Raw genomic sequence first — 119587 nt, forward strand, 5'->3', positions numbered from 1 at the left:
GCCGGAGGTGGGACTGGGATGACCCTCCCATGTATATGTTGGGATTCCAGTCGCGGCCACAAGAGGGTGCTGTGCTCCCTCTACAACAGACCCTCAGCCTTCCTTCATAATTGGTCTCTGCCCCAGTAGATACACAATCACTGTCACTCTCATTACAGACAGCCACACTCCCTCCTCCTTCGTCACCCAGCCGCTGCCACCACAACCCACATCTCCACCCTGTGTACACACAATCTCTGCTATTCATACATTCACTCACTATTTACACTCTCAACGGGCCGCAGAGTCCGCTCCAAGGCGTGCAGTCCCAGCCTCCACCTGCCTTCCACTCTGCTTGTTCCACTTTCCCCGAGCACTTTCTCCACGCCAGGCCCCTGGCAGGGTGCTGGGACTTCCCTGCATGGGGAAGTAGGGCCTGAGCCCAGAGAGCTAAGAGTCTGGGGGAGACAGAGCCGCAGACTCAGCCCTGTGCTAACCAACCCTGGGCTGGCTCACAGCTGTGTCATGACCTGAAATGTAGGAGAGGACACCATCACCCGAGCTCAGACCAGAACGGGAAGCAAAAGGGGTGCAAGGCTACACTAACCCATAGGAATGTTTAGTGACCAGCAAAGCCAAGGCCAGAACCAAGAGCCAAAGCAAGCAAGGAGAGACGTCGTGCAGACAGAGCAGGCCGTGGTCCATCTTTGCCCTCACGAGTGGCCAGTAAGGGGGTGGGTAAGCCAGCCAGGTCTAAAGGGCCCAGGGCTGGGCTGCCACTGTTCCCCATGCCCATGACCGAATCAGAGCTTGACCACTGCATGAGCACAGTTTCACCACGCTGCACCTTGTGCAGACTTTCAGAGCCTCAGTCTTGTCATCAATACAATGGGAATGTATCAGTCAGGGCCCGGCAGAAAACAGAGGGAAGGAACATTCAAACCAAGTAACTTTAAAGAGTCTCCTAGACTTTTAAAGGCAGGGGCATGATTAAGGAAACCCACAAGGAATGCTGCAGCACGCTGCAGCTAGTACCAGGATAACAGTGGACAGCAGCTGTGGGAGGCACCCATCCACAGCAACCAAATAAGTCCCCCAACCTCACTCTCCCATCTCCTGCTCACCTGCCAGGGGCTCTCATTTCCCAAGCCCAGCCACAAGTCAGAGGGCAAATCAGCCTCCTGGGGCACACAGCAGGGCGGAGCAGGGTGGAAAGTGCATCTGGGGCAAAGGAATACATTCAGCACAGCACCTGGGACAGTTCCTGCTTGCATGTTGTAGAGATAAAAGAGACCCTATAGGTAAAACATTAGCACAGTGCTATTCAATACCGGGGCAGGGTACAACTATACCGTACTTAGGAAAGTCTTTGCCTGATGCAACCCAGGTCAGCCTCGGCTGCGGCAGGCTGGAGTGTTACAAAGGTCTCAGGGAGGGGTAATCTCCACCTACATTCCAGCATCTTCCAGGGTGGTTCTGGCTGCCTGGCCAAGGGTCATTTGGAAGTCAGAACAACCAGAGAACATCACTGGCTACCCCAGCAGAGAATGAATGCTCAGCGTGGACTGAACTCCCAGTCCTGGGCCCGTTTCTGCAGGCTGTGGGCCAGGACCATGGAGGAGGGGACATTCCAGCCCTGCCCTGCACAGCCCGCCTTTGGGCTAGAGCTGTTGGGAGCAGTGCAGCTCACTGATCTCATTCAGTATGTACTGTGCTACTGTTCACCACTGAGTACCCAGGGCACACCACTGTCACCACAAGGTGGCCCTCACGTCCCTTTGGCCTTCTCAGGATACCCACCTCTACCTCCTCTGTCCCCATGGCACGAGGATGCACTGCAAGCTTCCTTCGATCATGCGCGTGATAGATTGAGATTTCTTATAGTCTCCAAGTCCACATCAACTGCATAAAGTCACAGCCACCGGGCAGCACAAGGTAAACAGGAGATTATTTTGTATTCATTCACCCTGGTCCAAGCCCCCATGTGGCCTGAATGTTTATGTCCCCTCAAAATTTGTATGGTGAAATGCTACTCCTCAATGTGATGGTATTCGGAGGTGGGAGCTTCAGGAGGTGATTAGGTCATGAAGGTGGAGTCCCCCTGAATGGGATCAGTGACCTTATAAGTAGAGACAGGAGAGAGATGATCTTTCTCTCTCCTCCATTTGCGAATACAAGCAGAAGACGGCCATGCATAACCAGGAAGAGGGCCCTCCCTGACCACCCCTGGCCCAGCCATTGCCTGGGGCTGCCCCAAGAAGAGCTTGTTCCACCTGGACAGCAGCAGCACACCTGGAAGTGCTCCCAGGTGGAAGCTGTCACCTCCCCAGGCTCCACACATGGGGCAGTGAGTCCTACATTGAAGGGATGTCTGAGTCTGCCACCCACCCTCATAGTCTGTCCCCAGCATGGCAGCCAGAGGACTCTGTCAAAATCCAAGTCAGGCCATGTCGCTCCTCTGCCCAAATCCTCCAAAGGCATCTTACACAGGCCTCAGAGGGCCCAGGAGGTCTGCCCCACCCCACACCTCGTCTATTCCTTTCTAAACTCATCCCTCCTTGCTCACCCGCTCCAGCCACACTGACCTCCTGGCTGTTCCTCAAGCAGGAAGCACCAGGTGCACTCCTGCCACAGGGCCTTTGCATGCCGGGTCCCTCTGCCTGGAACGGTCTGCCCCCCAGACAGCCACGGGGCTCCCTCCCTTCCTTGAGGACTCGCATCACAGCTCAGCGGCTCAGTGAGGATTTCCTTTCTCTTCTATTTAAAATTGAGACTGGCCACCCCTTGCACCCTCAACCCTCCCTACTCTATTTTCCCCGTAGCATTTATCAACATCCAACATGTCCTATATTTTATTGTGTGTCTTTCCCCCAGCTAGAATGGAAAATCTCTCAGGACAGGGAGTTTCTGTTGTTTCCTGGTTGATCTCCAGTGTCTAGGACGCTGCCACAGTCCCCAGCAGGTGCTCAGTAACTATCTGTTGAATTAATAAATGCATAGACTGGCCTGGTGCCCTGCCAGGTGGTGGGGTATAAACAAGGCCCAGCCGCCTGCCCTCAAGAGACTCACAGTCTGACGGGGGAGGGGAGTGAAGGCAAGTAAACATTAAACCCAGGGGTTGGGGGGTTGTTTTATGGGTACAGAATTTCAGTTTTGCAAGATGAAAATGTTCTGGAGATCTGTTGCACAACAGTGTGAATACACTCACACTACTGAACCGCACACATAAAATGGTTAAGGTGGTAAATTTTACAGTATGTGGGTTTTTTAACCACAATTAAAAAATAAGAAAAAACTCTCAACACAGTGTTCCTGGAAATATATATACACAAATAAATAAACAACAACAAAAAACCGATGCATCCCTTGCCAGTACTTGAGCTGCTGAGAGCACAAAGGTACACCTAACCTAGTGGAGGCCAGCAAGGGGACTTCTGGGAGAAGGTGACATCTGAGAAAAGTCTCAAAAGATTCATAGGGTTCAGCACATGAGGCTGCTCTATGCAGAGGGGACAGCAGGGACAAAGGCAGGAACACACAGAGAACCACAGGCAGTTAGATAGGGCCGGCCGCAGGGCAGAAGGGGAGAGGGCTGAGGATGGAGAAGTGGCCACGGCCTGGAGGCTGGACAGCTCAGGCCGCCCCCCGGAAAGCGATGGGGAGCCATAGACAGCTTTTGAGCAGGGCAATGTCACGGTCAGCATTTCTAGGGAAGGGTGAAGGCTCTGTTGGAGGGGTGGGGCTAGAGGTCTGGAGACCAATTGGGAGGCCACTGAGCTGGTGGCAGGCTGAACAGCGTCAGGGCACTGGGAATGGGGGCAAGTGTGGGGTTCTGGGATGTTTCCCAGATGGAATGGCCAGGTTGTGGGGACTACTGGGTTGGCTGATTCCAGCTGCTTCTTGGTCTGGGGAAGGGGCCAGGTTATTCAAACCCTGACCTCCAGAGCCCCTGAGGAAGGGGTCAGAGCAGGGTGAGGGCAGCCCCGATGTCACCTCCAGCCCTCCTCCTTCTTTCAAAGGAGTTGGGATCAGAAAGGCTTTGTTTGGGAGAGCTGGGCCCAGCCCCAGGAGAGGAACTCGGGAGGGAGCAGAGGCTGCCGTGGGCGTGGTGAGAACCAGCCTCCAGGGGCCTCCGTTCTCATGACCTCAGGGGTCATATCTAAGTGGGGCAGTTGTCAGCTTTGGAAATCCAGGAGGCCCAGCTTAGCCTGGCCCTGAGAGAGAAGCCTGGAGGGGAAACAGTTCTCCATGATCCCCTAGGGGTGGCCATCCCTGAAGTCCTGAGGGCTGAGCGCTCTTGCTTGCTCCCCCAGATGTCCTGCCCCAGCTGAAGACAGAACCCTCAAAGACCCAGCCCAGGGACCTGGGAGTCCAAGGACTGGATCCTGTGGTGCAGAAACAGGGACCCTTCTGCCACCAACCCCTGCCACCTTCCCTATCCTCAGCCACCCCAGCCCCTACCACCACTCTGCCCTGAGCCCCGGCCTCTTCTGCTCCAAGACCAACACACGGATCCTTTTTGTTAGAAATGTTCTGTCACAATATTTTTAGCTACCGCCACCCCCTTGAGAATTTTATGTACCAATATTACTCTTGTATTTTGATTGGATCTCCCATCAACCTCACAAAATAGGTACTATTCCCATCCTCATTCTGCAGAGAATTCTCTGTTCCTGCACAGGGTTCTAAGCAACTTGCTTAAGGATGCAGGCGTCAACAGCAAAGTCTCGGCTTCTGGGTTCTGCCAGCAAGAAAGTCTCAGCACTCTGGGGGCAGTGGCTGCCTCTCCAGACCTCACGGCTCCAGGCCTTCGAGCCCTTGCTCATGCTGTTCCTCTGCCTAGAATGTTCTTCCCCCATCCTCTGGCTGATGCAGCCTCCTCCAGGACATGTTCCTAACCAAGTTCCCTGTGAGTCACCAGGTACCTCTCAGGACAACTTCCCACTTCTGTGATTTTCCCGTTATCCAAGGATTGAGATGCTCAATCCCTGTATCCGCCAGGGAGAGCTGGAGGCCAGAGACCAGGCTGGCTGGTGGAGTATGGTGTCCCCAGCTCCCCTGATTAACGTTCGTCCACCGTGGGCGATGCCTGAAGGAATGACAGCAGGGTCTGCCGTCCCTTTATTCCCGCTGTATGCTCCCCACACACACACCATTTAGAGGCATGAAAATGGGATCCGAACTAAAGGTCAGGAGGTTCCCCCCACCCTGAGTCTCAACCGGCCCTTCGGAGCTGCTTGGTGACCTCTGAGCCTGCCCAGGCGTGGGGACGTCTGGGAATTCCGGAAGACCCCAGCCCCACAGACTCGAGGAAGTGTGGGTTATAACCCCGTCTCCCACCGTGGTTCCCCATGTCATAATTAGCCTTGATGGCCACGACCTGGCATACTAGGGCCACCTGACAAGTGAGCGGCCCCCACCCCTCACCCCCATCGTCCACCCCCACAGCCCCCGGGCCAGTTGCGGGGACCCACCGCTCTTACTGCCACCTTTCCAATCCAGCGTCCCTGTCCCCAAGGATCCCGGCCTGGGAAAAGCCCATTCCGCCGCCAAAGATCGGCAGGGGAGGAGGGTTTACTTAGCCCGGGACACCTGGGGGACGGAGAGCAGAGAAGAGGAAGGGCAGGGGCTTCGCAGCCCCTCTAGGCGCCCCCAACTCACAGCGCCCCCTCCCGTGAGTGGGCTCAGGGCGTCCGCACCTCCCAGTCCCCGCCCCGTCCCTCTGGAGGCCCCGCCGCCCTCCGCGTCGCGTTTCCTGCCCCCACCCCGCCCCCGCGCTATTTAAGGCGCCCGGCCCGCGCCGGCGGTCCTGCACCGCTCCCACGGGTGCCGCTCCGCGCCGTCCCCGCCGCCACCTGGGCCGCCGCTGCAGGCGGTGAGTCGGGGAGGGGGGCGCCACCTGCCAGCGGGAGGTCCGGCGGGGGACAGGGGGCCCTCCACAGCCCGGACCCAGGGCGGCTGCAGGACGGGACGCCGTGGTTCCTGCCGTTTTCTCACTGAATCCTTATAGCAGCCCCTGGGAGGCAGGAATATTGTCTGAACTTTAGTAGAGAGGAGACTTGGGCGCTCAGAGGGTGTTACTTATCCCAGGCTCCAGTTAGTAGGAACGAGCCATGAGATTTGAACCCAGGCCTAGCTCTGGAGCCTGGCTCTAGACCGCCTCCTGCCTGGGAAAGGGCACCTCCCCCTCCCCTGCCCCGACCTTCCTTCCCCCCAAATGTTTTGTGAGCCATGTGGCCTGTGCCTCCACCCTGCAATGACAACTCCTTTCAAGAGCCTTGAATTTGGCAGCAACAGCTTTGGAGGGGAGGGGTGAGGATGGAGGCAGAGGACAGCACCAAGTGTCCCTGCTTAAGTTGCAGGTGCTCCTTAGAGCTGACCTGTAGAGCTAATGGGAGATGCTGCCTTCAGCTTCTAAACCCGCCCCCACCCCAACTGCAAGCTCAAAGATTACAGTGAGGACAGCTGGGGGAGATATGGAGGGGAGAGGTTGGAGGTTGGCAGGGACCTGAGGCTTTGAGTGCCTAAAAAGCTGCTGATAGTACCTCTACCCCCGCTATCCCCCACCGTCTGGGGTGACCAGCCTTGGGCAAAAGGGGGGAAGAGAATGCCCCGCTGTGCTGCCTGGGATAAGTTCCTCAAATTCTCTGTTCCCATAGGCAAAGGAACCTCAACTTGATCCACATCTCCTTGGCCTGGGGCCATCCTGGGGCTCTGGCTGGGGTCAAGAGGGACACAGATGTGTGATTAGGCAGGTACCCCTAGCCCTACCCAGGGCCATTCAGAGAAGCAGAAGGCGGCCACACAGAGAGCTTAGCAGCCATCCTCCAAAGATCCGCTTTGGGTCCTGCAGGCCCTGCTGAGCATGACCGACCTGGCCAGTGGAATGGGGTTTCCCAGCAAGGTGTTGCTAGGGCGAGTGACAAGGATGCCGTGCTGACACGCTGATGCTGTCTCCCTGCAGACAGAGGCCCGGGAGCCATGGGTGACTGGGGCTTCCTCGAGAAGCTGCTGGACCAGGTCCAGGAGCACTCGACCGTGGTGGGCAAGATCTGGCTGACGGTGCTGTTCATCTTCCGCATCCTCATCCTGGGGCTGGCCGGCGAGTCGGTGTGGGGCGACGAGCAGTCGGATTTCGAGTGCAACACGCTCCAGCCAGGCTGCACCAACGTCTGCTACGACCAGGCCTTCCCCATCTCCCACATCCGCTACTGGGTGCTGCAGTTCCTCTTCGTCAGCACGCCCACCCTGGTCTACCTGGGCCACGTCATCTACCTGTCTCGGCGAGAGGAGCGGCTGCGGCAGAAGGAGGGGGAGCTGCGGGCACTGCCAGCCAAGGATCCACAGGTGGAGCGGGCGCTGATGGCCATCGAGCGCCAGATGGCCAAGATCTCAGTGGCAGAGGATGGTCACCTGCGGATCCGCGGAGCGCTGATGGGCACTTACGTGGCCAGTGTGCTCTGCAAGAGTGTGCTAGAGGCAGGCTTCCTCTATGGCCAGTGGCGCCTCTATGGCTGGACCATGGAGCCCGTGTTCGTGTGCCAGCGAGCACCCTGCCCCTACCTCGTGGACTGCTTTGTGTCTCGCCCCACGGAGAAGACCATCTTCATCATCTTTATGCTGGTGGTCGGACTCATCTCCTTGGTGCTCAACGTGCTAGAGCTGATATACCTCCTGTGCCGCTGCCTCAGCCGGGGGGTGAGGGCCCGGCAGCAGAGCCAGGACGCCCCTCCAGCCCAGGGAACCTCCTCGGACCCTTACACGGACCAGGTCTTCTTCTACCTCCCCATGGGCCAGGGGCCCTCGTCCCCGCCATGCCCCACCTATAATGGGCTCTCATCCAGCGAGCAGAACTGGGCCAACCTGACCACAGAGGAGAGGCTGGCTTCTTCCAGGCCCCCCCTCTTCCTGGACCCACCCCCGCAGGGTGGCCGGAAATCCCCCAGTCGCCCCAGCAGCTCTGCTTCCAAGAAGCAGTATGTGTAGGGGCCTGGGCCTTACGTCACCCAACAGAGGGGTCCCCAGAAGTCTGGCTGCCTGGGGTACCCCTTCCTTGAAGGCTCTGCAGAGGGGACTAGACTGGGGAAACAGGTGCTTGCTGGCCAGCAGGCCTCACTGCAGGTGGCTCTTGAACACCTGGGGCCTTCCTGGCGACCAGAGGGCACTGTGGCTTCTGTCCAGAAGGTGGGTTTGCCCCAGGCACAGACAGAGCTGGAGTGGGTGCTCTTGGCCAAGGGTGTTGTGAGCCCTCTAGCCTTTTTCACCTGGGCCAGAGGGACCCAGAGCCGACTCACCCAACCCCACCCTTATGGAAGATTCACCCCTGCCTAGGTTGTCCTCACAGGAAAAGGCTGATCGGGGCTGCTAGGTCGGCCTTGGTCACACGGACAGAGCCTGTGCTGGATCTCGCCTGTCAGGGGGACTGCTGCCTTGTCTTCATCACTCTTCCTACTTCCACTGTTTATGCTTCTAAAATAAACAGGACTTGATCACAAGCTAGGTGTGTATTGATGCTGTCATGGTGTGCTTCAGGACGGGGCGGGGACAGAGAGTTGCTTTGACCAGACTTGCTTTTCTTTTGGGTCCTATATCATCTGTCTTTGGTCTCTGCAACCCCAGCTCCCGCCAGCACCTTAAAACCCTCTAACTCAGACCTTCTGCCTCCCCCAGCCCTGAGTGTTCTGCTTTTAAATGCCTCCTTTCATCCCCACTGCCCACTCATTAGTGGCCGAAGCAGCGTCCTTGCCCTGCCTGCCCCATGCCCATCCGGTGCCGCGGCCACACCACCCCCGACAACGGGCTCCCTAACTGGACAGTTTGCTCCCCAAGCGAGCCTGCCAGCCATGCCCCTCCCAGTCCAGTTCATGCGTGCCCTGCATTCCCACCTCATCCTGGACCCCTGGGGATTTGGGAAGGGAGGTTTCAGTCACTTGTCCTTCCTGCCTTGGCCCTCTCTAGTCTGCCCACCAGAAGGAGCAACTTAACGACCTACATCATCTCCTCTCCATGCACCCAAAACCCAGAACAGACAATGGCAGTGTACAGAAGTGGAAGGGACTGAACCTTGCCAATGAGTCACAAAGGCTGCGGGGGGAAAAAAATGAGCAATTGAACTGGAGTTCACGGGGCAGGGAAAGAACGCTGAGATTCAAGCAGAGGAGCCTGCTTGTGCAAAGGCCTGGAGGAGAGGGATGGCCGGGGGGTGGAGGGGTGCTTGTGGCCTGATGAGCCATCTAGACTGCAGGAGGCACGGCTGAGGACGGGCCCACTGTTGGCCGAACTGACCTTCCATGTGGAAGGTGACGCAGGCAGGGGACAGCCCTCAGGTAGTGACCCCCGTGAGCAAGCTGGCCGTCCTCCCTACCCAGGGATGGCTGGGGCTGGAGGAGGGAATGAGTCCATCTCATGTGGCCACGTGTTTTTCCTTGAGTGCCACAATGCCATTAGGAAGGGCTAATTTAATTTTTCATTAAATTAGAAAGGATCATTTTGTTTTCAAAGTTTTTATTCTATTTTCACAATAAAACCCTGTGGCCCTAAGGAAAAAAAAATTCTTTTTCTAGTGTGCCAGCCAATGTGTTAAATGCTTCCTCCAACATGTACAAGCCATGTGGTTTGCAGTCAATCATTTCACTCCCGAGTCTCAGCTTTCTCATCTCTAAAACGCAGATAACGCTGCCTGCCTCACACACAGCAAGCAATAAAATAAGAGAAAGTATATGACTGTGCCTGGCTCAACGTAGTTGTCACACAGTAAAATTCAGCTCATGCTTTCCAGCAAGGCTAACATACATCCTTCCTCCTCCAGGAAGCCCTCCCAGACTTCTCCAGCTAGTCTCCAGTAATGACCTCTATCTCTCAGGGATCTGGACCCCTACTTAGTAGGTACCTATCTCAGCAAGTCTCTACATGTCACCAAGGAGACACTTTCATTCCCCATGGGCCTAGCCCAGCATTCACTTTGGCTATGAAATCAGAGGTATTGAGTTAGACTGGGCAGAAAGGAGGCCATCCACACGTTGGACGGGCATGACCCCAGGATGTTGAGGTCCTCTTCTAAGGGATTCTCCCTTAGCCAGGGTGAGAGGCCAGAGGCTGTGGGTTAGAGGTTGGTCTCAGAGCCAGCCCTACCTCAGGGCTCTAGGAGCCTGAGTTTCTGGTTTTCCTTACCTGTCCCAGCTTGGAAAGGTAGAAACAAGAAAAGTTTAGGTGAGTGAGAGGGCAGTCTTCCCCTCCCGCAAAGCTCACCTGCTCTGAGCTTGGAGCTGGGGCTGAGGTCAGGCCCGAGGCTCAGGGGCTTCGACCTTTGGCAAGAGTGGGGTTTGGTCCTAGCCTGGTGGCCACACAAACACAAGCGCAAACGGGCTGGGGGTTAAGGGTGAGTGAGGACAGTGGAGTGGGCCGGGCCATACAGTTTGGGCTGAGGGCGTGGCGAGGACTTATGCGGGGAGAGGGCTGCAACTGCATCCCGCCTGTGCTGGTTTGCTAGGGCTGAGCAGCAGAGTGCTACCAACTGGGTAACTTAAACAACAGAAATTTATTCTCACACTTCTGGAGGCCAGAGGTCTGCGATCGAGATGCCTGAAGGGTTGGCTCCTTCTGAGAGCTGTGAGGGAGAATCTGTTGCGGTGCTTTGCTGGCAATCCTTGGCTTTTCGTCACATCGCCCCCATCTCTGCCCTCGTCTTCACGTGGCATTCTCCCTGTGTGCATGCCTGCGTCCAAATTTCCCCTTTATAGAAGGACACTGGGCATAGTGGGTTGGGACTCACCCTAATGACCTCAAATTAACTTGGAATTTAACCTTTGGAAAATCCCTGTTTCTAAATAGAGTTATATTGTAAGGTACTGGGGGTTATGACTTCAATATGTCTTGAGGGAGGGGCACAATTCAAGCCACGTCACCACCCCACTGGCCCCGGCTCTCTTCCAAGCACTGGCCCGGGAGGCCGAGGAGCATATTAAGTTCGCACTGGACGACGTGGTTGGGCCGGAACAGGGCAGGATCACATCTTACTCCCCCCTCTGCTTCCTTCTTCCCCCACCAGCCTATCCCTCACTGCCACCAACATCTAAGTTGACAGCCGGTGGCTGTCAGTCACAAAAAGAGCCATAGTCTGGAGTTAGGAGACTTGGCTCCCGCCTCCCACCTCTCATACTCACTTGACTGTGGTTCTTTTCCTTCTCTAGGCCTCAGTTTCCCCACTGTGAAATGAAAGGTTTGGATGAGACACAGGTTTGCGACAATTAGGTGTGAAGAGCGTTGCGTGGGGTAACTTGTCACTCATCATCGATCTAAAGATGATGAGTGACATGCTATTTTTCATGAATCAGAAGAGATTCAAGGTTATTTCTATAATAAGATCCATTCCACTGCCTCGGATTCACATTGCCTTCTTGAGTGGGAAAGAAAGGGCTGGGGTTATGTGGCGTGCACCGGGAATTCTGCATAACCCAGGTCATGTCATCCGTGACCCATGGGAGCATGTGAACGTGGCAGGCCGCACATAAACAACGCAGAGAGCTGTCGGGCTGGGTAATGTCACAACTGCTTCCCAACCTAACGTGCTGGCTCATTGGCCTCGGGGTGGCTGACCTCACGGTCCTACCACTGACCTCTCATGCCTCGACGGGGGGTGTCCCTCATTTCCTTCTCACACTAACCTCACCGTGACCATCTGCAGGAAGAGGTCTCACCATAGGATTATCAGAACCTCTTTCTCCACCTTTAAGCTGCTCCCACCAGCCTTGGCTCTGATCCCAAGAGCCACAAGACGCTCAGTTAGCCGCTCTGTCCTTCATATGGCACTGCAGCCACAAACAGATTGCCACCAGGCCCATCCTGGGCCTGCTCTCCTCCCATTCCTCCAGCCGACCTTGATTTCTAGAAGTCTCCGGCCAACCTGCAGTTTGTTAATTTTCCTCTTAACACGTGCCACTCTTCCATGTGTGCTGGACATGACACCCCAGGTGATCAGAATCCAGCTTTTCACCTCTCTTGCCCTGAAATTTCCACCTCTATTAATGCAACCTACGATGACATTAACTTTTCTATTTTCTTCTCTTTTTTCATATACTGAAATTTTTTTTAATTAGAAAGATAATACATGATCATTGTAGACAATAAGATCCCACCATTCAGAGGTAATAACTGTTAATACTCAGAAGTAATTCCTTCCAGCCTTCTTCCATGCATATTTTTAAATAAAATCTGAGTAAAGGTAGACCTATAACTTTATATTATGCTTTTTCCATTTTATGTTAAATCATAAGCCTTTTCCCATGTCATTAAGGAAGTATCTTTGGAAAGACATCACTTAATGGCTTTGTCATATGACTTTGTCATTAGCTACTTAACCAGGATCCCGATATGGGATTTTTAGGATGTTTGCAACGAATTATCCTCTATTATAAGTAGAGGTGATGTAGATACCCGTACGTAAATGTTTTCTAAATTTCCATTTCCCTAAAAGAAAGTTATTCCAAGAAGTGAAAGTACTGGATCAAAAGGAAGGAAATTTTAAATAAAGAAAATTTAGGGGCTTTTTTCTGATTATGAAAGTAATTCACTGTAGATGATTCAGAAACACAGACAAGCAAGAGCAAATTACAAGTGAAGGCACCGGCGACCTCCGGTAGGAGTGGAGGTGGCGCTAAAACAGGAGGGCAGATTGAAGGCAGTCAGCTAGGGGCTCACCCTTCCCCACCCTGTGGGAGGGAGCAAGTTCATTCGCTGGAGAGGAGAAAGCAGAGAAACGCCATGCACAGTTGGGGTCAGAGCACCATAAATAAAACAGAGGAGTTAAGAGGAAGTTTATAGACTGAATGATGAGACCTCCCATCTTCTCCCCCCAGTTGGCTCCCAGAACACTGGCTGGCAAAGCTAAAAAAAAAAAAAAAAAAAAAAAAAGGAATTGATGTAGCTGGGAGGTCCTGGGAGTCTGCCTGGAGGAGGTGAGCTGCAGAGCCTGAGGGGTGAGGAGGAATGATCAGGGAAGGGTTGGGGAAGAGCATCACAGGCAGACAGTACAGCATTGTCTAAGGCTCTCAAGAAGCAGAAAGGGGCTTGATGGATTTGTTGCTCAGCGTTGTTTTTGATATGTACTACCAAGTTGCTTTCCAGAAAAAATTACTTATATGTTCAGTAGCATTATGTGAAGTGTTCATTTCAAGGCATACACACCAGCATTGCTATAATTTTTAGATTTCTTTGTTTATTAATTATTAACTAGGCAAAAAATGGTGCCACCTTTCAATGGATGAATCTTGATTACCAGTGAGGGTGGACATTTTAACATATACTTCTTCAGCGCTTAAGTTTCTTCTGTGAATTTTTGCTCCCATTTTTCTATCAGGCTTTAGTGTTTTCCCATCAATTTGTATTAATGTAAGCTCTTTATAGAGAGAAAGTATCAACTCTTTTTTTTTTCTTTTTTTAAATTTCAGAATATTACAGGATTACAAACGTTTTGGTTACATAAATTGCTTTTCTACCATTTGAGTCAAAGTTATAAGTGTGCTCATCACCCAGCGGTATCAGCTCCTTATCTGGCATATTTGTTATGACATTTTTTTCAGTGTGTTACTGAAAAATATCAGCCTGCTGATATTTTTAATTTCTATGTAGTCAAATTTATTGATTTTTTTCCTCTCCAATAATTTTATGCTTACATTGTTGTCCCCTTCCTAAGACTATTTTTAATTTTATATTTAGTACTTTAACCTTCCTTGAACACAACAGGAGACAAATAAATAACTGTTTAATCAAATAAAGTATGAATAAATAGTTTAATTTTAGTGTGGACTATAAGGCAAAGTGCTAACTTTTTATCCCAAACAACCAATGGTTTCAGCAGCACTTATTGAATAATCCTTCCTACATTAATCTGTGATACCAGCTTCACCATATATTACATTTTTATACATAAACAGTCTATCTTTAGACTACCTAGAGTTCTGTTCCATTGATCTATCAATTTATATGATACTAACACTCTTTTCATCAGTATAGCTTTGTAACACACCTTAATATCTGATAGAATACATTCTCCTTTTGCTACTTTTACTTTTCTTGAGAATCCTAGGAGCCAGACCATATGTTCTCTACGCAAGTGTTTGGAAGAGTCTTCTTGGTGGAGTCTGATAGACCCAAAAGAAAAGACCTAAAGATAAGAGGACTGGGGGTGCCCAAGGACACAGACACCTAGATGGTCGTACCATGAAGATCACACCAGGAAGTCCCAACCATTCACACACAGCATCCAAACAGCTTTTTTTTTAAGTTGTTTTTTATTTGCCTTACTGCACTGGTTAGAACCTCCAACACAATGCTTTGTTTTTCCTTGTTTAATAGACTTTATTTTCTAGAGCAGTTTTATGGTCACAGCAAAATTGAGCAGAAGATGTAGAGATTTCTCTTCTATCCCAGGCCTGTCCTCCCTATGTCCCCTTTGTCAACATCCCTCATCAGAGAGGTACATTTGTTACACCTGGTGAACCTACACTGACACGTCTGCATCACCCAACGTCCACAGTTTACAGTAGGGTGCACTCTTAGTCAAATAACTTTTTACTGACTCTGTCTTAAATATGAGCACATGGCTGAGAAGTCCAGGCATTCAAGAAAAGCAACTTATATAAAAGAGTCTGAATGAACCGAATAAAGCTTTCCAGAAGAGAGATTATGTATTAAGACTATCACTGCTCTATTCAGGAAAACGAAAGACTATTATATCTGTAAAATAAGAAGATAATGCTGTAAGAAACACGTGGAGAACAATGACAAAACCAAGTTGTTAGAAAGTAAAAACATGGTAGCAGAATTGAAAACAACGTTGGAAGATAGTTAAGCAGCTCCTCAGAAACCAGAGTAAAACACAAAGATATAGACATTGGAAAGATTCAAAAACAATTAAAGGACCAGTCCAGAAAGGGGGAACAGAAAAAAATAGGAGTGTAAGTAATCAAAGAAAATTCGATGATTTCTAAATTGAGAGAGCCGCTGGGTGCCCAGCTCAAGGGCTGAGTATAGGTCCACACTATTGAAAATCTTCAGAACACCAGAGACAGACAGATGAGCCGACAAGTTTCTAAAGAGAAAATGTAGTTGCATGTACAGTCTCAAGAATCAGAATGATATCTGGCTTTGCAACAATACTGGAGACTAAAAGACAATGGAACAATGCTTTCAAAATTCTTAGGAATATAATTTTCAACCTGGAATTCTATATTCAGACCCACAATTATTTTAATAGCATGATTCCTTGAAGTTTTTTAAGAAGCTTGCCTGTAAAGCCAGCTGGACTTGGTGACTTTTTTTTTTTTTTTTTTTTTTGAGACAGAGTCTCACTCTGTTGCCCTTAGTAGAGTGCCGTGGCGTCAGCCTAGCTCACAGCAACCTCAAACTCCTGGGCTCAAGTGATCCTCCTGCCTCAGCCTGCCAAGTAGCTGGGACTACATGTGTGTACCACCACACCTGGCTAATTTCTTTCTATTTTTAGTAGAGACGGGGTCTCACTCTTGCTCGGGCTGTTCTCAAACTCCTGAACTCAAACAATCCTCCCACCTTGGCCTCCCAGAGTACTAGGATTAGAGGTGTGAGCCACCGCGCCCGGCCTCAGTGCCTTTTTTATATATCATTCTTCAAAAACTTTTTCACTGTCTTCAGCAACTATTTGTGTTTTCAAATTTCCTTCATCATGAATCTTAGTAATTTATGTTTCCTCACCAAAAAAATAATTCCTATTTTAATTAAGTGTTCAGGCAGCCTTATCTCATCACACTATATATTCTCATTTTGTTTACACTTTGACTAAAAGCCCTAAGTAAAACTGTTCCTTGGCTTCTGAGTGTGCCATGTGGAGGTGTTTTATAATCAGTGACATGCTAGTTTGGTAATAAATTGGAAAGCTTTCCAACTAAAGCCCCTGAGCCTTTCACAAGTGGGCTGCCGCTAGAGCTATTATTAATACTAAATATGAGCTTACATAATTGGAAATTTGGGCAATAAAACCGACAGATCTGACATACGCCCCAATTAAATGCCATCTTGTCCATTTCGGCTCGTTGATCCAACTGACAAGAGCCATCCTCTTAAATCTGGACTCTGTCATCCAGTAAGAGCCACTCCTAGCTTTGATAAATCAGATTTGTAAATCATCTGGTAAATCTAAGAAGTTTAATGCAATTAAATGGCATTCCCTGGTGACAATGATGCTTATTCCTGAATCCGTGTGTTTGAAGTCTCTGTTAAGTGAAAACTACTATTTCTAAAAGGCTACGTCCCTTGCTCCACTCCAGCCCACAGGACAGGAGGCGGCAGAGCCAAGTATCACAGAGAGCCTGAGGTTGTAGGGGATGTGAGTGTCTAGGCCATGATTCACTGGCTTCAGGGAACCTCAATCAGTCCAGCTTGGCAATGACCCAGAGGACTCTCTAAAACCAGAAACAGGAACTCTTGGGTAGAGGGAGGGTGAATTCCCATGAGGGGCAGACACAGGAAGGAAGCCCAGCGTCAGGTCCAGGAGGCTTCCCGAGAGGGCATGCCCAGGCATTGGGTTAGGATCATAGGTGCAGAAGCCACACTTTGAACATGGGAAGAACTGGCCTCAGCCTACAGTGGTCAGTCCTGCCAAACACAGAATGTGGTAAGCCAGGGAGCCCAGCATGGCTTCCCATCCCCTAAGGAAGCCTCCAGAAGGACCAAGCAGATGACAGCAGGGTGTGTCAGAAGCAGACATACCTACAGTAGAGATGACGAGGGGACAGGCCAAGACCAAGAACTCTACCAACCCAGCAGCATCAGTGGGACTTTTGACATTATTTACAAATGAGTTATATATACAACTGTGTTTTAGCATGAATGTTATAGAAGCATTCAGTATTCACATATTTGAAACTTACCACAATTTTTGTGATTCTGTCTATACAATTCTTTACTATTTACTATGCCCAGGGCCTCAAAAATGAAACTGGCCCAGGCTCCTCAGCATCTGAAAGGCTTTGAAAACAGTCAGAAAACTGGTCCAAATATTTTCATGTTCTGGGTTTCTAGACCTTCCTAGGGCCTGGACTATGTATCCCAAATGCCCAGAATCAGAGAATTCCTACAAAGAGCAACTATTTTCTGAACCAGGAAAATGGGTTCATTAAAGTTTACAGAATTTAACTGAACTGAACTCAGATTCTGGCAGAGCTCAGCAGGGAACCCTTTCCAAAGAGTAAACCCATAGGTTGTTTTGTTTTGTTTTTCCAGAATATGAAGTAGAAAATGGGAGACTGACCCTATCCACAGCCAGTTTAGAAGAGAACTCCAAAATACTGCTTGAGAGGCAGGTAAGTGACACAAAAAGGAAAGGAAAGTAGGCTACATGGCTGGGGCCTGGGGTGGGGGCAGGCTGGGGGGATGGGTCAAACAGGGACCCAGCTGAGATAAAAGAAGCAACTTCCCTGGGATTAGCTGCTGTCTCTGAGCAGACATGTGAACTCCTTCCTATTGGGGAGAGAGTCCTAAGACAAACTGAAGGCAGGGCCTACTTCCCACTATGGAAGGAAAACTATTCTTCCATGAGGAAGACTAGCAGGGATATCTAATTCACTAGAAGTTTCAGAAGAAATGAGGCCTGAAACATAAGAGGACACTGGGTGAAAGAAGGAAGCAATCCAGAAAAAGAAGACCATATATAAAATAAGCAATGTAGCTGGGGAGATAACCTGAAAAACTTCCGTATAGAAAATAGATAGAAATATTGTATAAATTTTTACAACTTTTCAAGTGCATGGCTGAGCGAAAAAGAAAGACACCAAAACTAAAAAGGAAACTTAAAACCAAGTGTGGGTACCAATGCTTTTGGTTGTCCTGCTTTTGGTAGCAGAGATTGGCTTTTTTTTATTATTATTTTTTAAAGATGGGATCTCACTATGTTGCCCAGGCCAGTCTCAGACTCCTGGCTTCAAGCAATCCTCCTGCCTCAGCCTCCCTAATAGCTGGTGTTACAGGTGTGAGCCACTACATTGGACTTGGGACTGGCTTTTAATGATGATGTGAGAATAAGAGACAAGGCTTTTGGGCCTACTTGGGGAGATGAAACAGATTTCTACATAGAGCTCATTCTCATTCATTCTCTCTCTCTCTCTCTCTCTCTCTCTCTCTCTCTCTCTCTCTCTCTCTCTCTCTCTCTCTCTCTCTCTCTCTCTCCAGTTCCATCTTCTGTGATACTCTGCCCGAGAAAGTCTAGCTATTTTTGCCTTCCGAATTCTGAGCTCTTTCTCTTTAATTCAGCAAGACTGTTGGTCTCTGTTTGGGTTCCCCGTCCCTGCTCTGAAGCCTGGAAATTGTTTCCTCGTGGTAAAATGTGGCAGGGTTCACTTTATTTCCCTTCTCTTAGGGATCAGAGTCTTGCACTGACTATTGTCCAAGGTCCAAAAGCAGTTGTTTTATATATTTTGCCTGATTTTCCAGTTGTTTCTAGCAGGAGGGAAATTTTCATAGAAGTTAATCCTTTGTGAGTAGAAGCAGGATTCTCCATTAGTTTTTAATTTCAATAACTTCTAAAACATTCGTATGTTTGATTTAGTCCTCTTTATGAGAGAGAGAGAGAGAGAGAGAGAGAGAGAATATAAGAGAGATGAGAGAGAGAAATGAAAAAGGATATTTTGTATTTCCATGGTATCAGTTGTAATTTCTCTTTTTTCATTCCTGATTGAACTTGTTAGAGTCCTTTCTTTTTTGCTTCCGGATAATCTAGTGAGAGGCCTGTCAATTTTGTTTATCTTTTCAAAGAACCAACTTTTTGTTTCATTAATCTTCTATATAGATCTTTCGTTGTTGATTTCATTTAGCTCTGTTCTGACCTTAGTTATTTCTTTTCTTCTGCTGAGTTTGGGATTGGTTTGTTCTTCCTTTTCCAATTCCTTGAGATGATTTATTAGATCTTTGATTTGTGATCTTTCTGTCTTTTAGATGTATGTATTTATGGCTATGAATTTTCCCCTTATTACTGCTTTTGCTGAATACCACAGATTTTAAGCAAAATCTACAAAGAACTCAAGTGAACAAGCAAGAAAAAAATCAAACAACCCCATTAAAGAGTGGTCAAAAGATATGAATAGAAGCTTTTCAAAAAGAAGATAGACTAATGGGCAATAAACATATGAAAACATGCTCAACACTTCTAATCTTCAAGGAAATACAAATCAAAACCACAATGAGATATCACCTAACTCCAGAACACTGTGATAATGAGTTAAAGATAAATATTGTAAACCCCAGAGAAATCATATAAAAATGGTGTTTTAAGAAGAAGTATAGCTTACAAGCCTACATGGGAGATGAAACATAATCATATAGCTTCCACTTCCAGAAAGATGTACTAAGAAACCCTCAGGACTAGAGAAATGACATGATAGTGAGTTCCCTGGATTTTCTTTTAGCCTCAAAAATCCAAGAAAGATTTGGAAGTGAAGAAGCTGGCAACCCTCAAAAGCCAACAGGCACAGATCAAAAATAGAGCCCCAAGGAAAGAAAGCCTGCTCTCTTTAGCCATAAGACAAGAAAATGGGCAGCCTAGCAAGACAGAAAACCTTTAGACATAACCACTCTACTCCAGTCAAACACCACATAAAAAACACTGTACAACATGCAATGCTGTATGTGTGTATATTTGTACACAATGTTGTACAGTGTGGCCACACTCCCAGCTACACCAGCAAATGCTGAGTTTGGGGCCTAGATTTTTACCCTCATGGGGCTATAACAAGGTGCTCCCAACACCCCAGCCAAGGTATTGTAGAGAAAGCCAAGTAGGGAGCCAGGAAATAAAAATCATATATATTTTAAAGGAAGAAATAAAGCTATCCCTATTTTCAGATGACATGATTGTATATGTAGAAAAACATTTGTACTTCCATATACAAGCAATGAACTTAACAATAAAGTTAAAAATACAATATCATTTACAATCACTAAAACAAATTAAGGCTAAATCTAACAAAACAGGTGCAGGACTTGTATGCTTAACCACTTCGGGACCAGCGTCGACTATAGTCGCTAGCCACAGATGAATGCGCACAGCGACTTTAGCCGACAGCCGTGATACGGCTTTTCTAATTTTTCATTTATCAAAATAAAATTGTGAACATTTAAAAATAACGTAATAAAAACATATATATGTATATGTTACCTATTCTGATTTACATTACAAGTAAAGCTGCCTGTAAAGTAAAACAAGCTTTCATTACTTTAAAGCTTTCCTCATCACACAAGAGCAAAACGGATTCATCATTGTCAATGCACAGCACAAACTATCGTGCAGACTATGAGTGCCGGCTGTGGGCAAGGTTTCGCAGCCAGTGAGCACCGTACTGAAGTGGTTAAAACTTATACATGCTGATGAACTAAATCAAAAAAGAGCTAAATAAGTGGAGAGACATACCATGTTCATGGATTGGAAGATTCAACACAGTAAATATAACCATTCTCCCCAAATTGATAAGCAGAATTAATTCAATTCCTATCAAAATTCCAGCAAGTCTTTTTAAACATATAGACACTGAAGCTTATTCTAAAATATGTATAAATGGCAAAGGAACTAAAATAGCTAAACATTTTTTTATAAAAAGTAATATACTGGGAGAAATCAGTCTACTCAATTTAAAAACTTATTACATAGCTACCATAATCAGGGCTGCCTAGTACTAGTGGAGGCATAGACACATCCATGGAATAAGATAGTGAATTCAGAAATAAACCCACACAAATACTCCCAACTAATTTTTTACAAAGGCACAAACACAATTCAATGGAGAAAGATAGTCTTTTCCACAAATGGTGCTATAGCAATTGGACATTCATAGGCAAAGAAAAAAATATAATACACCTCACCCTAAGTCTCACACTTAGGATGTGAGACTTAGGACTTAAATGTAAAGTTATAAAACTTTAAAAAAGAAATCTAGGACTAGGCAAAGCATTCTTAGGCTTGACACCAAAATTATTGATGCATCAGACTTCATCAAATTTAAAAATGGGTGCTCTATGCAGAAAGACAAATCTCACATGTTCTCACTCATATGTGGGAGCTAAATATTAAAATAATTGACCTCATGGAGATAGTAGAATGATGGTTATCAGAGGGTGGGAAGTGTAGCAGGGAGTGGGGGAGGAAGTGGGGATGGTTAAGGGGTGCAAAAATATAGTTAGATAGAATGAATAATATTTGATAGCACTACAAAATGACTATAGTCAACAATAAGTTATGGTATATTTTAAAATTACTATAAGAGTGGAATTGGAATGTTCCTAACACAAGAAATGATAAGGGATTGAGGTGATAGATACCCCAATCACCTTGATTTGATCATTACATGTTGTATACTTGTGTCAAAACATCACCTGCATGCTATAAATAGACTATTGTTTACCCATAATAATTAAAATAAAAAATAAATGTGGGCTCTGTGAAAGACCCTGATAAGATGATGAAAAGACAAGTTTCAGTAAGAGAAAAAATATTCACAAATCATATATTCAACAAAGAACTAGTATCTAGAACAGATAGAGAACTCTCAAAACTCAACAGTAGGAAAGCAAACAATTTAATTAGAACATGGGCAAAAAACCATGAAAAGACATTTCACTGAAGAAGACATACAGATGGCAAATAAGAATTTGAAACTATATCCAACATTATTAGCCACTAGTGAAATGCAAACTAAAACCACAATGAAATATCACTACACACTTATCAGAGGGGCTAAAATAATAATTAGTCTGACTAATCCCATATACTCATGTATATGTAGACCCACATGCAATAGCGCTCTACCCTGAGCCTTCCTACTTTGACCCAACTCCTTAAGAGCCCCAGCTCACACTGGGCTCAGTTTCCTACTCTTCGGTTTCCATTCCTGGCTTAACCTCCATCTTGACTTCCTGTTGCAATCCTACCTCTAGGAGGTGAATACTTTAACCTGGTAAGTGCTCTGTCAATTATGACCCTTACAAATATGAAGGGCTGTGGGACTGGCCAGAGCATGCTGGAACGAACATGGACTTGGTGGTCAGGCACATATGGATTTATATGCCAACTGGGCATCAATTGCTGTGTGGCCTTGAACAAGTCACTTGGCCTCTCTGAACCTCAGTTTCTTCATCTGAAAAAAGGTGACGGGCAGCAATCCTTACTTCTCTTGTTCTCCATGAGCAATGAAAGTGGTGCTGCTGGCCAGGGGACCAGTGTAGAGACTGGCCAAGGAGCAGGGACCCTGTAGAGCACCCAGCTCTCCAGCCTGCCTGCTGTGCCTCTGAGGCTGGCGATGGTGTCTGTGGGCTGGCAGCCTGTGGGGGCTTTTCGTTGAAGGAAGACTTGGTGTTGGGAGCTTTATCCCTGCAGTGACAGGAGTTTTCTGTCCCTCCCAGCCCCACTCTGAACCTAGCTGGCCGGCCAGGGTGACTCCAGGGCTGGCCGGCCCTGCCTCTGCAGCCCAAGCTGGCAGCCTGGCGGCAGGGCCTGTCGTGCTTATCGGCCCCTGTGTTTGCTCAGGATGGGTACGGGCCTCTTCCTCCCCCTCAGAAAACAAGAAAACATGTTTTGCCAGTGCGGGTGGAGTGGGGTGGCCCCCCAGGGAGGCCGCCAGCCTGTTGTTGTTGGAGTGCGGAGCTGGCCGCCAGCGCCTGTTTCCTCCAGCTGTGCAGGCAGGGGCCCCAGCCGAACCCCCTGTCACAACAAGGGAACAATGGCTTGGATGGGCTGCTGGTGGGTGGAAGGGCAGCCCCTCTGTGCCCTGCTTCCACCAGCGACAGCGACAGGTTGCTGGGGCGGCGCTGCTCTCCCTTTACCGCCCCTGCCCGTCTTGTTTTCCACCTTGTGGGCACACTGTCTCCCACCTCGGGGCCAAGGAAAACAGCCGCCTCAGGAAGCGCCTCTGGGCAGCTGCTGGGGTTCCGCAGCTCTGGGAGGCAGCAGAGAGGGGGCAGGGGCCAGAGGACTGGCAGCGCACAGACTCCATTCTTGGTGGGACTGTAGCTCATGAGTCCTGGTCTGTTTCCCCCTGAGCACCTCGAGGACTCGTCTCCTTGCATCTTTGTGTCTTCAGGCCCAGCTCCTAGAGCTGCTCTGGGAGCCATAATCAACCTGCCCTGGATATATCTTACTTTTTATCAGGAAGCTCACAACAGACCAATTAGGTTAAAGCCTGTCTGGGTTCCCCCCAAAGTAAGAGGTAAGGATGTGAGTGCAAAGAATTTGAGTGCAATCCCCAAAGGTTTCTTTGGGGTGTTGATACCAGATAGCTCCCATGAGGGGAGAGAGATAAGGAAGGGAAGGAACCCACACAAGGTGCATTAGTGAGCAGAGACCACTGTGGGAAATGGGGGCTCAGTCCTGCTGGGGACCCCTGGGGGACAGCATAGAACAGAATTTTCCCCCAGAGGTGCAAGGAGGCTGGAACATACATCTGCCACTCCCGCCCATCATTGGTTGAGGGTTACTCCTGGCACCTAAACTCCCCCAGCTTCCAGACGGCCCTGTGAGTGGGCCGAGCATGCTCCTGTGGCCAGAGAAAGTCCACGGGCAGAGAAATGCGAGTTGACAGCGTTGCAGGAATGGTCAGCGCCAAGGGGATACGGATGGGACACTGACTGACAGGCCCTGCTACAGTTGGTAAAGCAAGGCACATCGGCCCCTTTTGTAGAGTGACCCTTGCTCCCCCAGCCCACACCATCTCCATACCCACCATCCCCATACCCTGTGCATACAGGGAGTCTGGCCCCATATCCTCTTCAACTCTCAGCAAGAGGATGACCTCCCTCCAAGGATCACAGCCCCTGCCACCAACCCACAGGCTCTGAGCCCACCAACCAATCGCAAGTCTTGCCATCCTTGCCAATTCTGACCCTGTCCAGAGGGAGTCCATGCCCTTTGATTCCTCCCCCTGCCACCTCTGCATTCCATTCCCATCCACGGTCTCCATCTCTGAAAGGCTGGGGCAGTATTTATCCTCCTTCCTTTTGGGGGAAGGTCTTAGTATTACTGTCCTGGAGGCATATAATCAATGCCCAAACACTCTCCCACTAGGTCCAGGGGCTCTTGTGCAAACAAGACCAGTCATCTTCACTGTACAGATGAAGAAAAGCTCTAAAAGTCAAGTGATGTGCCCAACTTTGACACAACTAGCTGTCTTCTGACTCCAAGTGTTTGGAAAAATGGAGCGTGCATCCTGTCGTTGGAGGTTTATAACAGACATTACGCAAGAGTGCTCTGGTCTCTTTTGCCCTGCACCAATTGCATGTGTGCAGTGGTGTACCAAGGGGGGAGTGACCCGCCCCAGGTGTGGGCCATAAGGGGGTGCATTGTCTGCAGTAAATTTTAAAATAATAATAAAATTAACTAAAACTCAGCCAGCTTTTTTACTATCACCATGCACTGGCAATTCTACAGCATGTTAATGATAAAATACTGTGCCACCCAAGGTGCTGCTCTCATCAACCCCCATCACGCACCCCTGCACCAGCTCTCCTCTCCTCTCTGTAATCGTGGAAGATATTGGGAACCCACAGGTCTCTCTCCCACTGAAGTGGGATGCTGCCTCCAAAGCCGTGTTTCATACATGCCTCTAAGCCACCACATTCTGAGCTGGCATCAGAACCTAGCACCTAAGATTCCTGGGACCTACAGGTCTTAGTCCAGGCCCTGTTCTAGAAGGATCCCACAGGCTGTTTCTCTGGGCTGGGGGTCCAGCCTGGGCTCCATCCTCTCAAACTTAATCCAACTCTCACCCCACCTCTCGGATTTTACAGTCCTCTAATCTTCTCTTACTGTCCTCAGCTCCATTTTTGCTCTGTCCTTATCCAACTACACACCTGCTTCCTGCCCCCAGGGCACCTAGACCCTGGCCTGAGAACTCAGTCCAAAAAGGATTGGCCTCCTGCCGGCTTAGCTCTGGGCCGAGCTCTCCCTGTGGCCAGACATCACAGCCCCACAGGGAGTCCTGGAAGGTGACTTCTCACCTGTGCATTGTGCTGTGGAGCCAACCATGAACCCACCAGGAAACCCCCCTCAGGGAGACCTGGCCTTCAGCTCTCATGGCCATCTATTACGGATTTGCTCACAGGTTTAGTGTCCGTCTCCCACCACTGGGAAGTCCCTTTTAAAAGGGCAGAAACCTGGTCCATCTTGATCCCCTGCTGTATCCCCCGTACCTAGAGCAGTATGAGCTATTATCAGCCCACGCTTTGGCCCCATGGGCCCAGATTTACCTGGGGTAGCCTCCACACTCAGGCTGTCACCCCCCTGACCCCCTCCGGGCACACCTGCCCTGAACCCCTTCACCCCACGGAGAACCTTGAGCTCTTCCACCTGCCCTCGTCCTCTGCTCATCAGCCACTCTGCTCTCCTGCCTTCTCGCTGGGCCCTCACCAGCCCTCTGGCTCCCTGGGATCTGGGTCTTTCCCCAGCACCTGTCAAACCAATCAGCAGCCCCAGGGAAGGAAGGACGACCGGAGGTGCACGAGCAGAGTATCTGAGAGTTAGGAGCCCAAGGTCGGACAGGCCAGACCAGCCGTGTGACTCTGGGCTGATTGTTTAGCCTGTCCACAGTTCAGTGTCTCCTCCATCCCCAAAATGGCAAAAGCAATAGCACCCACCTCAAGGGTTCTTACAGGATTAAACAGGGAGCTAATATATGGTGGCTGTGTGGTGAGCGCTCAGCAGTGCCTATCGTTATTCATGCTCCATTAAAAGATTTTTGCAATAGTCCAGAGGAAAATTTCCAACCCAGTCGGCCTCCCCCAAACCTTATAGGGATCCCTGAGGAAAATGTTCGAGAGTTAGGTTTGCACAGATCTCAGATTGACAAGCGCTGGTCTAACTACCACCCATTCTGCACTGCATTAGTGACCTACTTCTTCACCCTTCCCGGTACCCACAGCCTTTGTCTATGGCTTTGCACTTTTTCTCCTGAAGAGGTGGAGTCTATTTCCTCACCTTTGAAGGTGGGCTGGCCTGTGGCCTGCTCTGACCAACAACATGCAGCAGAAGGGACTGGGTGACAGTTCTGGGCCCAGGCCGCAGAGGCCTTGCATGTTTGTGTCTGCTCTCTTGCACCTCCTCAGAGACCCCGCCTGGGCAACACACGTGGAGCAGAGCCCAGCCAGCCCAGGCACCCCAGCCCAGGCCGTCTAGACCAGCCAACACCCAGCCCAGACATGCACCCCCAGACATGCAAATGAGCCGATCCAAGATCAGCATCCTTCTAGCACAGGGATGTGATGATAATATTAACTTTTATTGGGTGCCTATTAAGTACCAGGTACTTTATATCACACAATATCTCAAATCCTTGCAACAACTCTACTGAATTTTATTGTATCCATTTTTACAAATGAGGAAACGAAGGCTCAGAAAGTTCAAATGACTTGCCCAAGCCATAGCTCATAAGTGGCAACATTTGGCTGTTTGCCCCCAAACCCAGGCTCTTCCTACAGCACCCAATTGCCTTTCAGGCTGTTGTCATGTTCCTTCCCTACTCAAAACTTCAGCGGTTCCCAGGGCCAACAGAATAAAAGTCAATCTCTTTAGCATGGGCCATGGGGTCTCACCCATTGCTACACTTGCACCAGGCCAGGGTGCCCCAGGCTTTCCTGCAGCCCTTGGCTTCGCTGCTGCCTCAGCCTGTGGTGTGTCCCTGGCAGGCTGGCCTGTCATGCCTCAGGTCCAGCTCAGGGGCACCTTGTCCAGCAAAGCTACTGCTCAGCTAGGACACTCCTGTGTTCCCATGGTGCCCTGCCAGACCCTCCGTGCTAGCCCAGGTCAGTCTCCTGTACCAGATTTAGGGGTCCTTGGAGACACAGATTCAGTCCGACCCACCTCTAGGCTCCCGGCTGCATCCCCCGCAGGGCCTGCACTCGGTAGCTGCAGAACCTGCAAACTGAATCGGATTGGACTGCTGACAAAATAAGACAGTGGGTTCAACATGGCACAGAAACTGGTTGTGTAGATTCATTCAACCATTATTCCTTGAGCACCTACTATGTGCTCCAGGATTCTTGGTTGTAATAGTAACAACTCAGGTTAACATAAGTGGGGGGAAAAATCACTGAAGGAATATAGAGTATCAATGGGAAGCAGACTTAACACGAGGCTCAGAGAACAACCGGGAATCCAGGGAGGCTCAGCAGCTGGAGCTCCAGCCAAGGCGACCTTGTGGGCAGAGAATCCGCGCAGAATGCTGCTGTAGGCGCCCGTCCCCGCCTGGGGGTGTGGCCTCTCTGAATGGACCCTCTGCTGTCCCTTTATCTCTGGGTCATTCTCTCTGGATTCAAAGTCCTGAACCTAGATCGCATGCCCCCAACCATCAGTCAGAAAAGGGGAGGAGGAAATATCCCGCTCTGTGACCCCTGTGATGGGACGGTGCTCTGCTTCCCTCCAAGGCTCACATGACAGTCCCTCAACACAAGGACAGGGGTTTGGGTCCCGGGCAGCCAAAATTATTAATATATAACAAACATCATCAAAGAACTGATATTTTGGAGGTAGAGGTGAGGACAGACCTCAGAGTTCATCTATTCCAACAGTTCCCAAAGTGTTATCAGTGGAACACTATGAGGTCAGGAGTATGAGAAAGGTTCTGTGGTCAAATAAGCTGTTTGAGAAACACAGGTGACCTTGGATTTCTTCACTTCAGGACTTCTCAGAGCCTTTAATATGCCAGTGTGCACCGTGAGCATCCAGAGGTGGATGACACACTGGCTTTCCCGGCGTGTTTGGCCATGCCACTCTTCCCCTGGGGACTGTTCCTTAGGACTCATGTCAGCAGACCACACTCAGGGAAACCCCAACCTAACCCAACTCTCTCATTTTCAGTTTCAGGGGAAACTGAAGGACTTCCCTGGCCTCACCAGGTCCCTGACCTCCTGACGGTCAGCCAGGACTCAGGGAAGGGACCAGTTCCCAGAAAGAGGCGGCAAAGATGGAGGTAGGGACCTGGGCCAAGGGAACTGCCTGGGCCCTCCCCAGCCTGATGCTGCCTGCCTGCCCGGCTCTGTCTGCTGACATGAGCTCACCCCCAGGTGCAGCTGAACAATGCACTCTCTACGACTTCAGGTCTCACTTCCACCCTCAGGAAACTCCTTCCGGGGAAGAGGGGAAACTAGGCAAGCTCCCCAGGTGCCTCCGCAACCAGAGGGAAGGGGCAAGACATTCAGCAATTAGCAGGCGCTCAGGGCCTGGCTGTGGAGTCCAGCCCCGGTTCTTCCACGTGGCTGTGTGACCTGGAGAAATGGTAGTTAATTCTCTGAGCCTCAGTTTCTTTGGCTGAAAATAAAAACTGATCAGTTGAAATCTTCCAAATGAAAGTATTCAGTAAAGTGTGAGGCATTCTTCAGGTGTGAAGAGTTATTATTATATTGGAGATCAGATATAATACAAACTTTCTTCCCTAATGAGAGAGCCTGAAAAAAGACTTCTCAGCTAGGGCATGGCAACTCTTGAGGGCCTTGCCCAAAAAGAGGTGAAGGGCTAGGATCTGCTGAGAAACAGAGACAGGACAGCAGAACACTGAAGTATTCATTCCAGGAGTATTCGCTGAGTGCTGCTAGCCGGCCAGGAGTGTGCTTACAGTCACACACACACACACACACACACGCCAGCTTGCACCTGCACCTCCATGCCCTTGCTGTGATGGTCCAGGATGCCTAGAATGTGCTGCCCTATCTTCTCCTGGTGAATTTCTATTCAACCTTCAAAATTCAGACAAGGTGTCACTTCCTCAGGGAAGTCCCCCTGGGTTCTCCTTTCTCCAGGCTAAGATGGGTGCTTCCATTGTGCTCTGACTGTTCAGCCCATCGTTACTGATCTTCCTATCCCGAGGTGACTCTTACCTGTGGGTATACCTGTCTCCTCCAATAGATTGTGAATGACTTGGGGGCTATGCACTTTGAGCCTACGAGCTGAGTGAGTGAATGTGTGACCCAGCTTCCGGCTCTTCCCATTGAGGGAAGCCCCATGCCAACCCTTGAAGCAAGATTCCATATGTCTTTACATGGCCCCCCCCCCCAAAAAAAAAACATATTTAATACATTCCACAAAGCATCTGAGCACTGAAGCTTTTATAAGGAAGACAGAGGAGCTGCACACCCACGGCAGGTTCCCCAGATACTCATCAGACACGTTTATGCCTCAGTCTCCTTCCCACAAGCAGTAATCCTTGGTAGAAGGCAGGATGATGCGTTGACTCCAAGATGTCCATGGCCCAATCCCCACAACACGTGAATATGTTAGTTACATGGCAAAAGGGAACTAAGATTGCAGATGGAATTAAGGCTACTGACGGAATTAAGGTTGCTAATCAGCTGACGCTAATACAGGGAGATTATCCTGGATTATCAAGGGAGTCATTAAAAGCGTAAGAGGAAGGCAGAAGTGGAGGTCACGGTGATGTGACAGGAGGACATGAAGTGGCTTTACAGATGGAGGGAGGGAGCCATGAGCCGGGAGTGCAGGCAGCGTCTAGAAGTTGGAAAAGGCAAGTAAATGGACTATCCCCTAGAGCCCTCAGAAAAGAATGCCATCTGCTGACACCTTGATTCTAGCCCAGTAAGATCCAGACTCCTGACCTCCAACACTGTAAAATAATAAATTTGTGTTGTTTTAAGCCACTAAATGTGTGGTAATTTGTCTCAGCAGCAACAGAGAACTCATATACCCTTTTTGTCCTTGCCACACACCACGCCCAGAAGCTCCTGTTTCAAACAATTCAGCTCTGGCCCAGAACTTGCACATCTTACTCAAACAAAAGCCCTGCAGTTGTTCAAATGTACCCTCCTTAAATAAAGACAATTTAGCAACCATTTGTTTTTTTTTTTTTTTTTTTTTTTTTTTTTTTTTTTTTTGAGACAGAGTCTCGCTTTGTTGCCCGGGCTAGAGTGAGTGCCGTGGCGTCAGCCTAGCTCACAGCAACCTCAAACTCCTGGGCTGCAGTGATCCTTCTGCCTCAGCCTCCCGAGTAGCTGGGACTACAGGCATGCGCCACTATGCCCGGCTAATTTTATATATATATATCAGTTGGCCAATTAATTTCTTTCTATTTATAGTAGAGACGGGGTCTCGCTCTTGCTCAGGCTGGTTTTGAACTCCTGACCTTGAGCAATCCACCCGCCTCGGCCTCCCAAGAGCTAGGATTACAGGCGTGAGCCACAGCGCCCGGCCCATTTGTTGTTACTCAAGGATATATCCCAAAACATTGTACCCCTATAATATTTTGAAATTAAAAAAAAAATAAATAAAAGGATAGATCCCTTGGTCAGAGGGCTCACACCCTAGCAACTAGTCAAAGTATCCTTTCCAAACAGATACAGTGTTCTCCGTGAGGGAAGTACTGGTAAATGCAACTTTCTCCATCTCACTAATAGTGAACTAATAATACAGCAAACCTTGGGAGTGCCTACTATGGGCCTGCCACTATTCTTAGGGCTTTGCATGATTACCTTATTTCATCCTCCCAACAACTCAGTGAAGCAGGTATCAGGATCATCCCCAGTAACTGTAGAGAGAGCTGAGACACAAAGAATTAAGTAGCTGGGTGCATCAAACAGCTACAAGTAGAACTACCATTTGACCCAGCAATCCCATTACTGGGTGGCTACCCAAAAGAACAAAAGACATTCTATAAAAAAGACATCTGCACTCGAATGTTTAAGTAGCACAATTCACAAATGCAAATGTGAAATGACTCAAGTGCCCATCAATACATGAGTGGACTAATAAAATGAGATATATGTATACCATGGAGTTCTACTTAGCCACAAAAAACAATGGTGATATAGCACCTCTTGTATTATCCTGGATAGAGCTGGAATCCATTCTACTAAGTGAAGTATCACAAGAATGGAAAAACTGGCCGGGCACGGTGGCTCATGCCTATAATCCTAGCACTCTGGGAGGCCAAGGCGGGTGGATCGCTCAAGGTCAGGAGTTTGAAACCAGCCTGAGCAAGAGCAAGACCCCATCTCTACTAAAAATAGAAAGAAATTAAGTGGACAACTAAAAATATATAGAAAAAATTAGCTGGGCATGTGGCACGTGCCTATAGTCCCAGCTACTAGGGAGGCTGAGGCAGGAGGATCACTTGAGCCCAGGAGTTTGAGGTTGCTGTTAGCTAGGCTGACGCCATGGCACTCTGGCCCGGGCAACAGAGTGAGACTCTGTCTCAAAAAAAATAAAATAAAATAAAAAATGAATGGAAAAACAAGTACCACATATATTCACCATCAAATTGGTATTAACTAATCAACACCTAAGTGCACATATAGTGGTAACATTCATTGGGTGTCGGGCCGATGGGAAGGGGGAGAGGGGTTGGGTGTATAAACACCTAATGGGTGTGGTGTGCACCATCTGGGGATGGACACGCTTGAAGTTCTGACTTGGTTGGGGCAAAGATAACATAGGTAACCTAAACATTTGTACTCCTGTAATATGCTGAAATAAAAAAAATTATATATATATATATAAAAAAAAGCAGCTGGGTGTAGTGATGCATGCCTGTAGTCCTGGCTAGTTGGGAGGGTGAGGCAGGACAATTGGTTGAGGCCAGGAGTTTGAGGCTGTAATGCACTATGATCACATCTGTGCATAGCCACTGCATTCCAGGCTGGACAACATAGCAAGACCCTGTCTCTAAAAAAAAAAAAATTAACTTGCCCAGGGTCACACAGCTGAGATAGTAATTCAGGCAGTCTGACTTCAGAGTCTGGGCTTTTACCATCGCTGTATACCGTCTCCCCACATACAAGTAAATGAATAAATGAGATAAACACGGATGCATGTGTGGACATGAATCTACATGTGCTGACGCTGAGAAGCACAATCAAGACTGGGCACCTGCCCTCAAGTTCTCACAGTCGGGCTGGGGAGGCAGAGATATAATTCATCCACAACACTCAGCTCTGGGAGCAAAGGGGACAGGAATCCAAATTGGACAGGAGGGGCCAGAGGAAGCTTTCTGGAAGAGGCGGCCCTGGGCTATTTTGACAGCATGTAGGCAATCATTGAGGGAGAGGTGGCAAAGGCATTGGGACAAAAAGACCCTGAGGCCTGAAAAAGAAATGCAGAGACAGGACAGAGCCACTGAGACAGAGAAACACTGCCTGAAAATGGCAGAGGCAGAGAAAAGGCCACAGAGAAAGAGGCAGAAAATAGTTGTGTCGTGCCTGGCTGCTCCCGGCCCAACCTCCCTCCAGTCCCAGGACAGAAAATAGCCTGGCTGACCCATAGTGTGCAAAGCATTTCCTGTGCAGCCCTGGGGACCCCTGAGCTGTGTGTTCTCAGGGGTGGGGCTGGCTGCAGTGGGGGTGTGAGGACAGAGGAGGAGACATGCAGTCTCAGGCCTGGATAAATTTTCCAGAATGAGAGTGGCTGAAGAAGGGAAGGAGGTGGTGTGTGTATAGCGGGGTGCATGTATGTATGTATGTGGGTGTGTGTGTGCCCGTTTGTGCCTCTGTGGGTGACCCTCCATGTGTGCACATGGCTAATCCCGGGTTTCTATGTGTCTCTCAGTGGAAGATGAAGGCTGGATCAACACACAGCAAGTCATGGCGACCACCTCCCTGTCCTAAGCCCCAGGGCGAAGGGCAGCTCTGAGAGCCTTCTTGAGGTCACAAGCCACCTCCTCTGGGAAGCTACTCGCTGCAATGTTCCTGGAGCGGCTTCCAGTTCTTTATCCTGCTTGGTCCCCAAGGATGCCAGCTCTGTGTGTGACTTCTTCAGGGGTCAGTGACCTAGTCCCAACTTTTACTGGGGACTGAGTGATCCAGAAAAAACTTTCCCTAAGGGCCTCTACCAGGGAACAGGGAGGTGGAGCTGGGGGACAGTTAGACCTGGCTCCCGGAACCCAGAACACCTAATTGGGGAAGATATCTCCTCTCAAAAAGACCCCAAACGTCCCCAAGTGACTTCTCTATGACTTTAGTGTAGCCCTTTCCCCTACCCACTGTTGAGTCCCTGTCCTCGTCCCCAAGGTTGCTTTTGAGAGTAACTATCTTTAAACCAGCTCTCCTCATCCTGTTTTTATGCAGTTTATTATTTTGCCCTCTGCCTCTGTTCAGTTTTAATCATTCCAACATACGCAGATGGCTTTGAACCTAGAGCATGAGTTGTTCCTATGTGATGGACCTGCTTTCAGAAGCCTCCTAGCAGAGGCGGGGTGCCCACCGGTGGGGCTGCCCCAGCAGGGAAGCTGGGCTTTCATTTTCAGTGGGGGAGACACGCATGCTGCAGGGGGTGGTCCAGGTGAAACCCCGGTTTTCAGAACACTCAGAATGTACATTGTCTTGCTCTCCTCTTAAGTCTGAATCTCCCACCCACATCTCAGCCAGGGTTACCTCTCCATGACCTTTTGGCTCCTACCCTGACCCTTCTAATCACCAGCCAGGATCATTCATTCCACCACATTGGGACCCACAGAGGTCCCCGTAAAAGCCCACAGGAGAGCTGCTGGCCCAGAAGAACGCCAGCTTCACCAGCTGGGCCAGGCCAGGCCTTCCTGGCCTTCAGGGCCTGCTCCTCTGGCTCCCAAACAGCCATGCGGACAAGAGGTGCTATCGTCCCTGCCTTCTCAAGAGGAGACCCGTGGATTAAGGAAAGGAAACTAGCATTTGCTGAGCACCTACCCTGCATCTCCCTTAACCAACACGATAATACTTCTAGAAGGGAACTGCAATTCTGGTGAAGAAGGGTTTTCTAGACAAAGCACATCAGGACTCAGAGTCCAGTTGTATCTGACATGTTGAAAGGCCAGCGTCCCCCCCTCCCAGCACCCATCCACAGGGGAGGGTCCCACGTGGAAGGAGCACACAGGAGGCATATTCCTGGAGAAGGAGAGGCCAGAGCAAGATTACCTTTCCCCGGCCCAGCTCCCGAGACTGGCTCAGACCCTCAGGAAGAGAGATGGGGAGCTTCTGGCAGAGGTTAGAGGAGCTCTCTGTCCTGGGAGAGCTTGTGAGAGAAGACTCACAAGCCACACTGCTTTGGGGCCCAGTGACAAACTATGATCTGGGTTTGGTGAAAGGAGCCTTCTCACCACTTCATGGAACTCCAAGTGGCTCCAGTTCAGTAAGGACCAATGAAAACACGGGGCCACCTCACACCCAGGCTGTCTGCAGGTTTGAGGGCACTGGGACAGCACTGGACATGCAATGAGGACACTGTAAGGGGCCCCAGAGGCTTTCTGTGACTTGCATGCCAGGGCCAATCATGAAATAGCAGGCTACAAAGACACGAGAGACATCCTGTGGACTCCTGGAATCGGTAGAAGTCTGGGGTTCTATAGATGGGGGGTGGCTATGAGGCAGAAAAGTGGGGTATTAAGGCCAGTGTGATTTCATGCATATCCACAGTTGGTGAGGCCAGGGAAACTCACGCCTCATGCCCTTTTAGAGATGGGGATCAGGCCAGAGAGGACAAGCCACTCGCAGAGGTGGTGGAGCCAGTGCCAAGCCTCAGTGTCTCTCGCTCTACAGCCATACTCGGTCTACCTGGGCCACCTTTAACATCCATTTCCAGGCCCAAATCCTAAGAATCCTCTTAACCAGGCTTGCATCAGTTCCACTTCTAAGTGGAGGGCCCTTCTACTAAGAAATCACCATAACAGAGGGGGCTGAGTCAACCACTGCAAACCCCTGCCCCGCCAAAGTGGCAATGTCACACCTGTTCCCCGTCATGTCGTCTAAGGAACCATGTACCTTCTCTGGGAACCGTGGCCCTAACCACAGGCCATTGGAGAAGCTGTTGTGTCCTTACCTAACACTATTTATTAGTCAAAGGACAGGTACCTGGGCTGATGTGTCCTTTCTCTGGGATTTTTAGATTTAGAAACCAGGGATCAAAGTCAGCCCTCTCCTGTGGCAGCACCTAAAACAGATAAGACTTGGGAGGTACCTGTGGGAGAAGCAGGTCTGCAGGGAGAGGTCGGAGCCAGCTCAGAGAGAGATGCAGAGGTGAGAGAGAGAGGACTTGGGATGTTTCGAATCTGTCACCGAACCTGCTTTGTGAACTCCTTTTCGCCTGAACAAGCATAAGTTGGATTTTGGGCACTGGCCAAAGGCCTTGTCCAGCCCCCAGGCCCTTTCCCATCCTTCCCAGGAGAGGAAGGACAAAGGGCAGCAGCGCCAGGGAAAAGAAAAGCCCTGGGAGGGCACCAGTTGGGCTGTCCCTTGGGTTCTCCCAACAATGACACGGGCAGCAGCATTGTTTATTTTGGACTAGAGACGCCTCCCCGGATACCCCCACCCCTCGGCCGGCGGCTGAGCAAGGCAGAGACAGGAATGGGTGGTAGGGGCAGTTGCTAGTGTCTCTGGAAACCTTCTGATGCCTGGGGACCACGCAATCACGCAGGCAGGGAGGGGAAGAGGTCAGACAGGGGACAAGAGAACAGCTTGTTCTGTTCTGGGGAGCAAGAGAGTGACCCCACACCTGGACGGAGGAAAGGGCTCAGAGACCCCCGACATACAGAAGCAACATGGATGCACGATCGCTACTCAGACCCCCAGTATGGCCTTGCGTCAGCCACTGCTCCTTCCTTTGCCTCAGGGCCACACCTGCGAAACAGCAATGGGGGCAGAACACAGTCTAGGCTAGATACCCTGATCTCTCCCAAGTTTGGAGACAACATGGTCTCACGTGTGATCTCAGAAGGGCACCTGCCAGGCTCCTCTGAACTTTAGCTGCCATGACTGTCTGTGAGCCTGCACACCCATGGGGCCTTCCTAAACCTGTCCAACGCCAGTGGTCTCAGGTGCCAGGTGTGCTGGGACTCACTGTTGGTGCAAGCTAGGGAAGGGTGAGGAAGCTGGGACCGGGGCAGGGACGGTGAGTCATTCCAAAGGCAAGATCCAGCCCAACACTGATGTCTTCAGGCCAGTCTAATGTTCAGAGCAGATGTTCCAGAATTGGAGTTTCAGAAGACAAGTGTGTTCAGAGCAGGAGCCCAGTCCAGCGCTTAGGAACACAGACACCCAGCCCAGCTCCTCTGGGGGGAGCGGGAGGGGACACTGACAAAGCTAATCAGACTGTCAGTGTGCAAAGCAGGGCTTGTAAACTGTATAAAAAGGAGCACACTGCTGAGTTACATGGCTTTGGTCCAGAGGTACCCAGGATGTAAACATGCCAGGCTGTTGGCCTGCCGAGGTCAGGGACCAGGCGCAGCTAAGGGTGCCCACGCCAAGCGTGGTAGGATTGGCACCTGTGATGAGGAAGAAGAGACTGAGAGTCACATGCAGGACACCTGAGAGCTCCCAGCTACAGTCCCCTCGGAGGGGACTGGCCGTCAGGGCAAGGCCACGTAAATGTCTACGGTTTCTGTGCCAAGGATGGGAGACAGGCTGTAGAGCCCCAGGCTTTGGGATAAAGAGGCGTACGGCGGTTGTGGCTTCCCCAGGCCTAAGCAGTCCCAATCCACACCTGCACGGGAGCTGCGGAACATGGCAAACGCTGTTAGTCTGTAAGGCCTGGAGACGACCAGAGCACAGGGCCTGCTGGGACAGCTTTCTCAGTCCAGCCTCGGGGTCCCTGGCGTCTGAGTGCCCGACCAAGCATGCTGTGGATTAACCCCACGGACGGAGGAAGGGAACCAGCGGGAAGAGTCCAAACCTCTCCGACACTCGACACCATTCGACTCAGTTCTCAGCCACCCAAATCCTCTTTCTTCATCAATTTATTTCCTTCTGCTTATCGGGTGCTGAGGTCACATTAATATCACATCCTCTGGCTCAGCACTGTCCAATGGGACGGTCTGTGATGACAAAAATGTTCCATCTCCACTACGGAATACGGTAGCCACTAGCCACACGTGGCTACTGAGTACTTGAAATGTGGCTAGTGAGGAGCTGAATTTTTCATTTTCATTCACTTTACTTTTAATAGTCACATGTGACTTGTGACTACCAGATGGAACGCCCAGGCCTGGCTCCTCCATCGTGGGGCAGCAGGACCCCCTGAAGTTGAGCACTTAACCATATCTGCACACCAGGACACATCAGAAAGGGCTCTCTGCCCAGGGTAGGGCTGAAGTGACAGAGACAAGAGGGAAGAGAAATAAAAGGAAGGAAAACGTGTCTAGGTGTCCAGGTGATGGGCACACGTGCATTTCCTTACCTCATCCTCACAGAGACCCTGCGAAGGAAATACCATTACCCCCGCCTTCCAAGTGAAGAGACTGAGACTCAAAGATGTCAAGGAACTTGCCTCATCACACCATTAGCTAGGGCCAGAGTCAAGATCTGAACCCTAGTGTCTGCCTCCAAAGTCCATGGTTCTCCACCGATCAGATAGCTGAGACAGCAAGTGGCCCCTTCCTGGCACCGAGGGGGTCAGAGAGCTGGGCAGGGCAAAGCCGTGGGCTGCCAGACAGTTCTCTAACTCGCCTCTTCCTGAGCTAGGTCTGCCCTGTTACAACTACATTATGAGGCTTGAAGTGAACTTCTAGAAATCAGACACACCCAGATTCAAATATAAGGCCAAAGGCACATGGCCAAAGAAAAATTTTCTATGACTGTGCCATCCATTAGTGTAGATAATTAACGGTTGATTTGATATTTTTGGCATAAAGGGAGGCAAAGTAATGCTTTGTTTGGGCTGATATTAAAATACTGTTTCATACCCCTGCACATGCTAATCCGGTTTCTCACTGATGGGCCAGACAGTGGGGTCACAAGTGAGCTGGAAGGGAAGGAGATGAGGGTGGAGAAGGAACTCGCACTTCTTAGACATCCAGTATGTGCCAGGTACCAAGCTAAACGCCTCAACAGATTATCCCAGGTCCTGATCACGCCTATGAGCCAGCTCCGACGATCCTCATCTCACAGGGGCAGCACTCGAGCTCAGAGGGGTGAGGCGACGAGCGCAAAGTACACAGTTGACAGTGGTAGAGGATGACTCGAAAACCTAGGTCTCCAAGGCCATACCATACCGCACTGGCTCTTGGTAGATATCTAGAAAGCCCACCACTGCTAATGAAGTGCTGGAACTGCTTTCCAGCTCAATCAGATACCATGCCTGAAGTCAGGCTCCTGTGCGGCCGTGCCTTCTCCCAGAAGTTCAGGCTCCCATGAGCAGAAGACCCCCTGCCCCCAACCCCATTGTGCAACCAATGACAATGAGAGGCAGGCGTCCCCTTTCTTACCCACCACTTTCCTCCCCACCCCATGGGGTGCTGCCAGTTCAGCACAATGGTGCATTCTGTGTCCAAAGCCTCCGCTGGCAGCCCCTCGCCTTTTGCGGCCCCTCCAGACAATGGCACGGCCCAGATAGCCGGTGACAAATGTATGTGAATGACCAGCTCACGGGAAGTGGCCTTCAATAGTTCGATAGCTTCCTGTATCCTGACATTGTGAAGGCCCACTTCCTGTGCTGTCTCCGAAAATACAGCAAGGCAAGGCTGGGGGCAGGGGCAGCGGCAGGGTTTCCCTGTCTACCCCAGGCCCAGGCTCTCCTACGACACTCAGCCCTGTTAGCTAAGGATGCCACCAGCCTCACCTAACTTGTGATCCAAGGGAGAATTCCTCACTAGCCTCTGCCAGCCCCTCCACCTCTTGGCCAAACCCCACCCAAGCTCAGTCAGAACAAAATGACCTATTTTTAAAGATTTTACAGCCTTCCTCAGTCTCACCACCACACCACCCCACGCCACCTTCTAGGATCCCAGCCTTCTGCTGGGAAAGGCTTTCTCAGGGCTGCTCACATGCCTTGGTTGCACCCTAAACACGTTTCCTGGTGTCCGCTGGTCACTCTGCTCTGAATGATAACCTTCGATAGGCTTACAAATGCTTATTAAGTCACCCTGAGACTTTATCTTACTGGAGCTGATAATCACAATTCACTCAGCTTCCTCTGTGTTGCAAAAAGCAAAGTGAAGCAAGACAGCTGGGGAGGGGGAGGCCTCCTTTATCTCCGGGCTCCAGCGAGACTGTCCCAGGTCGTGCCACCCCACGGCACCTTGCCTCCCAGCAGAAGCTGGTCCCGCAGATCGAGACCACCTACCAAGCAGCAGGGAAGCAGGGGTAGAAGGGGAGCTAACGTCTCCTATGGAGTGAGGCACTACTACGCTAAGAGATTTCCCCTCAGTTACTTGGTGAAGTAGTAAATCCCCATATTGAAGCCTAGGACACAGAGAAGTTAAGTCATTTGGCCCAGGGTCACACAGACACATGGGTCTCATTAGAGAGGCTGAGCCCCACTACCCACAGCCTTCCCACTGGGAAACAGACTTAGATATAGGGGACTGGGGAGGACATCATTTGCCCTGTCCCCTCACACCCACTCAGGACCCCCATGTCATATCCCAGATGCTGAAATCCTCTTCCAACTTCCAGACCCCCCAACAGCCACTCTCTGAGCATTGTTCTCCACTTTGGACAAAGCAGGCGCTGAATCAGCCTCAAGCCATTGTGGTGCTGGGGTTTGGGACGATGGGGGAGGGTTGCAGGTCAAGAAGCGACAACCCATTCATTCCCTCCTGGCCACTGGCATCCAGAGCTGTAGCCGGTCAGTCAGGAGCTGGAGTGTCCAGGAATCAGGGAGAACAAAGAGGCCTCTGAAGATGGGAGGGGTGGGAGCCCTCACCGACTTTCCCACCCTCCACCCTCCACTGTCCAGGGGAAGAAAGGCCAAGGGCAGGGTGAAGCAGAGGGTCACAGCCAGCTTCACTGCGGGTGACAAGAGCTCCACAGCCAGCAGACTGGGCGTCACTCCCAGCACAACCTGCTCCACGTGCAACTCAGGCACTGAGCCTCAGTTTCCTCATCTGTAAAATGGAGAGAACAATCCCTGCCTTGCAGTGCTCAAGAGGATTACATGAGAGCTCATGAAGCATCCAGCCAACGCCTAGCCTAAAGGAGCTCAGTGGGCAGGCACATCGTTTTCCTTCTCTTCTCTGGGATTTATCTGTCTTGGGTTCCCAAGACTAACAAGGTCTACAGGAGAAGGAGGGCTTCTGCCTTCCAGCCCTTTGCCAAGAAGCGGGCCACCTTTGCAATCCTGGGACTCGTGGAACTGGCTGGGCAGAAGGCGGCAGGTGGCTTCCATTCTTCCTGCCCCTCCAGTGCTGGTTCCTGGGCTCTGGGGGCATAAAAGGCCACATGAGACCGAGGGCCGCCAACCCGAGGGAGACATGGTGAGCTGGCGCAGGGCAATGCACCCGCAGAGGCCCCTGAGATGATCCCCAGCCCACCCAGTGGGGCTGCATGAAAGAATGATGGGGAGGCGGCTCCACTTGCAACCTATTGCCGATTCTGACTCCTAGCAAGCTTCTGAACCACTTCCGCACCCTGCCCTCAGCTTTTATCAGAGAACACATGCGTGGGGGGGGGGGGACTCTTTGCTAGCATATCAGCCCAGAACAACCCAATCAGGCAGGTGAATCTGGAAAAAATAATAGAAGTGATGTTTGGATTCTCGGTGTTGTTTCTACCACTCCCTACCGGGTAGGGCACGTGGAGAGCTGCAGAGCTCAGCTGAAACAAAGGCAGGTGTTACCCCTGCAAAGTCAGTGCGCCCCCATCGGGAGGGCCTGGGGTCGCAGTCTAGAGGCGGAAAGGAGTCAAGGCTCTGATAAGGCAGGGGAAGGACCGCACAGGGCCTGGGGCCTGCTGACTGTTCCTTCACCCCAGAGACCACAGGGATAATCAGCTCACAGAGCCTTCCGGCCTCAGGCATTTGGTTCCCACCCTAAGGCCTCGAGCAGGAGAGCAGGAGGAGGAGCCAGTACCAGCCAACCCCCAGGGTCAACCACCACCAGGGACCAGCGGCCCAGCCTCAGCTGGCTACACACCTCTCCTCTGCAGAGGTTTCCCAGAGGCAGCCGCTTCCAGGCCGCTGCTGTGTCTGCCCTCCTGGTATGGGCTGAATCGTGTCCCCGCAGAATTCATATGCTGAAATTCCTAAGCCCCAGTACTTCACCATGTGACTGTATTTGGAGACAGGCCTTTTAAAGACATGATTAAGTTAAAATGAGGCCATTAGGATGGGTCCTAATCTAATGCAACTGGCGTCTTTCTAAGAGTAAATTTGGGCACAGAGACGCCGGGGTGCACGGGGACAAAGGGATGACCATGTGAAGAGGCAGCAAGAGGATGGCCGCCTGCAGCCAGTGAGAGCAGCCCCAGGAGAGCCCTGCCAGCACCTTGATCTTGGACTTCCAGCCTCCAGAACTGTGAGAAATAATTTCTGTTGTCTAAGCCACTCAGTCTGTAGTGTTTTGCTATGGCAGCCCTAGCAAACTAGGGCACCTCCCCTGACTGGCGGGAGGACTGTGAGGAAGGGGCTGGGGCCTTTCTCTTCTCACACTCCCGGCTGAGACTCACTGTGGGACATGCTCCAAGAGCCACAATCACCCAGGAGGGCCCCTCCAGCTCAGCCCTAACCCTCAGCTTCTCCGCATCCTCTAGAAATCTCTACCTGCCTGCAGTGAACCAACCGAGGCAGGGCTGTGTGGGTGATGGGGACCCAGCTGGGGAGGCCCTGGGGAGAGGGGAGGGGCTGAAACATGGCCAGAGAAGCACCGAAGGGCAGAGCCAACAGGCTTCAGGGTTGAGGATCAGGGTCCCCTTACCATTCCTGAGCCCTCCGCCACAACATTACTGTAGGCCTCTGTTTCCTCGCTACTTTTTTTTCTTTTTTTTTTTTGAGACAGAGTCTTGCTTTGTTGCCCAGGCTAGAGTGAGTGCCATGGCGTCAGCCTAGCTCACAGCAACCTCAAACTCCTGGGCTCAAGCAATCCTCCTGCCTCAGCCTCCCAAGTAGGTGGGACTACAGGCATGCGCCACCATGCCCGGCTGATTTTTTCTATATATATTAGTTGGCTAATTAATTTCTTTCTATTTATAGTAGAGACGGGGTCTCGCTCTTGCTCAGGCTGGTTTTGAACTCCTGACCTCAAGCAATCCGTCCTCCTCGGCCTCCCAGAGTGCTGGGATTACAGGTGTGAGCCACCGCGCCCAGCCTCCCTGTTACATTTAAACACCCCTTCTTAGAGCCTAGAGAGAAACCAGTGTCTTAAAGTGTGGCCAAATGTATGGAATGGAAAAAATACTACTAATCACAATAACCAACTTTTCCTAAGTGCTAACTCTATGTGAGTCAATGCTCCAGATGCTTTAGTATGTTTCCTTTCAAGCCTCACGATAACTCTGTCATATATTAGCCCCATCTGACATAAGATTGAGACACTAGGAAGTAGCCTACCAGAGGACACACAGCTGCAAGTGGCAGTGCTGGGTTTTGAACACAAAAGCAGTCTAACTCCAGACCCCAGTTTCTTGGGGGTGGCAGTGGGGGCTGAGAACTAACCCCATTAAGGTCCCAGCATATGTCAGCGAGGCATGAGTCAGCCAAGGACAGGGCTTTAGGGACAATAGCAGCTGAGTAATCCACCTTATCATCAATCGACCAAATTATTACAAACACACAGGACTCCCATCTGTGGGAACGACTGTGACCTCCTACCCTCCTGCACGTGGGGAAATAGCTTGGAGAGGATCAAAGGGGCAGAGCTACCCCAAGAGTTTATCTTTGGTCTGTGCACTGGGAAAACGCAACCGGGAAGGGGGCAGGAAAGGCAGGCTGCAGCCTTCATCAGAGGTAAGTCACGCCAGCCGCCAGCCAGAGGGGCTGTAGCTGTGTAGGGTGGCTGCAGGCACTCAGGGTGTTTCCCCTCATCAGCAAGTCAGCCCATCTGCCGGCCAGAAGCTGACCTTGATTTGGTGTGATGACAAGATGCAAGCTGGGAAGGGGAGGGGGGCGCAGGCAGCCACTGGGACCAGCTCTGCCAAGAATCCCGGCTACTGTGGGGGAGCCAGGCCCACGCCAGGCCGAGTAAGGAAATCAGAGCTCTTCTCTCTTCTATGTGATCACGAGGCCGAGGGACAAGTGAAAAGAGGGTTTCACATAGTACTAGGAGTTTTATAATCAGCTTCCTGATGAAGTGGGAAACCAGATCCTGCCCTGACTCGATTTTCAAGGCTTCCCGGCCTCACCTGCCACCCTGGCCCACTCTTTCAGGCCCCCAGCCGGAGGGAAGGGATGAGGGGAAAATGGAGAAAACCTGGAGACACTCCGGAAGCTGCAGCCCCCACGAGCTCCCCAGGGAGCCATTCCCACTCCTTCGTGGGATTTCTTTCTCGAAAGGGGTTGGCCCAGGGTCTGCTGAGATGCGATGGAGAGCTCCACCTGGGAAGTGCCTTAAGTGGCTCCCCTGGTCTGACCCAGGGCCTTGCTGGATTCCTTGGAGCTTCCCCATCCACCCTGCCGAGCTGCTGCAGAGCTTTGATCACCACTACACGAAGGGTTTCCTGAATGCTTTCCTGAGGACATTGTTCCCCACTACAGAGTCACCAGGGTCAAATTCATCATGGGCTGTGCCGCTGGTCCAGGTCCTACCCAGTGGGGAGATGCAACCCTCTGCCCAAGCCCCATTTCCCCTGGGAAAACTATGCCAGCAGTTTCTTCTGGTTTAGCTTGGGAAAGGCAAACCTGCAGAAAAGCCCGTCTGCCATAGCGCTAAGCTGCCAGGCACCTCAAAGCACACACCTGTTCCCTGTCCTCCAAAGAGTCTTGTCTCCATGCCCAGCCCCAGTACCTGCTCCATCCCAGAATCACACTCAGGGCCTCTTCATTCATTCAACATCTAGTACAATGATCATGTGCGAGGCACTCTGCAAGGGGCAGAAAGGTAAGACTTGGTCCCTGCCCTCAAGGAAGTCACAGTCTAGGGGGAACACAGACACACACCAATCCCAAAGGATGAACACAGGGCTAGAGAGGAAGAGCGGGAATGACAACCTCTGCTTGGGGAAGCCAGATTCGGAGCCCCATGCTGAGTCTTGTAGCGTAACCAGCAGTTCACTGTAGCCAGTGTAGGAAGAGCCAAGGAGGCACCAAGGTTTGAATGGGCATAACATATTCAAGAAGTGGCAAAAACTAGTTTCTGTCATGGAGAGTGATGGGCGATGAAGCTAAGGATGTAGGCTGGGGCAAGACGGTGAAAGGTCCTGATCCTTCCTGCAAGTGAGGCACCAGGAAGGTCTTTAAGGAGTAACCTCAGCAAGTATGTGTGTTACAAAGAAAATGCTGGTAGAAATGGAGAATTTTCAGCAAGAGACCAAAAGTTTAGGCAAGAGAGGATGAAGAGAACCTAAAGCAGGAAGGTGAGATAGACAACAGAGGATGGATTCCAGAGGCAGAAGTGGGTCACCACAGGTTAGTGACAGAATCCATAGCAGGGGTGTGATTTGAGGGGGAAGAGTCAAAAATGACTTGAGCAATGGGATGGAGGAAATGGACTCTACACCAGACAACGTACTGGGTGTTTTAAAAATACTATCTCAACCTTTACAACTCTATAAGGGAGGCAGAATAGCCCCATTTTACAAATGATGCTTAGAAAAGTAACTTCTCTAATCACACAACTAGATTACAGAGCTAGGCTTCAAATGCGGGTCAACACGTCAGCCGTCACTCTATGAGGAATGTACACAGAGAGGGCTAGCATGCTGCTTTGGTTGATCATATGGAGTAGAAGGGGACATTCAGACTAGAGATATACATTGGGGAGTTATCAAGGTAGACAATGGTGGTGGCTGAAGCCACAAATGAGGCTAAGACTGCCCAGCAAGAAAACAGAGGCAAGAATGAAGCTGGAAGAACACTCACATTTAGAACAGGAGGGAGCAGTGTAGGTGCATAGGAAACTGATGGTGATGTCAAGCGAGAATTTTGTGAAGAGAGTGTCAAACACTGCAGAGCTAGAGTCTGACTAGGACCAAGATGAGGAAACAAGATTTTCCATCGCAAAGGTGTGCCAAAATGGCTTTACCATTGCAGTGGTGGAGGCAAAGGGAAAGCAGCAAAGGGCTATGAGAGTGCAGGGATGGGGCTGGGGGGTTTGAGGAGCTTGGTTTAAAAAGAGATCACCTTGAAATGTTGCAGACTATGCTGTATCCAGAACTCATAGAGGGCCGGCAGTGTGGTTGTGCCAATTGCTCCAGCTGCACTTGGCAGCTCAGGCTCAGAAGCGAGTAGAAATGGACAATGGAGCCAGCATTTGGCAGTGGGAGAACAGGAATGGTGACAGAGGGCACAAGGGCACAAAGGACTTTGGACCCTTCTAGACAGAAAAGTTGCCCTTGCTGGGACACCAGTAAAAATTTTTTAAAGTCTTAATCATGATCATGGATTAAGGAGGGTCCATTTGGCATTTTTTAACAAAAAAAAAAAAGCCAGGGTTTACCTTTGTATTATGTAAAAGGGATGTGTAAACCAATAATTAATGTTAACAAATTTAATTCAAAAAGATTAAACTTGGGAGGCCGAGGCGGGCGGATTGCTCAAGGTCAGGAGTTCAAAACCAGCCTGAGCAAGAGCGAGACCCCGTCTCTACTATAAACAGAAAGAAATTAATTGGCCAACTGATATATAAAAAAAAAAAAATTAGCCGGGCATGGTGGCACATGCCTGTAGTCCCAGCTACTCGGGAGGCTGAGGCAGAAGGATCGCTTGAGCCCAGGAGTTTGAGGTTGCTGTGAGCTAGGCTGACGCCACGGCACTCACTCTAGCCTGGACAACAAAAGTGAGACTCTGTCTCAAAAAAAAAAAAAAAAAAAAAAAGATTAAACTGCTTTTAAACACATCAGAGGCACCACTGGAACAGGATGAAAACTGATATACCAATTACTAATTACTCTTTACTCTTCAAACTGATTCCCCAAAGGCTTCTATTTAGCAAATACTTTAAAAGAGACTGTTACAGAAAAGGAATAAAAGCCTATTCATTTATATTTCTTTATTTAGTCTGGCTGCCATCCCAATTAGATAAAAGGGAGGTTTTACTGGCCATAACATCTAGCACTTGTTTTTCAAAGCACTCTAAACTGGTGTCTCACTCTTCACACTTTCAGCAAGGAACACACCAGCATCCCCATGCAGTGGGGAAACCAAGGCCAAGGGAGGTGATGCAGCATACGCCAGCTTACCCGTGTTCTTGCCTCCCAAGTCCAAGGTTGTTTCCTCTACCTGTTCTTCTCTGATACATAGCCTCCTGGGCATTCTGGAGCACCTTGCTCCCCACTTCTCATCTCTGACTTTGCAGACTGCACTGATGGAACTACTACTTAGTAAGTAACACAGGTCTGAATCCCCTGCCCACCCTGGTTCTTATGCAAGGCAGTCCTTTGTGTAAAATCTTCTGATGAGGCCCTCAACCACCAGGCCTGTGAGGGTCCCTGTTGTCCCTCAGCCAAGGTTCCTCTCTCCTCCAGATCCCCATTTCACCAGGATCACAAGGACACATGCAACTACTGCAGGAAACACAGGCTCTTCCTGCAATAAAATGAAAGCAGCTAACATTTATTGAGCACCTACTGGTTGCCATGAACTATGGTAAGAACTGTATATACATTACCTTATCCTCACAACTCAGCAAAAAATTGAATCATTTTACAGATGAGGATATTGAGGTTGAGAAAGGCTAAGTTCTTGCACAAGGCCATCCAAGTTAGCTGCTGAGGCAGCACTCATAACTCATGTCTGTCAGACTCTAGAACCCATTTTATTTTCACTCTGCTACACTGCCCCGGCTCACCACTCTGAAAATACTTAGACCCACACCAAAGTGGAAAAGGAAAACCGAACTAGGGGCCTTTTCATTTTCACTGCCTGACTCTTAACCCAGACTCCATGAGGCTAATTCCACAGTGTTTCTCTAGGCTGACAGTCCCACCAGCCCAGGGCCCTGGGAAGCTGACAAGAGTCAAAGGGCTCCCTGGCAGGCTTGTCCTGGCAGCTGCCCAGCTGACTTGTGCTAACACAGCAACAGGCACAGGAAAGGGTCTAGAGAGAATGGAAAAGCACCAGACACTGAGCCGCTGCAGGGAGAGAAGCAATTCCTGCCGTGCTCCGACAGGATAACCCTGCTCTAAAGCTAGCACCATCACAGGGCAGGGAAGAGATGGGGGAAAGGTGTAGGGGGGCCAAGCAAAAAGCCCCCGCATAACCACTTACAATGTGTTTTAGTGAACTGTGACTGTTTGGGCAATCAAAAAGAGAGTCATATGCCTCCAAGGTGAATCAGCAAGCACGGAAGAAAACCAATTTATGCTCTGGTTCATCCCAGCACCCCAACCTGTCTTTGCCCACATCCACATAAACCCTGCCACCTGACGTCACCCGAGCAGAGGCAAGACAATATGCACTATCTTACAGCTACCGCAGCAGCAGATCTCAGCCAGCCCGTGGGAAAGCAAGATCTCGCTGAGAATATTAATAGACCTGCTAGAGGCAGACATTCAGGGAGGACATGCCCTAAGAAATGAAACTATTTAAAAGGGGCATAATCAGAGTGAGACTAGAGGAAGGGAGCAACTTGGATTTCCAAAAATAAAGCTTCCTCTACCAGGTGCAGACAGGAGGCATGCCAGTGGATACAGGGTTATTCTAAAACATCTGAGAATCCAAAACTGACTGTGGGAAAAGTTGTTTGGTATTGTTTCTGTAGGCTTTCCATCCTCAAGTGTTTTTCTTATATATGTAGGAAGCCTAAAAGTGTTTTGAGGGAAACCAATTCTGAGATCTAATGTTTGCCACAAGTTTTAGATCGCTAAAAGACGCACACTTCTCAGATGTCATTAGGAGAAGGGCAGTTTGAGAGGTTGCAAATTGGCAGCCGCTGGGTCAAATTAACCCCACAGGTAGGTTAGCATTTCTAACATATGCTTAGGATTTTTCTTTAATTATCAACATTTAAAAATCAGGATTTTACACACACACACCTGTAATTTCTAGCATCTTTTAGAAAAATTGGGAAATCTGGTACCACTGGGTGAGCAGCACAAATTGGAAGATGCTGAATCACCACTGCCCCCTTTCGGCAGGCCTGTGCTTTCTAGTTTCCAACTCGGCCAGCCTGGGAGCTCATTTAAGTCACCAGACTGACCCCTGCAGGCATCAGGGTTTGCTACTCCAGCAAAGTAGCCCAGGGAAGAGCCCAGGCTTGGTAATGCCCAGGACTGCCACTGGGAGGCGGCAATGGCCTGTCAATGAGACATGCCAACCAGCCAGAGCCTGTAACCAGAAGCTGAGCTTAGTAGATCCTTCAGAACCAGAAATCTCATCCTTACTAGGGTAGCCAACAATCTTTCCCCACACTCCCCATCAGATTCATTCCCTGGGAAGCAACAGCAGCTCATTTCAGCATTCCCACTGGGCCTGGACACCGAGGACAAGCCACTGACTTGACCTGCTCTCTGCTCTCTAGCCATCACCTTCCAGGTCCTCCCAACACCTCCCACTCCACAGCTGGCAGCTCTACCTGTTCAGGAATTCTGCCCTTGCCCACCAGTTTACACCATTAGGCCTCAGGGGAGGGATATCCTGATAAGCAGGGCCAATGCCCTCCCCTTTTTAAAGGCAAATTTATTCATCAAATGCTCATGACTTCCCTTTGCTCTCCTAGGCTAAACATCAGTCAGCCTCACCAGGCAGCAGGTTCTTAGGCCTCTTCCTGCCCTCTGCTCTCACTTCCCTTACAACCTCACCAGCAACATGTGCAGTGGTAACACTCAATACAAACTAGAGCCCTTTAGGAAAGACATTTGGCATTATGCATGGAGACCCTCAAAACCCATCATCCCATTTCAGCCAAAATTCAGAAAAAGCTTTATATAACATCCATTGCAGTATTTAAACTAGTGAACAACCAAAAACAATTCAAAGGTCCAAAAATAGAGAAATTGTTAAAAAATAAACATATGCTATATTCCCACTTGATGGGCAATTATGTAGCTACTAGTAACAATTATGATGAGCATGTGATAAAGTAGAAAATGATTATATGTAAAAATATAATTAAATGTAATGATAACCATCTTTAAAACCTATGTGGAGAATTAGTGAAAGACAACAAAATGTTAACGGTTGTATTAAAGAGCTGGAAGCATATGTGACCTTTTCTTAATCCCTACCAAATTTTCTTTAATGTGCATATATTACTTTTATAGGGAAAAGCATATGTTTATGTGCCGTATATTTCAATTTATTAATAGACCTGAAGGTGCTACAGCCTCTTGTTATCATACTCTTAGGAAACTGTGCCTCCTGTGTCTCCAAGATTCAGTACAACCAAGTTAGTAAAACAAAGTTTCCAGCCCATCCCCTGCCCCTGGAGTCCTTAAACACCAATGTTATGCTGCCTTGAAATGCCTGCCCTTGCTTAAGTCCTAAGGAGACCCCAAATACCATCTGGAAAATAGGATTCAATCAATACGGTTCTTAGACGCAACTTTAATCAAGTTCTGCATTATACAGTGATGGGAGGTGGAAGATGATGATTGTTTTCAAGCAAATTCACCAGGCACATGTTTCTCCCTGCCCCATAGTAAGCAGCCTGGGCTTCCCAGAACAAAGAAATGCTTTCCTTCCCCAGGGAATCCCATTCCTGAGCTGACAAGACAATTTCAGGACCAAAGAGCACAAAGGATAGGGCAAACTCGTGAAGGAAGCCCTGTAGATTTCTGAATTCTTCCCAGTGCAAAATTAAACTGGACATGTATATATCCCTCTAAAAAGCAACACCCAATCCCAGCCATTCCCACTTGAGGCCAAAACACCTCTCCGTGGAGACTGGCAGCCAATGTTCATTTCATAACACTCCTCCTGGAAGTACACCCATAAGCTGGGATGCCTGAGCAGTTGTGGCCACCATGCAACAGATGCAGCCTTCTGGCCAGAACCCTCAAGAGCCTTCCTCTTCATTGGCCCCTCAGCTGCGGCTGTGTCTGCCTGGCCATCAAGGAGTAGCCAGTATGTGTGTGGCTGTGTGGTGGGGGATGGGCCAGAATAAGCGACAAAGCAAATCAGATGTGGGTTCTGCAGCTGAGTGGACATGGGGCCAGGACCAGTCATGGCCCACAGTAGGACCAGAGGGCTCTGTGTCCTCCATTAATTCTTCTCCGGTCGGTTTCTGTTCAGGACAGCTTTAGGGGCAAATTCCAGCTTGTCCTTAAGGCTCACCACCTGGGTGTGGTCCTTGCCTAGCAGCTCATCCAGCTTCCGATCCTCCCGGCGTTCTGAGATGCTCTTTTCCTCCTCCACAGGCTGGGGATCCTTTCCCCTGATGAACCATTCCAGGTGGTAGCCCACAGCCCCAACCACAAAGGCCACAGGGAATGTGACATAGGGAGCATAGGTACGCACCACGGTCCAAAACACTGGCCACATGACATCTGCAGAAGAGCACAAGGCAGCATTAGGGAGAACCCGGCATCTCCTCTCCCAGCAAATATGGACAACCCACCAGGGCTCTCCACTTACCAGGCAGCGTGGCACAACTTACTAGACATCACCCTATGCAGAGCAATGCAAGAGCATACCTTGATTTATGCAAGAGGTGGGTCCCTGAAATCATCTGGGAAATTTCAAAAGATTCAATTGTTAAACAAGGGGGAAAGGGTCTCTATTTTATGTACTATACTCTTTGACAATTATGCACCTATATATAGCAGTATTCCCCACAAGGGCACCTCTGAGCCTTACCTGATAGACTGCTATGAAATTTCTCCATGAGCCCAGCCAACCACCCTTTCCCCAACACATACAACCCCACTGTAAATCTCCTGGCTCCACATTAATCTCCTTCTCCTCTTATAAAGTATAAGAAGCATATTTAGGCTGGGCGCAGTGGCTCAGGCCTGTAATCCTAGCACTCTGGGAGGCTAAGGCAGGAGGATTGCTTGAGGTCAGGAGTTTGAGACCAGCCTGAGCAAGAGCAAGATCCCATTTCTACTAAAAATAGAAAGAAATTAGTCGGACAACTAAAAATATATATAGAAAAATTAACCGGGTATGGTGGCACATAACTGTAGTCCCAGCTACTCAGGAGGCTGAGGGAGAAGGATCGTTTGAGCCCAGGAGTTTGAGGTTGCTGTGACCTAGGCTGACACCACAGCACTGTAGCCCAGGCAACAGAGTGAGACTCTGTCTCCAAAAAAAAGAAGCATATTTAAATAGCCAAATCCATAATCAATTACCTAGCTATTCTGGTTTCTAACTATTCTTATCTCTAACAATGACACAAACCTATACTTGACAAATCTGCTGACCAAACCACTTCCGAAATATACTATCTTCAACCGAACCAATATCCCCACAGTTGCATAATAAGCTCCTGAAAATATCACAAACCATTATACATACTCTAGATACCCTAGAACTTGAAAATTCTCTGTAAAAACCACTATACAAGCCATGGCAGGAAAAACAAGAACTGCTCCTGGGCCTCCTGAAATGAAGTAGGACAATACCAAAACAATGTAAAAACACACAAATTGGGTTACTGTAATGGTCATTTAGTCCCAAATGATTACTACCATTAACAATTATAAAAGATCATTCACAATTATCATAATAATGATAGCTACCATTTATTGAGCACTTATTACGTGCTAGGCCTTGGGATAAGCATTTTATATACGCCATCTCCTCTAATCTTCATAAGACTCCTGGCATTATCAGAGGGTCTGCCCAAAAGTCTCAACTACAAGATCTTTCTGTTTATGCTCCTACAGGTATTTCTCCAACACTGCTATCTCTGGTCTAAAGTAAACAATTGAAACCTCACCAAGGATAAGATGACTCTCTCCCTCTCTTTGGTTCCAATTCTTTGGAGGAATCCAGTATTCTGTGGACCTAAGAATAAAACTGCATCAGCTCCTGGTCCTTTGTCTCAACACTAGGTAATATGCTGGACAATTTACACACCAGCCATCATCTGACCCTCACAATACCTCCATAATGTAGCAATTATGAGCCCAGATTTTTGTCTAAGGCCACAAAGGCTCAAAGACATTGTTAACTTGTTCAAGCTCACTAGAAGTAATAGATCCACTGAATTTGAACCCAGCCTCTCCAACTTCAAAACCTGTGCTCTTTCTAGTGGAAAGAATACATCAGATAAATGTATGGTTTCTGTCTACTTCCTGTACTTAAGAAGAGCTTCCTACAGTTTTTCCCATAAATTTGGCATTTCATTACCTGAAGAGTTTTCCTTTTTGCAAACTCTGAGATTGTATTCAGGAATTTGTGAAATTATAAGATGCAGTAGTCATTAAAGGAGGCACCCCTGAAGAATCCCAAACCTAGTATTTCTTCATTTTATTTCCCACCTTTTAACCAAGTTCTCTCTTTATAAGTAAATGCTTTTCCTAAACAGCAACTCTCCATTCGGATTTCCAATTTGTCTTAAAACATACCAAGCATGAGTCCACGACTAATATTCTCTCTCACACACAGCGCCAGGTCTCTCTGCCGTCCTGCTCATATTCTAATCTTTTCCAAGTAAGTCAATTCATTCATTGATCCAATACTTAATAACCACTTGTTCTGTGTCAGGCACTGTGCTGGCTTACCACTTGTCTGCATTTCTCAAAACACTTTAAGATCCAAGAAGGCAAAGACCATGTTTGTCCGGCCCCATGGTGCCCTATCCATCCTCCCACCATTCCCACCCTGGCTGGCACAAAGTCCTCAAAAAAAGTTTGTTGAAGGAATGAAAACAGTTCAAGCAACTCACTAGCGTAAAACCACAGCAGTCGTCCATCCACTCTCCCTCAGAAGGTGGCAGGTACACAGCAGATGTCTTTGCTGATTACGAAAAGCTACATACTCCATCAAGTCATCCCCAGAGTTATCATAATGAAAACGGTAAAAGTGTCACGCAAAGACTGTGACGCAATTTCCAGCCCGGCATGGAGGGAGTCTGCCAAAGCATCCGTTAAAGGTCAACTGGGTTGCCGGGAAACCTGCCCTTGTACCGGGGCCCGGAGGCCCAAAGAGACCGGAAGCCGTAGTCCCAAATTCAACAACTGTTGACAAGGACAGAGGAGGCCTAGGAAGGTGGAAAAATTGACCCTGACAGTCACTCGAGCCCAGTCCGGGGATGGGAGCGCAAGTGAGGACAGGGTCCAAACAGCTACCCTTCTCCTCCTCAGGGATCCCCTCCCCTGCTCCTCTCCCACCGCACTCAGGGCCTCGTCAACGTCCGTCCTTACTCAGGTGCCCGAGCCGAGAAGCTCCGGCTGCTCGACGTCGGAGCACCAGGGAGAGAGGGAGCCATGGGTCCTGGCCTACCAATCACCCTCCCCTGACTCAGAGGTTACGGCCTGGGGCCATCGCCGTAAAACGAGCGGCCTGGCAGCCGCTCTGGGGAAAAAACTGCCCGCCAGGACCACGTGCTCACCTGCGGCTAAGCCCGCGCTCCTCGGCCCGGCGCCCCGCTCTCCGCCCGCTTGCCGGGAGCACGGACGACCCCGCTCCCAGCGGCCCGCGGGGCCTCGCCTGTGACCCCGCCCGCGGGCTGCGGGACCTATCAGAGCTCAGGGATTGGCTGAGCTCCAGCCCCACAGGACGGCAGGAAGCTAGGCGTCCTCAGCGCGCCCCTCCGCGCTGAGATGGGCACAGCGCCCCCTCGTGGCCGGGAGGTTTCCGAGTGACGTGGCCACGTGCTTTTTGCGTGGAGAAAGTGAAAGGTCATCCAATCATTTATCCAACTGACTTTTTTTTTTTTTTCTTTTTTTATTTTTGGCTGTTTAAGAGTTGATGACTTTTTTTTTGTTGGTTTTGTTTTTTTTTTTTTTCTTTTTTTTTGGGGACAGGCTTTCGCTCTGTCGCCAGGGCTAGAGTGCAGTGATGCAATCATAGCTCACTGCAACCTCAAACTGCTGGGCTCAAGTGATTCTCCTGCCTCAGCCTCCCCAGTAGCTGAGACTAAAGGTGCACGCCACCTCCCCAGGCTATTTTTTTTTTTTTTTTTTTGTAGAGATGGGGTCTCGCTATGTTGTTCAGGCTGGTCTCCAACTCCTGGCCTCAAGTGGTCCTCTGGCCTGGGCCTCCCAAAGTACTAGGATTATAGGTGTGAGCCACTGTGCCTGGCCTCAACTGACTTTTATTAGGCACCTTCTAAGACCTAGGTCTGGACACACGAAAACAAGTCATGATCACTACCTCAAGAAGCTCCCCTTAGCAGAGTATAATCTAGTGCTTTAAGACCTCTTTGGACAACCGGCTAGCTTTCTAGCTGTGTGAGCTTGGGAACATTATTAACCTGTAGGAGCCTCCCTTCGCTCTTCTGTGTAGAGGTAATAACACCCATTTTGCAGGGTTGTTAGATGATAATGCATGTAAAGTACTGCGCCAGGCGCACAGCAAGCAGGGAAATGTATGGTAACTATTGTTAGTCTACAAATAATTGAAATAGTAAAACCTAAGTCTCACATGACTCCTCAGGTATGAGTATTTGCTCCCTACTATGCGACCTCACTGTACTCTGTACAATTTATTTTATTTTATTTTATTTCAATTATTTGAGACACGGTCTCACTCTGTCACTTGGGCAGTGCAGTGACGTCATCATAGCTCCCTGCAACCTCAAACTCCTGGCCTCGAGCCAGCCTCCTGCCTAGGCCTTCCAAAGTGCTAGGATTATAGGTGTGAGCCACTGTGCCTCGCCCAGATGTCAATTTTATCACATACAGAAGAAAAGCCAAAGCCCAAGCTTCTTAATGCTCCCACAAGGCCCTGCCTTCCCACCCTCATTCCACTAATCTCAGCCTGGCATATTTATTTTAGTAACACATACTAAACCCAGCAGACCAAACTGTTTCACACCTCGGTGCCTTTTTCATCTGCCTAGAGTGCCCTTTCCACTTTTCTTTACCAAAGTAGCTTTGGCTCCTTTCTCCAGCTTCAGGGTCACCCCCCGTATCTAAGAACCAAAAGCTAAGCTCTGGCAGTGAAGATGGAGAAAAAGAAACATTATTACAGGGGCCAAGGGAAAACTCCCCTTTTGCACTCTGAAGGTTCACTGAAAATCAACGGACAAAAGGCAGATTAATAGGAGAAGAGACATACAAAATTTTATTTTAATGTGCATAGCACAGGATGGGGGCAGGGGGTCACAGGAGACTGATTACCCAATAACTTAGTGGAGTACAGAAGCTTATATACCCTTTTTGCATTGGTAAGACGGGAGATGAGGAACATAGACAATTTTATTTTGAGGGACAGCAAATGATTATTAGGGAGAAGAAATAGAAATTAACTTGTAAATGATTCTCTTTGGAATATGAATGAGCCCGAGAGGCAGGTATCATTAGTGAAATATCCATCCAGGTGTAGTTGCAGTCCTGTCTTCTTTGCTGAGATAGATGAGATTTCAGGGCGGGGCGGAAGGAAGGCAATTGTGTTTCTAGTGGAAAGAAGCTTTCTTGATCAGGTGAGGAAATTACAGAGAGAGAGTCCCTCCCTGCACTTGGGGGAGGGCGAGGGACAAGACAAGGTTAGAGGGACCTTGATTCTGACGCAGTGTCTAAGGCCTCTCAGCATGTCAAAGTGCCCGTCTTTGGGGTATCACTTTCTGAGCCCCAACAGTATGAGGAAATATTTAGGAGATCATTATTAGCGTAACTTGTTCACTAATTGACTATGCGGAGAGGAAAGGGGAACAGAATTTGCCTAGAATAACTGGCATTAGGTCACCCAGTCAACATGTGCTAGTAGGCCTTGGGGATGCAAAATGACTGGGACCATCCCTGCCGTCAGCAGATGGATCTACATAATGTCCACGGAGTGTAAGAAACGTGGTGACGGAGTATGCACAAGCGGCACAGAGGAGGAGCTTCTGCCCAGCCAGGAAGATTCAGGGAAGACTCCCTGGAGGTACCAGCCCTTGAGCTGCGTCTTGAGTAATGGCTGGCTGTTCCCTCAGGCAGAACTGATGGGACTCCAGAGCATAGACTAAGAAGTTAGATAGCCATGGGTTCAAATCCTGACTCTGCTGTCTGCTAATCTCAGAAAAGCTATTTACACTCTTTGTTTAAAAAAAAGACAATAATAGTACCCACCCCTAGGGTTGCTGTGAGTATTAAATCGCCTAAATGTGTATAAAGTGCTTGGCATAGTATTTGGCACCTCCTAAGTGTTCAGTAAGTGTTTATTGACATGTGAAGTATTCCCCAATTGTATCCCTTCTTCTCTAATGCCCACTTATGGCACTACTCAAAACCCTGAGTGACATCTTCAAGGCCTCCCCATCTTTGCAATATTCTCCAGTTCTTGCTAATGGCATCTATGCCCTCTAAATATATCTCAAAGTCAACATCATTATCTCTTACCCGCACAACTTTAGCAGCTCCCTCAATGGTCTCCCTGCCTTCCTATTGCCCCCTCCGGTCCATTTCCATTCTTTTGGTCCAGGGGTCTTCCAAAAACTTAAATAAAACCATGAAATCTCCACCTTAGAGCCCCCTGCCACCTCCATGGGTCCCTTCTGCCCCTTTCTCCTCTGCACCCTCCACAACCCTGTCCTGTGGCCTCTCTCCAACATGTGCTCCTCCCATCGTCCCCAACACATGTGATCTTCTTCCATGCCTTTGCCTAAGCGGGTCCTTTTGCCTGAAATGAATGTTCTCCCTTCTCTGCCTTGACTGTAAAACGCTAGTACATCCAGCAAGACCCCGCTTCCCCCAGTTTACAAGGCAGAAAACTTCCCCAGACCCCCTGTGCTATGGTTTGAATGTTTGTCCCCTCCAAAATCCATGCTGAAATTTAATTTCCATTGTTAACAGTATCAAGAGCTGGGACCTTTAAGAGGTGATTAGGCCATGAGGGCTCCACTCTCGTGGGGTGAGACTGGTGCCCTTATAAAGATCAAGTTCAGCCCCTGCTTGCTCTCACGTTCTGCCATGGGGTGTTGCAGCAAGAAGGCCCCCGAAAGATGCTGGCACCTTGATATTGGACCTCCCAGCCTCCAGAACTGTAAGCTGATAGATACCTGTTCATTATAAATTCCCCAGGCTGTGAAGCCACCCTGGTTGCTAGAGGCTCCCTCCTCTCCTCTCCTCTGCCCCTCAGGATAGCAGGCCTCCCTTTGTACCAGAACATGCTGCTATGGCCAGACCAAGAGCAACTCAAGCACAAGGACTGGATCTAATCTTTCGCCTGTCCATGTGGCTCAGCACAACTACGCATGCCCTAGCAACCAAATGCTTCCACATCAGCCCTCCGGAGGAGACCTTAGACATCGTGTCACCAGCAGGACAAGCACAGAGCTGCAGATGCTGACCGGTTCCTTTGTGCCCACTCCCATATACCTCATGATCCTGGGAAACCTGGCCCAGTTTCTGAGAAAAGTCTTAGACCCATAAAAAGAGGGTTAGACTCAGCCACTTCCCAGCCTTGTGATTTGAGGTAAGTTGTTGAACTTCTCCAAGCCACAGTTTCCTTGTCTGTAAATCGAGGTGTAACAATAACAGCTTTATGGGATTGCTCTAAGTAGCATGTAGTTCAAGCCTCGCCCAGGTCCCAATTTCACAGATGAGAAAACAATCTCAGAGAGGTCAAGTGACCTAGCCAAAGCCTCATTTGGCCCATCTGTGGGAAATAGACAAATGAACATTTCTAGAGGAAACCTGTGGATGGTCATCCAATCTAAGCCTTCCGGAACCTGTATGCCCATGAGAATCACAGTGGGCACTTGTTAGAAACTCATTCAAGGGCAGGGAGCCTATTCACTAAGTCTTGGACCAGGCCCAGGAATGTGTGTGGGATCAGCTCCAAACAGATTCACTTCTGGGAATTCAAATCACACTGGAGCCCTCCCCACCTTCCAGGAGGCTCATGTGGGTGTGCAGGTGCCATCTCTGCTTTCCAGAAGCAGTCTACCAAACCAGCCTGTAAAATATGCCTGTGCCCCTCTCCTGTTCACAACCCTTCTATGGCTCCCTGCAGCTCCCCATGGCTGTTGGGACCCAGCCCCACCCTCCTCAACGTGCTCTTCCCAATGCCTCTTCCTCGTCCAGGCCTTTGCACAACTGTTCTTGGATCTTGGAACATTCTTCCCAGCCCCAGGCCCCCTTTAGTGGCTAATCCCTAACCATCTTTCTGGCACTCACCTCTGTATTTTAACTGCTTGTTTAATTGTCTGTTTTTCCCACTAGACCTTAAGCTCCATAAAGGTAGAAACTACATCTTGTTCCAGGCTATCCCATGGTGCTTGACAGTGACAAACATCTGCTGAATAAGTAAGTGAATGAGAAGAACTGGTTGGACTAGTGTGGCCCAGAATAGCAGCCAAGCCCCTGGAAGGGTTTCCTCCTGCCTTGGGTGGCACATAACCCAAAGGACTACTCCAAGAGTGAAAAGGGGGCTTCCTGGGAGGGGACTTTCAGCAAACCCTTTCTAGAAATAAAAGCTCATGATTTTGCATTAGACCTGGGTCCACCACTTTCAGCCCTGTGGCTTTGGACCGGTCATTGAACCTGCCCTGAGCTTCAGCTTTCTCATCTGTCGTAAGGACAAGCTACATTCATGGAAAGCACTCGCCCCTTGCCTGGCCCACATGGAGCATTCAGTAAATCGCAGCCAGCAATGCTAGGTCTGGGTTGCCATTTAGCTTCTCAGGAGAGTTCTGTTCTTAGTTCCGCCTCTTCCCCCACCCCAGCTGCCACCAAGGTGCCCACCTACAGGAGGCATCAGAAAATGTGACAGCACGCAACTGAACAGACTTTCTGCTGCTGATCAGGAATGACTAGAGGGAAGGAACACTGTGCCCTTAGGGGAAAGGAAACCAATATTTGTCAATACCTAATAATAACCACTCCCTGTTTATTGAGCACATGCTGTGTGCCCGGCGAGCTCCGTGCTTCCTTCCTGGGGAGCCCTGGGAGGACGGGGAGCGGAACGGGAAGCAGTGAACTAGGCATAGTGGAGAGATTCACACCCTCCCCTCTTCACCTCACCTGGACCCCTCCAGGAGGGTCCAGGTCTTTATTGCGGCCACCAGGGGGTCGAACCCCCTGTCCCCCAGCTGGCCCATCCCTGGGAAGAGCTCAGGCAACCCTGCTGTTCCCAAACCAAGAGCATGGGCTTCCTGGCCCCCTTCTCCCTCTACCCCCGCCGACCCCACACACGGGGCAGAGGTGGCTTCTTCCGGAGAGAGCAGCTGGCTCGAGTGCAGTTCTGCGTTTTATTTTTCCTGGGATACTCACGGGGATGTGGGAACAGCCACGGGTGTGGTGAGGGGAAGCCCCCATCTCCCCTCCCCAGCCACTGGGAAAGGGGAGAGGCCCAGGCACCCTGGTCCTGGGTTGGTCCAGCCACTGTGGTCCCTGGGCCCGGTGGGCTGAGGGCTGAGGGCGGAGCCCCAGGGAGGGTGGGACGGGCTCCTAGGCGGGGTTCGGGATTCTTCATAAAAAGCCACGAAGCTTGATCCCCACGAAGCCCAGCCCCGCGGGGTGGGGGGACGCAGAGCCCAGATGGGGGACCTGGCCCGGCCTGGCCCGTGGGGGGAAATAATGGCAGAGATGGTGCCCAAGGGAGGAGGTGGGGGCAAAGCGTCGGACCAGGTGGTAGGGGGTCCCGGTGGGGTCGCAGGGCGGAGAGGCACGGCCCCCTGCCCACCCCGGGCGCCTCCGCGTGGGGTCAGGAAGGTAAAAAACCCACGAGAGTGTGACGGGCAGCAGGAGCCGGGGCGTGCGGTGCCGGCGGGGCGGGCGCACGGGGCGGCCCGTGTTCACAGTGACCTCGACGCTGGGTGTACAGTACGGGTAGAAAACCGCGGGCCCGGGCCGGGCTGGGCGGGCCGGGCCGGTCACAGCCTGGTCTGGGCCTCGGGGATGTAGATCTCGATGCTGTCGGCGCTCTCGGTGGCCGAGCTGTGGCGGAAGGAGGCGGCGCGCTTGGCCGCCAGGAGCCGCTTGCGCGCTTCCTGCCGCTGCCGGTCCACCGAGTCCAGGGAGCGCTCCTTCACCGGCACGCCCCGTCCCCGCAGGGGCTTCTTTGGTATCGGCGGAGGGACCTTCTTCTCCTCCTGCCGGGAGAGAGGCGGCGGCTGAGCGGGGGCGGGGCGCCACCTCCGACACCGCGAGTCGCGCCCCACGTCCCCGCCCCAGGGGACGGCGACAGTCGTGTGGCTCCGAATCGGCCCGGGATCCCGTGACCTGCAGCCCCAGGTGCGCTGGTTCGATCAAGGTCAAAACCCCGCATTTTTCATCAAAGCGAGAAGAAATCGAGCGCCCCCTGGTGGAGCCGTTCTCCGCGGCGCGCATCGGAACGCTACCCGCAAGGCAATGGGGGTCCCCACACCAGGCCCCTGCGCCCCATCAGACACGGTCTAGCGAGCCGGGGTCTGGCAAGACCCTCAACGCTCTGCCCTCTGTGCCTAGGCCCGAGCTGAGGACAATCTGCCCCTGCTCGGAGGTCTGGTTCTGCTCCCTCAATCTGCACCTGGCCGGCGTCACCTGGGATGCCAGGGGGCTCTGGAAACTCAAGCACTGTGCCGGAGCAGACGGAAGTGACCAGGAGTGTGGTCATTCTGGAAGGGGATGGTCACCCATCACCTGCCCAAAGCTGCCCTTGCTGCCCATGGGTATCTTCCCCTGCCCCTCACCCCCACACCTCTTTGAGTAAGGGGACTCTCCAGAGTCTAGGCTCTTGGCTCGAAGGGACACCCCACCAACCTTAGGCTCCAGGAGTTTCCAGCTGTTGGCCTTGAGTTGCTGTAGCTCCAGGAACTTGAGGGTCACATCCTCGATGGAGAGCTGCAGGAGGTCCCAGAAACCCGCCAGGTCCTGGAAGGTGGGCACGGGGAACGCAGTGGGGTCCTGCAGTGGAGGGAGATGGGGGTGGAACACAGTCAAGAAAGTCTGAGCCCCCGACAGGAGCAGAGAAAGCCCTTTCCTCCCTCACTGTCAGGAAGCTCAACCTGGGAGAGTGGCGCAGGGGACAAGAAAGAGCCTCTCCCTCTTGGGCGCAAACCCCTGGTCCCACCTCCAGGCACAATACTCAACAGCTACCCTGCAGGCACACAAACCTGGTCTCGTCTCCAGGCACACACACTGAGTCACCTGCCAGGTACACACACCTGGCAAGCTCTACTCCTGTGGGTACTCACCATGCTTTGCTGACACAGCCGGAAGAACTGCTGAACCTTCTGGGACAGGAGCAGTTGTGTGCTGCCCACGGCACTGCGGATCTTCTCCAGGACTGGAAAGCAGAAGGAAATTCAGGAGGGGAATGATGCATCCTGCTCCCCAGCCTCTGGGGTGTCTGCCCTCCGTTGTTTGGCACTGTCTATCCATCAGTCTCCTCCAGCCCCAGCCCCAGCCCACCCTCAAGTTCCTAACAAGCGGTTCCTACTGCATCTCACCAAGGAGACTGCATCCCTGGACACTGATGTTCCTTCCTGCACACAGCCCCCATTTGTCGAGTGCTCAGCCTCCCACGTCCTTTCCCCTCCCGTGTCTCCCTCCCAGATGCAGATCAGCCCAGCCTCGCCCGACGGCCTTAGCCAGGGCAGTAGCTCTGACCACCCAGTGGCTGAACTTTGTCACTCATCAGTGCACGACTCCTTGGCTCATTAAGAATTGCTTAGTAATTTCACGTACATGACACTTGTCTTCCTAGTCACGACCCCACCAGCTTGGGGATTCTGGGGTAAGACTGTGTCTCCCCTCAGACTGGACTCAAAGGGAGGGGCCACAACCTCCCTAGGGCCAGAACCATGTCTATTAGCTGAATTTCCTTCATCTGCCTCAGACATGATCTGACATCCTGAACTGCCTCCCCTTCTGCCTTGATGTCCTGGTCCCACGCCCTGGATCAGAGGTAGATCCCCACACTAGTCCGGATCCGGACAGAGTCCCCTCACGCCCGCCGCCGGGACTCACTCTCCTCGGGCAGCTCATAGTCCTCCGCCTCGCGCTCCATCTGCTGGCACCAGTGCTCCAGCTTCTCCACCTCTGCCCGCAGCATCTTGATGAACCACTCGCCGTCCCGTGGGCAGGGGGACGTGCGGCCTGAGTCGGGGAGGCTACGTGAACCGCGCTCCATCCAGGAGTCTCGGCGGCCGGCCCCCGGGCCAGGGGTGGGGGCAGGGGCAGGGCCGGGCGACCCATCGGCGGCGGGTGGCTCGTACGGCAGTGGGTAGCCCTCGCGGTAGGCCCACTGGCCCTGCGTGTGGACCGTGCGGAAGACTGAGTAGGTGGGGGCCCGGGGTCCAGGCTGGGGCTCAGAGGCGTGCCTCTGGAAGGAGCGTCCGAACTGCAGGGCCTTGTCTTCTGTGGCCACCGTGGCCAGGCCTGCCAGGCCCTCCAGCTCCAGGTCTGCCTGAACGCCGGCCGTCACACTGTTGGAGCGCTTGAACCTCGCCCGCCTGGGGAGAAAGGTGGCTGTCATCTCTGCCCCTGCCCAGGCTCATCCCAGCCCTCACCCCCACCCCAGGCAAAGGGAAGGGAACAAAGGAGGGAATCTACAAAGTGATGGACATTATGCACTTTAAATATATTAGTCCTTGCAATAGGTAGGTGCATAATATACCTACCTATTACACTACCTCTAGACAGCGGTGATATTCAAACTACTTAACAACCAGCACTCCATGGACAGAACAGATGCTGGCATATACCAGTCCCAGCAGGTACAGACCAGAGTGCTGGAGCAGCACCCTGTAGAAGGTGGACTGTGGGGCTGACCAGAGGGGCCAGGGAGGTGGCTCTTTACCAAGAATGCAGTAGTAGTTCAGTATTTCAACAAATGTTGTGTCCATGCTGGTTTACACCAGCTGTACTAGTTGTGTCCTTAGCCCTACCTAGAGATGAGTAACATAAGGCCTGAAGAGGCACACAGTCACCCAGCTTCAAAAGAGCAGAGCCAATATTTGGACCTAGGGCTGCTGGGCTGCACAGTCCGACCTCATTGCACTGTACCAGCTGCTAGAACATCACTGGAAGAAATGCCTTGGAGCAGCTGGGGCTGCAGCTGGGAGGACTTCTCCTCTAGGGACCTCGGCGGCTCAGCCTCAGAGCCTGGCCAGACACAGCAAGCCAGTGCCAGTGGAGCTGAATTAAGTTGTTGGCAGGAATGACATAGGGCCTGGAAATTTCTTGCCTTCTAGTTAATAATATGCAAATCCTATGCAAAAGAGAAAAGTCTATTGACCTTGTTCATTTCCCTCCTCCACCCTGAGTTCAGAGTTCTTTTCTATAAAGAAGTCAGTGGCCCCCCTGGGACGCATGAGGTGGGGCCACACAATACTTCAAGAAGTGGGAGTTAGGAGATGCGGAAGGTGGGGGATGAACAGAAGTTCAAGGTCTAGAAATTCAAGGACCACAAAAGAAAGGCCCATGTATCCTGAGCTACCTCCACCCCTCCACGGTCAGGAGGGAGAGGGGTTTGTGGGGCCAGCTCTAGGGGTCCCTCCAGCTTCCCAAGAGACTCTCCCGACCCCCGCAACTTCAGCCTTTCTCCTGCTGCCCAGGCCTGCTCTCCCTGCCTGCCTGCCTGCTTCCCTCCAGCTGGCAGGCTGCCTGCTGGGAGCCTGTTTCCATAGAAACCAGGCCCAGAAGGATGCTGCAGGACCCAGGAAAGAGAGATGCACTCATGTGCAGTCTCCAGCAAGCCCTACGTCCCAGCCCCCACCCAGAGAAAGAGAAGGAGAGAGAACATATCCTCTTTGCCTCCCACATAGCCTCCCCCTTGGGGTATGCCGTGTCCTGCCCCGGTCAAGGCTTGTATCGCCATCTGCCTTGACGATCAGATTGGTCTCCATTCAGATACCTCTGTCTTCACTCAGTACGCTGCAGAGGAAGAGCACTGGACAAGGAGTCAGAGCTGAGTCTTAATATTGGCTTTATCACTGTGTGCTTTTGGGAAGTCACTGACCCTCCATCTGGGCCATCTGATGTGTGTGTGTTTGTGTGTGTTGAAAATACATATAAATATATACATATCTCTCTTTAAAAAACCACAAACATAGACACACACACACACACATATATATAATTATAGAAATAGATCAGTAATTGCCAAGGTGTTTCCCCTCTCTAAAATTATACCTTGCATATTTTAAGATCTGGGGCCCAACAGTCCACCCAAGACTGTAGTAGTCTTCCTGAAGCTGAGCTCTGCCAAGTCATTCCCCTGCTCAAAACTCTCCCATAGCTCCCTATTGCCAACAAGATAAAGTCCAAACTTCCAATGCTGCCATTTAGTTGAGGCCCTCATACCCTGGATGGTGTGTAAGTCTTCCTCTTCAACCTCATCTCCCTCCACATTGTCCTTGGTCCCCAGAGTACAGGTGATCCTGACTCTAAGCCTTTGCAGACACTAGGCCCTGCCTGAGATGGCCTTCCTTCTCCTCACTCCCTGTCCATTTCCTGCTCAAGTCCCGCTTCCTCTGTGACCCTCCTGACTGTCCCCAAGACCACTCCTCAGCACCATACCCCCCCACAGCAGTCCTCCTGCCTTCAGAGGCAGCCTCGCCATTTGGTTAAATTTTTCTGTCTTCCTGGTAAGAGTCTTGTGTGTATAACTGAACTGACAGGATGCACCTTGGCTTGCTTTGAATAATTTTATGCTTTTGAGCTCCAGTTAGACTGTGGCTCCTTCAGAGCTTTAGCAGTTGCAGACCACAGAGGTAAGGAGGGATTTGCCCCAATAAATACATTCCTGAAGATGCACCATCCCTGCTTGCTTTCCCGTTATCCCTGCCAAACAAGGGTCTGTCCTTTGGCAACACTGGATTCTCTGCCTTTCACCTGTGCTCTGAGAAATCCTGAGCAGCACATGCCCCTTTTTTTTTTTTTTTTTTTGAGACAGAGTCTCACTGTGTTGCCCGGGCTAGAGTGCCATGGCGTCAGCCTAGCTCACAACAACCTCAAATTCCTGGGCTCGCCTCCTACCTCAGTCTCCCGAGTAGCTAGGACTACAGGCATGGGCCACCATGCCTGGCCAATTTTTTTCTATATATATTTTAGTTGGCCAATTAATTTCTTTCTATTTTTAGAAAGAAATTTTTAGAAAGTGAGATGGGGTCTCACTCTTGCTCAGGCTGGTCTCAAACTCCTGAGTTCAAAGGATCCGCTCACCTCGGCCTCCCAGAGTGCTAGGATTACAGGCGTGAGCCACCACGCCTGGCCTGCACACACCATCTTGATGGAAATAGCCACACAGTCTGGGACAGAAGCACAATGTGCCCCAAGCTCCGGGCTTCTCAAGTCACTATCTCAGCAAGCTCTCCCATGCATCTGCCTCAAGGAAGACCAATGACACTGAGGAGCTTATGGGACAACTGGAACCACGTTCCCCACCAACACGCCCAGCAAGGGGCCAGAGGTGTGTCCAGCACAAGCAGGACTAGGTCATCCTTGTGCAAGTGGCATTTAAAACCAGCAGTGTGGGACAAGATCACCCAAGAGAAGAATACTGCATCAAAGGTCCAAAGATCCAAGGACCCAGGGAACATGGACATTTCAGGGGCAGGGAGAGACACTGTGGCCCACAGAGGAGTCTAAGCCAGAGCGGAAGATGAAGAAAAGCAGAAGAAAGTCACCTAAAGGCAGATAAGGGAGGAAAAGGTCTCGGGAAGGAATAAGCAGCCAACATGGGGAACGCAGCCGGGAAGAATGAAAGGTGCCCACTGACTTGGCAATGTGGCAGCTACTGGTGATCAGAGCAAGAGTGGGTTTGGTGGAACGTGGGGGCAGCCACACAGAGACAGCAGGTTGTCAGGAGGTGGAGAAAACTTGTCAAGACAACTCTTTCAAAGAGCTTGGCTGAGAAGGGAGGAAGAAAGAAGGGAATGTACTGCTAAAGGAGGGGTGTTGTGCTGTGTTTGGGGTGGCTCTTGCACGCCGTCCTGCAGGGAAGGGACCTGTGGGGAAGGCAGGATAACGGTCACCCGAAGAGGCCCACACCCTGATCCCCGGGACCTACGTCTATGTTACCTGCATGGCAAAAGGGACGCTGCAGATGTGATTAAGTGAAGGATCCTGAGACGGGGAGACTACCTTGGATTATCCAGGTGTAACCACACGAGTCCCTTATAAGTGACAGAGGGAGGCAGGAGAGTCAGAGCAGGAGCCGGCATGACACAGTCAAGGTTGGACTGATGCAATGTGAGGACCCAACCCGCCGTCGCTGGCTTCGGAGGTACAAGTAGGCCACGGGCCAAGGCACGCAGACGGCCTGCATACTCTGTGGAAGGTGACAAAATGGATTCTTCCCAGAGCCTCCAGAAGGGACGCGGTCCTGCCAACACCTTGAGTTTAGCCCACTTTGAAACCCAGCTGGGCCTTCTGACCTCCAGAAATGTTAAGACGCTAGATCTGTATTGTTTTCGTTCACTAACTCCGTGCTAGTTTGTTTCAGCAGGAATAGGAAACTGAAACAACCTGCACAGAGAAACTGATTGAAGACAGAGGCAGCAGCCCGAGGAACCAGATATATGGGGGATTAAAGAAAAAAATAAATAAATAACCTCCTCTGAGCACTCAGTATGTGCCAGGCTGGGCGTTTTACACGAGTAAACATGCTCAATGCTCACAAATAGCCCCGCGATAAGGGTGTTAGCATCATCCCTACTTACAGATGAGAAAACTGAGGCTTGGAGAAGTCAAATGACTTGCTAGGATGAAGACAGGTGCCTCAACCTCTGAGGCAGGGCTGCCGGAGGAGGCAAGGGAAGAGACGCAAGCGAGCGGGAGGCTGGTCTGGACAGGGACAGAGGTGCCACTGGTTGACCTCGATCACCGCGACGACGGAGATTTGGGAGCGGGGTGGGGGACGGAATGAGAATGAGCAGCCCGTGTACTCTGGAGCCTTGCCCAGGTCCAACACCCGGCTCTAGGGGCTGTGCCTTGTTTCCCCATCTGTAAATGAGAATGATAATAGTACCCACGCACAGGGCTGTTGTGAGATAATATATGGAAAGCACTTAGCACAGCACCTTGCCTCCCCATTGTGTCAGCTATTACAGACCAGCAGGACGGTCTGTGGCGCTCGCTGAAAAGAAAGGGAGCGAGACAAACACGACAATCCGAATGCAGCGCTGAGAGCCCAGCTAGGGCATTGTGGTTATTAATTACGATGATTGCGCTTGGTCATTTCCATCTGTTCTCCCACAGCACTCGGAACAAAACCTCTTTTATACTCCATATCACATCGTATTGTGGTTAGTTATTTGCATATCCGCCTCCCGCACTAAATTGGACAGTTCCTCACACATAAACATTGACCGGTGGTTGGATGGCTGGCTGGAAGGATGGCAGAGACCACTAATTATCCCCCAACAGCCATTCTCCCTTTCTTCCTTAGTAACAGAATCCCACAATTTTAAGCTGGACACGTGTACACTTTGAATAAAGATTCTTTTCCCAATATCCCTTACAACTTGGTGTAACCATGTGGCTAAGTTCAAGCCCACAGGATATAAGCAGATATGGTATGTGCAACTTCCAGAATGTGTTCTTAAAAAGAGGGGGTATGGCCTTGTTTTCACCTTCCTCCTTTCTAATGAGCAGAATGCAGACGTGATGGCTGGACCTCAAGCAGCCACCTTGGAACATGAGCTGGAAGGTGCAGGATAAGAGTAGGGGGACAATAAGGTAGAAGAAGCTTAGGTCCTGACACTGTGTGGCACCTACCAGACCTCATCTAACTCTCCCTGGACTTCCCTAATAAGGAGAGAAATAAACTTCTATCATATTTAAGTCACTGATGTTTGGGGGTTTAACTTACAGTCAAACTTCACCCTAACCATAACAGATGAATTTTCGGAGTAGTGAAGTTTAGGGCTTATGTCCCCATTCAGTTTTTGATTTGGTGGTATTTGCTGTGGTCTTCACCGACAGCTGTCAGCACGGATAGAAACCGGCTTCAGCTGTGAGTTACCACTAACGTGTAACAATGCGTCCACGATATTTCTCCCTGAGCCTTTAAAGGAGGCTGTGGAAACCTCCTCCCCTCGAATTCTTCAAGGTAACGGTGACATTCCTGATGATTCCGCAGGCTGTGATCGTAGTCACTTCAGGGAGGGTGTCGACTGCGGTTCTCTAGGGGATGACATACAAGCCTCCGGGAAGAAACTGGACTGTCCCAAGAGACACAGTAGCCAAGGAATGCTCAATATCCGGAAGTTGTCAAGAGGTTTTTCCAGGAGTATTTGGCAGCAGGCTGGCAGAGTGGGAGGGGACTGGGCAGGGGGGAGAAAGGGCAGTGACATTTCGGCAAGGCGCTAGTTCCCACAGAGGTCCTCTCTGAGAAAGCACCTAAGAACTCAAACATGTTGTCAAGCAGGAGTCCCTGCTGCCACCCCCCCAGACTGGGTGCTGTGACAGAGATGCCAAGGTGGGGCGAGGGTGGGGCAGGTCAGAGGAGTCGCGAGGGCCAGTCCGAACCAGTCTGGAGCTACAGGCTGAGGAGCGGAGGCAGTACCTGGCCCAGGCCTCGCGGGCAGTCAGCTCCTCATCGCTTTCGCACGACTGTTCTTGGACTAGAACCTCACGAGAAAGGAAGCTTCCTTCCCAGGGCCTAAGCAGCCATTCTTTCAGCACATGCCCTTCCCAAGGTCCTGAAGCTAGAAGTGACCATAACTCTAAGGAGGGGATAGGCAGGCCTCACTACAGAGTCCTCTGGGTGGCCCTGGGTGGACACAAGTGGGCATACGTAGGGTTGTCAGATAAAATACAGAACTCCCAGTGAAATCTGATTTTCAGATAAATAACAGGTTTTTTTCAGTATAAGTATGTCCCAAATAGTGCATGGGGCACCTTTATACTGTAATTTATTCCTTTTCTGAAAATCAAATTTAACCAGGAATCTGGTGGGTTTTGTTTATTTATTTTGGTGAGTTTTGTTGATGGTGGTAGTGGTTTTGTTTTTGCTAAATCTGGAGTTTAAGATAAGTTCTTACTGTGAGGGATCCAGGGATGAAAGATACAAGGGGACCTCATGGTTAGAGAGAGTTGGAAGCAAAAATCGTATTTTCTATGACCTCAAAAGGCCCCAGGAACAGCCTTTTTCTTTATAATTTTTTTTAGACAGCGTCTCACTATGTTGCCCAGGCTGGCCTCAAACCCCTGAGGTCAGTCTCTTGACGCAGCCTCCTGAGTAGCTGGGATTACAGTCATGCACCACCACACACAGTGAGTCTTCCATTATAATATGCTCCAAGGACATGTGATGCATTATTTTATCATGTCCCAGTGTGCGCTGGGTCTGGGAAGACAGGTGCAGTAAGGATGCCTTGAGACAGGGCATGGTAACTGTTTAAGTATGTTTCCTCTCACCACAGCAGGGCCTTAGCATATACTGATCCTTCTGCCTGGAACATACTTATCACCCATTTTCTTTTTTTTTTTTTTGAGACAGAGTCTCACTTTGTTGCCCAGGCTAGAGTGAGTGCTGATGCATCAGCCTAGCTCACAGCAACCTCAAACTCCTGGGCTCAAGTGATCCTCCTGCTTCAGCCTCCCGAGTAGCTGGGACTACCAGCATGCGCCACCATGCCCGGCTAGTTTTTTTTCTATATATTTTTAGTTGTCCAGATCATTTCTTTCTATTTTTAGTAGAGACTGGGTCTTACTCTTGCTCGGGCTGGTCTCAAACTCCTGAGCTCAAACAATCCTCCCGCCTCGGCCTCCCAGAGTGCTAGGATTACAGGCGTGAGCCACCGTGCCCCGGCCCCATTTTCACTTAGTTAACTTCCATTCATCCTTCAGATCTCCGCCCAAATGTCACTTCCCCAGGGAACCATGCCTGACTCCTTCTGACCTTCTACTGTACACTCTCATACCTCTCCCATGTGGCACTTGTCACATTTGACATAATTTATGAGATTCTTAGGTTAACATGGTGGTAAGATTTGCAAGGGCAGGGGTTTTGACAGGTCTGCCCACCTTTGTATGCTCAGTGCCCGGCACAGTATTTGGCAAATAATAGGAATCCAATAAATATCTGTGCACAAATGAATCCTGGAGGGGGGTGCAGTGAAAACAGAACTGAAGGGGCACCAGCCCCGACCCCATACATACTAACCCAAGTCATCACACATGGTGGGCAACTGGAAGGACCCACAGAGAACTCCCAGATATAAGGGGCGATAGGTCCAAACTCCTCTCCCAAGAGGTTAGCAGGGAACATCCTGAAAAGCAGAAAAGGGGAGACCTTTCCTGCTTAATAATTTTTCTTTTTCCTTTTAGAGACAGGGTCTTACTCTGTCACCCAGACTGGACTGCAGTGGCACAATCATAGCTCATTGCACACTCAAACTCGTGGGCTCAAGTGATCCTCCTTCCTCAGCCTTCTGAGTAGCTGGGACTACAGGTGCACACTGCTGTACTCAGCTAATTTTTTATTTTTTTGTAGAGACAGGGTCTAGCTCTGTTGCCATATCTGGTCTTGAACTCCTGGCCTCAAGCAATCCTCCCGCCTCGGCTCTCAAAATGCTGGGATTATAGGTGTGAGCCACTGCACCTGGTCCTGCCCAGCAATTTTAAAAACCAAAGTACAGAGAGAGAGAGACAGATACTAGGATGAGCCAAACAGGAGTAAGGACAAGAGAGTCTAAGGAAACGGGGTGGCCACAGGCTTGGGGGGGGTAGTCCTGGACGTTGGCCCAGCAAGGCTGCTGGAATTCATGGCTCGCTGTTATAGACCAGTTGGGGCATGGTGTGTGGTGAGTCAGACTTAAAGTGCCAGGGACATAAGGGACAGAAAGGACTGTGCACGTGGATAACGAAGGATGCCTGCAGCAGACAGGCAAGGGAGCTTGGCCAGAGAGATGGGCCAGATTTCCCCTCTCCCCACCTGTCACTCCTTCTGAACTCCCAGTGTGATCACCTGTCCTAGGCAATTCGGTTCTTTAGACACATATTCAACCCCATCTCCCTCCTCAGCCCACCCCATCCAGACCTTACCAAGCACCTGCACGAGAGCAAGAAAGACCACACTCTCTGCCCATCCCTGGCCTTCTCTGACATCCACTCCAAAATATTTCTCAAATAGGTCCACTTCCCTCTGCCTCCTCTGCTATTAGCCCAATCTAGTCCACTGATCAATACAGTGGACCAGCTTAGGAAGCCCCCACCCAGACCCCAAACACATAGAAATGTGGGATGAAATAAAATCAAAAAGGTGTTTTAGCTACTATGTCAAACTTGAAAATAGGAAAGAGAAATCTTCAGATATCAAAAGCCACAAGGAAATTCAAAATCTGAGTAGTGAGAGAGGGTTCTAAGCCAAGTGAGCCGCAGGGACATCGGGCCAGACATATGCTAGAGGCTAGAAGGAAATGCCCAGGGAGGAGGAGAGGAGAGACCCCAAACCTGGGCACCATGAGGAGCTGGAAGGAGACCCCGTGCAGAAAGCCAGCAGCCAAGAAGGTCTGTTTCATTTACAAACCTGGACTAGGAAACTCAGGCTAGCGATTCGGGAATGTGGCCTGGAAATAGGATGCAGGGAAATCAGAACGTTAAAGCAGCTTTGTGGGGAGGTGTGGGGGTTCACAAGAAACACACGAAGTCTGAAGCCAAGATACTAACTTTAAAACCAATCCCAAGCTCAAGCAGCACGTCAGCATGAAGGAAACTGAACCCATGTGGAAGGAGTGGGCTGCAACAAACAATAGTGAACACTTAAATGCCTAAAACGTGTTTGTAAATCTAAACGACTAACCCATAAGAACCGCAACAACAGCTGATTTAGCAGAGACTTTGAAAGAGGTGTAATCAAAATACCAGACAAATATAACATGGAAGACGGGAGGAGAAAGTTAAGGAAATTGAAATGTTCCACCGTTTTTATTTTGTGCCTAAGAGGGATAGATATACTGACAATTTTAGATTTTATTAGAAAAATATGAAATTAAGTAAATCTGTGGAATTTGTAAGGGAAATCACTACTAAAATGCAGTGGAGGGAAGAAGAGAAATAAACTTAAGCAGCTCAACAGAAAATAGAAAGCAGGGAAGGGGGAAGCAAAGAAAAAGCATGTCAACAAAAACATTTTTAAAGAGATGATGGAAATGAGTCCAAGTAAACCAGCAATCAGAATATACCTAAATGGATTAAATATGTCTACTCAACTCCAGCTACATATCACTTATAAGCAGCACATCCAAAACATAAGGATAGAGGAAGGTTGGAAATAAAAGGATGGAAAAAGATATTAGTACATCAGAAAATTCACCAAAAGAAAGCATTCATAGCAATAAAATCAGGCAAAAACCATTAATAAGGATGTAAAACAGTCTATTTAATGATAAAGGAGCCAACTCACAGAGAAGATACAACAATCATAAGCTTGAATGCTTATCTGCATTCTGCATTCTGCTTAACTGCATACTCTCAAAAATTAATAAAGTTACTAGAGAAAATAATACACCTACAATTATGGTGAGACTTTATTTTTTTTTTTTTTAGAGACAGGATCTCATTCTGTCACCCAGGTTGGAGTGCAGTGTTCAATCATAGCTCACTATAATTTTTGAGAGTATGCAGTTTACAAGCATTCAAGCATTATATATATATATATATATATATATATTAGTTGGCCAATTAATTTCTTTCTATTTATAGTAGAGATGGGGGTCTCACTCTTGCTCAGGCTGGTTTCGAACTCCTGATCTTGAGCAATCCGGCTGCCTTGGCCTCCCAGAGTGCTAGGATTACAGGCATGAGCCACTGCTTTTTTTTTTTTTTTTTTTTTTTTTTGGTACATTTGATCTACTAGTTCTGAGAGAGTTACATTAAAAAAGTAATTATATATATATAATTAGCCGGGCATAGTGGCGCATGCCTGTAGTCCTAGCTACTCAGGAGGCTGAGGCAGCAGGATTGCTTGAGTCCAGGAGTTGGAGGTTGCTGTGAGCTAGGCTGACGCCATGGCACTCACTCTAGCCTGGACAACAAAGCGAGACTCTGTCTCAAAAAAGAAACATTCAATAAACATTAAAAAAAAAAAAGCATAAACATTTGAAAAATATAATTTATAAGTTTGACCATATATATGATATATAATATATAGGTTATATGTATGTCTAATGGATGAAGCTTCAAAAAATTCTATGGAATAAATATAATACAGAAATATGCTTCGACCACAATGTTACAAATTCAGAAATCAATAATGAGGCTTGGCATGGACTCTGCCTCAAAAAGTAAATAAATAAATAAATAAAGTAGTAGAAGAAAGGAAATATTAAAGATTCCTCACCAAAATCAAAAACTACTTCTTTAAAAGACTAATAAAATACAATTTAAAAATATATTTAAATGATATAATATACAAATATACTTAGGCAAGGCTGATCAAGGAATAGAGGTAAGGCATAAATACATAGTATTAGGAACAAAAAGGGAGCTATAACCTAGAGATACAATAAACACAACATTATAATAGTATGAGAAAGAATATTTTGTGCCAAAAATTTTGAAAACCACCAAAATTGACTCAATGAGAAAAATATAACCAGAATAGATCAATAATCACTAAAGAAACTGAAGCTGTAGTTTTAAAAGTCTCTCCTATCCCGAAAAGGCATCAGGCCTAGAGAGTTTTATAGGCAAACTTTGCCAAATCTTGAAGAACAGATCATTCCTACTTTACACAAATTGTTCAAAAGAACAGAAACATGAGAGAAAGCTACCACATTCATTTTGAGTCTAGCATAACCTTAATACCTGAACTGAATAACAACAATAAAAACAAAATTGTAGGTCAATATCACTTGTGAACACAGATATAAAAATCTTAAAGTAACAACTATTCAAAAATCTAGCAGTATATGTAAAAATAATATAGCAAGACTATGACAAAAACTGCTAGAGCCCTGTATATCCATTCTTGTCTTTGTTTTTAAACATACGAACTCTGATTTTTAGCTATGTTCTTCATACCTTGCACGTGGTTTCTCAGCTAAAAAAAAACTACACCTGGCAGCCTCACTTGCAGCTAGGTACCACCCTGTGATGAGGTTTTAGCTGATGTGATGCAGGTTAAAGTGTGTAATTTTTAGGAAGTCTTTTTTAAAAGGAAGGACTGCATCCCTCTTCCTCCTTTCTACTGCTCAGAATGCAGATTTGACTAGTGGAGCTTGAATTTCAGCTCGTTGGACAGAAGGTGATGTACAACATAGAAGTGCCTGGGGTCCTAACATTGCCATTCTTACCTCCAGGCTGGTTTTTCTGTTTAAGTGAGAAAGACATACACTTAAGACACTACTGAGGCTTTGTTATGCTGCCAAACTTAATCCAAATTGGTAATGGGATCAAGCAGGATTTATCCTCGGAATGAAAGAATGACTCAACATGGAAAATCTATTAATATAATTCACCACATTACACATGGAAGGAGAAAATCTATGATCGTCTAAGTAGATTCTGAGAGAGCATACAATAATGTTCTATTTGCATTTTCTATTTAAAAAAAATAAAAATAAAAACTCTTAGCCAACTAGGAATAGAAGTGAATTTCTCTAACCTGGCAAATGGTATCCATCAAAATTTGCAGCAAACATCATCTTGAGAAGCATATCCACTAAAGTCAGGAATGGAATAAGCATGCTACTAACTAGCTACCAACCAGCAGTGAACTAACTGCATGTCCTATTCAATGTATTATTACAAGAAAAATAAATTTAAAATAAAGATTTAAAAGAAATAACCTCATTTGCAGAAAAATAACTGACTGACTATATAGGAAACCCATCATGATTTTCAAATAACCCATGAGACCTAGTAAGAGAAAGCAAGAAGGTAACTAAATACAAAATCCATACACAAAACATAAGTGTTCCCATATACTAGCAGTGCCCAAACACTATAAACTACAATAGAAAAAAAAAAATGCCAATCACAATAGCTACCATAGTGTAAAACACCACCACATTCTTCTGAATCATGAAAAATCCAAATTACTTATTTCTACTATTGCATTCTTCAAATTCATTCTCTACTCAGCAGCTAGTGATCTTTCATAAACATAAATTAGATCATGTCACATTCCTTTAAAATGTAATGGCTACTCATTACTTGCAATTAGCTTCCAGCTCTTTATCATGCCCATGCTCGGCATGACCTGGCCCCTGCCCATTCTCCCATTCCCTCGCTCACCACTCCCCCACCCCATTCCACACCAGCCACTCGAACCTTCTGTCAAAGTCTTCCCTGCCCTAGGACCTCCACATATGCCATTCCCTCTCCCTGGACCACTTTTCCTCCAAATCATCACCTGAGTGTTCCTAGTCATTCCTCAAGTCTCGGCTTAAATGTCACCTGCTTAATCTAAATAAGGTTCCTTCTCTCTTATCTCACCCTTTTTCTTTCATATTTCCACTATAGTGTGCAATAATTATCCATTATACCATAATATGTAATCATATTTTTATTCATGGATTATTTATTCATTGCCTCAATTTCCCTCTAGACCATAACTTTGACCAGGGTAAGACTCATGTCTTTGATGCTCCCCCAAGCATTTAACACAGTGCCCAGGAATTATCATATAACAAATGCTTAATAAGTACTTGATGAATGAATTAATCAATGAATGAACAACAGAGTTTGCTGATTTAGCAGGAGTGTCAGCTAGAATGCCTACTGCACTCTTCCCAGGATTGAGGCTTGTTAGGAGGAATGGGAGACCACCCCCCAGGGACCTATCAGGATGAGGGGGCAAAAAGCCTTTCAAGGGAATAAGTAGTGACACATGGACTTGGTTTGGGGTTCATGGGGCAAGATTCAGAGCATAAGAGTTGCACCCATCCATGGCTCCTATCCCATCTCTCAAGAACTCAAGTCATGGATTTTCAAATTTGGTAATCTTTATGTCATAGTAATCTATAATCTGTAATCTTTATGGCATAGTAAGAGCTTGGGGGATGGCAGCTTTAGGAGTGATGGGGGCAACAGCTTTCTGCCACCCTTGATAAAGGCATTTACAGCCTCAGGAGCATAGGGAACTTCAGCGAACTAAGGCAGAGGTGGAGAAAAATGGTGAGTCCCACAGGAACCCCAAGAACACTTGATCAAGCACACACACAAACCACCCCCAGGGCTTCCCAGAAATAGTTGGGGGAACTCTGGGGAAAGTCTGAAGGCTCAACAATGGCAACTGGGAACACAGCTTCGAGGGGCTGCTGCTACGGGCACGCTCCAGTGGGTATGGCCTGGGCAACTCAGATTACATGAAACCCTATGGCCAGCTACAGGAAAGTTCCCAGACACCATACCTAGGGCCGCTGGACTGATAGCATAGCAGCCCGAGGGCAGATGGGCCACAGTGGCACTGCCGCATGGTAATTAGAGAAAGTATCACCCTACAGGCACCCAACAATGAGAGGATGCTTTCCAGTATTCCCTCCAGAGCTCGCAATGCTTCAGGTGGAAATTAAGGAAGCAATGTTTCTGAGGCCACCTAATGCCAGAATTAGGCACTGGTAATTCTACTATCTCAGGTACACCACAGACTCAGGCATATAATAGGTACCCCCGACTGGTTAAATGCTTGTGTGAGCCAAGTGAGGAGGAGTGTTGTATCTGCCAGGGGCCCCTGAGAGGCAATCTTCCTGTTTATTTCTTTTTGAGCTCACATGCTTGTACACCACAGGATGTAATGAGGGATTGGAAGAATCCTGTTATCCCCTAGAAAGGACAATCATTGGAGCTTTGCTCAGCACCTACTTGCTACCTTTCCCTACACCTCTTTCCCCTCAACCGCTGTATAGCCCCTGTCTGCCTCTGAGCACCTGGGATGGGCAGGGGTACAAGGAGAATTCAGTTAGACCTGATGACTACTCCGGTGACATCTCTGCAGACACCCTCTGTGGCTGCTCTGACTCCTCCCCAATGAAAAGGCCTGGTCTCACCTCCAGGAAGAGGGTGCACAGGGAGACTGGGCCAGTGACCACATTATGCAGCCCTCTTTTCCAGTCCCCCAAGGAAGCCTGAGATGTCCCCGCTGTGACCTACCTCTTGTCCTCTTCCACCTGCACGCCAATGGAGTGGAACTCTCTCCGGCTCCTGTTCTCGGTGTCCGAGTCTGAGATAGTCTCCACCTGGAGGCAGGGAGGAGAGGTCATGACTGGGACTAGCCAAGGGACGAAAGCCCTTCCCAGGGAGGATGGCCAGCAATGGCTGTGTCCCACGCCAGCTGGCAGATCCTGCAAAGACAATCTGCCTGCACAAGATGCGAGACCCTGTAGGTCAGAGGCCTCAAGGTGGCAAGCCCTGGGCACTGCTCTCCACTCGCCAGTAGGAGCCATGGCACGAGGGCAAGAGACAGGAGAGTGGGCTGGTGCCGGCTGGAGCAGCCCTGGCGACGACCAGGCGCGGGGTCTACTTGCAGCTCAAAGCACGCCAAGAAAAAAGGCCTACATATCCTGAAGGCCCCTTTCATCCCCTCAACCCATCCCCCACTGGCCTGGGCATGGGCCTTGTCCTTGCCTACCTGCACCCCAATGGACGGCCGCCACTTCCGCTGTCGCGCCAGGCTCCGCAGCTCCTCCCTGCCAGGGATGGTCTTGATGATGAGTGTGGGGGGCTTGGGGCCGGCCCGGGGCGGCACCGGCGCCAGCTCCAGGGTGCGCGCGCCCATGGCGGGGCCGTCCAGCCCGTCGGCGGAGCTGCAGCGCCGGGCGGGGCCCTCGGCCGCGGTGAAGCTCTCGTGGGCGGAGTCGGTGCTGCTCTGGGCGGTGATGGAGATGCGGGGCGGGGCCTGGCTTCCCGGCGGGATGGGGGGCGGGGCCTTTCTGAAGTTGAAGGCTGCGGCGGGCGGACGCAGAGACCGGCGGGTGAGAACCGCGTGCCGGCAGGGCTCTGCGGCCCGGCAGCCACGCGTCCCCCACGTGTGCTACACAGAGGGCCAAGGATTGCTCTCCCCGCCAACCGGCCCGGGAGGTGCGCGATCCGCCCGCGGCCACACCGCACAGCGCGCGCGGTGGCCAGAGCCCGACCCCACGCGCGCCCCGCAACCTCGGCCCGGCCACGGCGGAGAGGGCGTACTCACAGGAGCCGGGCCTCCCTGAGACAGAGGCAGGGGCAGCAAGAAGGGGCAGGCAGTCGTCGTCTTGAGAGCAGCCGGCCTGGATGGCCCGGAGGTAGCTGTGGCTCCGCATGCGGAAACAGCCAGGCAGGTCCAGGGCGTCCACGGCCTGGGACTCAAGCTCCCCAAACACGGACCCGCACACGGCCTCCAGCTGCTGGTTCAACTCGTCGCTGAGCTGAGGGTAGGGGGTCGGGAGGACAGTTAGGAGGTGCTGGGACGGGGCAGGGGTCGCTGAGGCGCTTTGCCTTAGGAATCAGTCTTGATCTGCGTCGGCTGTGCGTATGGGTGACTTTCTCCTGCATTTAGACTAAAAGAAACCCTCACTCTGCAAGGAAAGATGGGGGCACCTCTGCCCTGTGCTGTTCCCCAGGCTCTAAACACCCCCACCTCCACCCCACTATGCCTCTCCCAGGTGTCCAGCTGTGCCCCAGGCTCCAGACCACCACAGTTTCCTCTCCACCTAGTCCCCGCCCCTCACGTTTCTCTCACCTGGCCCCGAAGAAAGGACCAGGGACCTGACGTCCACCCTCTGTCCAGTGTGGGGGTGGGGGCTGCAGGAAAGGACACCTTCTATTTTATTATTTATAATACACTACATTACAAAACTGATAGAAAGCAGCCTATAGAGATATATACCAGGTGGCAGGACGAAAATCAGTGGGTACGTGATGGAGCAAAAGTTATTAACCTACAAGTGTTCCAAGCCTTCCTGCCCCTTCTGCCCACAAACTATGGTTCCCTGCCCTTATCCTCTGAAGAAAGCTTGGCCATTGCTGGGTAAGGTTCTTGTTTTTGGCATTTTGGGGTGGTGCAGAATCCATAGTGTTAAAAAAAAATTACAATAAGAAAAAAGCAAAACAAAAATTTTGTTCACGGACCCATGCTGCATGCCACCACACTAAGACTAAATACTCAACTTAAGCCGGGCGCGGTGGCTCACGCCTGTAATCCTAGCACTCTGGGAGGCTGAGGCGGGCGGATTGCTCGAGGTCAGGAGTTCGAAACCAGCCTGAGCAAGAGCAAGACTCCGTCTCTACTATAAATAGAAAGAAATTAATTGGCCAACTAATATATATATAAAATTAGCCGGGCATGGTGGCACATGCCTGTAGTCCCAGCTACTCGGGAGGCTGAGGCAGAAGGATTGCTTGAGCCCAGGAGTTTGAGGTTGCTGTGAGCTAGGCTGATGCCATGGCACTCACTCTAGCCTGGTCAACAAGCGAGACTCTGTCTCAAAAAAAAAAAAAAAAAAATACTCAACTTACATGAGAAAACTGGCACAGAGAAAAAATAAAGGTAGGAAAAGGCAATGCCAGAGGTGAGCTCCACACCCAAAACACGGGTGGAAGTCCTGAATATTGCTCAGGATGCATACATGTCTGACACTGAGCTTCTAAGTAGCCAAAGCATGGAGGAGCATGGCCTGAGTGTTGTCTGCATGGACTGTGGAGTGAGACCCATCTGGATTCAAGTGCTGGCTCTGCCACTTCCTAGCAGTGTGGCCTGGGGAAGTTAAAAGTTTTGGGGCCTCAGTTTGCTGACCTGTCAAATGAAAGTGATAGGGGATACCATCTTCGTAGGGCCATTGGAGGACTCAAAGAAAAGCATGTGAGGCACTTGGTGTGGGGAGCTGGCACACAGTAAACCCTCAGTTAGTGGCACGTGAAGGTCTCAGGGCCTTCCTGGTAAACACAGGGCAGGTTTCCATGAGAACCACAACTATTCCTGTCACTAAGCCTAAGAGAAATTCCCCTGCGGACAGTTACATAGAGGCCACTGGATAAAGTCACAGACAAGGTCCTCTATAGCATCCCACAGTGGATGTAACAGCAAATACCCTACAGCTGCATCTTGCAACATCTCCCTGGAAAGAGTCGCGGCATCATTTTTATGTGCAGTCAACAGAGGGTCAAAGGAGTGGCTTGATCCACATGTAAAATGCAGCTCAGTGTTTCTATAACTCAGCCTCCAAAACATAACATGATTTCACTAGATTTTACCTCAAATAAAGCAGGAATTTCCATTCTGTTCTACTAATGAGCACACTAAGACACATGAATTGTCCAAGGTAAAGCTGAAATTAAATGCTGTGTTTCTTGGCTCACGTGTAAGGCTGACTGAGCATCGGAATCTCCTGGAGAGCTTAGTAAACCTACATTCACTCAGGCCCCATCCCTGAGAATCTGAACCCAGGGCTCTCTAACGATATGCCATTTTTTTTTTTTTCTTTTTGCTTTTGCTGCTTGGAAGCTCAGAGCCAAATTTACTGGAGGTTTAGATTCAGTGGTTCCAATGTAGGCCCAGGAATTAAAAAGAACTGTCTCACCTTCATTCTCCAGCTTTTTCTGAAGGAACTTCAGAAATGTATAGAAATCACAGGCCATGGAAAACTCAATCCAAGACCCTGTAGAATTTAAGTTTGACTGGCACAAGCCACACTTGTGTGGTAGCTGTGGCGCTCTCCATGACTCCTTGGAGTCTACCTCTCAGTCTTTCTATTTCTGGACTCTGGGGCACCAAGGACAACAGTTGCTAAGGTATTTCCTGAAACTCAGGACCTGAACTAACTCCTGCTATTTCTGGGTTAGGCTCAAGACACTCCCCAACTAGAACAAATCCAGCCCAGAGAGTCCTTCCTGGAGCACAGGGGAGCTGATACAACCCCAGCAGAGAGCATTCTGGTCTCGAGTCTGGATACCAGGGCTGGAAGGAATCTCACTCTGTAGTATATTTCCTTATCTCCAGCCCTCTTCTGTGTGTAAAGCACTAGGCATATTATCTGGCATATAGTAGATGCTCAATAAACATCAGCTACTACTATTAGTGGCAATAGGTTCTTAAATCACAGTGACAATGCCACTAAGAATGAGAGGCCTCTCTTTCCCAGGGATCTGAAGCTCCTGAAAGCCCACTCATAGGCTATACCCACAATCAACTCTATCTGAGGCAGATAGACGAAGGGTGAGCAACTCCCTGGGGCCAAACACCTTCCAGCTCAACTGGCCAAGGGGATCTTCTGGGGTTCCAACAAGGGACCAGGACCCAAAGGAAACACAGACTCATACAGACTCTCAGATGTATATTACACCTAAATTTCTCTTTGCTATATTACAAGTATAAAATTTTAACATCATACTGTGAATACTCCTATTATCCCTGCTCTGACTTCCACCCTGATTCCCCCACCCCCACTTGCAGGAAAGTCAAAGTCAAAGAATCCTCTTGGGATGAGATTCTTAGCCTTTCTCCAAATCAGACTCGGCATCAGCAGCCATTTCCAAGCTCATGGAATATTTAGAGAAAAATACTTTGTGTCTAATTGAATACTGTCCATTCTAGAGTTGGTGGGTACAGCTGGGGCCTGGCTACATCCTGCATACTTTACGTATGTTATTTAGTTTAGATAACCTTTGGAAAACTCTCCCGTTTCAAAACACTGGATAAAATATAACAAACGTTGTTTTATATGCATAGCTGAGCTCACAAGAAAGCAAGATAAGTCCCCAGGGAACAAAAGCAAAGAGGAGACTGGAAAGTCAGAATATTAACTGTGTGAGCCAATGCTGCAAACAGCGCAGGAGGCAGGAGGTGGGGGCAGGGGCTGCTGGTCTCAGCAACCAAAAGGCTTAGGTTTTAACACCCACTCGGGCACAGGAGGAAGGCTTTGGGCCCACATGAAGCATGGAATTGGAAATGAGAACCTGCATGAAGCTACAGAAGGGGAAACCTTTGAGGAAAATGTAGACTAGAAAAAAAAAAAATCAATCATCACCACAGGCTGATGACAGGAAGCTGGTCTGTGGTACAGGGACTGGGGGGCGGGGAAAGGAGGCGACTCCCGTAAGAACATGTGCCACAAGCTGGTGCTCACACAGACGCAGGACTGTGTATCTGCATGAACCCTCAAGGGCCAACCCCCCAAAAATAAAAGTTAACATAAAATGGTCACAGACCAGGGATGTTCTAACAGAAGCAATTGCAAAATATTTCCCGGGGGACCCACTCCTAACCCAGGCTGCGCAGGCTTCCCACATATAAAGAAGGATGGGTGAACTACGTGGTAGGCAACCTCTAACCCAGCCCCTAATGACCTCCAGCTCCTGCCACTCACACCCTTGTGTAATCCCTTCCTCATCCACTTAGTGGCCCGCTTCTAATGAGCAGAATATGGCAGATATAAGAGATCCACTTCTGAGATTAGGGGACAAGCAGATTGTGGTTTCCATCTTAGAGGCCTGAGAGAGAGAGAGAGATCCTTTGCTCTGAGAGAAGCAAGCTGCTATGTTGTGAGTAGCCTGTGGTGAGTCTCACAGGACAAGAAACTGATGCCACTGGCCACCAGCCAGCGAGGATCCGAGACCTGCCAACAGCCACACAAGTGAGCATGGCAGCAGATCTTCCCCCAGTCAAGCCTTGAGATGGCTGAAGCCCTGGCCCACCCTTGAGTGCAGCTTTGTGAGACACCTGACCCAGGTGGCACCCAGCCAAGCTGTGCTCAGATTCCTAACCCACAGAAAGTGTGAGATAATAAACATTTGTTCTTTTAAGACAACATTTGAGGCCCTACATTTGAGGATAACTTATTACGCAAGCAATAGATAACAAATTCAAACTGTGACATGAATGAGGACTGAATTTTATTGAGTTAAGCCACAGAAGATTCAAAGTTCCTCTGGTACAGCAGCTAGTGTTGCTTCAACTAAAACAAAATAGCTTTTAAACTATATTTAAAAGTTCTAAGACTTTATTTTCTTTATTTTTTTATTTCTTTGCAAATTCAGCAGACAGAAAAAAGTTCTAAGACTTTAAAGGTAAAACCGAAAACATAAGAAGAGAATAAAAGCTTAGAAAAAAAGACTAGAAAGATTTGAAAAGAAATCAAATCACATTTCTAGAAATGAAAAAAAAAATCAGTGAAATTAAAAACACAATCGATGAGTTAATAGTGGATGAGACACGACTGAAGAGAAAATTAATGAACTGGAAGGTACACCTTAAGAACTTACCCAGAAGGCAGCACAGAGAGGAAGAGATAGAAGCTATAAAGAAGAAGTTAAGAAATGAAGAAGAGGATAAGAAGATCCCACATACAACTAATAGAAGTTCCAGAAGGAGAGTATAGATGGAATGTGAAAAGGGCAATATTTAAAGAGATCATTATAGTGGTTGAGAATTTTCCAGACTTCTTCTGACTTTAGACATGACAGAGTGAGAAAGATGTTAAATCCTATAGCCCAAACCAACTACAAAGCTGGACAAAACTGCCAAAAACAACCATTTCACCACTCTAAAAATCAATCAAAGGCATACAACAACAATAAAAAAAAATATTCATAAAAGTTACTGAACTTTTGGTAAGAATGGCATGAGTCTGTGGTATCCTTGCCTGAGGCTGCTCCCATTCCCCAAGCCCCCAGCTCTATCAGTTGCAACAGTTCAACAAGGGTGGTTGGTGCAGGCTGTGAAAATCAGTTGCTTTACTGCCACTGCCAGAGGGCTCCACTGAATTTGGAGCATTGTCAGTTACAGTATTAAGAACAGAGAGAGCCAGCAGCACTGCTAGGCTGAGGTTCTGGCACTGTTTGGAGCAAGCAATAGACTGGCTGACTAGTCAAAGAATTGACAGGAATTCTAGGGGAGTGAAACAGACATGGGGGTTTGATAAGCTCTCCACATATCTTAGGTTGACTAGAGGCTGGGTGAATGCACAGCAGAGACCAGAGAGGCTCTGAGCCTTCCTTGCTTCAGAATCTGTATTCACACACAGAAGAAACACAAAAGAGCCTGGTGAAGAGTAAAAGCCAGGGCAGTCTTGAAAAGAACCTGAAATTTGCCCTCCTCAACCCATACATAGAACAACAGACAAAGAAAGGGAACCTTACTGGCCTGAGGTTTTTGAGCACAACTCTGACAAATCTTTGGCTGAACACTAAGCTATGCACATACAGGGGTAACCCCTAGGAAACAAAGCTGAAAAAGAAAAAAGAAAAAACCTGAATGAATTCATCAGATGCTGAATTTTGCAGGGAAGACAGATTTCACAGATTTAGTCCAGGAGGAGTTAACAAACAAATAAACAAAGCAATAACAATCTTCAAGAGAGAAAAGCAAGAATCCAGAGTTCCTGTACTATGTTACCTAAAATGTTCAGTAGTCAACAAAAAAGTATGAGACATGCAAATAAATAAGAAAATGTTAATGTCCTGAAATGCTGGATTTATCAAAGACTACAAAGCAGCTATTAGAAATATATTCAAAGAACTAAAGCAAACCGTATTTAAAGATTTAAAGGAAAGCATGACAACAATGACTTTATGAATACAAATCACAACAAAGACATAGAGTTGTTTTTGTTTTGTTTTGTTTTGTTTTTAAAGAAACAAATGGAAATTCTGGAGCTGAAAAGTACAATAACTAAAACAAAAAGTATACTGGGGGGCTTAACATAAGAAATGATCAGTCAACTTGAAGATAGATCATTATAAATTACCCAGTATGAAGAACTGAGAGAAAAAAGATTAAATAGAAATGAACAGAGAGGCTCAGAGACCTATGGGACAACTTCAAGCATACCAACATATGTGTAATGGGAGTTCCAGAAGAAGAAGAAGAAAAATAAGAGAGAGATAGGGGCAGAAAAAACTGTTTGAAGAAATAATGACCAAAAACTTTCCAAATTTGATTTTTTAAAAATATTAATCTATAGATCAAAGAAGCTCAATGAACCTAAAGTAGGTTAAACACTAAGTGATCCATATTTAGACACATTACAATCAAAATGTTGTCAGCTGAAGACAAAAGAAATCTCTTTCTTTCTTTCTTTCTTTCTTTCTTTCTTTCTTTCTTTCTTTCTTTCTTTCTTTCCTTTTGAGACAGTCTTGCTCTGTTGCTGAGGCTGGAGTGCAGTGGCACAATCTTAGCTCACTGCAGCCTCAAACACCTGGGCTTAAGTGATCTTCCTGCCTCAGCCTCCTGAGTAGCTGGGACTACAGGCACACATTACCACACCTGGCTAATTTTCAAAATTAACTTTACAGACAGGGTCTTGCTATGTTGCCCAAGCTGGTCTCAAACTCCTAGCCTCAAGCAAACCTCCCACCTCAGCCTCTGAGTACATGGGATTACATGCATGAGCACCACAACTGCATAAATAACTGGCTTTTCATCAGAACAACACAACACCAGAAGGCAGTGGAATGATATATTCAAAGTGCCAAAAGGAAAAAAAAAACCTGTCAACCAGGACTTCTATATGCAGCAAACTAACCTTCAAAATTGAAGTAAAAATAAAGACATTTTCAGATAAATACAGACTGAAGAATTTATTGCCAGAAGACCTATCTTACAAGAAATACTAATCCTAATAGTATTTCTTACCTTAGATTCAAAATACCAATAGGTTGAAGGTAAAAGAAGGGGGGGGAGGGAAGATGCACCATGCCAACAGTAAGCATGAAAGAATTTTCCAGAATTGATGAAAGATATGAATCCTGAGATTTAGGGAGAACACACTCAAAAATATCACAGTGAAACTGCAGAATACCGAAATCAAAACAAGATCTTAACAGCAACCAGAGAGAAACAAAAATTACCTACAAAGACAATCAGGTTGACAACAGGCTTCTTAACAGCAACAATAGACAGAAAACAAAGGAATACACTGAAAGAAAATGAATCTTGACCTAGACTCCCCCATAATAAGCTAAACTATATCAAATAGTGAAGGTAAAATATATTTTTTTATTAAAGACAGAGCTCGCTACTTAGAAACAGTCACTAAAAACGTGCTAAAGAATATACTTTAGGAGGCAGGAATGAGATGCAAGACAGGTATAATGAGGAGGAAGAAAGGTAAAGATGTGAGCACATATAATCAAGTACTAATAACATAAAAAGTAACAACAATAATAAAGAATAATTTGAGAGGTTGAAAAAGGTGAAACTAAAACACTAGGCAACAAGTACATATAAGAAAGGAAAAGACCATCAAATTTAAAGTGCCCTGATAGCACTTAAGTATTTGTGGTGAGGGATATGTTAATTAGCTTGATTTAATTACTTCATATTTTATTCGTAAATCCTAACATCACTTTGTACCCCATAAATATACATAACTACAATTTGTCAAATTACAATAAAAATAAAAAGTAAAAGAAATCGAAGAAGAACTAAATAAGTGGAAAGACATCCAATGTTCCAGTTAGTAATACTTAATATTGTTAAGAGCACAACAGCCTGAGCAACATAGTGAGACCCCCACCTCTACAAAAAATTAAAAAATTAGCAGGGCATGGTGGCCTGCACCTATAGTTCTGCTACTGAGGAGACTGAGGCAGGAGGACTGCTTGAGCACTGAAGTTCAAGGCTGCAGTAAGCTATGATAGGCTGGGCGCAGTGGCTCATGCCTGTAATTCTAACACTCTAGGAGGTCACAGCAGGAAGACTGCTTGAGCTCAGGAGTTCAAGACCAGCCTGAGCTAGAGTGAAACCCTTGTCTCTACTAAAAATAGAAAAATTAGCCTGGCGTGGTGGTGCACAACTGTAGTCCCAGCTACTGGGGAGGCTGAGGCAGAAGGATCACTTCACCCCAGGAGTTTGAGGTTGCAGTGAGCTACAATGACACCACTGCACTCTACCCAGGGTGACAGAGTGAGACTCTGTCTCAAGAAAAGAACACGAAGAACACGATACCCCATAAATGCATTTACAGATTTAATGCAACCAATCTCTTCAAATTCCCAAATGTATTTTTTATAGAAATCAACAACTTCCCCCAAATCCATATGTATATGCAAAGGAAACACAAATCACAAAGCAGTCTTTTAAGGACTAACAAAATCCTATGATTTAAACTTACTGAAGTCAATCATCACTACAAAGTTACAGTAATCAAAGCATAAGGTAATAGCAGAAGGGCAAATTCATGCAGACTAATGAAACAGATTTGAAGGTTCAGTAATAAACACATGCATTTATGATAAGCTGATTTTAATAAAGGGGTCAAGAAATTCTAATGAGAAAAGAAAAGTCATTCCAACAAATGATGCTGGAAAAATTGGATATCCACATGCAAAACAATTAAGTTGGACCCCTAACTCAAATCACACACCAAAAAACCAAAAATACTCAAAATGAATCATACATCAAAATGTAGGTGTTAAAACTACAAAAGTCTTAAGAAAGACATTAGACTAATTTTTTATGATCTCGGATTAGGCAGCATTTTCTTAAATTCTACACCAAAAGCACAATCCAGAAGAGAAAAACTGATGAATTAAACTTTGCCAAATTTAAAATGTTTTGTTCTTCAGGCAAAAATGAAAACTTTGAAATACAGTTCACTGAATGGACAAACCATCCCAACTGACAGCTTGATATCAGATTTCTAGCCTCCAGAATTGTGAGAAAATAATTTTTTATTTCTAAAAAAAAGAAAGAAGAAGGGAAGAGGTCATCAAAATTAAAGTGTCTTAAGGTCTTTTCATTGTTCAAGATAGGGTAGAAAATATTGTCAGCTTCAAACTTTAAATATACACATTAAAACTATAAGGGTAACCACAAAGAATAAAATAGAATATATAACTGCCAAACCAGTGTAGGATCTGGCAAGGAAAAGAATAAGGAAAACTCAATCAAACCAAAAGAAGGCAGCAAAAGAGTAGAAAATCATTACCCAAAAGGCAGGATAAAGAGAAGATACAAATAAGATGTTAGAAATAAATCCAAGCACATCTACAATCGCAATAAATATAAATGTACTAAACTCTCCAGCAATTATCAGAATGAATACAAGGCAAAATCTAGCTATAAACTATTTACATAAAACATACGGGAACATAGGAGAATAAAAAGCTTTAAAGTAAAAGACAGAAAAGATGTTCTTGGCAAATACTAAACAAAAAATAGACTTCGGAGAAAAAAAAGCATTATTAGAGATAATAATAGGGTGACATCTCTGGTCCTTGAAACCTATTTCCTCTTCTGTAAAGCAGGGATAATAAGCCACACCTCCAGGCTAAATAAGTCAAGTATATGTGAAGTCGTGAAGTATATGTGAAGACATCAAACTAAAAAATTAGTCTAATGTCTTTCTTAAGACTTTTGTAGTTTTAACACCTACATTTTGGTGTATGATTCATTTCGAGTATTTTTGGTTTTTTGGTGTGTGATTTGAGTTAGGGGTCCAACTTAATTGTTTTGCATGTGGATATCCAATAGTGAAAAGTGCTATAGGTTTGCTTCCTGAATCCTAGAAAAAAAAAAGTCCTATAGGGAGGAGGAGGAAGAGGAGGAGCAGGAAGATGACAACAGCACAGGGAAGGGGAAAAGGAAATGTTGGGAAGAGGAGTTAAATTAAACTTTTAGAACATTTGGGAAAAGACCTGAAAGCAGTGAGGATGTGATCGTGGGCATGCCTGGGACGGAGACATCCAGGCAGAGGCAATGCACAGGCCCTAGGGCTGGAGCACACCTGTGGGGGCGGGAGCAGCAGGGGGCCTAGTGCAGCTGGAGTGAGAGGGAGGGGAACAGTGTTAGGAGAGGAACACAGAGGTAGCTCCCGCCAGGTCACACAGGGCCTTGTAAGTCACAGTCAAGTCCTTGACATTTGTTCTGAGCAAGGTGAGGGTTTTGAGTAGAAGAGTGAGCAAAGGCGATTATGTATTTTAATGACCACGCCGGCTTTAGTGAGAGGATGAAGTAGAGCAAGGGCAAATACAGGAGACCAGCTAGAAGGCAGCACCACAGTCCAGGCAAAAGGACATGGTGGCTGGACTGGCCTGGTGGCTGTGGGGGTGGTGAGGAGTAGTTGGATCCTGGATATATTTTGAAGGTGAGACTAATAGGATTTGCTGAAGGATCAGCTGTGGTTTGTAAGCAACAGAGAAAGGACTGAAGATGGATTTCAGGCCTTTAGACCAGAGCTCCTGGAAGGATAAAGTTGCCATTATCGGAAATGGAGAAGACAGTTGACGGTGCAGCAACTGGCGGTGGGAGGGGGAGTGGTAATCAGCAATTTAGTTCTGGACATCTTGAGTTTGAGATGTCTACTGCACATCCAAGTGAGATTTCAATACACACCTACATACGCATGTCCGGCATTCAATGGAAGGGTTTGGGCTGGAGACATGCCTTTGGGAGTTCTCGGGCTCTCAGAAATACTCAAAGCCATGGGCCAGGATGAGACTGCCTAAGGAGTAGGTGGAGAGAGAAGTCTAGGGCCTGAGACCCCAGACAACTCCAGCGTTTCAATCCCGGGGAGCTGCAGAGGCACCCGGGACACACTGGGAATAAGCAGCACGGGAGAAGAATCTAGAGGGGGTGGTATCCCCAAAGCCAGCTGAGTAAAGTGTTTCAGAAAGGAGAGAGCTATCAGCTGTGTTAGATGTTGCTGATGGCTCAAGTAAAACGAGGACTGAGCATTAACTAGTGGGGTTATTAACGCAGGCTGGTCTGGTATGAAAAGACAGCCGTGCCTGCCCGATTGCCTGGTCCAGGCAAAGTGACAAAGGAACACCGAGAGACTGCAGCAGCGAACAATGGGAGCCGGGGTGGACACTCTTTTGTGTTGCTCTTTCCCCCCAGCAAACAGTAAAAATAGCTAACCTTTATTGAGTGCTGGCCATGTGCCAAGAACACTATTAGGATGCCTATTTTTAAATAGGGAAAGTGGGGCTCAGAAAAGTCAAGTAACTCGCCCCAGGTCACTCGGCTGGTAAGGAGCTGAGGCAGAATTCAAACCCATCTCCTGAGGGTAATTATTAAACTGCACTACCACCGTTCAATTAAGGGGAAAGTCTACCCTTAGGTATGAAACTCACATTTATAAGATACCAATTTGGGGCCACATTCTTTGTGTTTGCATACATTTTCTCACTGAACTCTCGCAAAACCCTTGTGAAATAACTATGGCTACTACTGCCATTTCACAGATGAGACACAGGGTATCTTGCTGGTGGTCCTGCAGGATGGGGGGTGGGGAGCAGAACTCAGGTCAGATCAGCTCTGAGACCACAGGGTGGCCCCTGCCCTGTCTGCACCAATCAATCCTACCTGCCACGTGGGGTGGGGGCAGGGGGAACAGTCAGGCCTGGAGAGGGCTGGGGAGCCTCAGGGAACTGGTGTTGTCCTTAAGAGCTCAGCACTTTGAGGACACTCGGTGGGTTTTAAGGGCGTGACTCTCTGAGGTCCCCAGTCTGAGTCAGCTCCAGGGGTCCCCAGCAGGTTTCCCAGTTCCCCCAGAGCCAGACCTGAGCTCTGTCCACAGGCAGAGCCTCTGGTTTTAAGGCCTGGGCTGAGCATGGGACTGAATCCCCCTCCTGCCCCTTCCTCCAGGTCCACCGGCCTCTCCCTACCTGTCCAGTGGTGAGGGAACGGCTGTAGCCAGGGATGGAGCTCCGGGGGTGGATCCGGGGTGGGACACAGCAGCTGGAAAAGGTCAAAATCCCAGAGTGAGAACAGTGGACTGCTAGGACCTGGGGGGTGGAGGGGGATGACAGCACTGGGGCTCCCGAGCAGGTTCTAGTCCCCAGAACAGAGATTTCCCCAGGAGACTCCTCCCATGAGGCGCTCAGACAGGGACCACTGCCAGGGACCTCCCCTTTATATGGGGCAGTGAGACACCCCAACTGAACCGTAGGTAGGGCCACCCGGCAGGGGCCCGATCTACACACGTCTCCTGCAAGAACCCAGGACCAGCTCCCAGAACCCCCACCCCAGCCCTCCCAGCCCTTACTTGATCCTGGCCTGGTCCACGCTGGAGGAGCGGCGGGCGGTGAAGCGGCGGGCAGCGACTGCTTTGGGCGATGTCTTGGGGCTGCCATCGGAGTCTCCGCTCTCCTCATCCCCCATGGCTTTGATGTAGCTGCCGCTCCGCATCCTGCGGCAGGGGATCTCCCCGTCCTTGCCACCAGTGGGGTAACCCCCCCAATCGTCTTGCGGCACCTGCAGGGACAGCAGCCTCTGGCTCTGAGACACGCCCCTGGCAAATCTAGAGGCCAGGACTCTCTTGCCCTCTGCCAGTGGGGGGCGCTCTGCCCCGGCTTGAGCAGACCTCACTCAGGAGCATGCAGAGGTGGAGCAGGAGGTGGGGGTCCCAGGCCGTCCCCCTCCCTCACAAAGAGACGCCTCATCATCCTCCACGGCCCCTTTGCCACTTACTGGGGGCCACCTAGATAGTCTTAGGGAGTGACATGCCAGGCACCAAGAGGTTGAAGATCAGGGCCAAAGTGACCTGTGTTGATCTCACCCCCAGCCGTGAGGCAGCCTCCGACCTCAGTCACCTTTCACCCTCCTTCTCAGTCATCCTGTTAGCACGCCTACATTGCAAACCCCCCGACTGCCCCCTCCCCTTTAGGAGCCGCAGAGGTTTGATGCAGGGAGTGCCCCTGGATCTGAGTTTCAGAGCGAGCTCTCCGACAGTCCAAACAGACGCTGCACTGCAGAGGGCCGGCGCGGGGCAGGGGCTCAAGTGGTGGGAGGCAGACCAATTAGGAGGCTGAAGCTGTTATCCAGGCAAGAGATGATGAGGCCTAAATTAAGACGATGACAATGAGGGGGAAGAGGAGATGGAAATGAGAGGTGTTGAGGAGCATCAGTGAGCCTGATTAGACGTGGGGGATGAGGGGGCGGGAGGATGCCTGCCAGGCTGCTGGCTGAGGGCCTGGGGGGTGGCGCTGCCGCTCCCAGAGCCCCAGGGCCCCGGAGAAACAGGCCTGGGGAGAGGTGATGGGTTCAGGGTTGAGCACCTTGAGTTTGGCATTGGACTGTGGAGCAGGTGGCTGGATGTTTGGTTCTGCGGTTCAGTGGGGACTCGGGGCTGGAAGCAGACATGTGGGAGTTGTGGGGTGCAGCTGGACCCATAGGAGTGAATGAGGCAGCCCAGGGGAAAGAAGAAACAGAGCTGAGAGATCCGCTGACATTTAAAAAAGGACTGCAAAGAAAGGAAGAGGAGCCTGTGGAGTCACCTGAGAAGGAGTGGGCAGAGGGTAGGAGGGAAGTCAGGAAAATGCCATGTCATAGAAACAGGAGACATTTCAAGAATAAAAGGAGTCGATTATGTCAAATGCCACAGTGCGTTCAGAGGTTAGTAACTCAGGCTCAGGAGTTAGAAGATCCATGTGCAAATTCTGGCCCCATCTCTTGTGAGCTAGATGAACTTGAGCAGAACCCATTAACCGCGGAGCGTCAGTTTCCTTGTCTGTGAGTCGGCAATGATAGTCATGCCTGCACCTGAGGGGTAGTGGGCAAGACGAAGGAGCAGGACATAGGAAGTGCTCAATAAATGTTAACTACTATTGTAAGGACAGCTCTCAAAAGACCATTGGTGACCGCTGCCAGGGCACTTCGGTGACAGGGGGTGTGGAAGCCAGAGCTTCCACAGTGAGGACTGAAGGGAGGTGAAGAAGAGCTTGGATGTGCAGGGAAGATGGGACATGTGGCAGGGGGTGGGGTTGAGGAAAGACTTTTTAGGATGAAAGTGACTTGGGGCATGTTTTCAGGATGCGGGAAAGAGCCAGTAAAGATTGTCTTTAAGCATGGGAAGGAGGAGGCAGTCCAGGGATGGAGGGGTCCCGAGGAGATGGGGTCAAGCCCTGGGCAGGACATCAGCCTGGGATAGGTGGCCATGGCTTTTCCTCTGAGCCAGGGAAGAGGAAGAGGGTGGCTGGGGACCCAGATGAGTCTAGAAGGGCAGAGACAGGGAGCTGGGGGAGCCCTGGTATCAGCCTGCACTGTGAGGAATGAGGGATAGGCGAAGGCGTGGGGGAGGGCGTGGGGGAAGGTGGGGAGGTTTTAAAACACTTGTTGTGAAGAATGGGTTAAATGGAGTAGGGAGGCCAAGCTTCGGGGACAGCATAGGGTTCAGGGAAGGGGTGGACACTCTGGGGGTGAGGCTAGGCGAGGAGACAGAGATCAGTGTGAGAACAGGGACCCAGGGATGGGACGGAGCCCCAAGAAGGAATCCACAGGGAGGAACAGGGCTCAGCAAGGGCCTGGAGCTCCATGGGAAGATGGGAACCCAGAAAGGTGAGGCTCCATGAGGGAACAAGGGCTCAGAGTGGAAAGAGGGATTCTGGAAGAGGGTAAAGGAGAGAAACAGGGCCTCAACACGGATTGAGAGTCCCAACAAAGACACACAGTGGAGTGAGCAGACACTCCACTGCTCTGACACTGGGGGAGCAGGAGGCTATCTGGAGGGTCCCTGCAGCCCTTTGGTTCTCCCCACCTGGGCTCAGTCCTGAGATGCCCTGGAGCCCCAGACCCTGAGGGATCCTTCCCCTTGCCCATATGCCACAGAGAGAGCGGCAGGCATGTGGAGCAAGGCCGGCCAGCAGATGGGACAGCCAGGGCACATGCTGCCACGCTGCAGGCTCCCACTCTGTAGCCACTGCAGAGCCTTTGCAGGGCACTGTGAGGTGCATGTTAAAAAGGAAGCCCCCAGGGAGGTCAGAGCAGCCCTGGAGAAGCAGCAGGGAGCAGTGGAATGGCAGCACAGGGATGGCAAGGGCTCAGTCGCTGGGGAAAAGGTGGGTGTTCCTCCCTGGACCCTTCAATTCTCAGCTTAGAGCACCTCTCTATTCAGGCAGAGGGCAATCCAAGGCCTACCCACAAGTCCTGAATTCCAGAAGTCTCTCCTGCTTCCACTGTGGCCCTATGTGCTTTCTTGGGTTTTCATGAGTTCCCCAGGAGAGCCCTAATTTGTGCATGATTTACCCAACAAGGCCAATGACACCCCAAAGACACACACCATCTCAATTCTCCATGTCTTTGGATATGCTGTAGTCTCTTCCTGACACCTTTAATCTGCACTCAACTATCTCCAACTCCTCCACTGAGATTCAGTTCAAGGGACATTCCTCCCAGAAAGTGTTCCTTCCAAGCAATCCCTGCCACCATCACCCCAGGGGTTGAGGTGCCTCCTCCATGTCTCCATAGTACCCAGGGCTCTCTCCTGTCAGCCTCATCACACTCTATTCTACCCACTTCCTTGTCTACCCTCTGAACTGTGAGCTCCTCACAAGCAGCATCTGTGTCTTTATCTTTGTACCCCAGGAAATGTCCAATGAATGAATGACTGTATATTAATTATACAGAATGTGGGTTTGGGGGATAATCCAAAATCTGCTGGACCTCCAAAACTTGTACTGATTTTTCCTCCCAAAACTACAACAGGGCTTGAGAAAACAGTGTGGGCTGGATGAGGCTGGGAGGAAGGCTCCCTAAGTAGGGGTTAAAGCTCCTAGCTTCACCTGCAGTGACTACAGAGGTGGTAAGATAGGACAAGAACAGCATGCCAGCTGTCACCTGCACCATCCCTCCCAGGAGGCCCTGCCTGGAGTTATACCAAGGCTCAGTCTCCAGTGTGTCCCCCAGCCTACGAGAACCTATGGGCCAGGGCCCGAGGGCTCCTCCACAGCTTTGTGGGCTGCCCCACCACAGGTCCCCCAGAATGGCAAACCCCAGCAGAGGCACATTCTGGAAGCAACTGACCTTCATGTTCAGGCAACATCTGTACCACCCAGATTTCAGCAGAAAAGAGGTCTGGAGAAGGCCTTAGGGCAGGAGAACTGCCTTCCAACTGCTGCCCTCCAATCTCGAGGGCAGCTACAGCAGGGAGCACCACACTAACCAGTCCACTGACCACCCTCAACTTCATGCTGCCTCCAGCCTCATAAGATGGAGAGCAACACGGCTTGTCCAAAACAGTAGGTCAGGGGGAAGCCTTCCTAGCACTGACATACGTCATCAGAATAGAAGAGCCCCCTCATTGCATAACGGGGAAACTAAGGCCCCCAAAGGAGCTCAGGGTGACAAAGCGAGGCAGGACAGAGCCTTCCTGCATCCAGGCCCTCCATCACAGGGACAGCTGGCTCCCACCCAATCCTTTTCATTGCTCCCTGAGTGACAAGACTGGTGAGGACTGAGGACCCTGTTTCCCACCCCCACCAAAGCCTCACCTGCAGATAGTGATAAGTCCTGGCTTTGGCCTTGGCCTCTGGACCCAGGAGCCCCTTGCTTGGCCCGGCCCCTGGGTATCCATCCCGGCCCTGGCCAACCATCATGGTATGCCAGGCACTTCGCTTGACTGATTGTCCATCCAGTGACATGGACATGCCAGTGCAGGCCAGGCAGCGGCCTTCTGACCCGCCCGAGCGCCCCTTGAAGCTCAAGTCCCGGTAGGACCCATCCGGAGCCTCCAGGCAGAAGGGACCACCAGGCTCCCCAGGGGGCCTCCCACCCGCCAGGAAGCCGCTGTCACTGTCCAAGTTGTCATCGGAGCTCCACCAGCCTGTGGACTTGGCCTGGTGCCGCCCATCCCCCTTGCGGTCCTTGCTCTTGCTCCTCTTGCCGTGCCGGGACTGGTGGTGGTGGTGATGGTGGTGGTGATGGTGGTGGTGGGAGGTGTGGGGGCCTCCGGAGCCTGGGCCAGGGTAGCTGTCTCCTCCAGAGCCGCCTCTTCCCTCAGCCTTGGGCCCGTTATAGTCCCGCTTCCCGGGCGCCTCCAGAGAGTGGGACTTGGCAAAGAGCTTCTGAACAGAGTGAACCAGGTGCCGGATGCGGCTCGGGCTCTCGCTGCGGGGCTCTGGAGCAGTGCCAGACCCCTGCCCTGGCCCGGGCCCAGCCCCTGCTGGACCTCGCTGGTATGGTAGCGTGTGGAAGCCATCTTGCTGAACTGGCAACTGCTTTTCAAACTGATCCAGGAGTGTAGGAGGCAGGCGGGGGGCACCCTTGCCCTGTGGGTGGCCCACACAGTCTTCACAGGTGTCAAAGGGGCCCTGGCCGGGGTACATCCTGGGGAAGGTGCTGGAACCCCCCCCAACCCCGGCCCCCCCTGGTCCTCCCTCAGGGCCTACTGATGGCCCTTCACTCAGGCTCAGTGGCCCTTCGGGAGAAAGTTGTCCCAGGCCAGCTCTCGGGGCACAGAAGCGGGGCTCAGTGGAGAAGGCCTCCCTGGAGCCCAGCAGGTACGGGGCCCTGGCAGCTGGGCCCACGTCCATATGCTGCTGGTCAGCAAAGCGGGCTGGGCGGGGATGGCTGCCTCGGTCGCCATGGTAACCCCTCATGGCCTCAGCAAAGGCTCTTCATAGTGTTGGGGGCCAGGCCCCAGGAACCTCCTGGAAAAACAGGGAGAAAAGGGATTTGAATTGAACAACAAACCACTTCACCTAAAACCATCTTTTATTAGGCATTCTCGTATTGCTTTAGGTAATGCATATCAATTTATTGTGAGTAATTGTACTATCTTTCCACAAATAGGCTAAAAAAGTCCTTAAAACAGTCATAATAGACAAAGACACTCACAAGGGCACCAAATGATCCCATCATTCATGAAATGCTGCAAATTTGATAAATACTTATTCGTGAGAGGAAATGCCCTCAGCTGACTGGGTTTTTAAATATCCTTAGATCATCAAAAACAAAAAGATACCCAAGCAGTCATACAAAATATTCAAAGAAACCTATCATTAGGTGAACTAGATTTTCACAAGCTGGCTCTCGGCAAACAGATCCAGAGCCGCAACTCTGCCCAACCATACCCCACAACCCACAGCGCCAGGAGCCAGGCCCCAGTGTCACAGCTCCCAGCCGCGGTGACCAAAGAGAACACTGGACTCAAATCTACATATCCACCACCATTCCGCAGAAAAATCCCTCCCCTTCCTTCCACGCCCCGTTCCTTCCATCTGGCTACAGGCTCATTCTCCCTCCCCTCAGGACTGAGACGGGAAAACCTGAGATGACTTCTCCTCCTTCCCCTTTGGGGTTCCAGAGTTTCCCCAGTGGACTCTCCCCTTTTGCCTTTTACCCCTCCCCAATATACACCCCCCCCACCACTCCCATTCCACTCGGGGGGAGCCATGGAGGGAAGAAAAGCCACAACGAGGAGCAACAGTGGCGATACAAGGTAGCATCTGAATCCTAAACTGGGATTAGAACCCAGGAGTTCCTCCTCCCAGGAGCAGTGGGCTGGCAAGGCAGGAAAGTGTTGGAGAAAAAGCTCTGGAACCAGTGCCCCTGGCCCCCATCCCAGGCTTGCCAAGACTACAGGACAGAGAGGTCAGCTCTCAGCAAGAGCTGCCTCCAATCAGGACTCCAGGAGCTGCCAGGACAGGAGCTACGGCAGGAGGGGGTGACAGCAGGAGGGACAGGGACAGAGGAGCTGGCAGACGGCGCCCTCGCTCATCCCAGACCAGGCTCCTGGGCCATCTGCTGACTAGGAGGGGATGACAGCCTCAAAGACTCCAGACAGTAGCACCTCCGACACTCATTCTCCCTTTCTCCCCACCGCCACCTCCCCACACCCACCCTGTTTCAGGCTGCCTCCAGATCCTGCTCACAGCTCATCTCCTACTATTTCCCGAGCACTTGCTATGTACCAGATACCATGCATACCTAATATTCTCTAATCTCGCTGAAATCCTGTAAGGTAGATATTATCCACACTTACCCATGAGAAAATTGAGCTCCAAATGGTGAGGTCACAAAGCCGGTAAGTGGATGAGTCACTTTGAATCAAGATTCAAACCCAAGTTATTGTGATTTGAGAACCTGAGTCTAATCCCCATCTCTTAGACTCTCCCATCACTCACCATCCGCGGTGTCCCATCCTTGATGTCAGGATCCTCACCGCCAGGCAGAATCCTAACTTTAGAAGGCTCAGGACCACTGGCTCCTAACAGAAAAGAAAAGGATGGTAAGGAAAGGGGGGAAAGGGATTCTCTCAGAGTCCTGAGATGTCTCAGAGTCTCTGGCCTTGACAGTTTCCCTTCCCAACCCCCCAAACCAGGACTGATTGGATCCCCCATGATGCAGAGCCTTTGGACCCCCAGGGGAATGAAGTTGGCTTCATTATGCAAATACATGCAAATGAGCGTACAGGTTGGACTACCTCCAACTGCAGGTGTCTGTGTGATCTGTCCATGGTGCTGAGCCACTGCATTTTCATTGCCCTCAAATATGATTCCATTCCATAAACATTTGTTGAGCAGCTACCATAAGCAAGACTCTGAGTGAGAAGCGTATAGAGGTGATTTAAGTGTGGTCCCTGTCCTCAAGGGGTTTATAGTCTAATAGGGGAACAACTTCTCACGTGACAGAGTTATTTCAGGCAGCTGTATTTTTGCACAAGCTGTTCCCTCCACCTAGAATCTCCTTTCATCCACCCCCAAGCCCTCCCCCTGGCTAACACTTACTCATACTAAGCCCCACCCTCCCTTGAAGACTTTCTGTACTCTTATTCTGGGTAATGCCTCTCTATTGGGCTTTTATAACACCCTGGGTGTCCCCATGAAAGCAGCTATCACACTGCACTAAAATGGTCTGTTTCAGTTTCTGTCTCCCCAACTAGAATGTGGTTTCCTGAAGGATAGGAACCAAGTCCTGCTCATCTCTAAATCTCCAGCAGCTCACTCAGGGCTCTGCCCAGAGCAGGTCCTTAATAAATGTTCACTAAGTAGGTGAATAAACAACTGTGCTGGATGAGATCAGATTCAACAGCGGGGAATCAAGCAGAACTTCCCAGAGAAGACAGTGTTTGAGATGAAGTACAGGATGGCTGTGTGTTCCACAGACAAAGGTGGTGCAGAAGGGGAAAGAGCAAGCACAAAGCAGAAGGGAATTCTGAGGGGTGGGCTGGGAGAGAGCCAGCGGATAGGTGGGGTTTGGCAAACAGTGGGAAGAGGAAAGAGAGAGCCAGAAAGAAAGACGACTCTGAAGTTTGCAGCAGCCGTGACTAGAAGACTAATGATGCCATTATTAGACATGGGGATGTCAGGAAGAAGCGCTAGCTTTGCAAGCATGATTAATAGTAGTGGAAGAGACACAGTCAGACATCAGGAAGAACTTCCTGACCCTAAAGGATATGAGACAATGAAGAAGATTGTGGAGTCTCCTGGGAATCTTCCATAGAGGAGAGGGTGAGATGGGCCCACCCCGTGGCCAACCCCGGCCTGAACAGAAGAAGCTATTGGTTATCTTGTCTGGAGACAGAATGGGATGACCTCACAGATAGCAACTGCCTGGCTCTAGATGACAATTCTTCTCCTTCATTGCCCTTCTCTTGGGAAAGAGGGGACTTTAGACCAAGATGGCCTCTCCAATAGTTGTTGGAAAAGCACCTAGAAGCATCTCCCCACCTTGGAAAGAAGCTCTGATGACCTGGCCTTTCATCCATGGCATGCTCCTCTTCCTGTCCCAGGGAGGACCTGTGTCTGAGGCTCACAGTGCAAAACACCACTTTGGCAGAAGCCCAGACCATCCTATTTGCTTTGTTTGTGGTCACATCAAGCTGGAACCTCACTGGACTTCCCAGCGGTGGACATTCCCAGGTGACCCTCTATCCCCCGCTTCATAGAGGTACTGCTTGCTGCCAAACCACTGAGCTTTCACCAAGATCTTCTCGAACTTCGGTCTCTTTGACGTCAATCCATGTTCTCCCAGCTCTAATCTCAGAGGAGGTGGGCCCCCATCATTGCTGATCTCCAGGCACCCCACCTTCGACCACCCCGACTCTCTTAGGGCAGCACTGTCTAGTGGAAAAGCAGAGGCTCTGAGACCAGAGGGGATGTGACACCAGACAAGCGCCCTACCCTCTCTAAGCCTAATGATACCTGCTCACATATCTGCCAGGACTTCAATGAATACTGAATAATAAAATGCATATGAAACCATTTTTATAAACTCCAAAAGATTACACAATGGATATAATAATACCTCAGGTGAAGGCTTCTTTTGGATTTCCAAAATCCCCAGTATCCAAATAATAAGCAAAATAATCAAATCCAAATGACTGGAGGCAAAGGATATCTGAGCTATGAATTTCCTAAGGAAAAGGTTTAGCTAATGACTGGCTTCCTCTTATATATTATGCTTTACAATCCCATTTCTCCACCCCCTTTTCCCACCTCATGACCACACACAATCAATGAGAAGGAAAAACAGGTGAGGAGGGGACTAATAATCCCATCCACCACCAAATGTCTATGGATTTTTCTCCCTAAAGAATAGATGTGTCCATTTATTTCCAAATCCACCAAATCATTCTTTGGTAACTTGCTAAAACTCATTCCCAACCTCCTTTTTCCTTTCCCAGCCTCCCTTGTAAATAGAGACCACATGATTCAGTTTTGGCTAAAGACATACACTTAAAAATATGATGAGGGTTTCTGGGAAAGAGTTTGCCTTTGTGACCAAAGGGGTGAAGCTTGTAAGTGCCACCCTTTCTCCCCTTCCTTTTGGCTTAAATACAACCACGATGGCCAGAGCTAGGGCAGCTGCATGGCCACCATGAGGGAACAGCCTGGAGAACTGCAGAGATGTCATCCTGCCTGGCATCATTGAGCCACAGAACCAAAACAAGCAGTGGCCTTTCTTCAGGCCTAAACGTGATGAGGAAAGAAAGTCTCATTTAAAGCACTGTTGGCCAGATTTACTGTGGTATTTGCAGCAGAAAGCACTGCTAATGAATCCAACTGTCCCTCAGAACATCGTCTCCTGCCTGTTTGTCTGCAACAGTCTCCTCACTGGTCTCCCTGTTTCCGTTCTCCCCCTGCTCCCATCCAGATGATCATTTGGAAATGCAAATCTGATCATGTCACTTCTCTGCTTAAAACTCTTCACTGGTTCATTGATGTTCTTAGGATAAAATGCCTTAACCAGTCCAACAAGGCCCGCGGGGTCTGGCCCTTCCTACCTTTCCTACATCCTCTCACACCATGCTCCCCTTGCCTTCTCTGCCGCAGCCAGGCCAGTCTTTTGTCAGTCCCATGATCCCTCGCATCACGGGGCCTATTCCCCCTGTTGGGACAGCTTTTCCCACCCACCTCTGCCTTGCTAACTCCTACACACCCTTCAGATCTCGGCCCAGTTGGTTCTTCCTCCAGGAAGCTTTCTCTGGCCTCCCTGACTAGGTCAGATGCCCCTGCTGTTTGCTCTCAAGGCACCATGTACCTGGCTCTTAAATCATTACCATTTTAAATGTGTGTGATTCCAAGACTGTGTGTCTCTCCCACTAGAATGGAAGCTCGACGTAAGTGCGGGGATTTTATCCATCTCATTCACTGCATTCTCCCCAGTCCCTATAACAATGCTTAGCATAGGGCAGGTGTTTGTTGAGTGAATATGCTCCTACAAAGAACAAGATCCTTTCACCTCTGATATTCCAAAGTATAGATAATATTAGCTCCTCCCAACTTACCGAAGAAGAAACTGAGGCTTGGAGAGGCTAAGTGACCTGCCCAAGGTCACACTGAGCTGGTGTCAAAGCCAGAAGTCAAATCCAGTGTTGCCTGACTCCAAAGCCTTAGCTTTTCTCCTATCTGCACTGCCAGCCCAGTGAAGTCAAACTTATTTAAATGCCATTCTGAAATGAACACAGTAATGAAAGTGAATCTGGTCTCTGTTTTTAAGAGAAAAACAAAAAAGCAAACGAATAAAAACACCTCACACATATCACGGCCTCCAGAGCTAATCAGAATATGGTTTAACCTTTTCCTCTGTACAGTGAGCACGCAGTTTATACCAAGTCCAAGGGCATATAAGTACAGAATAAAGGATGCTCCCAGAAGCCTTGTGACAACTCTGGGTGCTGGTGTTATTTTCCCCTTTCACTGCACTAAGTCATCTATCCACGACTCCAGGACCTAGAGGGCTGCCCAGATGGCAAACCTCTGGGCCAAGGGAAGCAGCCACTTTTGCAACTGCCTGTGGACTGGCTGGGAAGTGGGGAGTGAAGGAGTCCAGGAGGGTGCTGTGTGTGACAAATTCTTCTCTGATGCAGCTCAAATCTATCTGGGAATGGAAGAAGTGGCACAGATGCCGTCACCAAGAAATTACCCAATTTAGCACCAACTACACAATCCAGCAATTAGTTTCTTAAACCGGAACTTGCTGGGGGCTGCCAGGCTGGCGGGGTTGTTGTTACAAATCTCACTGGGAAACCAGCTGTGTAATTCGCCAGGAGGTTGTCACTGCCCCAAGCAATTACCTTCCAGAAAAAGAATGGAAAGTGGGGGAAGGAAAAGGGCTGCCCAGGAAGGAGTCAGAGTGTTTTCTCTCCCTCTCCCCAGGGCCCTGCCCAGACAAACCCGTTGGTTTTCCTTTCGTGAGACGTAGGCAACTCCCTGGATCAAAGCAGTTATTGGTGTGGACTCTTACATCAGACTATCTGGACTCAAATAGTGAGTCCCTCACTTACTAGATATGGATACCTGGGCAAGTGATTCTCCTCTCTTAACCTGTTTTCTCATCTGTAAAGTGGGGATAATATTAGAGCCATCAATAAAGGTTCTAATGATGTGATGGTTACAAGGTAAAGTATGTAAATCCCTTAGCACTGTACCTGGCACATGGTAAATACTCAATAAAGGTAGCTATCATTATTTGTACTTTCATTTTCATTATTTCCTCCGTTGGCTTACAGTGTAACCTTGGGGAGGTCACTTAATCTCTCCAGACAACCATCTAAGACCAGAGGTACTCAGCTGGGGAAAAGATAAGTAGTTCTTCCTCAAGACTGTCCACATCTGGGCACCCAGGGATCCAGGTGTGTTTGACAAAGGCCAGTCTCTCAGAGGTTGACACAAAGTGATGCCTTGGGCAAAGATAAAGATTTCAAAAATCAAATATTAGCTGATTCGCTCCTTCCCCAGGAAGCTGTCTGGGAGAGCTACAAGCTGGACATGATGGTCTAGATAACAGCAAAAGGGTACAGCTGCCCTCTTGCTTGGGGTCAGCCCTGTCCAGTCTCCTCATGGAGCCTATGAAGCCGCACCCACACTGGTTCCAACACAGCAGAACTGACAGCAAGCGGGGCCTAGAATTCATCTTGCTGCTGTCAGCCTGAGCTCCTCTGAGCCATGTGCATCCTTAGGGTCTCAAAGTTTCAGGCTTTGCCTACCCTGCCCCCCTCCCTGTGTTGTCCGAACCAGCAGGGCCAGGATTCTACCTCAGTTTCTCTGTCCAGCCCTGCACCACCCCCTGACCTGCCAGCAGCTTGGGTAGCTGAGGCCGTGCGTGCACTGTGAATAGGGGAGACAATGGGAGCCCTACACAGAGCTTCTGACCTGCAGCTCACACTCCTGATTATTCACCTTGACCCACGGACAGGCATTCCTCCCCCGGCCCCTCCCCTCTTCCTGCATCCGGTTCTGCCTGAGCCCCCCCTGAGCAATGTGACACTGGCTTTGCCCTTGGCAGAATCTCTATGGCTGGGCTGGTGCCCTAGTCCCTGGCCTCCCTCCATCCCACTACCCAGCCCTGTAGCTGAAGACTCAGCATGCCTTGTGCCCAACCCCATTCCCTAAGACCCCAAGAAAATCCTCCTTTTCCTACCCTCACTGCCCCAGAAAATACAGAAGGAACCTAATGGAAGGAAGGGGGTTTATGATCTTATTCATTGACCTTTATTACCTTATTTAATCAACTCTTCCAAGGGCTCAGGGCAGGAATTTTACAGAAAATGGGTTTATAGCTCCAAAACACTCGTGACATTTAGGCAGATACAAGTCTAAATCCATCTCCTGACCCATTGGACAGTGCTCAGCCTGTGAATAACCCACACTACCTATAATCTCTTTGAAAATCCCACCTCAGGGGGCTTTGCACTTGATGTTCTCGCTGCTGGAACACTCTGCCCCAGATATTCCCATGGCTTCCTCTGGCTCATCTTTTGGGGCTCAACTCAGAGACGCCTCCCCTGACCACTCACTTTAACTAAAGTTGAGCCTCAACCCTGGGTACGCCCTCTATCACCCTGTTTTGTTGCACTCACAGCATTTATTGCCCTTGGAAATTATTTTCTTTGTCTATTACATGTTTATAGTATATCTCCCCTTAGTAGAACATAAACTTCAAAAGGGCAAGGGCTGTGTCTGTCTTGCAAGCTGCAGTATTTGGAGTGTCTAAAACACTGCCTGGAACTAACAGGTGCGGGAAAAATATTTATTTTTTACATGAATGAATGTCTTCCCTTGCTGCCCCCATCTACTCTGCTCCTGTGCACAACAGCCCACAGAAAGCCCACCCTTTTCCTTCTAAATGCTCTGGAGAGCTCTGGAGGACTTGGTATTAGAAATCCAGCCTCCAAACCCAGCCTTGGTCATCATGCTCTTCTAGCCTCTTCGAGTGGCAGGTAAAGATGGCTCTGTTCCAGCCACATCTAGTTCTCCCCCCATGTCCCTCTCTGCATAGTTTAGGAAAGGCAGTGTAGGGGGAAGGAGGAGGAAAAAGGGAAAAGGTGACCCTCCCCACACTGCAGAGAGAAAGAAGGAGGCTGAGAGGAGGGGGTCTCAAGGCTGAGCTGCAGGAGCAGGCCTCGGGCCCACCGCCTCCCAAGTAGGTCTCTTCACCCAGACTTACTGGGTCCCCCATCCTTTCCCAGGGGCCCATGTACCCAACAGGCACTGGAAGCAAAGTTTGGACTTCCTCCTTCTCCAGGGCTGCCAAAGGCCCTTTGAGACACGAGTCAGCCTGATCAGCCTCACCCGCTCCTACCCCCTAATTGCAGCCACGGCCAGCTGCTTCCGGCTCATTCTCAGCTCTCTTCCCTTTCTGTCAACTGGGCCAGTTCTCAGGCTGTGCTGCCTTGTCACGTCCACTTTCCCCTCTCCCCCTCCTGAAGGTCCCCAGGAGCCTTCTGTGGGGAAGGCTGTCTACTGAGAGGGAGGACGCCCAGACCAGAATTTCCACAGGACCCCACTTAGGGGCAGGTGGTGACACAGACTGTGGCTTCTGTGTCTTGGGCCAAACTGAGTTCTTATCCCAGGCCCACCACTTACTAGACGTGTAGCTTTAAGGAAGTCCCTTCATCTATCTCAAGTTCAGTTTCCCCATTTTCAAACAGGGCAAGAATAGTCCCTTTCTCATGGTGATGTCACGAGGATTGTGATAATGCAGGTAAAATGCCTGACACAGTGCTGAGTGTTAGCTTTTGCTAACTAGGAAGAAACCACTTAAATGCATGAGACCTAGAAACAGGGGCACCGAAGGGGTTTCTCAGACAGCTTTGGGCAGAGGCTGTAGCCATACCAGACTTCAGTTGGGATCAGAAAGGAGTAGTCTGAAAATGCATTTGTTCATACACCTAGAAATTTCTGTTTGCCTGGGCTCCTTATGAAGACCTCCCATAGCTTGAGCATACAGAACACTGTAAAGCAGCCCTGGTGGCCAAGGATGGTGGCATCTAAGAAGATCAGAGGCCCTTGATTCACAGACCCCCACAAACCCCAGCAGCCAGGGCTTGGTCTCTTGTCCAAGTCCAAGGATCTGGAAGGGAAAGCCCAGAGACCTCACAGCTGGGTATTGGAGAGACAGTCATCCACCTCCATCCATTATATCACAACCTACCTGCATGATCATGAACAACTTGTTTTATTTATCTGAGCCTCAGTATTATCATCTATAAAATAGTGATAACAAAACCTCCCTCCTTAGGTTATGGCAATGAGTGACTTAGCTGATCTATCCATGGCAATAGCACCCTAGTGCCTTCTTCAATCTATATGTGATTTGGCCTGGTATTGTCCTGGCCTCCAGGGTGTGCCACACCTGAGCCTGCCACTAGAAAACAAGAGGTGGAAGTTCAAGCCCATGGCAGGGGACTGTTGGATAGAAGCTGCTCAGCCAGGCCAGGCCCATAGCCTTTCCTACCCACTGGCCTAGGTGTCTGGTCCCCTTATGGGGTCCAGAGTTTAGAACTGCTTCCTGGGTTAGCACACTGTCCTGAAAGCTATCTCTGTGAGCTGGGACAGGAGCTTCCAGCACCTTTTGGGTCCCTCCCACAGGGGAGTCAAGCACACACCTGGGCCCCACAGGGCCCCAGGAAGGCTGGTTGCTTGGCTGACTGTGGGGCTCACATAGTGGTGTCTCCCACCACTCAGCTCTTCCTGCCCCTGTCCCAGACACAGGGATATCTAAGCCTCTGCTCTCCTCTCTGGATTTCTGGGCTCAGGAGGAGAAAAGACAGCTGGGAGCTAGGGACAGAGCACATGCAGAGAAGAGGCTGCACAGACTGCAAGATCCCTTCATATGGATGACGTGTGCTCCCAGCTTTACCCTCTGAGGCAGCTCAGGTGTACTCTCTTCCACGAAGCCTTCCCTAAGAGTGCCCTTCCCGTCCATGCCAGGACACAGCAGCTGCTACCGCCTTTGGGGTCCCTTATCTGTATTTAGCACTGTGGGGTCAATAGTTATTTGCAGGCTGTGAGCTCCTCGAAGGCCAGGATTCACGTGATCTATCTCTGTATGGCCAAACAGGGCATACAGCAGGTGTTCAATGAGTTCAGGGTCAGCGACTGAGCCCTCAAGTAGTACCCCACAGCTGAGGCATGGGGAAAGGGGGAGAAACGGGAAAACGCAAGAGGGCAATGACTCCCTGCAGCTGGACCAGAACTGCCCAGCAGGCAAAGCCAGTCCAGAGCGATGTGGTTTTCCTAAAGAGTGTCCTGTTCAGGGAGGCATGCAACCAGAGGCTGGACGACCACTCTGCAGGATGGTACAGAGTGGATTCAAGCACTGAACACATTTCAGACCAGACAACCTGTGGGGCCTTTCGACTCTGAAGTCTAAGGTTTGGCTCTCTGAAAGCCTACAACCACACAGGCCTGGTATTAAGCACTTTAAAGATACATTTCCTCGTATAACCCTCAAAACTATTCTTTGCAGTAGGTACTATTGTTACTCCCATTTTACGGATGAGGAAACTGAGGCTTAGAAAGATAAAAAAAATTGCCCAAGGTCACACGGGTGGTGAAAGAAGGATTTGAATCTAGGTCTGAGTCCAGGCCTGACACTCTCAACCTCTAGGAGACCAAGCCCCAGTGAGCAGAGTACGTCTAAAGTGCCATGTCTCCCTGACCACACTGGGCTGATGAGGCCAGCAGGTGGAGTCCAGGGTGCCCCGACTCATCTCTCAGCCTCAGGAAACCTCCATCTCTGCTCCCTCTCCCTCACACTTGCCATACATGTCCCCAAGACTGCTCATTCACAAATTAACACTCATGTTCATCCAGAGACTAATTACATAGCCACGCAGCCATCCACACACAACTTACATGGCATCTGTCCTCACATACCTAGTCATGGTCACATAATACACACAGATACACACAAACTTGTCTTCACAGTGTTCATACACATGTGCACTGTTACCCAATAGATATTGATACTCATGTGCATAGACGCTGCACAGCTACAAGACCTTAAATACATGTTCACATGTTCATCCCCACATGACAGATATGCATGTGCATTTCACAGCACTTAGGCACCCACATCTGCTCAGTGTCATACACCACATCCTCCCCCAATAAGGACTTTATCCATTGTTCCCAGATCCAGTACTAGGCCCAGGTGAGCAATGATGCTCCATTTCTCTGGGGCTGGCCAGGCAGTCCAGGGAGGGAAGGAAGGCTCAGCTTGCCTGTGATGGATGGAATTAATCTACTGAGCTGGAGAAACTAAATAATTAAATCCCTAATCACCCCCCAAGTCAGCCCAGGCCAATATAGCTGAGGGAGGGAGGGGGCTCTGAGGCCCAGACCAATATCCCAGACAGGGGGAGGGGCTTGGAAAGAGAGGCACAGACAGAACCCTCTAGGAGGGTGCTCTGGGAAGAACTCTGGCCGGCAGGCAGGCAGACAGACAGACAGACACGGCTCTCCACTCCCACAGACTCTCCCCTCCACATGGAATAGTGTGGCCTGGGAAGACGGCCACTTCCCACTGAAACAAGGTGAGAGGAGGGGTGCAATCCTCCTCCCAATCCTAGGAGCCCTCCCTGCCCCTCCTCGAGATGCATCCTGGGAGTATATGGAGACACTGAAAGTGCCCAGGACTGCAGCGGACAACGGGGTCTGCTCAAAGCGGAGCACACGTGGGACCAGTCGGGCCTCGGCCCACCCCTGCCCCACAGAGCACAGGCTGCTCCCCCAGCCGGGCACGATGGCAGGGCAGGGCCCCTCCACTCGGGTTCACCTGCTGCCCTTTAGGAAGTGGGTCCAGCACGTGGCTAACAGGCTGAGGATGGGGCAGAGGCCTGGGCAGGGGGGCTCAGGGAATCAGCCTGGGAACAGGCCCCAGTCCTATTGGCTGAAAAGTGGGTCATTTTCCTTTTGAAAAATAGTGAGAAAATGGAGAAGTAGGTCGGGCTCTTATCCCCTCAGCCCCAGGCACCATCCCCGACTTGCGGGTGGGGAAGGAGAGGCCTGCACATGCCAAAGCCCCATGTCCCCCGGGACCCTGGCCAGGGCCCCGCAGAGCAGGGGGCCAAGGTCATCATTACTCAGGACACCCAAGGACATGCACACTCTGAGGCCAGGGCTGGAACACCAGCCCCACCCTGCCCTGGGGGGCCTTGGGGTGAGCCGAGCTGGGGTCAGGCCAAGCTAGAGGGTGGGGGTCCAGCACGGAGGACCCTGAGGATCCCCCTCCCATCCTCACGTCTGCTGTGATGCCTCCTCTCTTCTCTTCTCCTCCCTTTCCTCATCGTCCACGTGGGCAGAGGCGTTGCCATGACACCGCGGGCAGGTGGGCGGCTCTGGCGGCTGTTCTGGCCCAACCCCCATGCTCACAGCCCAGGTGGGAGGGGAGCAGCGGCAGCACCCCGGCCCCTTGCCCAGATGAGCAGGGAGAGAGGCGAATGGCCCCCTACACCCCAGAACCTGGAAGAGGCTGTATCAGTGGCCTTGGGAATAAAGCAGCCCAGCCCCAGGCTTGGGGGTCCGGCAAGGAACTCTCAAAGAGGCTAGCAGGCCTTGACCTCTCCCTGCCACCAGAGGTCAGGGAGCAGCATGGGGTGGGGGGAACCCACAACTCCCACTTCGTCCTCCTTTTACCCCCAGCTGTCCTCCCAGCTTTCCCGCATCCTGTGCCGCAGTCCCTTCACACCCGCAGCTGATTGGTCCTGCCTGAGGTTTAACCTCAGTTTCTCACTCTGCAACACAAGCTCGAGTCTCCATGCTCTCTTGGGAGAAAGGAAAACAACCAAAGTGGACACTCTCAGAGAAATTCCTCCCCCACTGCCTACCCCCAAACTGTCTTATGGGGACCCCTTTCTCTGGGTCTCCCCACATACCTGAATTCACACCACAGCCTGGGGGGACCAGTAACTCCTAAGCCCAAGCTTGGCTAAGGCACCCACAGCACCAGGGGACAGGGGAGAGGACCTGGAATGGAGCAGGAGAGAAAGGGAGGGAGGGGAGAGGTGGGACAGACAGCAGAAGCTGCCCAAGGGTGCTGTCCTGTTCCCACACATCTGGCTTCAGGGAGTCTTGGCCATGCCTGGGCGCCCCTGCTCTGAGCTCTCCGCAGTCATTTCTCTTCTCCCTCTGCTCTCTCGGTCCACGTGTCTCTCTCTGAGAGTCTCTAAGTCTCTGTCTGTGGCTCGAACTTCTTAAGACCGTTCCCACTGTTCAGGACGCTGCTCCCAAATCATGTTCCCTAAGGCAGGTGCCCTGCATCACTGACGGAATGGGACCACAGAGACCCCTGGCTGGCAGGGGTGGGCATACGTGGCATGGTGGTGAGAAGACACAACAGGGAGAATGGTAGTCAGGGTTAGCTGGAGGGTGTCCAGCTTGTCGTGGGCTGTTCATGACATACATACCACATGTGCCCAAAAAGACACTTTTGCTTTCCTCCTTAGCCTTCCCCTACCAAGACAGCAAATCTGGCTAAAATATATATGTGCACATGCATGTGTGTGTCCATGCATGTGTTTGTACACTGATCTCCTTTCTCCACTTCTACTGCTGCTGTTCTAAGTCATCCTAATATCTCACCAGAGCTATTACAACAGGTCTCCCGGCCTTGCATCTTGTTCCACCTTGATCCTCTCTCCTCACTGGCTGCCAGCTATCTAAAATATGTTCATTCAACAAATATGTATGGAGTGCCTACTCCAAGCCAGATAGATACGGCAATGAACGAAAACAGATGAAGCTCTCATTCTCATGAAGTCAATACTCTGGTGCAGAAGGAGAGATGATAAACAAATACCCGAAATAATGGTGGTGGTGAGTACTGAAATAAACATAATAATAAAGTGGGTGAGGAGACAGAATGACAAACGGATATTTAAGATAGGCTACTGGGGAGCCCTCTCTGAAAATGTGACTTTTGGGCAAAGACCTGAATACGGTGAGGGAGCGAGTTGCCTGGATATCTGGGAGAAGAGCATTTCAGACAGAGGGAAAACGCAAGTGCAACAGCCTCAAGGTGGGACTGTGCTCTTCATGGAACAGAAAGGAAGCCCGCGTAGGAGTGGTCCCTGAGACCAGGAAGGAGATTGGGGGCTGTTTCACACACAGCACTCACGTCACCCAGGCCCCACTGGGCACCTTGGACTTCACTCCAGGTGAAATGGAAAGCCATCGGAAAGGCAAAATTTCACCTCACTCTGGCTGCTTTTTAGGGGACAGTCTAAGGAGGTGGGAATAGCAAGGGTAGAAGCAGGAAGACCATTTAGGACATTTCCTGTCACTGAAATACCTTTTGCCATAGTTGCCAACTTGGTAAACACCTGTTCAATTTTTAAGGCTCAGCTCAAAGGGCTCCCCTCCTATGGATCAAACCTCTCTCTTGCCTACTCCAGAACAAACCTCGCCCTCTTTAGGTCCCCACTGCCCCCCATGAATACTTATATGCATCAACCTTCCTCAACACCCTCCTTACTTGGCTCCAGGTCTTTCGCCCTCTCTGGAGTATAAGCTTCCTGAGGTCAAGGGCCGTCCCTAGTGTCTAGCACAGCACATGGCACATTATAGGCATAAAACAAACACAGGCTGAACGAACAGTTGCATTGGGCAAAGCACAGTGATGGGGAAGTGATTGTTTGCAGGCTGTTGTTAACCTGGGCAAGTGAGGTGCACAGATATATGGCCACGGGGTGCAATCAGGGCAGTGTTAGCATATGCCCACGTATTTCTATATACTCTGTTCACATACACATGTTTATTAGCATATATGTGCACAGTGACGAACCCCTGTGTTGGTATATACACTTCCATAGATATTTTTCATGTATGTACATATTAGTAAGTGGACCTATGTTGATATATGCATATTATGGTGCAGACAGGTAATATATACATATACATGTATACATGTATTGCCACATGTCCCATATGTGTGAAGCTTATGCACACACACCTGGGTCTCCCTTATATCCCATACCACTTTGATCCACTAAGCCAAACTTCTTGATTGTTGAAACTGCATTAGTAACACCAGTGTTTCAGTCCCCACATATACCCTGAGCACCACAGCATCCAAACAGCCTTGAGCCTGGATCTCTCACTCAGCTGCCCCCAAGGCCTGCATAGGATTTCCCTCAGCAAACTCCCTTCACATAGATGGTGGTGGGAACAGTTGGCTCCTGAGGACATGAGAATTTGAGAGACCTCAGACAGTCTACTTTCTGGAGAAGACCCACAGGCACTGGGGCGGATCAAGTTCAAGCTAATAAGAAAACAATTTTTGGGCAGCCCAACATTCATCAGAATCAATCTCTCTGTCTCTCTCCCTCTCTTTCATTTATTCACATTATGATTCAATTTATGTACATATATTCATAGGTTGTTAATTCATGTGTATATATGTGTACCCCACATACATGCTCACATGCATGCTTACACTCACACATATGCATCACTTGATAAGCACATCAGACACACACACAGAGACACACAGGTTTAATTAATCACCTTCAAAGTCACACATGTACATGGATTCATACCTAGTCATATATACATACACACACGTACACATTTGTCCACACTTATACAGATAAATGTGCGTATACACACACACACATAACATATTCACACATAATTATATACATATCCACAGTCATATGCCCACTCACAGGAAGAAATATACATGCACGTGCACCGGAGTCACAGGTCCTGCAGAGATATCCAGGCCATCTCACGGCTTCTATCCTGTCCACAAAGCCAGGAGTCCATATTCTCTCCAAGTATATCACAAGTTTGCATTTTCTCTCTCCTCTTGCTAGTCTCCCACTTCTTCATTTAAAAAGTTGTTCCTGATATCAATAGGATATATCCCAGTCCTGGACACATCCTATGCCCACCCACTCTCAGAAAGAAAAAAATCCATTTTTAAAAAGGGCTCTATAATTTTCTTGTCCCATTCCTGGAGAAACCAATATTTCCTCAGGCAACCTGGGTGGGAGTAACAATGAACAGATGCACCTTGGAATAGGTGCATCTCTTCCTACCCAAGAGGCAGCTCCCCCACATATACAACCCCTTAATTCTAAAAAAAAAAAAGGAAATGCAGGGGAAATATCCAGAGTCTTTCCTCCCAGCACCTCTGGGTATAGTCCACCACTCTCAAACCCCAGAACAGTTATTGGCAGGGGAAGAAACAGTAAGGAAATTATCTCTGGGCCCTAAAACCTTCTAGGATGTCCCTCTTCTTCCCTAGAGGGCAGCTTCATGATGTTCAGTGAACCCCTCCCTTCCTAGCCTGAGGGCCCTGCATAGGGAGAGGGTAGACCACGAGGCTTAAAAATATAAAGAGGGTGACCTGGGCTCAAAATAACAAAAGAAGTAAGTATTTAAAAACAGGAGCTGGGTAGAGAGCAGGGAAGCAAGCTGCAGACACCTCCTGGCAGGGAAGCAGCTGCTAGAACACTGGATCATGAATAGCAGGACTCTCCAAGGGGCCAGGGAGAAGGGGGTGGACATCTAGCATTCCATGTGGGGGTGGAGGGGTGACTGCTTCAGGCAGTAGCAGCAGCTCCAAAGTAAAGTCTTATCAAAGCTGTTATGTAACCAAGGGAGCTGAGTAGAGCACAAACACCTCCCCTCCCCAAACAGGCACCCACACCCACACCCACCACCTCCCAGCACCCACAGCATAGGAAAACTCAGCTCCTCCCAAGCAGCTAGAAAAGAGAGAAATCTTGATGAGTTACATCAAAAACATGATGGGTGAGGGGCTCCTTACTAACTAGAAGTCACATCTGGCAAGGGATGAACTGGTTCAGTTTGGAGTCCTCAGTTACCTCTCCCTTTTCTTGAACTCCCTGCCACACCCAGTTTTTGCCCAGCATTATCCGGAAACCCTCTCCTTCCTCTCCCTCCAGAAGGATCCCATTTGAATATTTGATTGTGCTCTTGGGGATCGGAGGTGAAGCTGCCATCCACCCCTCCTGCCTGTTGTTCCCCTAGTCTCATCTGCATGTCCTGACATTTGGCTTTCATCCCCCTGGGATGACAAGGGAAAGGACCTGGAGAAATAACTCCTGTGCCTATTCCCTTCATGGTTACAAAGATAGCGCATAAGACCCCAGATAGCTGATATGACCCTGACCCTATGCCAGTAAGAAAAAGATATCTGAGGGAACTGAGGATTGAAATCCAGACCTCACTCCCCAGTTTGAATATTTTTTTTACTCCCCCAGTTCTTCTTCTTTTCTCACTGCCCTGTCTCCAGTAGCCTCCTCCTTCTCTTTTCCATGGCACTCAACAACCCCACCCACTCCTCGAATCCTTTGCTGGGAAATGTTCCTCCCCAACTCTCTCCCAAATGCTGCTCTAAGCTAGGGTTGGGAATGGGCAGAGCACAAGACAGGCTTGCAGAATATTTCAGTGTCCCCTGCCCTAAATTCCAAAGTATAGGTGGACAGGGGGATGCTAAGTGGTCAATCAAGTTCAATCCTGAACTCCTGAGCTCCATCCACCCCAGGCCTAACCAGCAAGACCCAACCTCTCTTAATCCAGAACCACCTTGAACCTGAATTTCTGGGACTTCGTAGGAGAAAGGTTGATACCAGTACCTCTGAGCTTGTTGTGCTAAAAACGATCCCAGGAGAAGAGAGCTCACAGCCACAATATCATTCTCCATCTCTACCCCCACACTAACAGTAGGATAGCTTTGGAAAGGAAAGGGGGAACCAAAACAGGGAAAGGGGAGAGGGACTCCTTTGGGAAAGGGTTCCTAAATACCACTAATAACGGTGAGGCCTATAACCAGAGGGAGGACCCCAGACTCTATATTTCCATCTAGGGACTCTGCCCTTGGAAAGTGGGTCATTTGGGAGAATTTTTCTAGTGAGCTCTACCCACTGCCCAGCCGCCTTTCTACCATCTGGCCCGAAAGAAGCCTCATTCAGCACTCGGGACAGCTCCGAAGGAGCAAATCCCCACCGACTCCGGTTCAGCACCCGGGACAGTTCCCAGCGATCGTCCTGGGTCCGGTAGCCAGAAACCCAGGACGCCAGGAAGGAGCAGGCTTACCCCACCACACACCTCTGTAGCACAGAAGCCCCTCGCCCCCTGCCCCTCCCACTATCTCTCTCATCCACCGGGGGGGCACCTGATACCCCCCCATTTCCCTCTCTGTCCCAAGAGAGAAAAGAAACCCAGACACCGGGCTTCCCTGAGGAAGCCTAGAGAGAGGACCCCACCCACCTCCTTTCAGCCCAGAGCCTCTCAACGCCACTCACAGCTGGTTCTAAAAACCACTTTTCTTCTTAACCATCACCCCCAAAATAAAAGAAATACTCACGTGGGGGCTCCCAGCCCTGTAGGCAGATGTGGTGGGGGGAGGCAGAAAGAGGTAGCTCCCCACACCCTGTTCTGAGCCCCCTTTCTGAAGGAGCCAGCTCCCATCTGGACTGGGGGGAGGAGAGACATGTGGAAGCACTGAGTGAGGGGAGGGGTGAGGGGAGAGGGGAGGAAACAGGAGCGGGGGATTGCAGGGCGGGGGTGTCGGGATGGGGGCGAGGGAATCCTTTTTAATTTCATTCTCTCCCCATGTCTACATCAGCCCTGCAGGCTCAGCTCTTTAATATTTACACACAGGAAGAAGAGAGGATGAGAAAGAACAGAGAGTGAGGGGGCAGGGGCTACCTGAGCTCAAAGGGCACAGAGGCAGGGGCTTTTGAGAGCTGGGAGCCTGGACCCCCAATACCATCCCCAGCCCACTCCCACACTGAGCTCTTGACTGGAAGGAAGAAGAAGGAACCTTGGGACCATTCTGTCCCTTTGTTAACAAGACACTTTGAAGCTGCATCAGAAAAAGATCAGATCCCCACCCACATACCTGGACACCCCCACAAACCCAGATTTCTTGGGTGCCTTATGTACAGATGGTAGAGGCAGTATTCATGCACAAGCATGTTCTGATGCTTGGAAGCATGTCTGCCTGTGTACATGCCAGCTGGCATGTACAAGTTTACACAAGCATGTTCTATGTGTATTCACATGTCAACAGCCCATGCAATCATATGCTAACTCGTGTAACCATATGTGTAAACCAGCCCCCAAGCCAGCTCCCTGCCAAGCTCTCCAGCTCCAGACCCAGTGACAAGACCACCCACCTCCCCAGACTCCCTTGTTCCCAGGCCGCTCCCTCAGAGCCTCACTTTTTCTGTCTGTGACATGGGAAGAAGGGCTGGTGGGAAGGGATGCTGCATTGAGCCCAGGGGCCTGACAAGTTATTAGCAACGATGAGCTGGCAGCTTGTTACCATAACGATGGTGCCACCACCTCACCCCAGCTCAAACCCAGACTCCCCAGACGGCAGGAGGCCCGCTGAGCCAGCAGCCTTCAGACTGGAAGGGGGGTGGATGAAGAGGGAACCAAGACATAATGCTTGCTTAGTAGAGGGTACGCAGCTGTTCTTCCAACCCCCACTGAGAGACAAAGCTTTGACTCTACCAAATGGGAATAAAAGCAGAATCTGGGAAGATTTCCTGGCCGTAGGGATGGTAAGACCCTGAGAGGGGTCTTGGGAAGCCCCTCTAGACAAAAACCTTTGTTGTCATTTGCTCCCTTCATTATCTCACCTCAAGAACCTAAAAACCAACCAAATAGGAGGCCCCTCACTTAATTCAATCTCCCCACCTGTAAAATGGGGGCAATCGTTTGCCTTGGACTCTTGGAAGGTTTCATTAGAAAGTGTTTAAGGGTAACTACAGACCCTTCAAAAATCAGACAAGCCCCAGAAGTTTCTCCACCCATCGGGAATCCAATAAGGTAAGGAACTGTCAGTCCAGCTAGAGGCAAAATGCATCAGAAACTGGGTGGGATGAAGGAAAATGAGCTCTGCCAGCTCAAGCCTCAACATCAGCTGGAAGAGATGATGTTAGGTGCCAGGCAGCCGCCGAAAGCAGGCACCGACACAGAAGAAAGTCTGGGGAAGTCTGCAGCAGCTCCAGCCCCTCCTCAGCTGGAATCGAGACAAGCCCATAGCCTTGCCCAGAAACATCTGTAGCTCCCTCTCTTTGGAAACCGGTTTCGGGTTGAAGGATTTATAGCCTTAGGCTTACTGAATCTTCATTTCTTTTCCCCAAATCCCATAGACTCAGCTCTGATAGGGTGGGGGGAGTTCAGGAATAGAAGGTAACATGGAGGGTTGGAAAGTTCCTGAGCTAGACCCACAAATTTGCTGTGTGACCTTGGGCAAGTCTCCTCCCTTCTCTGGGCTTCAGAGGCCCCAATCTGTAATTAAGAGATTGGACCAAGTCAATTCTAAAGTTCCTCCCCTGGCCATCATTCTATAGCTACATACAAGCTTACTCCTTGGACATGAGCCCCCTGGCACAAAATGCAGTGGGCATTGCCTGCCAGATCAATGGGGCAGTGGGGGCTGGGGGTGCGGGGGCTGTATCTGAGGCTGTTCATCCAATGTTCATGTTCCTTTTAGAAACACCTGCCACCATGGCCCTCCCAGCTCCCTTTTTAGACCCTGATTCACTGCCAACTCACGAAGCTTCTCCCTCCCCTCCCTCCTCTCTTCTCCCCCCCACCCTTAGGCATTGGCAGCTAGATGCAGAAGTAGCCCCAGCACTCAGGGAAGGCGGAGGTGGAGGGCAGTGCCCCCAGGGTCAGAAAGAGCACGCAGGGAAGTACCACTCTCTAACCTTGGCCCAGCCAAATTCTTTAAGTCACCAAAAGACCTGGGTCTTTCTATACTACTGACTATGTGTGGTTGTGGGAAATGCCATTCATCTCTCAAGCCTTAACATTCTCATCTGTAAATTGGCAGTATATTAGGTTGAACCATGTGAAACTGCTGGTTTTGTAGATTTTAAAAAAAAGTTGAATATTAACAATTTCATACAGCTTAACCTGATACCTGCCCTGCCTGCTTCCCCCAGGGCTGTTGGGGAAATAAGAAGAAAGAGTTGAGAGGGGAGCATTTTCAAAAACCCTGGGCTAATATAAAGGCATGGTTTAATTATTATTACTTCAAAGAGCTTAGCACAAACCCACCCGGAGCTAGTGGGCTGAACCAATGACCCAGAACTTGGAGATTTGGGGCTTGGGAGTCTGGGAGAGAGCCACCTGCTCGGATGACTAACAACAGGGCAGACACTTCCACCTGGCCTCTTCAGCTCCTGTCTCTAAAGGGCCCTCGGTGAAACATTACTGAGATGACACAAGTTCCCAGGCCCCAAGAAGCAGCAGCACACACGGGCAAACACTCTCTAGCTCACTCCAGACCCTGCCACCACCAGGGGCCTGGGCATGCAGGAAGGACACGACCCGTGGCATCACACAGGGTACCCCCGAGGTAGGCGAAGTGGAGACCAAGGTGGGGAGTGCCGTGAAGCTCTTGCCTGAGTCAGAGATGAGGAGTCCCTGAGGAGGGGGAGATGATCTGACCTCTGAAAAGTCTGATCTCCCTGTCTGTCCCCTGTCCCACCAGGAATTGAGGGGTGTGGGGAGACAAAGCACAGGTGAGGGTGATTCAGAGCGAACTCTGCTCAGATATGTTCGCACACAGCCAACACACACGCAAGCACACACTCAGCCACAGACAGCACAGATACCGGGACCCGAGCACACGGGCACACATACATCCGTGCACACACACCCTCGCACAGACACGCACAGGCACACTCATTCACTCACATGCCCACAGATCCGTGCACAGGAACACTCTCCACACCCACACACGCACACACTCGCCCACAGTGACACACACACTGCATACAGTCACCGGCACACACGGTCACCCACAGACTCACACGGTGACACACACACACACTCACCACGGGCACACAGTGACACGCACTCACATTCACACACCTGCAGAGGAAACTTCTCTCCGGATCTCCCCAACACCACGACTTCCCCCCACAACCAGCTGGCTACTCCCTCCCAGACCCAAGCCTCCAGCCGGGCAAGGGCTGGGCCGGGGCGGGCCGGCCCCGCGGCCGTGGCCGGGAGAGTGGGTCCTCGGTGCCTCGGTCCGCGTGGTCCCCCGCCCGCCCCTCGGGTCAGGCCCACGCAGCCAGGCCGGGGCTGGGGCAGGGGCGCCCGAAGAGGCCCAGCCCCTCCCCCCTCCTGGGGCCGGAGCGAGGCCGCCGGAGCCCGGGGCGTGGGCGGCGCCGGGGCCGCAGCCCGGCCGAGGCTGGGGGGCGCTGCAGAGGGCGCAGCAAGCGCGGCCCGGTCCCCACCCCTCCACGCGGCTTACCTGGCCCGGCTCGGGCTCCAGCCGGGTTACATGGTGCCGGCGGCCCGGGCCGGGGGCGCTGCGGCGGCCGGCAGGCGGGCAGGGACCGGGGGCCGGCACTGCGGAGCCCCCAGCGGAGGGGCCGCGCCGGCTGCGGAGCCCCGAGCGAGCGCGGAGCGGCAGCGGGCGCGGGAGCGGGAGGCGGCCAAGCCACGGAGGCTGGATTTCCCGGGGACCAGGAAGGGGAGGCGGGGGGATCCCGCCCGCGCGCTCCGCCCCCGCCCCCGCCCCCGCGCAGGGCGGCCGAGCCGGGAGCCGGGAGAGGGAGGGGGGCCGAGCTCCCCGCCCCCGCACCGGACCCGGGCGGGACGAGGTCGCGGCGGCGGACGGCTGCCGAGGTCCCCAAGGAGCGCCAACCTCGCCGAGCGACGGCGCTGGGGAGGCCCAGCTTAGGGGTGCGAATAAGATTCCCCTCGCCGGGGACCACCGGTCAGAGTACGCCGGGGACCCAGGAACAGGCGCACAAAGTGTCACGGCTACGCGCAGCCGACCTAGGCGCAGGGACCCATGCCCAGAGGCGGGCGGTTGGGGACCAGTCACACAGCCTCACAGACAAGGTCTCGCGCCCCACCGAGGCACAGTCACACCCTGAATGTCACACACAGCCCCCCAGGCACGTCCCCTTAGGAGACTCTCCTTTGGGTTTTCCCAGTCTGCTTCCCGACTTCAGCTCCTGGCCTGGGTTCAAGGAGCACCCCCCTTCTGCCCCGGCCCCTGCCAGGGTGGGGCGCTGTGCCCAGACTCAGAGCCACTGACAGGCGTCCCCCACCCACAGTCTGCACAGCCGAGGCATCCCCGTGTGGAGGGAGAACCCCGCTCTACCTGCAGCCTTGGCTGGGGCCCCCACCCGCGCCCACTGTGCCCGCCCACCTCTGGGCTCTAAGCACGGGTCGTGACATGCGGGGGCGGAGTGGGGGAGGGACAAGGGACTGTCCAAAGCACAGCCCGAGGCTGCAGAGCCGGGACACAAGCTGCAGGAGCCCAGAGAGGCGGAGAGCTGACTGCAGCAGTCCCTGGCTTGAATCCGTCCTGGCGCCCAGAGCAATGCTGTAATAGGGGGGAGGGGGCCTCGTTGGGGAAGCCGCAGGGGGAGGGGCTGAAGATGTGGGGGAGGGGTTGGTTCTGGATTCCGACTTTCCAGGGTGGGTGTGAGGGAACACTGCCTTAGGCGCTAAAAAGTTAGGGTTGGAGGGTAGTGGGCATCCTTAAAGC

At 49.9% G+C, this 119587-nt stretch overlaps 3 protein-coding genes and 1 pseudogene across 12 annotated transcripts; 1 reads left to right on the top strand and 3 right to left on the bottom strand.

The window, feature by feature from the left end:
* Nucleotides 1–5787: 5787 nt before the first annotated feature.
* On the top strand, nt 5788–8474 carry GJA4 (gap junction protein alpha 4). The gene is made up of 2 exons (XM_012765306.3): nt 5788–5854; nt 6944–8474. The coding sequence occupies exon 2, from the start codon at nt 6961–6963 to the stop codon at nt 7963–7965; it is 1005 nt and encodes a 334-aa protein (XP_012620760.1). The 5' UTR covers nt 5788–5854; nt 6944–6960; the 3' UTR covers nt 7966–8474.
* Nucleotides 8475–49282: 40808 nt separating this feature from the next.
* LOC105871769 (uncharacterized) lies at nt 49283–49954 on the bottom strand (annotated as a pseudogene).
* Nucleotides 49283–53400, bottom strand: SMIM12 (small integral membrane protein 12). Of its 7 annotated transcripts, none has more exons than XM_075996377.1 (4): nt 53250–53388; nt 51633–51700; nt 50386–50420; nt 49283–50238 (listed from the first exon to the last, which is right to left on the bottom strand). In XM_075996377.1, exon 4 carries the CDS (start codon nt 50231–50233, stop codon nt 49955–49957), a length of 279 nt encoding a protein of 92 aa, XP_075852492.1. In that variant the 5' UTR covers nt 50234–50238; nt 50386–50420; nt 51633–51700; nt 53250–53388; the 3' UTR covers nt 49283–49954. The 7 variants fall into 7 exon arrangements, with proteins under 7 accessions (XP_075852492.1, XP_012620752.1, XP_075852491.1 ...); XM_012765298.3 differs by having other exon boundaries at nt 50327–50420; XM_075996376.1 differs by lacking the exon at nt 53250–53388 and adding an exon at nt 52584–53179 and having other exon boundaries at nt 50327–50420.
* A 3474-nt stretch (nt 53401–56874) lies between these two features.
* DLGAP3 (DLG associated protein 3) lies at nt 56875–118536 on the bottom strand. Of its 4 annotated transcripts, none has more exons than XM_012765291.3 (12): nt 118337–118536; nt 97477–97559; nt 94843–96000; nt 90621–90829; nt 90241–90313; nt 77849–78062; nt 77291–77604; nt 76813–76898; nt 61735–62219; nt 60960–61051; nt 60526–60669; nt 56875–59876 (listed from the first exon to the last, which is right to left on the bottom strand). In XM_012765291.3, exons 3-12 carry the CDS (start codon nt 95947–95949, stop codon nt 59658–59660), a joined length of 2943 nt encoding a protein of 980 aa, XP_012620745.1. In that variant the 5' UTR covers nt 95950–96000; nt 97477–97559; nt 118337–118536; the 3' UTR covers nt 56875–59657. The 4 variants fall into 4 exon arrangements, with proteins under 4 accessions (XP_012620745.1, XP_012620741.1, XP_012620746.1 ...); XM_012765287.3 differs by lacking the exon at nt 118337–118536 and adding an exon at nt 114419–116552; XM_012765292.3 differs by lacking the exon at nt 118337–118536 and adding an exon at nt 111747–112728.
* Between the last annotated feature and the right edge of the window lie 1051 nt (nt 118537–119587).

Source organism: Microcebus murinus, chromosome 2 (genome assembly GCF_040939455.1).
Source record: "Microcebus murinus isolate Inina chromosome 2, M.murinus_Inina_mat1.0, whole genome shotgun sequence".
Lineage (NCBI taxonomy): Eukaryota > Metazoa > Chordata > Mammalia > Primates > Cheirogaleidae > Microcebus > Microcebus murinus.

Excerpts from the sequence above, each read along its gene's own strand:
- GJA4 (XM_012765306.3), top strand. The coding sequence starts at position 6,961 with ATGGGTGACTGGGGCTTCCTCGAGAAGCTGCTGGACCAGGTCCAGGAG.
- SMIM12 (XM_012765295.3), bottom strand. The coding sequence starts at position 50,233 with ATGTGGCCAGTGTTTTGGACCGTGGTGCGTACCTATGCTCCCTATGTC.
- DLGAP3 (XM_012765291.3), bottom strand. The coding sequence starts at position 95,949 with ATGAGGGGTTACCATGGCGACCGAGGCAGCCATCCCCGCCCAGCCCGC. Across the intron at positions 90,314-90,620 it reads GTGGACCAGGCCAGGATCAA|CTGCTGTGTCCCACCCCGGA; the intron begins GTAAGGGCTGGG and ends GACCTTTTCCAG. Across the intron at positions 60,670-60,959 it reads GGCTGTGTCAGCAAAGCATG|GACCCCACTGCGTTCCCCGT; the intron begins GTGAGTACCCAC and ends CCTCCACTGCAG.